This window comes from Sorghum bicolor, chromosome 9 (genome assembly GCF_000003195.3).
Source record: "Sorghum bicolor cultivar BTx623 chromosome 9, Sorghum_bicolor_NCBIv3, whole genome shotgun sequence".
Lineage (NCBI taxonomy): Eukaryota > Viridiplantae > Streptophyta > Magnoliopsida > Poales > Poaceae > Sorghum > Sorghum bicolor.
The window spans coordinates 56,739,701-56,865,013 of NC_012878.2; the positions used below are offsets into that span (position 1 = coordinate 56,739,701).

Below are 125,313 nucleotides of genomic sequence, written 5' to 3' on the forward strand. Positions count from 1 at the left end.
CTCACCACCTCATTGTTCTCGTTCCGCTTTCGGACGAAAACCCACTTGAATCCCACAGGGAATACTTGTGGAGGTGTAGGTATTACTTGTGAGAATACTTGTCTTTTTGTGAGCGAGGATATTTCTGCTTGGATTGCATCCTTCCATTGGTTCCAGTCCGAGCGCGTTTTGCACTCTGCCATGGTCTTAGGATCTGGATCATTTTCAAGGATTTCGGCAATCATTGCGGAGAAATATGAGTCGACAATTGTAGTCTTTCTATCAAATGACTCTCCAGTTTCTGCATAGTTGATGGAAATTTCATGGACCCTTTCCGATGCATCATCATTTCCCAAGATGGTCGCATCAGGGTATTCCGATGTCCCAGCATCAGTAATTGAGTGCACTGTTGATGTGGGATGTAAAGGTTGAACCTCCACTGGGTGTTTCTCAACATGAGGTTGAGCTGCATTTACTGGATCAGAAGATTTTGTCTTCCGTTTCCTTTGCTTGCTAGAAGCTGTATCCGTGGAGATAGCCGTACTTCTCCCCCTCTTACTAGGGAGTTGAGTAGTTTTATTTGGTACCTCTACTCTTTCCGGTACATTTCTCGCTGGATTATAGGATTTTGTAACACCCTTATAATCAGTAAATGCGTCTGGCACGTTGTTTGCAATGTGTTGCAAATTTATGATTTTCTGAACTTGGAGTTCAGATTCTGAAGTATGTGGATCTGAGTTGGGTATGTCTGGGGCATCCCAATTGATTTCCTGGCATTGTTTGTGATGTGGTAAGTCTCCCCCTAATGCCGGAAAATGATCTTCATTGAAGATACAATCAGCGTACCGGGCCGTAAAGAGGTCCCCTGTGGTGGGCTCCAGATACTTTATAATCGACGGAGATTTGTATCCCACATAGATCCCCAATTTTCTATGGGGGCCCATTGTTGTACGCTTCGGTGGTGAGATCGGTACGTATGTAGCGCAACCGAACTTTCGCAGATGGGAAATGCTTGGGGGATTTCCATGTACTAGTTGCAACGGAGACGTCGCATGGTATGCAGTTGGTCGCAATTGAATCAGTTCAGCAGCGTGTAAGACTGCATGACCCCAACATGAGGTTGGTAGATTGCAATTCTGCAATAGCGGTCTAGCAATGAGCTTGATTCTCTTGATGAGAGACTCGGCTAACCCATTTTGTGTGTGGACATATGGGACAGAATGCTGTACTTGTATTCCTAAGGCCATGCAATAGTCATTGAAGGCTCGAGAGGAAAATTCAGCAGCGTTATCCATCCTAATGGATTTTATTTGATGTTCAGGATGTTGCGCTTTGAGTTTGATAACTTGCGCAATTATTTTGGCAAAAGCATGGTTTCGTGTCGATAGAAGAGACACATGAGACCATCGTGTGGATGCGTCTATTAGAACCATGAAGTACCTGAACGGTCCCGATAAAGGATTTATCGGGCCACATATGTCCCCTTGAATGCGTTCAAGGAAGTTGAGTGGTTCAACTTTGATTTTGAGGGAAGAGGGCCTCAAAATTAATTTCCCTGTTGCACATGCGGTGCAAGTATAATCTGAGGATTGGGGAAACTTTGCATTGGTTAGCGAGTGACCAACAGAATTGCTAGTAATTTTTCTCATCATCCCTATGCCAGGGTGACCAAGGCGATCATGCCAAGTTTGGAATGCATTGACATTCTGAAAAATTACTTTGTACGCAACATGTTGTACGGGTTTTATGTATGAATAGTACAATCCAGACGAAGTTGAGGGAATTCTTTCGAGAGTATCTCTGCCATATCCGTTATCCTTTGTAATGAGGAGGAACTCCTCATTATTTTGGTGATGGGTTTCAATATGATACCCATTTTTGCGGATATCTCTATAACTCAATAAGGTACGAGTTGAATCAGGATACAGCAGTGCATCCTCGATTGTAATCGTTGTACCCATAGGGAGCGTAATAATGGCTCTACCAGAGCCTGCTATTACTGCATCGCGTCCAGCGATTGTTAAAACATTTCCTTTGCTCTTTGTGAGAGTTTGGAAATATTTTATTTCCCTGAGTATAGAGTTAGTGGTGCCACTGTCCACTAGGCACATTTCCTCATCCATCGGATTGACTCCCGTACAATCTATGAAAATAGAGAATATAAAAGAGAATGAAATTCTCAACATGAATATATATGAAATATAAACATTTATTGATGTTGAATTGTGCATAAGTCAATGAACATCAAACAGAGTGCAGCAAAAAAAAAATTGTCAATTATTACAATCCCGAAGGCGAATGACGAAACTAAAATCTCAAATGACTATCAATCTAGTTGTAGTCGCCGAACAGATCATCAGAATTGTATTCAATGATCATGTTGTTGGTGGAGTCATTTGCCATGCCATCAGGTGGAAGAGGCGCCATTGTGTTGCTCGGTCCCGCTGGGGCGGGGTTGGAACATCCTGGGGCTGCCAGATCGTTGAAGTGTGCTTCAGACGGTTGTCCACCTTGGTTGGAGCGTCCTCGTCCCACGGAATGCAAGTACAGTTCCACAAGGTGCTTAGGGGTGCGGCATTTCTTAGTCGGGTGGTTGTAGCAACCACACTTTGTACAAGTTGAGGACTTGTCTTTTGACTTAGAGTTGTTGCCTTTGCCCTTAGCACCTCGAGGCTTACGGGGTCCCTTGCGCTTGTTTTTGCCTTTGGAGGATCTAGGATTGCCATTCTTGTTGACATCCTTTGGTGTCTGTTTCTGAGCATTTGCATGTACTTCGGGCAAGGGCTTGGCACCGACAGGGCCTTGATTGGAGTTCCATATGAGGAGCTCATTGTGCCTCTCAGCCTGAAGTAATGTTTTAATGAGATCAGAATAGACTGTGAATCCCCTCTCACGGTATTGCTGTTGGAGGATCATTTGAGCGGGAAGCATGGTAGACAAAGTCTTTTCAATTTTCTCCGCATCAGATGGCTCCTTTTCACAAAACCTCAGTTTGGAACTGAGTTTGTGCATGGCGTGGTTATATTCATTCACAGATTTGAAATCTTGAATGCGGAGGTGGTTCCACTCATGAGTGGCCTCCGGGAGAATAACTGCCTTTTGTTGCTCATACCGCTGTTGCAAAGCAAGCCAGAGAGCCCGTGGGTCCTCTTCCATCAGATATTCAGCTTTGAGATCTGAATGGATGTGGTTCCTTATTATGTATAAGGCATGATACTTGGATGGTTCAGACAATGGAGCATCTCCCTGTTTGGGAGTGTCAATTGCCCTATACATTCCGCGTAACGATAGACTCACTTTGAGATCCATCGCCCATGTAGGGAAGTTGTGTCCATCAAGAGCTAGCTCGGCAAATTCCTTCTTAGAAGAAACTTGGGCATCAGACTCTTTGGTGGCCATTGCCTACATGTTTATTTGCATAAACTTAATTAATTGCGGGGTTGTAAAATTAACAAGAATGTAATTGCATATTTATATAACAATGTAAATTGCGTATATAAAAACAATGTAAAATTGTATATGTAAAACAATATAAAATTGCGTATGTAAATAACAAGGTAAACTTGTTTATGTGTAGCAAGGTAAACTTGCATATGTTTTATGGTATTTTGATTTCTCATTTTGTGGAACATAGGTAGTCACCATGGAGGTGTAGACCATTTTATATTTTCACTTTGGATGTAGTCCTTGTATGTTTATTATTAAATTTGGGAGAGCACTTTGAGGAATAAATCCCGCAGTAGTATGAGTACTACCTTGTGGTCGCCAAAATAATAATAAATTAAGGTGACATCTAGTGAAAAATAGTATTCCAAATAGGGAGAAAAATTGACCATAAAAATATTTATATATATACATGTGATAGGGAATTGTAAAGACAAAACGCGTTCGGCATGTAATAAATTTTTCATTCATAATATGATTGCGGAATGTAAAAAAATATTTACAATGCAATATAGGCATCAGTGTCTAAATTTACAAGAAAATTAGACTAACAAGCTGATGTAATTTAGGGAATGAAAAAAATGTTATGTAAATAAATAAATTAGCTAATTCAGAAAAATAAAATAGCCAATGATAACTGGCCCAGGCTGAAAGCTCGCAGGCCTCAACCTGGGCCTGGGCCGTTATTTTGGCCCAAATGGGGGTGGGGGAGGTGGGCCAATATAAGGCCAGGGGCTAGGGTTTGCAAACCCTAACCCCCAGCCCCATCAGCCGCCGCCGCCAGAAGACCAGGAGGTGGGTGCCCTACGCGTGGGACCGCGTGGGCCCGTGGGCCCCACTTCGCCGCGCCGTGGGGGGCGACTGAGCGCAGTGGTGCGCGGTCGGGACGCCGCGCGAGGCCGCGAGCTGGGGCGTTAGCTGGGCGCGGCCGCGCCGAGGCCGCGAGCCGCCATTGTGCCGCGTCAGGCCCGCGGCCACAGCCGGACCACCACGCCGAGCGCCGTCGGGTCGCCGTGCCGCGGGCGAGCGAAGCCTTCGCTCGGGCGGCTGAAGCCGCGTCGCGCGGGTGGCTGCGGCCGCGTCACGCGCGCTGACGAGCGGTGCCGGGGGTGCCGCGCCGTGCTGCGGGGCCGAGCAAGGCCGCGAGGCGGCCGGCTCCTCCGCGTCGTACCGAGCGCGGGTATCCGCGCGCAGGGGCGGGCCGCCGTCGTCGAGCACCGCGCCGAAGGCGGCCTCCGTTTCCAGCGCAGGAGGACCGCGGCAAGGCCGCGCGTGGGCGACCGTGCCGAGCAGCGGCCGCTCGGGCTCCTCCTCCCCCTCCCCCAGTGACGTCCTCAAGCCGGGGGAGCGCGTCCCCGAGCCGAAGGCCCGTTGGGGACGCGGATCCACGTGCGGCGGAGTCGCGAAGGAGGAGGTGGTGGCGGTGGTGGTGGAGCAGCGAGCGCCGGGTCGACGATGTACGCCGGCAGACGAGTCGGCGCCGACATCCGCGCCGCGATGGTTGGTGGAGACGGACGGCGCGGAGGCGGGCTGTGCGCAGCCCGCTCAGAAGACGGCGTCGGCGTCGGGTACCGAATCGGCGACTGCGGCTCTATGCCCAGTGACAGCCATTGGCTGGCCACCATGGATGGTGGCGGTGGTGGGCACGGGCCGTCGCCGTGGAGTGGACACCTAGGCCGGGGTGGAGCCGGCAAGGCGAGGACCGGCGCTGGAGGCGCCGGTGGAGTCGGTGCCCTCGACGGTGGCGCCGCGGGCGAAGCCGTGGACGACACCACCGAACGCCGTGACGGAGGGCCGACGTTTGCATGTCGGTTTCCTCCGAAACGACGTCGTACAGGAAAACGCCCGGGGTTCCTGTTGAGATCACGGCGTTAGCCACGAAAGCGATAGCCGCGAGCCTCGCCAAGGAGTTCCCGGATGTCCTCCAGTAGTTCCGCCTGAAGGCGGTTGTTGCCGAAGTGTGTGCCCAATGTCCGGGCACGGTTCATCGCCATCCAGACGATTTGGAGGATGAGAGAAGCCATTGAGGCAGGATTACGGCGAGGGAAAGGCATGATTCTACCTTGGGGTGATGCCCTGGGCGAAGGTCGATCTCTCGACGATGTTCTATCCAACCGAGCTATCACCTCTGGGGCAGGGGAGAGCGATGTGCTGATAACGTGTTACAAGTAGAATGCGAGAGTACGAGAACAGAGAGGAATAGAATGAACTCGGGGTGTTTGTTTATTCGTTGATCACGGGTATTTATACAGTCGGGGGGGAGAGGAAACTCTCGCCCCAAGTAACTCGTGCCCACGATGAGTCGTGGGTGATATCACGGAGGTGGAACCGGTCTCCACGGGTACGTGCGTAGTCGTGGGTGATATCCCGTAGGCCGTCGTGGAAGAAGTCGTAGTTAGGATAGATCTCCCGTAAAGGGAATCCGAGGAGATGAGATCACCCCGGAAAATATCCGTAACAATAAAGAAAGATTTGTTATAGCCGAAGTAGGCTCATGGTTTAGACGACTGTCTCCTGTAGTTTGTACGCCCCTGCACCTGAAACTGAAAGTGTAGCTGTGCCAAGTGTGTGTTCAGTGACTCGTGTTCTTGTTCTAAAAAATTCGCTAACATGGATTAACTGGGGTTCAATACCTCTGGGGAAATCATGTAACAGAGTACCATACCACGTATCACAGAAGCACAAGGTTATTAGTAGTGACATGCACGTTAAGAAATCATATGCTCGTTGCGAGAACATGCAGGAAAGAACATTTTGAAGGACTGAAAATTGTAATGCCTTGCTTTCTTGTTTTTGTATCGTAAAGACTAGCAACATGTACACAGTCTCTGGCCTCCATATACCATTTGTGAAATATCTTGGCAAATGTACAGCTATATTCTGGGGGCCGATGCCCAAACTTGCAAACTACTATCAGAAGAGAACTGGTCACAAGCGATATGATGAGGCGATTCTTTCTCTTCTCTGTTGCACAGTACATGCATTTTAGTCACATACATACAACTGGATGATTTATCAGAGTATCAGTACATCCACCAGTCTGGTGCTGCACAATCATTTCTTCCACTGGGGCAGCCGTTGTACCACAACCTAAAAAAGCATATAGCAGTGTATATGGTTAAGTACTTCATTGAACTTACTCTTTTGTTTTTTTGGCTATATCCAGTTGAACTGAGTTTCCTTTTTTAGCTTAGTATAGTTACGTTGTGTAATGGGAAAAACAGGGGGTATCTACAAAACATTCAGTAGTTTCTTTTCAAAAGGGCAGACACGTTCAGAAGTGAAGTGTTAATTGCAGAATGTGTGGTAATAAAATGAAACATGCCTTGCCGGAGTTCTCTTTGTTGCCTACAATAGTCTGACAAGCTAGCCTCCATGAGTCTGGTTTCTGACATAGACAAAAGAGATGAAACGAGCTTGATCAACAGACAACAAAGGAACTGAGTGCTGAGTGAACTGCACACTGTCTAGTGCCTACCTTCTTCAGGTACCGATTCTCGGTGTTCGTCCTTTCATTCAGGAGCTCCTTTCCATCAATTATCTGTAAATTCGCAAACATTCAGCTGCTGTAGGGAGTGGCCATTCCCATTTTTCAGTTGCAAATACTCAGTTCTGTAGATTAGGGTGGAGAGGAAGTACCTCGACGATGCAAGTGCCGCAGCTTCCGCCGCCACCGCAGTTCATCACTTTACCCTGCGATGCGAAACAGCAAGACCACTCTCTGTCAGACAACGGCACAACCCGACGAAGAAAAGCAGAGCGATCTATCGGGGGAGGGCTCACGTATGCAGCGTAGAGCTCGATCTTGTTCTCGTTCATGATGTCACGGAGGAGCTTCTCGCCGCTGGCCGCCTCCGCCCGGTCCACCGGGAAGGAGCCGTCGGCGCCGGGCTTCGGCTACAGAGCAGCACAGAGTGGAGACCTAATCAGGCAATCAGGCGTCCAGCGACTAGACCTACATCCGCGTCGTCGGCGTCAGAGGCGGGCAAGGGAGAGGCAAGCAGGCTTACCCCGACGAACTCGAGCTCGATTTGCGGCTTGGGCAGCGCCGGCGCCGGCGCGCCCTGGGACACGTTGGGCGACGCGCTGGAACATCTGACGGTGCCGGCCCTGAAGCGCCGTGGACCCCGGTGGCCGCTGCCCGAGACGCGGGGAGAAGCGGAGGTGGAGGCGGCGAAGGGGAGGGATGCGAGCGCCCCGCAGGCGGAGCTCGTGGCCGCCATGGCCTCTCCTTTTGCTTTTGGTGTGGACGTGGCCGCGTCGGCGTCGGTCGGCTGGTTTCGTTGGAAACGCGACGAGTTCCCTTTTCTTTATCGTCCGCGCGAAGGTGTGGTGAGGTGAACTGGGCTGGCCGCTGGCGTGTGGCCGCGCCGCGCGTGGGGTCGAGCCGTCGGCGACTCGGAGAGGCCTCGCGCGGCGCAGCGGACACCACCACCACCACCACACCACACCACATGGGTGGCTGCTGCTGGAGCCGGAACTGCCCGGTCTCTCACGGTGAATCGGTGATCACCGGAAGCGTCTGGGCTACTCCCGATTCCCCGCGCCATCTCTGTTCGTTTCCGCCACTGGGCCGCGCCGCGCATGACAAGGAAACCTGGCTGTGGGCTTAACCGTCTGCGTGTTGAGGCCACTGGGCCGCGCGCCCGCGCGGGAAGTTTTGCGTGGGTGAGTGGGTCGCGAGAGGCCGGGGGGATTTGGCGATGGCCGAGGTCCGAGGCCCGAGGGAGCGCACGCGATGACGCCTTCCTAGTCCTAGTGTTCAGTCCAAAAAGGAACCCCTTGCTGCATCGTGTATTTTCATACCCGCACGGCGGCCATTGCTGCATTTGCGTACTGGCACGCAAAAGAATCTGCCCAAGATCTCTCAGTCATCTCATACTTGTATTGTAAATAAACATGGAAGTTACACTGATGGGAATAACGGCAGATGTTGATGTGTGCGCTGAAGCTGAATGTTGCACTGACGAGTGTGTAGGACAATGGCTAGCTGATTCCATTGCCCCCAAGCAGCGCCGGCGCTCTTTAATTAGCTCGTGATAGCTGAACTGAACGCATGGAGCATACTACCTTCTTGTTGTGGAAAAAAGGAGGGAGAGCGATGGGAGGGTGGAAACAAACTGGCGCGACAAGGGTCGTGTAACCGGCCGCAACGACACAGCCATTGTGTCTTTCGACCCCTTGCTCTTTGGTCTTGTACTAATGTAGTATCAAAGCAATGTATCTAGAAAGGTAAAAATGACTTTATAATTTAGATCCGCGAGAGAGATAAACTCTTTGCTCTTTCTTCATGTCATCTGTGCATTCCCGGGAAAATATCTTTGTTGCGCGGGAAAGTGCCGATTACATAGTACCAATAGGTTATATCCATTGGAGGGCAACCTATAGCACTTTAGCTGCATATAGGACTCCCAATTTGTTGTTAGTCCGAAAAAACACTTTTTTGTATTCAAGTAAAAACACTATGCCCCCACCCCACTCTACCTTCCCTCTCCACACTTTTTTTTGATGGTCAATGGGGGGGGGGGGAAACGATCCCCACCTGAATGCTTTATTAGCCCATCTTGACTCAAGAGTTATAGTAGGTACAGAGAGATTACAGGAATAATTCTACAAAGTACCCTAGATTTATAAACACATGGAACCGAAGTTTCCAACTAGGTCTAGCCCTGACCTTGTCTAGCCATATCAAAGATAGAGCACCAGATATCTGCAATGGGACGCTTCCTCCTGGCTAGCCTAGAGCGCCACCAGTTTTCTACAGACCGTAAGTCTAGACTGATCGGAGTCGTCCCGTGATCGGAGTCATCAAGCGACATGTTCCAAAAGCTAAACCGATTAATCCGGGGCCCGTTAACTCTTTTTTGCCAAGATCGACTTGAAGTCAAGATGGTCGGATACGGGCGCTACGCAGCAGCTTGTTGACTTGGGCATGCAGGCACATGTCACATCCGACAAACTCGCACGCAGCTTAGATCAATTCACTGTTGTCGATCCCATCTCCTGTGCGTGCTGATGTATCGGCGACGGTTTTTTATAGCATCTACATGCTAACGAACCAGCACGGAGGACACAGAGATATACGTGAGAGATTTTTCGTCAACTGATCGGGCGACGTTTCCACTTCGACCTCGAATCCAACTGCGCTCGTCGTGGTCGTCTTGTATTGATGGCACTGATTTCGTCGGTAAGCGTCCGGCTTATTCGTGAGAGCATCGAATTTGATGACGAAGCACAACTCAAACAGCCAGAGTCTAGTACACGGAGGTCTGGCGACGTACAGAGCTACTAAGAGAACCTCTTGACCTGTCAAGCAAGCACTCGGAGCCTATATTCGATCTACAGTAGCATGCAAGGCAAATACATACACGTTCTTCGGCTTGTTGAGAAGCTAATGACAATCGTCATGACTCCGACTACATAAAGACGTCCAAGCTGTCAAGCTATCAGGCGAGCAGTAACGAGCCATTAAGCGAGTCGCTGAACAAGCCACGTTGAAGCATTCACGGAACCGTCGAGCGAGCCATCTAAATCACATCTATCTCCTCAAATATCATGACTCGCCGACTCCTCTACTTTACTCGGCATCGATCAAGGCTCATGATAGGACTCTGTCACGACGAGCGACGGACCTTGAGCAAAAGAGATCGCAAGCACAAACATGATCGTCGACCTGTTCACAATCATCTACGACTCCGACACATACCTGTGCAAACTGTTCATGCAAATCGTCAAGCTCCGTCCGAGCTCCAAACGATCCTTGGAGCTGGCTAGCGAGCTCCTCGGCCTACGTGCTATCGTCGCGTTGCAATGACGATCGCCGCGAAGAAGGACGCTATGACAACTGCGACCACCGTCATAACAGCAAGTCAAAAAGCTCGAAGGCCAGACAATTCTGTCACCACCGCCCAGACTTTCGTCCAAAGATAAGTACACTTCTAATATTTTATTTATTTATGGCATAATATTTTTAATATTATTATTCTTCAAAACAATTTTTTTGGTTAGTCGACTAGTTTTTCCTCCTACACGAGTTTTCCAGAGCCGGTACTGTCTCCGACTCCTCCCTACACGTGCATGAGATCCGCCCTCTGCGTTCCGGGTGGTCGGCAGTAGCTCTCTGGCGAGGCTAGCAATCTCACGCGTGTCTAGGTTCCGTACCTCATGCTAATTGTTGGCTAGACCAGAGCTGGTACAAGCTCTAGGATGAATTAACTATTCGTGATAATTTTATAACGAAAAATCTAAAACTTATCTCAGTACTGATTTTTTATCTAGAGTTTATTTATACATCATATACTACCTATTCTCTATATTTATTTTTCAGGAGTTTGGCCCAGTCAACAAGCTACGCTCGGGGACTCGTCGACTATTCCCTACGCTGTGCTCGGGGACTGCTCCGACCACCGAGCACGTTTACGTTCCCAACCACGCTCGGGGACTTGTCGACAAGTCTCTACGCTGTGCTCGAAGATTGTGCCGACCACCGAGTCCGTTTACGTTCTCAACCACGCTCGGGGACTTGTTTACCAGTCCATACGCCGTGCTCGGGGACTGTGCCGACCACCGAGCACGTTTACGTTCCCAACCATGCTCGCGGACTGGTCGACCAGTCTCTATGCCGTGCTCGGAGACTCATCAATCATCTCCCTGCGCTGTGCTCGGGACTTGCTTCGATTACTCTCCAACCACAGCTTGGGGATTGCTTTTCTCAGTTATGGATAATTTTAATTTTTTAGACCTTGCTACAAGGCTCATACTTCGCCTTCCAGCAAGCTCGGGGACTACATCGGTACGATGCATCTAAACGATGCATCTCAGTTTCAGAATTTCTTTGAGGACTTCTCTTTTGACCCTGGCACCACGTGCCTACGTCACCTACTACCAGGCTCGGGGACTAAGTGGGCACACTTCACCTTGCGGTGAATATGCTTGCTTTTTGAAAGACTATACTTTTCAGAAAAATAAAGTGGGCACACTTCACCAGGAAAGAAATCTTTTTTGATTAAGAGCACCATACATTCTTCGAACAACCTGCTTCTTCGTTGTCAATGTTGATCAACTGTCTTTTGAGTCAGTCAAAATACCGTTGCAACTGTTTGGGCGGCTTTCCTGCTTATTGAAGACGTCAAGCCTCACTGATCGAAGAAGCTTAAGACGGCGTGTTACATCACAATACATGATGCTCGGGGACTAGCTGTGGGGGTATAAACTCCTATACCCTCATAGGCCTATATGGGCCACACCATCAGAGGTGGCTCGGCCCACAGGATGAAGACGTGCGGCGCACGACTGGTCGGCGTGCTCCGCAAGGCTACAAGATATTGTATCAAATAGGATAGTTTACTTGTAACTCTCTCCCTTCACGATATATAAGGAGGGGCAGGGGTCCCTTAGAGGACAAGTTATACACAATATTCTCTCAACACAAATCAATACAATCAGACGCAGGACGTAGGTATTACGCCAACTCGGCAGCCGAACCTGGATAAAAAGCTTGCCCGTGTCTTGCGTCACCATCAAGTTCGTAGTTTGCGCACCGTCTACCGATAAACTACTACCGTGGGTATACCCCAAGGTAGACTGCCGACCAGCTTTCGTCGACAGACCGCACATCCGATCTGAAGACGTAGCTGTTTCTCGCCTTCCAGATGTGCCAGCACACTAGTGCTAAGAAAGTTGGGAACTCTTGTAGCGGCATATTGGCGGCAGGCGTCACGGTATGCAAAGAGTTCAAATCCGTTGAAATCACCGATGAAAGCCCCAGTGCCCTCCACACTGTGTTGCCAAGATTGCAACCCCAGATGATATGCTCGGGCGTCTCTTCGTGTTGATGGCAGACCTCACAAGTAGTGTCGCTGACCACACACTTTTTCACGAGCACTGAGCGAGATTGCACCCGCCCCTGCATCAGTAACCACATGAATAGCTGAACTCGCGGGGGTGCGGCATTTTTCCAGATGAAAGATGCTTTAGCATCCACTGCAGTTCCCCTAGCCTTGAGCATCCTGTAGATAGCGCCGCTGTCGAGGTTTGAGTCTCCTTTACTGAAATTGGAGATACGCCTGTCCATCGCTTCAGAAAGAGTGACAGAGTTCAAAGCAGCTCGCAGAGAATTGAGTTCAGAAACTGCTTGACTTGAGAGCCTGGGCACGAGAGACTGCTCGATCCCCAACTCCATCATCTGACAGACCGAAGCAGTCTTTAAGGTGCAGTGTGAGAACAGAACTGGGTAAGCATCCTCCAGCGCGTCATCCCCCAGCCAGACATCTTCCCAGAACGAACAGGACTTCCCATCACCGATGATAACTGAGGTTAGTGCTCTGTAAAGTGGCAGCAGAGATCGGAGTGTCTTCCATGGTCACCATGGATGTCTCCGGTTAGAGTGACAATGGAGGCCCGCCCCTGCACCCACCTTGCCCAGGCAGAAGATTCAGTACAATGCAGACGGTGCAGGAGTTTCAGAAGTAGACAGACGTTCTGAGCACTTAGGTCCCTGATACCAAGTCCTCTTCCATCCATTTCTCACTCCCTTTGCTCCATGATGGATTGAAGACGCCACCACCTCCCTTTCTCCAGTGTTCGCGGTTCGAGGAGGTGCTCACTCCCAGTCCCCTTCCCTACATTGTCACAACTCACAACCATCGATTTTTAGTTGTCGTGACTGCCTCCGCTTTCCAACCTATTGCCCTTGTATTCTGCTGGATAAAAGGAGAAGTCAACCAACAAGTGGATGAGCTCCGATGGTATTTTTTTATATGACTTTTAACCAGGCGCATAGCAAACTCATTGGGTTGGCACAACATGAGTAACCCTTATCCATTGATGTGTGTTGTGCTAGTTAGATGTCATGGCACAACCTTTAACCTATCTATGGTAACCGAATCCGTGCCTAAACAAACAGTATCAAGTGGCCCACTTGACCATTCGTTGCTATGGCGGGACCTGTCATTTGCAGCTAAGCTAAGGCTCGTAGCACTTGATGATGAATATTTTTTTCTCTTTTGACCACCCTAGAGGTTTGTGTGTATTTGTATTAAGGTAGATAGAATGTTTGGATTGCGACACGCTTGAGCACTTGATGAAGATATGAAGTACTCCGTACATTATCTTTCGAAAAAGAAGTACTCCGTACATTGCTCACGTTGGATTGGATCTTAGCTTTGACACCTACGAAGATAATTGGCATGCATGAGCATGTCTAATCCTCTGTCTATATATGTACATCCAATTATATAAAAGAGGTTGTCACACGACTTTTCCTTTTTGATGCGGTAACGTCGTCAGATCATTTTTTTAAAAGTATCTTTTTATATATAATGTGTGATTGGAATTAGGACGTTACATACCACTATACCAGTCGTAAGTGTGTACGGATGCCAATTTGTCACAAACACACACAAGAACGATGTCAGATACTCAGATCAGATCGTACGATTACGATTTGACGATAAAGGAGAGACGCGGCACCATGCATCTGCTGGAAACCGTCGTCGTCCATCAATGAGCACAACGAAGACAGGGTGACATGGACGTTTGATTTGTTAATTGGCATACTGATGTATATTAGACTGTACTTGTACGCTAGTGCGGCAGTAGGCGGAGGCCCCAATTAGCTTGTGACTCGTGAGGCCTACAATATAATCTCGATCGATCGGAGATTACTACGAAAAAGATCGCTTCTTAACCCAGTTCTTTCTAAAGAAACAATAAAAATGCACAGTGACACGGACACGGTGTAGGGACGATAGATGGTTTGTTTTGTTTTGTACATGATAAAGGAAAAAAAGTTAAACTAGTCCGTTCTTCCTTGTTGCAGGTTGGTGTGTCTGTGTTGTCTATGCTCTATCCAGCAATGTGTGAAATAGGCAATGAGAGCTATTAATTTTTTATACCTCCCAAAAGGTATAATTTTGGTTCGTATTGAGAAAACAAGGTGCCGATCGAGGTGTAGGTAGCAAAAGTGCTATTAATTATTGGATTGCGAAAGTGCCGAGGTGTAGGTAGCAAAAATTGTTTTGACTAACTTTAAAACAAAGATCGAAAAAAAAAACATATTTCACCGGTTTTCACACTCCAGCTGATCACCAGTGCATTGGATTCTGGCATGATTTTCGACCAGCGGTTCAATCTAACCTAAAAACAAAAAATTCGATCCAAAGTGGAAAGGCCCGATAAATAGCTAGACTGATCCGGTATATATGACACATTGTGTCGAATTAGGTTCAGGCTAAAGATTTTTAATCTTATCATTCTTTTTTAACCAAATTTGACCCGATGAGATCCGAGTTTCATTGCACCATCCATTTATTCCGCTTATGCAAAAATGAGTATCAGTTAGAGTTAGGTACTTTAATTTGTGATGACATAACTTGTTCTTTCGAGTTTATTTAGGCTCTGTTTGGTTCCACCAACTAAATTTTAGTTAGCTAAACTTTATAGTCACTTTAGTAGCTAAAGTTCCAAACACATTGACTTAAATGAGTTAAAATAGTTTAGTTCCATTAGTCATTTAAGAGTAGCTAAAATAATTTTAGCTAGCTAAAATTTAGTTGGTGGAACCAAACAGAACCTTAGTTTTGACCTAGCACATGTTGATCCGTATATGATCACTTCGGCAGACTGCACGTCGTGACTGCACGTCGTCGGTGATGGTTGCGTCAATCTGAACGCATGACGGCCGAGTATCTCTCGTAGAGTGGGGTGTACCTCGCGTGTACTTTGACGAGTGTGCATGTGACTGTGAGTATTATAAACCCCTTTGTTATGTTTTTCTATTTTGTATACTATAAATATGAAGTTATATATAGAGATCAAAAGAGGGCCTTTATAAACCCCTTTGTTATAAAAACACCATCCAACAACTTGGTTATTCAATTGTAATCATCTTTTTATTCTAGATTTCTTGCTAGCCAAAGAAATAAAAAAAAACGAGAATGACCTTTTAGAATACATACAAGATATATAGAAAAACTGCTGAAGAGAGTGGAAAGATATAGAAAATGATTCTTACGCAAATGGCTTTCTAAATGACGTTTTAGAGTGTGAATTTTAAAAAAAGACTCTTGAAGATGCTCCGAGGTCCTATTTGGATCCACTATCTATAGTAGTTAGTTGGCTAATAATTTATTATCTCATTTGGTATAGATAGTGGATAGTTGTTATCTAAAGGTTGGGCTAACAATTAGCTAATTTGTTATCTATACCTATTTGGGACCAAAAGAGATGATTATTAGTAGAAAGCTACTATTTCTAGGGATCCAAACAGGACCTAAGAATGCGAATTTGCTAATTTTTAACATTTACACGTGCTAAATCAGATTGCGAAAATTAATACTCTCTCTCGGCGTTCAACTTTGTCTTCTTTCCTATGGACAAGTATTCTGGCCATAGATTGTGAAGTACTAGTACAAACCGCCTGGTTGGGATCTTCGTGCACAGCTGGTTTGGGCAGAATATATATTGATTATATTTGTCATACTCCATCAAACTTACCAAGGAACACTAGTTTAATTGTCCGGTTGAAATATAGTAGACATAAGGCATATGGTTAAATATATGTGCGATTGAGATAAACTGTCGATTGATATGCAGATTAGTTTCAATCCTCCTGCTGGTAGCTAGCAGATGACTCCTGACTCAAAGGGCCCTTGACACTTTGTTTCCTCGGGGCAAATAAGCTCCTTTGGATGGCGAAATTTTTTTCAGCACTTTTACAATAAAAAAGTAAATTGATTTCTTTTACGTAAATTTGTACTACATGATTACTATGAAATATTGAAATTTCTGTATTCAAAGGGAATTATAGATCTAAATGTGTTTGTTTGCTGGTAGTGTCGCATGAACGCTTTGATCTCACTAATTAAGCCATGTGGGTATCGGAATATTGGATTCAGTTGATCCTTATTCTGCGTAGCATATACTAGCATACTGTACACCAGAAGAAGTTAGTTGTAGATCGACATCAATACCAACTTACCAGTGAGTTTAATAAATTTAGATATACTATAGTAGTAGTTAGAAGTTCAGATTTCTCTGCTCTCATTTGATTAAGTTTAACTTAGTTTTCATGGTAAACAAACATGCATATCAACGCGTCAACGGTAGTAAATAAATATAATGCGAAATCTGACTCCTTTCACTTTTTTTTTGTTAACTCTCTTCTCCTTCGCGGTAAGAAGATGTGTGCCTTGGTCATTTTAATTTCTAGAAGCTTTTTAATTACTCCTACCACGATGAGATTGACTGGCTCTTGCGGATGGAGCTAATTAGTTTACTTTTGATCCAACTAATAATGAAGCTTACTGCTTGCTAACTAGAGTAATTTTGAGAGCAAACCAATTAACTCGCTCCATTGCCATCATCGTAATTCGTAAACTAACATATCGCATAGGTGGATCTCTCTCTGTACCTACCAGCAGATACATACATAGTGTATCTGCTTGCATTGCATTGGTGACCGTACAATATAGCCGAGCCGCAAATAATCGACAAAATTATCCGGTAATCTGATCTCTATCTTGCTGAAAGACGACGTACGTTGTCGATGGAACAGTTGTAAGCAGCTGCTGTCCAAAGGGCTAGGCATGCAGAACGAAGCTGACACGGCCGGCGGCCGGCCGCCGCGCGTGTGGGTGTCGGACCGGGCTAGGCGACGGGCGCGGTGACACGAGCACGCTGCGCCGATCGACGCGGAGAGGCCCAACCCAACCCAATGCAAACCCAGCCGGGCAGCGCCGATCGAATCGGAGGCTCGCGTAGTCGATAAGAAAACGGCCGGGGAGAAGATTACAAGCCTAATTTTTATGCGCCGCGCGGCTCTGGCTCCCCGCATTGTCACGGCCGCCGGATGCGACGACGGCGGTGGTAGCCGTTTCCGATGATGCCCCTGCTCCTTCTCCGCCCTCGTCGCTACCAAATTGACGGTTGTATACGTGGCTCTTTTGGCTAGTTTTTGCTTCCAGATGTAGATCTCTCTCTCTCTCTCTCTCTCTCTCTGTTGTTGTTGTTGTGACCGCCGATTTTGAAATTTGATCGGTCTCACTCGCTCACTGTTTTTCACGGCCAAACATATTAATCCCCCCCTGTTTTTCTTGTGAAAAGTAAACTGATTTCTATAAAATTCTTACACGGTCAATTATTTATCCGTTTCGTGTTCAATGTTTCTCCGTCCACGAAACATGTTACGTTTCGAATTATGTTTCATGAAACATGTTATTCTAGCACATTGAAACGTAAAAGGAAAAGCTAGTGACCATGCACATTGAAATCAACGTGTCTTGCATAATCATTAGCTATCATACTTAAAAACTAGAAAAGCTATTATTCACTTCGTTTCAAATTATAGGTCGTTCTAGCTTTTCACTGTATTTAGACATAATTTATACATACCTAGATGCATAGCAAAAGTTTATCAAAAAAAGTTAGAGCGATTTAACATGAAAGGAGTAACCAAGGTACGTACCTAGAAAAAGTGAGAATGACTTATTCAATTTAAAACAAAGGTAGTAACTAACAAGGACATTTATACTTATATTAATCTATTTCAAAAGGTTTTAATAAAACATCCTTCTTTCTTTAAAGACTTTTTCCATCCCTAATTATAAGATGTTTTAGTTTTTCTAAATACATATTTAAATATATAATAAAACCTAATATATTTAGAAATACAAAATAATTTATAATTTGGAATTGAGGGAAGTGTATTGACAGCTTAATTAACGATGAAAGCCAGTTACTACTGCCAGCTATAGAATCAACAAGAATTAGGCTAGCGATGAACCTGAGGTGGGGGATTAAAATAGCCGAAAAAAGAAAAAAAAATTGCTCCACAAACACTTTAAAACGCAGGGGTTTAACACTCACCGGGGGCCCACGAAAAGATCCTATAAATTCTTGCGTGCGCCGTTGCGCACAGACCGTTGTACTGTGAAATCCTGCAAGGCGAAGAGAACCAGAGAAGGGAGGGAAAGCGGGCGCACAGCGGAGGGCCGCCGAGGCGACAGGCGGCGGCCGTCCCAATCATTCCCCGTCGTCCCCCGCTAGCGATCCTTCCCCGCCGCGTTTCGCCGCAGACGTTCTCCTGGCGAAGAACGCGAAGAGCACGAGCTACTACAGCCAAAGCGCGAGCAAAACAAGGTATGGTTTGCTTCGTTTGTTATTTCCACCCGCTGTCAGGATAACTTCTTCTTCTACCACTTGTTTATGCAACTGCAAACTCACTTCTGATTTCTCCATCTTTTGTTTGTCTGTTTGTTTGTTTTTTTAAATGAAATTATCATCGGTTTCATCCTTGGCAAGCGAGGAAGCAGATGCACCCAGAAATTTTTTAAAGATTTGTTTCGGATACTTCAGGGGACCTCGGATTGGAATCTCAAGCTTTGTCTGTTGCGGTTTCACGCAGATAAGTACTACCGGCGCTGGGGCGGCATTCTTTCTCCTCTTCCCACAAAGTGACAAAGCCGGGCAATGTCGGCGGCGCAGGCCCTGGCTCTCAAGCTCCGCGCGGCTCCAGCGCCGGGCAGGCCCCGAGGCTGCCGGACGACGGTGAGGGCAGCTGCAGCGGCGCATGTCGGGGCGCTGCAGCACCGCCGCTGCGTGTCGCTGGCGCAGGGCGGGCGGTCCCTCCGCGGCGCGGCGCTGCTCGCCGCCCAGCAGCGCCCGCGGCCATTGCCGTGGGCTGAGCGCGCCTCGGCGCGGCGGCACGACGGCGTCGGGGTGGTGGCGTCGGCGTCGTCGGCCGCGGCGGGGGTCAGGTCGATGTCCAGGATACCGAAGGGCAACACGGGGCTCTACGACCCGTCCATGGACCGTGACTCCTGCGGCGTCGGCTTCATCGCCGAGCTCTCCGCCCAGCCCAGCCGCAAAACCGTGAGCGCTTTTGCGACTACGCGCGCGCTGCTTGGAGTTCATAATTCGTTCATTCTTCCTTGCTGAAGCTTTCAGTAGCTCAGTCCTTTGTGCATGTGTCCATGTCTGATGGGTAAATTTGTTTATCGCGGCGTGTGTCTCAACTGTAGATCGTCGACGCCATCGAGATGCTCGAGAGAATGTCCCACCGTGGCGCCTGTGGCTGCGAGAAGAACACCGGCGATGGTGCGGGCATCCTTGTTGCACTGCCGGATGCCTTTTTCAGAGAGGCAAGCTTAGTTGAAGTTGTTAAAGAGAGAAAGAAGACCTTTTGTTTTTGGCCGAGGGAGTCACTTTGTGCTTGGTTTTGTGTTGTGGCAGGTCACCAAGGACGCCGGCTTTGAGCTTCCACCACTAGGTGAGTATGCCGTAGGGATGTTCTTTATGCCCCTCGATGATGAGCGACGTGAGAAGAGCAAGCTTGTGTTCCATGAGGTTAGTCTAGTGAAAGAGCAGAAAGAGGAACAAAAAAGGCAAGGCAAAATCTGGTCGTGACAAGGCCATGTTCATTTTTATCTCGTATATTTGGACTGCAGATAGCCAAGTCATTGGGACATGTAGTGCTTGGCTGGCGTCGGGTTCCAACGGACAACTCGGACTTGGGCAAGGCAGCGCTTGAAACTGAACCAATGATCGAACAAGTGTTTGTATCTAAGAGCATACACTCCAAGGCTGACATTGAGCAACAGGTCATTTTTTTTATGAGCTACAAAATTTGAAATTCTGTAGATTTCAAATGCAATATGTATTGTCCGTTGACTTGCTTCTGCAAATTGCATCTGCAGATGTACATCCTACGTGGGCTCTCAATCAAGTCCATCCACGAAGCTTTAGGTCTTGAGCACGGAGGACCAAATGATTTCTATATGTGCTCTCTGTCTTCAAGGTCCCACTTTATTACTTTTATTCATTTTTTTTGAAGAAAATATAATGTGTGAAATCTGAAACGATCAAGGAACAGAAGGGTAGCATATGAATACTGATTTATTTGTGATTTGATCATTTGAGCTCCTCTAAAGTTACTTTATTTCACGCCTTCCACTTTTTCGAAGAAATTATTTGTGAAATCCATTTTTATTCTTCTTCTTCAGGACTGTTGTTTACAAGGGTCAGCTGAAGCCATCTCAACTTAAAGGGTACTTCTTTGCGGACTTAGGTGATCAAAGGTTCACAAGTTACATGGCTCTGGTAAATACATAGCCTGATTAACCTTATTCAGTATAAGGAAATTAATAAACACAGTCAGGAGATGGGAACTGCCAGTAGCAATGTGGGTTAAGGGCAAGAAATGCTTCCAAACATGCAAAAAAAATGCAATTTCCCTTTCGCTATCTTTTGCACATGCTGTTTCAATACTGGCTCATCGTGCCATTCAGAATCAGAGTTTGTGTATGTGTCCTTTAACTAGGTAGTGTAAGGAAATTCTGTTATGTCAGTATGTGTGGGGTAGTGTAGGGAAATTGTGTTACGTAGCTTATGGCTTCTCGAACTGTTTAGGAACTACATTGCCTTCTATGGTGTTGATGACCCATTTGAGATCATACTCCATATTACATATTATACAAATGAACAAAGATGAGGAGGGTATGATTTATGAGTCATGCATGCAAACAGGTTCACTCAAGATTCTCCACGAACACCTTCCCCAGTTGGGATCGTGCACAGCCAATGCGGGTTTTGGGACATAATGGTGAAATAAATACCCTTAGGGGGAACAAGAACTGGTAACACTAAGCAATAATCTCCATATGACAGGCAGTCAGGAATGAATTTCATTGCAATGTGCCATATTTCTATTTTAATAGGATGACAGCACGCGAAGGTCTTCTCGAGTGCAAGGGACTCGGTCTATCAAGGGATGAAATGTCAAAACTTCTGCCTATAGTGGATCCTACCTCTTCAGATTCAGGTTCCATTTTCTATCTACACATGCAAGAAAAAGGAAGTAGTAAAAATTGCTAGGATACTAGATCCGTGTTCCTGGAACAAACTGTGTATATGACCTTTTACATGCAAGTTAAATTATATTTATCTTTTCAAAGGCATTGATTCAATGAAGAGTGGTCCTTATTCAGGTGCATTTGATAACGTTCTTGAGCTCCTCATTCGGTCTGGAAGGAGCTTGCCAGAGGCTGTGATGATGATGATCCCTGAGGCGTGGCACAATGATGTTAACATGGACCCCGAGAGAAAAGCTTTGTATGAGTACTTTTCGGCCCTTATGGAGCCTTGGGATGGGCCCGCTCTAGTATCATGTAAAAAATATGAAACCATTTGACTCCTTAATACTTTCTGTATAAGTTCTGATGGATTAACTTCATTTGCTGACCCGATTCTCACAGTTACTGATGGCCATTATCTTGGGGCTACTCTGGATCGTAATGGCTTGAGGCCTGGCCGTTTTTATGTGACATACAGTGGCCGCGTGATCATGGCTAGCGAAGTTGGTGTGGTTGATGTCCCTAATGATGATGTGATGAGAAAGGGCAGGGTAAAACCTGGTATGATTCTTTTAGTTGATTTTGAGAAGCACTGTATAGTTGATGATGATGAATTGAAGAAACAATACTCCAGAGCTCGCCCATATGGGGAGTGGCTTGAGAGACAAAAGATACAACTTGCAGATATTATAGAATCTGTACCTGAAACCGAGAGAGGTGCTCCTAGGATTGACATGCTTCCAGTAAGTCCATAGGGCTTTTGCTTGTTTTGTAGGGCTAGAAGTTGTTGCTGAAAAACTTACATGAACTAATTTATGGTTCGTTCTACACGTTGGTGCAGCAAAAGAATGAGAACAAGGAAGCCTTTTGTATTCATGGAATTTTGGCTCCACTGAAAGCCTTTGGGTAAGCAACATCTCAACCTTAGTATTTTATATACTTCTTTTCTTTTACATATAACCCAGTTGATGGACTTCAGGTACACGGTAGAAACACTCGAAATGCTGCTGCTACCAATGGCCAAAAATGGTGTAGAAGCTCTAGGATCCATGGGAAATGATACCCCCCTCGCTGTTATGTCAAACAGAGAGAAGATGCCTTTTGATTATTTCAAGCAGATGTTTGCTCAGGTTACAAACCCACCAATCGACCCAATTAGAGAAAAAATTGTCACATCCATGGAGTGCATGATTGGTCCAGAAGGTGACTTATCTGAAACAACAGAACATCAGTGCCATCGCCTGAAACTTCAAGGTCCTTTACTGCATATAGATGAAATGGAGGCTATTAAAAAGATGAACTTTCGTGGTTGGCGCAGCAAGGTGCTTGACATAACTTATCCTAAAGTGTATGGAAGGCAAGGTTTAGAACAAACTTTGGATAAACTCTGTGCTCAAGCTCGTGAAGCTATTCATCAGGGATACACTATTCTAATTCTCTCTGATAGAGGTTAGTACAGTTCATAATACAGAAGTACTATCCAGTCCACTCAACAGGCATGAATTAAATTGCCCATCAAAGCTAGATTTATCTTTATGGGCAATGGATATCAATATTACTATGATTGACATAGGTCTGTTTGCTTTGAAGACTGGGAATCATGCCTGGCCCACGCACCTCACCCAGGCCGTCGATTTCCAGTGCCTGGGGCTGGATCGATCTGCCTGGGCAGGTGCCCCCAGGCTAGGTCTTCATCCAAACGCGCCCATATTGTTCATGCATGTCAGTAGAAACTGCTGAGCGATCTATTTATTTTGTATTACTGCAGCATAGCACACCATGGGTAATTAAATTTCCTTCTGGACAAAAGGTTAAGAATGAATTAACATTCTCTGTTATTTTTCATCACAGCATGTAAAGAGATAACATTTTGGATTACTCCCTTACACTAAGTGGAAAACTAGTTCATTGAATAGGGCCAGCAGTCCAGCACTGCCCCATTCCAGTGGAAAACTAGTTTTTCCTATTATCAGTCTGCTTTCATCTTTTCCCAGGACTTGATACTCGCAAAACACTTGATTCATATGATTTTGGCTATGCATTTCAATGCTTGATTCTGTAAAATTACTTGTCCTATACCCTGTAGCATTTGGAGGTTTAAAATGTCAGGTTTGAACTTTTTTTTTTCCATACAGGTTTCTCTCCGGATCGTGTACCTGTCAGTTCTCTATTGGCAGTTGGAGCTGTTCATCAGCATCTTGTCTTGAATCTTGATAGGACACGCATAGGGTTGCTTGTTGATTCAGCTGAACCTCGTGAAGTGCACCATTTCTGTACCCTTCTTGGATTTGGTGCAGATGCTATATGCCCTTATTTGGCTATTGAAGCCATATGGCGGTTACAGATTGATGAGAAAATACCTCCTAAAGATGATGGACAACTGTACCCAAAGGAACTTATTGACAAGTATTTCTATGCTTCTAACAATGGAATAATGAAGGTTCTTGCAAAGATGGGGATATCCACCCTGGCATCATACAAAGGTGCTCAGATATTTGAGGCCCTTGGTCTTGCTTCAGAAGTAGTCAGTAAGTGTTTTGAAGGTACTCCTAGTAGAGTTGAGGGTTCAACATTTGAAATGCTTGCACAAGATGCACTTCATCTCCTTAAGTTGGCATTCCCGTCAAGAACTTTACCTCCTGGAAGTGCAGAAGCAAACTCTCTTCCCAACCCGGGAGATCATCACTGGAGGAAAAATGGAGAATTACACCTTAATGATCCTTTTTCAATTGCAAAATTACAAGAAGCAGCTAGACTCGACAGCAGGGAAGCATACAAAGAATATTCTAGACACACTGAGGAGCTGAGTAAGTCCTGCACTCTGCGTGGTATGCTGAAGTTTAGAGAGATTCCAGTCAGGATTTCCTTGGATGAGGTTGAACCTGCAAGTGAGATAGTCAAGCGATTTTGTACTGGAGCAATGAGTTATGGATCCATTTCCTTGGAAGCTCATACAACGATGGCTAGGGCTCAGAATATAAAGAGAGCAAAATCTAATACAGGTATTTTCCACCATAGATGATATGACCACCCTAACCATTCTTATGAATGCCGCATAATTTATTAGAAGAAAAAGAATTTGAATAAGTTTTTATGAAAAGCAGGGCCCAAAAACCGAACAACCGAAAAATGACCCAGTTTTTAAGAAAAAGAATTGACCTAGCATTGCCGCATACTAATTGCTAAGTACAGTTGGTAACTAGTTCCATTTCATATGCTAACTGGGATGTGTATATATGTATATGAAGGCGAGGGAGGGGAACAACCGTCTCGCATGGAGCCTCTTCCTGATGGTTCTATGAATCCATTATCAAGTGCAATCAAGCAGGTTGCAAGTGGAAGATTCGGAGTTTCTATCTATTATCTGACAAATGCTATTGAGCTGCAGATAAAAATGGCTCAGGTATATTTTAACTATACTAGACTTGAAAAAAAAAACTATACTAGACTATTGCACCTTTTACTTCTGCTCGAAGTACCTAAGCACCATGGTGGACCTCTTCCTGAATTGCTCAAAAGAACAACTTACTTCTGCATCGCTGTGTACTATGCTTGTTTCGTTGTACCTAATCCTACAACATATGCTGGCTATTCATCATGTTGGAGAAAATTATATCTTTTACAGGGTGCTAAACCTGGCGAAGGGGGTGAGCTCCCAGGTCATAAGGTCATCGGCGACATTGCAGTTACAAGACATTCTACAGCTGGCGTAGGACTCATCAGCCCACCTCCTCACCACGATATATATTCCATTGAGGATCTCGCACAACTTATCTATGACCTTAAGGTATGCTCTCATGATGTTTTTCCCTTTTCCAAGAGTTCTGTATATGCTTACGACTATCTTTTTAAAGATGATGTGGTTTTACATTAAAAAAAAAAGATGATGTTGTTACAAACATCATATTTGTAGTTGAAGTTGCACTTGCCAGCATAGTTCTTCCTTAAAAATGTTGCTTGCTTATGTTATGGTTCTCCATTTTTCTGTAGAGTTCAAATCCAGGGGCCAGAATCAGTGTCAAACTAGTCTCTGAGGCTGGTGTAGGAGTTGTTGCAAGTGGTGTTGTTAAAGGACATGCTGACCATATTCTCATCTCTGGGCATGATGGAGGCACAGGGGCTTCTAGATGGACAGGAATTAAAAATGCTGGACTTCCTTGGGAGCTTGGATTGGCTGAGACACATCAGACTCTAGTGGCAAATGGGCTCCGTGCCCGAGTTGTCCTTCAGACAGATGGCCAATTGAAAATTGGTAGAGATGTTGTCATTGCTTGTTTACTTGGGGCGGAGGAATTTGGATTTAGCACAGCTCCACTAATCGCACTTGGTTGCATTATGATGAGGAAATGTCATACTAATACTTGTCCTGTTGGTATTGCTACACAAGATCCAGTGCTCAGAGAAAAATTTTCTGGAAAGCCAGAGCATTTGATAAACTTCTTCTTCATGCTCGCCGAGGAGGTACGAGAAATCATGTCTCAGCTTGGTTTCCGCACCATCAATGAAATGGTTGGGCGATCAGATATGCTTGAGGTTGATCCAGATGTACTGAAAGGCAACGAGAAACTCCAGAACATTGATCTATCACTGATCTTGAAACCAGCTGCTGAGATTAGCCCCGAGGCTGTTCAATATTGTGTTGAGAAACAAGACCATGGCCTCGATAAGGCATTAGACAACAAACTCATAGCCTCCTCAAGAGCTGCTCTTGAAAAAAGATTTCGTGTTTTCATTGAGACACTAATCAAGAACACTGATAGAGCTGTTGGCACTATGCTCAGCCATGAAGTGACAAAGCTATTTCGTATGCCTGGACTGCCTCCAGACACCATCCATGTTAAACTCAATGGAAGTGCTGGTCAAAGTTTTGGTGCTTTTCTCTGTCCTGGAGTCACTCTTGAGCTTGAAGGAGACAGCAATGATTATGTTGGTAAAGGATTATCTGGTGGCAAGATTGTTGTGTACCCACCTAGAAACAGCCGATTTATCCCGCAGGACAATATTGTTATTGGCAATGTGGCTCTATATGGTTCTACCAAGGGAGAGGCATATTTTAATGGCATGGCAGCAGAAAGGTTTTGTGTCCGCAATTCAGGTGCACAAGCAGTTGTTGAAGGAATCGGCGATCATGGATGTGAGTACATGACAGGAGGCACTGTCGTTATTCTGGGAAAAACTGGTAGAAACTTTGCCGCTGGCATGAGTGGGGGCATTGCTTATGTTTATGATGTGGATGGGATGTTCAGTACCCGTTGCAATCATGAGTTAGTCGACCTGTATAATGTTGATGAAGAGGATGACATTACCACATTGAGGGTGATGATAGAACAGCATCGACTCAACACAGAAAGCGTTTTGGCCAAAGATATACTCTCTAATTTCGAGGATCTTCTTCCAAAATTTGTAAAAGTATTTCCAAGAGATTACAAGCGGGTTTTGGATAATATGAAGGCGGAAAAGGTTGCCAAAGAAGCAGAGCAAAAAATGAGAAAAAAAGGGTGGGATAAGAAGGCAGGTGAAATGATTAAAGCTCCAAATGGTATTTCAGTAATTACAAAGGTAAATCTGGTTTAAATAGAAACTATTTCATTATATGTATTGTAATACCTAAATTTGCTGTTCAAGTTAATTTTGTCCTTCTGAAAAATATTGATTGACTTTATTCCAAATGGTTTCTGGGTCTGACTTCTGATCATTTTGGTATGCAGAAAGTACAGAACAAAAAGTCATCTAGCCGACCAACACAAGTTTTCAATGCTGAAAGGCCTCGAGGTTTTGTAGAATATGAGCAACAGGGGATTTCTTACAGAGATGAAAATGAGCGTGTTAAGGATTGGGGTGAAGTTACAAATGAATTGGTTCCTGGGCCACTGCTAAACACACAATCTGCTCGGTGCATGAGTTGTAGCACTCCTTTCTGTCATCAGGTAATACTTAAAATTTCAAAGTTCTGCTCTTTTAATTGAAATCTATTATATTTTAATCCTTTTGTTTTAGTCTGTAAAATTGTATGCTTTTTCATGGACTTTATTGATCTAAAAGAGTCCACATACAAGCGCAGTATACATGGGTTAGCTCAGCATTCCGAGTAGAATTTAAGAAATTTGCTACTCTGAAAATATTATCTAATGCAAAAATGAAGATATTACTAAAACCTGCCCAAGCGTGCTGTCTAAAGTAGAAGTCATCTTTGTCACAGGCATATTTTTCAGTTATTAGGCCAGATAGTTATCTATTGTTGCTGTAAAGCTTGCTTTCAATTATGGTATCTTTAATTATTTATACATATGCTATTTGCTGTCAATTTTTCAGTATCTTAAAGCTGTTCTCTATACTGACATAAAACGAACCAGTAATATTGTTTTGGTAGATTTACACAAGTTTGTGTACAGATTGACATCGAAATCAAGAATCATTAGGGGGGTGGGGGGGGGGTCTTTGGTTTGTGTAATAAAGTGGCCCATCATCATCTCACTCTTTAGTTTTTTTTGTTTGGTTTGTGGAATAGAATGAGTTGATCCGATCCTCACAAGCTAATAATTAGTACTAGTACGAGAAATGTGGTCTTTCCACTAAATTTGAGGAATGGATTCATGATGCATCACCCATCTAGAATGGATTGATTTCCCAAACCAAACATTCCATTGTCTTGCCAGTAACTATTACATAACTATACCTCAAATAACACTAATACCTAAGCTACAAGTTACTTTGCCTAATGTAACCATTTGTTTGCATTGTTCTTCGATAAATAATAGCGATATTGATTCATATACTTTTCACATTTGTTACAATGTGAATTTCTGTTGCATGCTGGCTGGTATAAAAATATTAAGCTTTTCTGGTATGATTTTTGTAATTTTCTTGGATCACGTTCTGCAGGAAAATTTTGGTGCTGGCTGTCCTCTTGGAAATAAGATCCCTGAATTCAATGAATTAGTTTATCAGAACAGATGGCGTGAAGCGTTAGATCGCCTACTTGAGACCAACAATTTTCCTGAGTTCACTGGACGAGTTTGCCCAGCTCCTTGTGAGGGTTCATGCGTGCTTGGCATTATAGAGAATCCAGTATCTATAAAAAGCATAGAGTGTGCCATCATAGACAAAGGCTTCAAAGAGGGGTGGATGGTTCCACGCCCTCCCCTTCAGAGTCAGAGAACAGGGTATGCTTTTGTTGCCATCTTTGGCTTGCTTTGCTACTGCATGAGTGAAAGCATGCCATAAAAGTTGCATTAAACGATTTAATTTGCAGGATGACAGTTGCTATTGTTGGAAGTGGACCGGCTGGTTTAGCTGCTGCAGATCAACTGAACAAGATGGGACATTATGTAGTTGTGTTTGAACGTGCTGATCGTATTGGAGGGCTGATGATGTATGGGGTTCCAAACATGAAGGCAGACAAAGCTAGAATCGTTAAGCGCCGTGTTGATTTGATGGACAAGGAGGGGGTTAAATTCATTGTGAATGCCCATGTTGGAACTGATCCTCGGTACTCTATTGAGCGGCTCCGATCCGAGAATGATGCCGTTATTCTGGCTTGTGGTGCTACTAGGCCGAGGTGATTCAATAACACTATGAGTTCAAATTGGCAACATCAATCTTTATCACCAATATGGCAATTATGGTTATGTTGTTAATATATATATAATTGTATGAATTTGAGAATTTGCTAACACCTAGAGCATTATCCTTGAACAGAGATCTCCCTATTCCTGGACGTGAACTGTCAGACATCCATTTTGCTATGGATTTTCTTCATTCCAATACCAAAAGTTTACTTGACACCAACTTAGAGGATGGTAACTATATATCTGCTAGAGGGAAAAAGGTAGTTGTAATTGGTGGTGGTGACACAGGTACAGACTGTATTGGGACAGCCATCAGACATGGTTGCAGCAACCTTGTAAATCTTGAACTTCTACCAGAACCGCCTAGAGAGAGGGCCCCTGACAATCCGTGGCCTCAGGTTAGAACACTCATCAAGAAAAACGATAACATCTTTATTTCCTTGCTTATCTAGATTAATTAATAAATTTATGAATTGTAAGCATATCATTGCCTTCAACTCCATTGGCATTATTATGCTGTGATTCATTCTCATTGTGGCACTTCTATGTTTGCATTCAGTGGCCGAGGATATTCCGAAGAGACTATGGACACCAAGAAGCAGCCAGCAAGTTTGGAAAAGACCCAAGAACTTACCAAATCCTCACGAAACGTTTTATCGGAGATGAAAATGGAAAAGTGAAGGCCCTTGAGGTAGTACGTGTTGAATGGAGCAAAGTGGATGGAAGATTTCAATTCAAAGAGATAGAAGGTTCACAAGAAATTATTGAGGCAGATCTTGTCCTCTTAGCTATGGGATTCCTAGGTCCCGAGGCGGTTAGTTTTCCATCCTCTTTCCCGTAAAAGATTTTAGTGTGATACTAGTGTTAGTTTAGATATTTGATTTTTTTTTTATGAACTGACATAACAGTAAGCACTAACTGCAGGCTATTGCCAAGAAGCTGGGTTTAGAGCAAGACAACCGATCAAACTTCAAAGCTCAGTTTGAAAACTTCGCGACTAACGTGGAAGGTGTGTTTGCTGCCGGGGACTGCAGGCGTGGGCAATCACTTGTTGTTTGGGCAATTGCAGAGGGGAGGGAAGCAGCAGCAGCTGTTGACAAGTACCTGTCGAGAGAGAAAACGAATGTTGATGAGAACGTTGTTGCCCCAGGTCCATGTGAATGTCTGGTTCAACCCGTTGCGGCATAAGCAAATAAAGCATTTCTGTAACATTAACTCTTTTGGAGGTAGATATATATGTGTTTCCCTTTTCACGCTGAAGAAAAAAAGAAAATGAGATCCCTTTTAGCTCTGAAAGGATTAAAGAAAGGACTCATTTAGCAGAAACAGAGAGCCCGTGTGTTATATATATTAATTAGGTTGAAAGCAATAGGAAAAAAAATGAGGTGTACATTTATTGTTCTCTTCCTGTGAAGAAATACCGGGTTTGTAGGTTTAGGAAAATGTATAGCTGATATAGATGGGAAACTTATTAACAATTGTTTATAAAACTATACGGAGTACTCTCTTCTGCCTCTTTCTTCGGTGCATGCGTAAACCTGCTCGGTGTGGATCTGTTGTGCTCCGTGTATTATAGGGCCTCCCCGGTGCTTCAGTTTGGCCATTAGTTCCATCCTCCACGTTATACCTGATCTCCATATCATACATCATACAGGTTAGTAGCTCCGCAGACCGTCAGAGTGGCTTCCAATCCACCATTAATCTAGAAGGTGTCGTTATCGTGTCTGAAAACCTCTGCATCTTTTGTGATCAGTCGCCTGAGACTTTAGATTTTATTGTGTTGGGCTGTGTTTTCAGTCGCCAGGTTTGGTCCTCTTGCCTAGGAAGGTTCCAGCTGCAGCACTTAATCACATTACAAGAGCAAGACGTTATGGCTTGGTGGACCGATTCGAGGAAAAGGCTCCCTAAGCACATCCGTCGAGGCTTCAACTCTCTTTTCTTCGTCGTCGGTTGGAACCTCTGGAAGGAGCGCAATGCGAGAACCTTTGATAGATCGTCTCGACAGCCGGCTGTTCTTCTGCAAGCTATCCTTGACGAAGCAGCTCTCTGGGTGGCTGCTGGTTTCAGGGCGCTCGGAGCGTTGCTGGCCTCGGGGTAGTAGTTCAGTAGTCTTTTCTCTTTCTCTTGCTGTGTAACTTGCTTTGGTCTGGTTTTGTTCTGCGACGGTAACCTACGGCTTACTGTCTTCGGCTTTTGTTGTAACTCTCTTAACCCTTGCTTAATGAAATACATGCAGCGCATGTTCTCGAAAAAAAAAGTAGATAATCTCCGTTCAAAAAAAAACAGCAGATAACAATGCCTGCTCTTGTTTTGACGACAGTTGGTTTGACAGGAATATTTTTTACTCTAAACTAAGAATACCGTAATAAGAATCACATCATCGATTCTTGAATCTTGATTGAGTTTACACACCTTGCTTGATCAGTCCTGTTTCTTGCGAGGCACAGTAAGCATGGCTGTTATTCATTGTACACTGAAATTTTTGGCGAATGATAGAGAACATGTGGCGAGATGGACACTGAAATATGCTTGACATTCAACCACGTAGGGCTTAGTTTACTTCAGTCATGTTCAGTTTGACAAACCAGCTATTAGCCTGTTACTAAGGCCTTGTTTAGTTCGCAAAATTTTTTGTTTTTAGATACTGTAGCATTTCGTTTTTATTTGACAAACATTGTCCAATCACGGAGTAACTAGGCTCAAAAGATTCATCTCACAAATTACAGATAAACTGTGCAGTTAGTTTTTATTTTTGTCTATATTTAATACTCCATGCATGCGATCAAAGATTCGATGTGACGGGGAATCTTGAAAATTTTTGCGAACTAAACAAGGCCTAAAACCTAGAAGGTAGTACCAGTACAACTTAAGGCCATTTGACAGGCCTTTACATTATTCCATCTCTATGCTGCTAATCACATATTGATGCGTCCACTCTCACTACTGCAGGAAAGCGTTTTTCAGACGGTTGTCGAAGCCTCTTAGAGACGGCTAGGTCATGCGTCTGAAAATTTGTGTCTCTGATGTGCCAGACCCAGTGACGGGTCAATAACCGTCTCAGATGATTTGTTCTAAGAGACGGGCTTTACGCACACCCGTCTGTGATAGTTTAGGTTACAGACGGTTGTCTTATCTACCAATCGTCTCAGTAATGAAACAACCAGCGATAGGTATCGTTATAAACCGTCTCAGGACCTGTAGAATGGCGACGGGTGTACCCCGTCTCAGTTGTAAATATAACACAGACGGTGAAGGGTCGAGATGGCGGACTAGAGAGGGGGTGAATAGTCCTTTCTAAAACTTATTACGCCGGCTAACCGAAACAAATGCGGAATTAAAACTATCGGCCTAGCCAAGACTACACCCCTCTATCTAAGTTCTCTAGCACCTTGAAAAGATCCTAAACAAGCAAACAAGGTGCAACCTTAGCAAGAGCTCACATAACCAATTCTAGGAGCAAGGTCACACAAACCTATGCAACTAGTACTTTGCAAACCGGGGGAGCTCCTACTCAAACTAGTGAGGTAAAGTGCACAAAGCCTAAGCTCACTAGCAAGCTCAATAACAAGGCAACTAATGTCAAATTAGAGAGCGCAACTTACTTAGTTACACAAACTAAACAATGTGACTAACAAGGTTACACAACCCAATTTAGTCACGCAAGGGAACTACTTCTAGCTACACAAGCAAGAAGGTAACTAGCAAGCTACACAAGCTAACTAATTACAAGAGCAACTACACAAGCACAAGTATATAAAGAAAGTAAATACAAGCTCGTGTATAGCGAATGCAAACCACCGAGAAGAGTAGACAATGTTGACACGGTGATTTTTACCGAGGTTCACTTGGTTGCCACCAAGCTACGTCCTCGTTGTGGCGATACACCCACTTGATGGATCACGAGCTAATTGGCATTCCAAAGCCAAACCCTCAGCGGATGCCGCACATCCACTCTCAAGATGGGGATCCTCCAAGCCACAAGCAATCCACTAGAGTTGCTCTTCGCGATCCCCGCGGGGTGAGCACCGTACCCCTCACAATCTCTTCTCCGGAGCACCGCACAATCTCCTTGCGTGCTTCGACGGAGTCACAAGCCACCAAGCCGTCTAGGAGGTGGCAACCTCCAAGAGTAACAAGCACCACCGGCTTGCAACACGAACACCTAGTGCCACTCGATGCAATCTCTCAATGCAACGCACTAGAATCGCTCACTCACACAATCGGATGAATACTATCAAGCATATGTGAGTTAGAGGCTTCACTAGCACTTCCCAAGCATTGACACTAAGTCCCAAGGGTGCTCAGCACCGGCCAAGGCCGGCCACCACTTCTATTTATAGCCCCAAGGGCTAAACTAGCCGTTGCCCCTTCACTGGACAAAACACGTGGGCACTGGACGCTCACAGGGAGCCACCGGACGCTCAACTCCCAGCGTCCGGTGCTCAGGTGTCGGCCACGTGTCACTAGCCGTTTGAACTCGACCGTTGCCGCCAACGGCTAGTGCGCACGCGCGCCTGCACAGCACCACCGGACGCTCTACTGCGTCACACCGGACGCGTCCGGTGCACACCGGACCCGTGCGCAGAGAGCTCCGCAAACTTGCAGAGTCACCGGACGCTAGCCATCGGACGCACCCTGAGCGTCCGATGCTCACCGGACTCAAGCGCAGAGAGGGTCACCAAACCGCCCGCACACCGGACGCTGAGCACCGGACTCTCTCCGGTGCGTCCGGTGCACTCTGCTGCACCCGACAGCACACCGGACGCTCTGGACCAGCGTCCGGTGCTGCCAACACCAGCGTCCGGTGAGTGCCCGCAACATCTCCAAATTTCCCACCGGCACAATAGAAAATATGCACTTAATTTTCTCAAAAGCGCCGAATCCCGCCTCGCAAGCTCGGCGAGAGGGAGAGAGAAACCCACACCTCTCTCAACCCTAGGAACACCACCTCCTTTGTAAAGTGTGCTAACACCAACAAGTGTCCACCACCAAAGTGCAAGTGTGTTAGCATTTTCACAAACATTTTTCCCAAAGGAGTTAGCCTCTCAAACTTGCCACGCCACTCGATCCTAACACGTATGCAAAGTTAGATCGCTCAAGTGGCACTAGATGACCGATATGCAAACAAGTTTACCCCTCTTGATAGTACGGCCATCTATCCTAAATCCGGTCATAAACTTCTCTACACACCTATGACCGGTGAAATGGAAATGCCCTAGGTTATACCTTTGTCTTGCGCTTTTCATTCCATCTCCTCCAATGTTGATGCAACACATGCACCAACCAATCACCAAAAGATATGATCCACTTCATATCATCACGTGACCGTATTGGTTCATCGATCTTGACCTCACTTGCTCTTCACCGTTGCCTTGGTCCATCGGCGCCAAGTCTTGCTCAAGCTTCACCGTCACACGCGGTCCCTCGCTTCAAAGCCTCCGACTTGCCCTTCACTCTTACAACCGGTCCATCAAGCCAAGCCTCATCTTGATCTTCTCCACCTTGGTCACATGACTCCATGTCATGTCTCATATGTAATGAGCTCCTCCATCATCACATAATCACTTGTGGACTAATCTCCTGTATATCTCACATAAACACTATTAGTCCACCTAAGTTGTCACTCAATTACCAAAACCAAACAAGGACCTTTCAGACGGCTTCACAACCGTCTCTGGCAATGAGGGTTACAGACGGTTGTCTAATCTAACAACCGTCTCAGTAATGAAACAGCCAGCGACAGGTACGATTATAAACCGTCTCAATTTTTCTTTTATAGATAATGGAAAGAAGTTCCAAGCAGCGCCATCCCCTTTCAAGAAGATGAATCAATCAAAATTATTACAATCAGTGGCACATCCACCCCACCCAAACACAACTAACGTTTACCAGAAGGGCTCCTAAGAATGAATGGCCATCCACACCAGGCAAAATTTTGCTTGCGGCCGATTCCAATGTGCCGCATCCCTGGATGAACAACTCTTTCTGATCATCATATTATTGCAACTATGCTCTAAACTCGTGTGTCGCCTAAATAAGACCTGCAAAGAAGTTTTTAGTCTGCACTTTTCAAAAACAAACTCATTTGCGATTAGGTTCTTTATGATGGAACCCATCCATTTGGGCTTGAGTTGTCGACTTTAAGCAGGTGTTCATATTTTTTTTCGATTATTCAAGGATTTAACGCCCTTTGTTCTTTTAATGGTACACGACGTACCCACCAATAGCGAAATGCCTATGGTAATTTCATCAATATCGAGATCTACAAGTCCAGACTCAGTTTTTTCCAAGGTGCTCATAGTGGTACATGTGTATGCATGCGTTCATAAGCATGAATGTATATGTATGTATAAAAAAAATCAACCAAAGCGCCTTGCAAAATGTTATCAAAGTATCAATTAATAGTGTTTATACTCCATATCTTGATAACATTATCTTGATTAGACCATTGGCTGAATATACTGTTTACATTCGCAGGAGGTGGAATTCCAAACACAACTGCGCAACAGGGTCAAAGAAATTTACCAAATGAACACTCACAAAACTAGATGTTGGACGGTTTCTAGATTTTACTACCGAAACAACAAAATTTACTCCTATGCCAATTTGCACTAGCAATCTTGCCATTGGTAAGGATAACCCCTTTCTTCAAGAACCACATGAATGAATGAAGATTATGCTCTAAAAATAAGTTCATGGAATTTTTTTAGTACACTGAACCAGCCAGCCAGCCAGCCTATACTAAAACCCAATTGACCTTGTTTAGTTTTTTTTTTTTTTGCAAAATAGACACTGTATTACTTCATTTATATTTAATAAATATTATCTAATTATAGACCAAATAGACTCAAAGGATTTGTATCGCAAATTACAAACAAACTGTACAATTAGTTATTATTTTTATTTATATTTAATATTTTATGCATGCGCCGCAAGATTCGATATGACAGTGAATCTGAGGCCTTGTTTAGATGTGAAAAGATTTTGGATTTCACTACTGTAGCATTTTCGTTTGTTTGTGGCAAATATTGTCCAATCATAGACTAACTAGGAACAAAAGATTCGTCTCGTGATTTACAGGTAAACTATGCAATTAGTTTTTATTTTCGTCTATATTTAATACTTCATGCATGTGTCGAAAGATTAGATGTGACGGAGAATCTTGAAAACTTGGCCAAAGCTGCATTCAATCTTTTGCGTGCTTGACGGTCGACCAAACCCAACATATACATATCACCGGCAGATGTGGCCAATGAGCGTGTCGTACCCTATAACAGTTTACTCAAACTCAGTCGGCAACGCCTCTAGCTCTAGCTAGCTAGTCAGTCTGCACCCCATCATGCACGCTCTCTTGCTCGCTATATAGTCGTCGCTGGTACACCAAATACCAGCCTTCAACACACACATCAATCTCCTCTTCAGTATCTCGCTTAGCAACACCACGCGTCTTTCTTGACAAGACGGCATGGGCAACAGCCTGCCGCTGCCATGCGTGTGCCGCCGCTGCTGCCACGACGAGGTCAACGAGGTCGATGCAGGCACCGCCGCCGTGGCCGGCGGCGCCAAGAAGAGAAGGAGGAAGCAGCAGCAGCGGAGGCCTGACCGCAGCAGGAACGTCTGGGCGGCGCGGCCGAGGCACGTGGTGGTGCCGGTCGTGGACGCGCCGGAGGACGGCGACGACGTCCGCCGGGAGCAGGAGGCGTGGCCTGAGTGCCACGTGGAGCCGGCCGGCCACGGCGAGGACGGCGCGGTGCGGGTGAGGATCGTGATGAAGAGGAGGGACATCGCGCAGCTGGTGGCGAGGCTGGAGCAGCGCGGCGCCGAGGAGAGGAACGCCGCCGCCGGGATTGAGGAGGTCATCAGCACCGACCTCGCCGGCTGCAGCGGTGGCGGCGGCGTCACGATCATGAGCCCATGCCGGGACGCCTGGAGGCCGCGGCTCTCCGTCATACCGGAGAACTAGTAGAGATAGAGAGTCCTGCATGCTATGCTGGATGCTGTACCACCACCTCCGTTCCATTGTTCTGCGCTAGTTTTGCTTTAGCTGACTGCTGTACATTTTGGAACGACGAACAAGGTATTTTAGTTTCCTTTTTTTTTTTACTTTCTTAGATTTGATTTTCTCTCCCTTTTTGTCTTGGGATCGATCGGGAAGGTGATATGGTCGCGCCCTGCCAATCTGCCACATGACTATATGAGTCGGTATGTAAATCTGCTGTTTGGAACATATGCGTGCGTGCACCTATACTGTGAATGTATATATCAAATCAAAAGCTGTGTAAAACTATGTTTTCTTTCTCGATCACGCAAAATATTTGTGCGTCTTTGTATTATGGTAGAGAAAAAAAAAATTAATATAACATGTCTTAGCGGTGCCTTAGGAGGTCAGAAACGTTTGTACATGAATGCTCAGACCCCCTTAGTGTATTATTGAAACTATTATGTTACATTTAGGCTCTATTTTGATTTGTTATCAGCTAATAGTTAGCTGGCTAATAGTAACTCTAATAGCTTGGTTATTCTTGTTGTGGAGGTTATTTTAGAATTTGCATGGCAAAAAGTAGGCTCTAATAGATGTGCTATCTGGTTTTGTAAATAGAAAGTTGGTTATCTCTTGATTTTTGATGACCATATATAGTCAACCACTGAAACTGGCTATCTGATTTTGTAAAATAGCAGGGCTATTGTCGATTTCTTCTTTTTTAAAAAGTTTTTTCTATTTTACAAAATAGATAAACAATAAAATTTTGCTACTAATTTTAGCCAAACTCTTGGAGTTGCTCAAATAACTCATTTATAATATTAGTTAGGTGAATTATATATAATATTAACCAGCAAAACTATTAGCTTGAAGCCTTGAAGGTTGCACAACTAATAAAAAATGCTACTAACACAGCTATTAGTTGTTATTATCTTATTTAATCCAATTAGTGGTATATTTATTATCTAGAGGTCTAGTTAACAATTAGCTATTTTATCAACTGCATATGTTTAGATTCAAAAGAAATAACTATTAGCATATAACTATTAATTATATGAATCCGAACAGAACCTTAGTCAGCAGAACATTTTTTGAGCAATCCAATATTATGTAGCAATATATGTAGCCTCTGGTCAAACGAAGACTGAATGAACCACTAAAACAAGAACTTCTTACGCATTACGATTTCAACATTCATATAGTTAACTTAAAATTTGATCATGTATACATACTTAATTTAAACCTAAATCAGACAAAGCATTCTGATTTAGGTTTCCATTAAGTATCCATAGAGGATCAGATTCTAAGTTAATTATATCATCAGCGTGCTCGGCAACTGTGGACACACGTCACCATTGGATTTCTTTTTGCGCGCATGCGTACGCTCAGCTGCTCCGGGAGCGAATGAATAATAATAATGGAGCAGATCAGAAAATGGACGATACAGACTCCGCGACCGACTTGATCTTGAATTCCTGGTCGTCTCCAATTTTCCATTCCAACGCAGCCATCGGAGCCATCACCGTTACTGATGAGTGTTGAGTGATGACCACTTCAACGACAACGATGCTGGGCTACGATTTCTGTGAAACTTTTTTTTTTCGCCAACGATTGCAGGCGAGACGAGCTTCAGTCAGACAGGTGCCTTGTACTGGCAACCTAGCGCTCAATACACGAGAATTCGTTATCAAAAGAAAGAAATATGCATAGAGTAAGGCTTTGGATCACGGAGGAAATCCTGAATCATATTCCATTCACACACACACACACACACCCCAGCGGCGATGCCCCTCTGGTTTTGTCACTCTTTGCATTCAGACGAGAAGGCAACCCTGTGGTTTATTTTAAATTTGTTGTTGTTATTAAACGATAGCGTCAGTGTCCATTCCTACAATGCAAACTACAGAGGAATGATTAAAAAGAAACGAACAGAGTTCACCCCTTGGGCCAATGGTTTGCTTGCTGAAACTGCAAGCTGTTCAAGTCCACGTCGGTGATTTTTTTTGAAAACGTCACCGGAGGGGTGAGAGCCTCACCTGACTTCATTTTCATTTATTCTGGCTAGCCGGTGCAAAGGGGTCAGTGACTCAAAGTCAAAGTCTTCTATGTTTAAAAGTTTAATATAAAGAAAGGCGAGAGCTAATTCATTACAAAGAGTTGACACCAGGAATGTTACAAAACGATCATTGCATCGAAGACGGCAGGTCCAGAGTCGACTAGCTTCTTTGCAAGCATGGAGGGGGTGATTTGTGAATTGTGATCATACACAGAATTGGTTTTGTCACGACGATGGCGTCACAGGCTGCAAGAAAATCAAACGCCTCGATCCGCTTGCCACTTGGCAGCAGAACACCTCGTGGATGGCTGGATGCAAAAATAGCATCATATACTATAAATTCTATTTCTATCGTGAACACACTGCAACTGATCAAGCTGGAGGCAGACCGGTGGATTGAGGCTGGAGCACATGGTTTGCATAGCATAACTTACGAGACTTAGCGGCTTGCTCATTCTTCCGGTTAGAATGATCATTGTTCATCATGTAACATTCACTATTTTTCATTTTGCTGGCTTCAGCCTCTTGTAATTAAAATTCTCTTCTTCTTCTAATACAAAGATACGCACACTCGTACGTATTCACGAAAAAAACTATAAATTCCATTTAAATATTGTAACCTGTTCATGTATCCAAAAATCCAGTTATTATTAATAATAATTCTTCTTTTGTCGAAAAAATACTACAAATTCCATCTGGGCCTGAAAACGCAGCCCGGGAGAATTTGAAGGCCGATACGGAAGTATAATCAGTGGGCCTGAACCCTAGTCCAGGCCCATTGGACGGACACGAACCCTCTCCACTTGATGCAATCGCAGCCGTCCAATCAATCAGCGGAAACTTTTAAATCCCCCGGGCCCCGGCCCTCACTCCCCCACGAACTAGGGTTTCATTCGCCCCTCCCCTCCCCTCCCCTCCCCTATCAGTCTATCCCCAGCCTCGTCGTACGGCACTCCGGCGGCGGCGAGTATGGTGAAGGGACGGCAGGGCCAGCGAGTCAGGTACGAGGCCGTCACACCAAGCCCACTACGTTCTTTCCGCTGGGGCAGGCAAGCATCTGATCTGACCCGTCGTCTCCGTTCTGTTTTGTTTCCGGCGCAGGACGTACGTGCGGGGCACGATCCTGGGCTACAAGCGCTCCAAGTCGAACCAGTACGAGCACACGTCGCTGCTGCAGATCGAGGGCGTCAGCACCAAGGAGGACGTGGCGTGGTACGGCGGCAAGCGGATCGCCTACGTGTACAAGGCCAAGACCAAGAGCGACGGCACCGCCGTCCGATGCATCTGGGGCAAGGTCACGCGCCCGCACGGTAACTCCGGCGTCGTCCGCGCCAAGTTCCGGTCCCACCTCCCGCCCAGCTCCATGGTGAGCTCCCATTGCTGGTGTATTTTTTTGTTTTTTTTTTCTGTCTGCCTTTCTGATGGGTGCTTTTAATGGTGTTGCAGGGTAAGAAGGTCCGCGTGTTCATGTACCCCAGCAGTGTCTGACTCTAACCGAGGTAGAATGCTTTGCTCACCTTGTTTGAATGTGTGGTGTGTTTATTGTTGGATATTACTCCCTCTGTCCTGTCCTGTAATAAAGTGCATTTTAGAAATTTTAGGACAACTTAAAGAGAGAACACAAAAGACACATGAGCCCTCACTTTATTTCCTAATAAATGCTGTCACCAACACAATTAGTGGTGTTGTTTGATAAATGAAAAGTATTCATGACGGAGGGAGTAGTTTACATGTCAGCTTGAATGCTGTTCTATCAGTGTACGATGATGCAAATACTTGGCTGCCAGCTTCACTACAACTCTATTAGTGGTCCATTATGCAAGTGCTTAGATGTCAGGTTGAACACACCTCCATCACTGTCAATGCAAGCTATTGATTGTGTCTTGTATGTTGGTGATGTAAACCTTCAATTGCTGTCTAATCAGAATGTGAAGCTGTGGTCTTAGGTTGCTCTGGATCTGATCCTTCTGTCCTTTGTGTCTAAGGGTCCCAATGCCACTTGGGGGAAGCTCTCCTTTTAGCTTCGAAATACCTGCAGGTTCTCTGCGGGGTGCTCGGATGTTGGGGCCCTAGAGCAAATGCAGTGGTCTCATAGTACGAGGCTGTACTTTGGTTGATGGGTCTCTCATCAATTGCTTCCTCACAGCCTTGCCTCCAATGACCACAACATTCATTTTTTGTGTCTTCACATTTGTGCTCTCTTGCGTGGCAACATGTTTGGAGCTTGAGATGTTCTGTTTCGTTATTGTGTAATCATATTGTAGCTCGCCCCTGCATTATATGCCTTCATATTTAGGTGATTACTATATGTCTTTCACTAGGTTGTTGAACAATTTTGACTTTTGCAAACTTAAAAAACTGTTGATGCATTGGTCTGAGCTAGAAAACTGTATTCTGTGCCCTGGTAGTCAATATACTCATGCTATTACCTTTAATGGTTATCCAGTCCTACCGTGTCGTTGCTGCCACAGCAGCTAAGGAATCGTTGCCTTGGCATGTCACCTCTTTTCTGGCGGAGACAGCCAAATTGTCATTTCTTCCGTTTGTGTTTCTATTGCTTGATTTGGATCTATTTTCTCTTCTGTCCTGTATTGCCGTTTTGTGTATTTGTTGCTTGATTTTGATCTGTTAACTCTTATGTTATTCCTCTCCCTCCTATGCAGAGGAAAGCTAGGCTGTAAGGGCAATGATGATGTAAAGTCATGCACCACTCTGAATAAGAGGATTTTCTCTCTTTGGGCTGACAAACAAACTTTCTACCCATTTTTTGTCTGAGCCCTTCTGTTTACATGCGTGCTTTCTTCTATCTTCTTTTTTCTTGCTGCTTAATGTGATACTTATTTGGTTGTGTTTTGTGGGGTTCTTGAGTGATTCCTGAGAACTAGATGATGTGGGTCGACAGATCCAACCATGATGCGGACTGAATCTTATTTGAGGTCAAATCTAATTGCCGCTGATGGTTCTCGAGTTTACCTCCCCGCTTTCTTTGCTTGTCCTTATTTTGTTTTGAATTTGTTGCTTTGAATCAGTTTCAATGAATATAATGGCTTAAAAGAGAGGTGAAGCCAATTTGCAGAGCAAAGGGGCCAGATAAGTGGCGATCTTTGCATTGAAGGTTGGCGACAACAAAACTGCAGTTCTCCGTGCCACTCAGATTTACATCTGTTTTGTGATGGCCTCGAACAAGCTGCTACATCATCTCTTATCTGTGATCTAAGCTACTCTCTCTGTCCCTGAATAAATCGTTTCTAGAGCTGTCCTAAGTTTGGTTGAGCTCCCCTGTTTTTTAGTTCTTAAACATTTGAGTTAAATGGTAACTATAAAATTGACATGAACAATCTCAGCAAATGCAGTGGCCCCATAGTATTGAGGCTGTTGTTTGGTTGATGGATCTCGCGTTGATCACTTAGCCTTGCCTCCAATGGCCATTGATAATAACATTCATTATTCTTGTCTTCACATTTGTGCTCTCTGACTGGAGTTTGAGATAGTTCTGTTTGATTATTGTGTAATCATATTGTAGCCTTCTGAGCTACAAAACTTTAGCATGGAGGTAATCAATTGAATTTCTCTTTAGTTTGCAAGACGTGGGACTCTAAATAAAAAATCTTTAGCATGTATGTTTGATATATTCAATCTGTTTTCAATATATATGACGTTTATGACAATCTAATCACTTCATTGTAATAATTACCTTATCCTAGAAGTCAATTGTTTTAAAAAAGAAGTGGTACTGTTTTTAGAGTGCAATTTTGACCTTTGTATTTTTGCGGGGTTTTCTACTGCTCAGTGCTATACTAGTGTGGGTGTTGATCTTTATCTTGTGTCCTTTATAGTTGTATAAATCACAGTTTATATAAACTCACAAATTCCTCCATTTTGAATGTAGCAAGCTTTTACCATGAAGGAGATTGATCCGGAAAGCTTCTGACGACGATTTTGAGTAGTTTAGTTTAGGAGTTTCCTCTTTTTCTTTTACTACAGGTTGGCTGTGGTTCGCAACTGACAGCTTATGTCAACTGTAACTCTGTTTTGTTGCGTTGATCTGAAGCAAAGCATTAATGTTGTTTCTTTGTATGTTTAGTTGAGGCTGAATTTACTGTTGACTGATTTATTCTGAGATCATGGGAGCTGGGGGGATATATTACACAAACTTGATTAATACAGTGATCCTATTAGTCTGATTTAATCAAAATTGTGTGAAATCTGCACCATTGCTTGCTTCCTTTAGTACTTCTGAAATGTGAGTTTTCAAAGCAGCAGCAGCTATGCTGGTGCAAGTTTCAGCGTTTCAGTTGAGACATTCAGCAGGATCAGTTGAGTCAAAGTATTTCAAATTTGACCAAAATTATAGGCAAAATGATAAAGTTTTGTGGCATCAAATAAATATACTATGAAAATATAATTAATGAAGAATGAAGAATCTATTATACTTAGTTTATATCATAAATATTAGTTTATATTTTATTATTTTATTATATAAATTTAGTTAAATTTGAGATAATTTGACTTTTCAAAATTTAAATGTAGTTAAATTTGAGATAATTTGACTTTTCAAAATTTCTAAAATGACTTATAATTTGGGATCAAGGGAGTACTATTTTTGGGTCTCTAAATTTGGTTTAGCCCACTCCACTCTCCAATCTCCTTTGATTCGTGGTCGGCAGATATGGTTAGGCTTTGGAAAACTTTTTGTTTTTTTGGTACGGTAGTATTTCCGTTTTCATGTGACAATTATTGTTCAATCATAGATTAATTAGACTCAACAAATTTATAGATAAACTGTGCAATTAATTTTTTTTTCTCGTTTAAGTTTAGTTAGTTTATAATTGAACAATAATTATTAAATACAAACAGTGTGGTATAGTAAAAAAAAATTCACCCACCCAATTAAACAAGGGAACGTAACCTGTGCAACCCAGTTTCGTGTGCAATCTATGTAACCACCAATTAAGGTTACAGGATACACACGGGTTAGATATAGATTTAAATCCACAGGTAGATAGGTTTAAATGAAAAAAAAACCTCAAACTTAGTGGTTACATAGATTCCATACGTCCATGCGAAGCTGAGTTGCATATGATACCTTGCCCAAGGCCTAAACAAATAGGCTCTTCTTCTCCGCTCTGCACAGCCTCCATCTCGGTGAGCAGCGAGAAGAGGCACTCCACGACAAGCACCACGACCCCGCCGTCTCTAGGGCCAGAGCCTGCCGCCGCGCCGAAGCGAACAGCGGTACTCGTGACGGGCTAAGGATGCGGAGGTGAGGTTCCGTCGCAGCGAGCGCCAGAGCGGTCTGGTGCGGAGCTGGCGGTGCTCTGGCCGCTGAGCGCGCGGTGGGTGACGCCCCGGCCGAACACGAAGATGTCGGAGCTCGTAGCCGTCTCCATTTTTTTTTTTCGAAAGATCCGTAGCCGTCTCCATGCCAATGCGCCACGATTTCTCACAGCTCCGCCGCCGGCGAACTCACTCGCGCCGCATTTCCTGTCCTCTGTCTTTGTCCGAGCAAGAAGATCTCTAGTCTCACGCGGCTACAGCCATGTCACCTCCATGGGGCAGAGCTCGACCCCGGCGTGGGACGCCACGTCCCTCGCCTCCGCCCTGAAGAAGGCGGCCGCCTGTGCCCGCTCCTGACGCATCTGGCGCTGCGAAGCCGGCTTCCACGGTACGCGCGGGAACTGTTCGACGAGATGCCCCGCCCGGACGTTGTCTCCTGGACATCCCCTCATCACCGGCCACGCCCACCAGGACTACACCGAGTCTCTCTCGCGCTGCTCCGGCGCATGGCAGGCTCTGTGTCGAGCTCAACGGCTACTCTCTCTCTCTCTCTCTCCGGTGGATTGCTGGCTTGTGCTGGTATCGGCCAAGGTGCACTTGCTCTAGGGAAGGAAATACATGCCAGTGTGGTGAAGATGAGCTTGCATGGACCAGTTGACCCGGTTGTCGAGAACGGGGTTCTTGATATGTACTCAAGGTGTGCATTGAGAGTGTGTTCAGGGTGATGCATGTCAGGAATGTAGTTGCTTAGAACTCGATGATGGCAGCTCTTCTTGGGAGTAGGCAGGCTGAGGATATATGGGTGATGCCTCGGCAAGTGTCAAGAACGTAGGTTTATTAGCGACTGGGCACTATGAATATGCTGAGATGAGTCCGACGTGAGTGATGCTACTGTGTTCTCATTTTGCACATTGTTGATCCATATTGTTTTTCTTCCTACTACAGCACAGCCTAGACTAGTGTGGGGTGTTCCTTCCCTTGATAATCTTTATTTCATCTCGCATCCCAGATCATAGTTTTTTTTTTTTTGACTCAGGTAACTTGCCTATGCTGTCAAGTTTGTCTCTTGGAGGAAAGCTGCTTCCAATGGCGAATCTTTGTAGTTTAGCACACCCTCTCGTTTAATTCGTTTCATTCACTGATGACTACAAAGACTGTTATTCACAAGTTGGACGACCTGTGTCAATTGTAACACATTGGCCTTGAAGTGAAGCCAATCATTGATAGTGCTTGCTGCTGGAATGTTACAAGCTTATCACTTGTGAACAAGCCTAAAACGATAGCCTGGCTGTTCTGGCCCGTCACTGTCGTTGTCTATTTCCCATCGCTAAGCCACGCCATGCCACCGTCCACCGGTGAACAGCATAGTGATGACCGCTCAGCTCAACCTGAGGCTGGCGAGAGGCGAGCCCAGCGCTCAATAGAAAGCAAGTTAGTGGCAGGCAGGTCAGGTCGCGACCTGGGCCACGGCCACCGGAGGCGGCAGTCCCGGGACCAAGCCGTTCGGCGTCGCGCGATGGCGCTGCAGCCGCCGCCGTCCGTCCACGCCGTCACCATCCCCTTCGCCGACCTCAGGGTAACCAACCTTCGCCGCCGCCGACGCGACATTGCCAACTCAGCGGCGTTTCATCTCTCTTTGGAGTTTGGAGCTGCTGTGTGCGAGCGACTCTGACGGCGGGTGCGCGCAGGATCGGAGCAAGGACCTGAGCGGCTTCATCGAGGAAGGCTTCGGACCCCGGGGGCTCGGCATCGTCTCCATCACCGACGTGAGTGGTGCTAGCGCTTGAGGCTGATGCGTGACGCTGCTGATGAGCAGATTTCGATCTCGCGGGCGGGTTGGTCTCAGACTTTGAGCTGTGTTTGCTTTGTGCACGCGCAGGTACCCGGTTATCCGGAGCTCAGGAGAAGGCTGCTGCGCTTGGCGCCAAGGCATGTTGTTGTCTTGCACTCTCGTCTAAGTTCAGGGGCTTCAGGCCCTGTTCAGCGCGATACACCATGATTTTGTACCTTTTTTCTTTGCTGACTGAATACTTTCCTGAAAGACTTCTTGATTACTCTTCCTGCTGTTTGTTAGAATCGTCAATCTTCCTGATGATGTGAAGAAACAACTGGAGGACCCAGATAGCAGGTCAAAATTTACAGAATGCTCTTCACCAGGGAGCTTTTGGCATGATTGCTTATATATAGTGTCTACTTGAATACTCCTCTTCTCCTCCCTCTTCTTCTTGTTCTTCTTTGTTCATTTTCTTTCGGGAAAATAAGAGCTCCTAAGCTAGGATTTGCATATAGCTTGCACTTCAGTTCGTACAAAACCTTATGTATTTCGTATGCATTATTGGCCTTGCTTCACAGTTACCACTTTGGTTGGAGTCGTGCGGAAGAGAAATTCGAGTCTGGAAGATGGGGTAAACAAGACCTTTTCACTTCGTGTAATCAACTAATCATGCATCACATTGTATATAGAGCATCCTCTAAGCCTATCAGTTTGAGGATAAACTTTACAATAATAAAAATGACTTAGTAGGAGGGGAAATGTAGTTGGAAAAGAATGTTAGCCGCAACAGTAGTGTATTCAGGTCAAAATGATCTTTCAATTTTGTGCTTAATGTCTTGGAATGCTTTTAAGCCCATAAGGAAATTCCATCTGTTATATGCAGACACGCCCAAAGGCTCCTATTTCGCAAACCCAGTTTTTGATGTCCCTACAACTGATGATGAGCTTGTAACTAGGTATAATGTTCCTAATCCTAAGTTATCTTTCTGTGCAGTTTACTTATCTGACAACTAAAAACATGTTGATGTTATTATTGTTCCAAGCCTGTTTTATGTACTGAAGCATCTTTTAGTCCACAGTAACTTCACTATCTTGCTGCAGCTCAAGCTTGCTGGCTGTATCATTTTATATCTGTAATGTTTGCTACTTATCTGAACAGTTTGTAGCATTTATGCAAACAAAATTATTACTCCAATTTTTAGGTGTGGCGTATTACATATGTTGAAAACCTCTTGGGTTCCATTTTTAGATGTTCATATTGATATTTGTTCCTGTTTTCTTTCTGATGATATAACATTTAGATACCCATCATACTGCCGACCAAACATATGGCCAACTGATCATCTTCTGAGCTTGAAATAGGTATGTGTTTTTCAGGCCATATATGGTATTCATGTACATTTATTCAAGAAATCTTATTGCAAATCATTACTGTTAATCTCTAATGTTGTTACGAATTAAAGATTTGACACTCTGCTCCTCAGGTTTACATACATTACTTAATGCATATACAAGCATTGCACATGACAAAAGTTCATTAGCTAATTCTGTGACAGCGCATATTTCAAGAAAAATCTTTCCAGTTCAAATCAACATGTTTATATTGATAATATGAGTATATGTTGTAAATTTTCTTTAACGGGTAGGTGGCCTTTTCCCTCATACCCTCTAATAGACGAGGTGACTACCTGTGCCATCTTAGGCTCGAAAGCGGGTGAGCGTACTGGTACTGGAAATAAGCTAGCTTTGCTAACCGATCTAGGCTATATAAATGTCTATTTAAGTGTATGTGAGTTCTTTTCGTAAAAGATGATTTTCTCAACTAGAGTCAAGCCCATATGTACAACATTTATTTCATTTGTAGCATTCAAAGATCTTGGAAAATTGATGTTGGAAGTTGGCTTGATGTTGGCTCATCATTGTGATTGCTATGGTATGTACTATTAAACCATAACTATGTTTAGTAAGCTTTATCTGTAAAACATCAACTCCGCTTGGTGCAAAAGTTAATGAGCCATGGAATCTTTTATCCTCTTTTAATGAAATACTTGTGCACTGCACTTTTTTTGGAGTTTTTTTTTTAACTCATAGGACATAGTATATCATAATAGTAGTATATGCAATTGTGTAAATGTAGAAGCTACTGACCTTTTAAGCATCTTATTATTCATCATGTAAGAGAACAGTTGCATACGTTGTTATTGATGTAAGATGAAATCCAAATGCAACTACCCAATAGTAGTGTATCCTGTACGAAGTGCACCCCTTGTTCTGATATATGTGCTGCAGGCGCGTCCTGGACAGCCAGCTTTTGGGGCCTTTTCTCGACCCTGCATTTTGAGGAAATTTCTTCCTTCTGTGATATACCTCAGGGACGGGGGAGGTCAATCCCCCAAGGATCAAGTTTTTTTTTGGCAGACATCCATTTGTTTAGCTTAATAGCCAAATTGTTACTAAGGAGCTGTTTTAAGTTTTTGATATGACATACATGCTAACTGAATCTCTTCTCCAAACTTTAATGTTTAATTTAGTTACCATTTAATCAAATGAAGCAGCATCTCTGTGATTTTCAGTAATGCAGCAAGGAGTGGGACAGTACATTGGTGAAAGCCTTGAGAAGACACTTGCTAACTCAAGGTGTCCCAAGGGTCGTCTGTTGTAGTACTTTCCCAAATCATTTAGGTACACCCAGCAAGCATATATATAGAGTCTCTAAAAAATACACTCATGAAAATTAAATGACTCTAGTTAGCACATAACCTTTAGGTAAACTTAGAGTTACAGAGGTTCAATATATTTTACAGGAGGGCAACATTAATACGCTGCACGTTTTTACATACACTAAGACATACATCCTTTGCCCATGTGGATCAAAACTTTGCCCTCGTTTTGATATCCAAGATTTTTACCAGATCTAAGATTTAAAATGCCGTCTCTAAAAGTTTATGGTTGTTTGTTGTTGCAGCAAACAGGATGATGGAGTTCAATCTGTTTCTTCATGGTGTGGATGGCATACTGACTATGGATTTTTGACAGGTGTCCCACGGTGCCCCTATGGGTCGGTTCTGTGTAATAACATGTGATCAAACAAGTGATACACATATTTATTACCAAATTTATAACTCACAATCTAACGTATTATAGGAATACTTGGTCTCAATGCTCTTACTGTCTTCACATTCATTGTTCTCAGATAATTTTATGCATACATGCAGGACTTACATGTGGCTTGTTCACGAGAAAATCAGAGGAGGTTCCCTGTCCTGATATTGGAACTGGGCTATATGTTCGGACTCGTGATAATCAAGTTGTTAAGGTTATTTCCTTTCAATATAGGATTCGCCGTGAGACAGATGGCATGCAAATGTAACTTACTGAGGTCGTAACTTCACTAAGCATCAAGTAAAAATGATGTGCATGTTTGCAGCACTGGGAAATATAGTGTTATAGACAACCTTCAACCAATCATTGCTCATTGTTGTTTAACCAATTGCATGGAACCATGGGCCATGTTTACATTATGTTCAGTTCAGAGAGCTAGGCGTTATGTGCTTATTTGTTTTTGAACGGACACTTTAGGTCACATTTGAGGATGATGAATTGGTTTACCAAATTGGGGAAACTGCCGAAATACTATCAAGAGGTCATCTATGTGCAACCCCACATTGTGTGAAGGTATTTTCTGATCAACATTCACCTTTCTAAGTGGCTTAAAGGTGTCATTTGGTTGCCTGCATGAGTGCATGGGCAGTTATGCCTGATCCAAATGGCATAAAAGCAGCTTCTGAGCCTGGCTCGAAGGAAACAAAGTCTGATTTTTCTTGCTGGTCTATCTTGTGCTGCCATGTTTTAGTTTCTCAGCTAGTGGTTCTATCACCCCATATGCGACCAACCAAAGCATGACTTGGGGACAATCGATCTTAATGGATACAACTAACTAAGCCTGCCTCTTTTTGTTTAGATGAAACCAAAACATGTCTACTTTTGTAATTCGTGGTCCATGGTTGTAAGTTCTTATGGTTGCCAATGTTTATAGGCTCCCAGCAGCGAAAATGCTTCTGATGTTGATCGCTCAACTTTCGTTCTGTTTATTCAGCCAGATTGGTAAGTGCAAGTTTGTCTTCCCATTTGGCATATGGTAGAAGTGATCACTCACTGGTACTTTTGCTCTTTCTGTACCAAAGATTGTTCCACCTATATTGCCAAGATTTCTTCGGTTATGCTGTTAGGGTTTCTTCCTCCATCTCAGTTGTGAAATGTAATGCACAAACACTAGGATATACAGTCGCATACAGTGACCCAGTTCGCTCTTTAAACTTTACCCATTTATTCTAGTCCAATTCAGACTGATTTTGCCAAAAAGAAAATAAAAAAACAAACTGAATGCCAACAGGAAGGGCTAGGCTATTTGTGAGTTATAGATGTTATCCGCACACATGTTTCCAAAGTGAAATCATCATTTGAAAATTTTGGCAGGGATGAGCTGCTGAAGCTTCCAAGTGAAATACGCTATCACCAGGAGGTTTGTCTACACATAATCTTTACTTTTTGTGCTTCATCATGGTTTGGTTCTGCTCACTCCAACTCCAAATGGAGGGATGACCGCTCTGCTTTTGACTGGCAGTGGATTCCACCAAATGGGACACTTACGTACGGCGAGTACTCTGAAAGGGTCTTGGCGAGTTTTAGCGGCAAGAGCGTGGATCACACCTTGATGCCACAATAAGGAACTCCAGATGCATATATGATAGTACATTCGTGCCAGAGTGTGCGATGTTGCATGTATATTGATGTAGCCAATCGGCGAAACTCACACAGAGTGACAGAAGCATGCTGGTGTTGGATGAATCACACACAGCTCACAATAATGAACCAATAAAAGTATGACATGTTATGTTATTACCCTGTGAGATAAACAAAGTGTTGGTCGATGGCCTCGTGCACAAATGTCATTTGCTGCCAGAGCTGTCAATTCCATTTTTATTTATTTATTTATTTATTTCCTTTTTGGCAAAATACAGAAAAAAAACGTTCACATACCACCAGATGGAATTGTTTCTCATTGATTTTCTGAAAGAACATAATTGTGCCAGGATTTCAAACACGGAATGATTGTTTGTAGTCTGGATAAAAAAATGAGGCCTTCCTCGTACGGGAGTAAGGCCTTGTTTAGTTTGCAAAAAAATTTAAAATTTCATGTCATATCGAATCTTACAGCATATGCATGAAATATTAAATATAGATGAAAACAAAACTAGTTACACAGTTTGTCTGTAAATCATGAGATGAATCTTTAAGTAATCCATGATTAGATAATATTTATAAAATAAAAATGAAAGTGATACATCGTTAAAAACACAGAATTTTAGGAACTAAGGCCGACCCCAACGCTCCACCCTGTCTTGTGGCCTCAACAACCACGTATGCACTTAGCCTCTACATCAATCTGAATAGCAGCCTCGCAGTGCGTCAGAGTGGTTTGCAGAGAAGCCGATAGCCCCGTCTGACGAAAAGTTCAGGCCACTAGTGAACAGGAGTGTTGGTTCATATTTTAACGGGACCACGTCAATTCTCATCTAATCTCTGCACGCTATGTCATCAAAACAGCAGTATACTTTTTCAGTGACAAGCAGTACGTTGCGTTGGAAGAAGTATATGCCTCGTATTTTTCTATCTACATGGCATAGCACTTTTATTCGAGGCTAACGCAGGTTCGCCTGCGTTGGGGCTGCCCTAACGGGACCTGCTGCCGCTCGAGGCCCCCCAACAGAATCACGGGTCAGCGGTCAGCGGCGGCCCCGAGTACTCTATACTGCACCACGTCTGCGTGCGGGACTGCGGGCTCCCCCCGCTCCCGTCACCAGTCAGCCCACTTCTGCACTTCACCAATCACCAGGAACAGGAAGGAGACGCGCCGCGCCACACCACCGGGGCAACGTGCACGTGACGGCTCAACCTCTCCGTCTCCATCTACCTCCGCCGGGTGCCGCCAAAACCAAGGTCGTCGCCCCAACCCAAGTACCCAACCGAATCCAACGGGACACGAGAGCGACGTCATGGTGGTGGAAGTGGGCACCGCCGTGGGGACACGAACCACCTCCACTTGGCCTGCAGGTCCAGCCGCCCGGCGCAGTTCACGGGGCCAGGTCGTCTCCTTCGCCTTCGCCTTCGCCCTCGCCCCCGAGTCGTCCCGCCGGGTCCGGGTCCGGGTCCGGTGCCGCGCGATGCAGCAGGAGGAGCGGCGGCCGCCGACCGTCCGCGCGGTCACCATCCCCTTCGCCGACCTCAGGGTAATCTTCCTCGGTGTTGAGTGTTGTCGTCTCGGGAGAGAGAGAGAGAGAGAGAGAGTGTGTGTGTGTGTGTGTGTGACTTCTCGTGATTCTGACCACGTGCCGTTCGGCGGCGGCGGCGGCGGGTGGGCGTGCGCAGGAGACGGACAAGGACCTCGGCGGCAAGATCGAGGAAGGCCTGGGTCCCCATGGGCTCGGCATCATCACCATTGCCGATGTGAGTACCAAGCGTTGTGGACAACTGCATGCTTGAATCGTGATTTCGAGTCTTTTGTTGAGTCCATTCCTGAACCGAGTTGCATATTAACTGTCTTGATCTTGGTCCACGCAGATACCTGAGTTTCCAGAGCTAAGAAAAAGGCTGCTGCGGTTGGCACCAAGGCATGTCGTTTATCCTGATGACATGTCATATATAGCCCTCGTTCCTCCTGTACCGGGTGGTTTATTCTGCCCTGCAAGAGAAAAAGAGACAGAGTTGTTTGTTTACCGATGATGAAAGGTTTTTGTTCTTTGTTTTTTCTTGCTTGTTTGTCAGGATTGCAAACCTTCCTGAAGAGGTGAAGAAACAGCTTGAAGATCCAGATAGCAGGTCGTGCTGATTTCATTATGATTGCACCCACCTGATAACTCCTGCTACTTGTTAGTACTGATACTTGTATGTAGCAACCACTAGTTATATGCTAACTTGTCATTTGCAGATATAACTTTGGGTGGAGTCATGGGAAGGAGAAACTCGAGTCTGGGAAACTTGGTAAACAATTGTCCATTCCGTGAGTTATCATGTAGTATCCTGTTGTGTGTGGGGTAGGCGTAATGTGCATCCTTGAAAGATGTTGCGAAGTAAAAAAGTTTTGGGATAGGTATGACTGAATGTATCCTGTTGTCCTACCATGTGGTTGTCCATTGACCTCTGCTCCGCTCCCTTAATTTTATACTGCTTGGCTCCCATGAAGGTTGTGCATGAACTTTTTCTGAAGATAAACTTTGATTACTGCATGCAGACACATTTAAAGGTTCCTTTTATGCGAACCCTGTTTTGGATGTCCCTACTACTGATGATGTGCTTGTAAGTAGGTAAAATGTTTCTAGCATGGAACTGTCATCTTGATTTCCGTCACGATCCAAAACTGTGATCTAACATTTTAAACCTTTGATGTTTAACCTGCAGGTATCCATCATATTGCCGACCAAATATATGGCCAAATGAGAATCTTCCTGAACTTGAGATAGGTATGATTGAATGCATTCATAAGCCATCAATGTGACTTCAATCTGTTTCTTTTTCCTTTACATTTTCACATCATACTTGGAAACTAGACTGTATTTACAGAATGTTTTTTCTTTTTTTCTAGCATTTAAAGCTCTTGGGAAGCTGATGATGGAAGTTGGTTTGATGTTGGCTCATCATTGTGATCGCTACGGTATGTGTTGCAGAACCATAAGGTCCATTACTATAACTCAGTGTGATTTCTGCTGAAAACATCAACTTCGCCAGAAAGGAAAATTAACTCATTAGACTCAGGCAAAGTATGACCCCTATGCTTGATGCTTCATTCAGAATAGTCTCTCTTTTTTCTTCCATCGTGATATTCAGTTTATCAATTAGTTAAATGGATCAACCTTTGCTGCTTTTCAGTAATGGGGCAAGGAGTGGGATCATATGATGGTGACAGTCTTGAGCAGACGATTGCCCGTTCAAGGTGTCACAAGGGTCGTCTGTTGTACTATTTCCCACGACAGTTTAGGTAAACTTTATAATCATATATGCAGACCTGAATGAATAAGCATGCATGAAGAGTTAGAGCAACTCCAACCATTATGCAAATAGACTTGGCATTTACCAAAATGCATAAAACTCCAAAAAAAACCCCTCCAATCGTTATGCATTTGGACTTTGCATTTTACATAGCTATGCATTTGGAGGGGGAAACTTGGCATATATGCCAAAGAAGTCCGGCTATGCAAATAGAGATCACGGGATTCTCGGTTCCACCTCGCGGGCTTTTTTCTTCCCTTCGCGCGGTTTCCCTTCACGCCGCCACCACTTCGCGCGATAGGAGAAGCATCGCGAGTCCTCCTTCGCCAGCTTCGCGCGCGCGTTTGGACGAAGCAGCGCACAATAGGACGACGCAGCGCGCGATAGAACGAATCTACGACGCAACGGCTTGACTGATGGCGGCGACCTGCCTTGACGACGAACTGATGTCTGATGGCGGTGACCGGAAACTGATGGGGAACAGGACCTGATGGAGATCGAGCCAAGGGGCGAACCTGTACGACGACGAACTGATGGCCAACAGACGACGAACTGGTACGGTGAACGGGAACTAACAGAACGGGAGATCGGTACTGCGAACGAGAACGACGAACTGCGCAGCTCACGATCGGTACTGTGCGGCTGTTTGGCGCGGGAATTGGTGAACGGGAGACGACGGCGGGCTGTTTGGCGCGGGATCGATTAGCCGTGCGGGAAGGAGTGCCGCGAAACAAAATTTCCTGGAAAAAAAGATGATGGACTTGGCATTTTGCATAACGGTTGGAGATCACCCGATTTTAGCCTTGCCATTTTCATTTGTGGGTTTGCAATTTGCCTAAAATGCATAACTTCAAATGCATAATGGTTGGAGATGCTCTTACATTTCTGACGGTGATGAAACATCATTCAAGCATGTTGTAGTTCGAGTGTACAAAAATAAGTTCAGCATAGTTCCTTTTTTGTTGAACACACAGGAGAGACGTGTATCATTAGATTAAAGACGAAGAGGGAAAGAGCATCTTTTCCCTCCTTGCAACTTTGTTTTTTATGAATTATAATGTTAATGATATATTTTAGATGCAGGATATTCAGTTAGTTTGAGAATTGATGTATTTGTCTCTTATGGCAGCAAGCAGATAGACGTTGAGTCTGTTTCATCATGGTGTGGATGGCACACTGATCATGGATCTCTAACAGGTGACTCATTTTAGCACTATGGTTGAATGAAATATTTAATTAGTTTTGTGGAGTAATATGTAGAAAAGATGATTATGAGTTATCATCAAACAAGGGGCATTTCTTATAGTTAATGTGCGGTAATCTGATTAATGAAGGTCTCACATGTGGCTTGTTTACGAAGAATTCTGTGGAGGTACCATGTCCAGATAGTGCAGCTGGACTATACATTCGGACTCGTGATAACCAAGTTGTTAAGGTAACTTCCTGCAAACTTTGAACTTCTCACCGATTTCTTTAGATGAGAGTTCTCTATCAGTCATAGAAAATAAATCATGTTGGAGATCATCGCTATTGTAGCACATGATTCATGCTGCACTGAAACTTTTGATGCCCTTGACACCATAACAGCTCATTGTCATTAAAACTTGCATGTATATACTGTTTTGTGCTGATTTTGTTTGTTGGGATGGCATAGGTTGTGTTTGATGAGGATCAGCTGGCTTACCAAATTGGGGAAACTACTGAAATACTGTCAAGAGGGTATCTGTGTGCAACGCCACACTGTGTGCAGGTATTGTTGAAACCAAAATTCATCTCGATAACTAAGCATGGGTTTTTCGCATACATTTTACTGTACTTTTGCGGTAAGCCGGTAACTAATGTCCTAGGGTTTTTTTATGCTATTGTTTCTAGGCACCCAACAGTGAAAATGCTTCAAATGTTGACCGCTCTACTTTTGCCTTGTTCATGCAACCAGATTGGTACATCTAAGCTTTCTTCTTCTTATCGTATATATAAGTCACATTAGCCCACTTTTGCTTTCCTTTCGTTACCAAATAATTTGTTGGCCTTATTGTATTGAGTATGTTATTTCCATCTGGGAACTAATGAGGCTAGCTGGTCCGTTCTGCAAATATTGCTGATTATGGGCTTTCAAATTCACTATTTTGTTCTCTTGAACCGTTTGGCAGGAATGAGAAGCTTAAGTTTCCGAGCGAAATCCCCTATCACCAAGAGGTTTGTGTGAACTCTACGCATACTCTTTGCATTTGGAACTCGTAACTCCCTCCTCTCAAATGATTCAGTTTGTGTTTTGACCTTGACCAGTTGATTCCACCAAACGGAACGCTGACTTTCGGGGAATACTCTGAAAGGCTAGTAAACAAGTATTACCAGACAACAACGTAGAGCATACCTCAAGAAAAGCTACCGTTGTACATACATTGGTGTCATCAAGCGTGTTCTTGTGTATTCATATTAGCTCTGATCCAAACTTTCTGTACAAATAGTCGATCAGCGAATACCAGAACAGACTGCAGAATAAGATCAACTGTATCACCCACAGCTTACAATAATGTACCACCAGTTTAAACTCGCTCCGTGTCCGTGATATCTGATGTTACTTGGATTTATCTTCTTTCTTTAACGATGATTTTGCGTTTATTAGGACGACTACGAAGTGAATGGTTAGATGGTTAATCTAATATACATCCTGCACAAAAATCGTTTGCTGGAGACCTGGCGGACTGGAGTTGACAGAGGTTCCTAGCTTCCTGCACATTCCAAACAATCAGGCGGGGCAGCACGATTCGCCATATATGCCATGCAGTAGCTGCGGCTTTAATGTTGGTCAGATTCCGCAGCATCACCCATCACTTACAATTACTGCCCCGTCTAGAAGGTCGTTAAACACAAGAAACAAAAGAACAACCAAGCTGTTAGTGTTTTAATGGGAGAAACTTTTAGCAAGATTTTGAACAGCGTGACAAAGAAACATGCTTTCATGTAGCTGCACATCGATGGAACAAAAGAATGCATGGTAACAAAAACACAATATATGAACTTGTTCGTGATACAAGAGTACAGCAGCCAGGTGTCCCCTAGATCCTCAAGCACAAGGAACAAAAGCACAACCAAAAGACACCGTACAGCTGCGGTGATCTATAAAATGACCTGACCTAGAACAGGAAAAATCAGCTATATATGCCCCAGAATAGGAGAGAGAATCGCCAGACAAGGGGTAAAGAACATGTAAGAACAGATATCTTGGCCATCAGGACTATTTGGACCACGCAACTGCATCGATTTCTGATTGGGCACTCCGGTACAGCTCCAGCCTCTTTGCAAGGTTTGTTCTCCGTTCCATGACTGCTGGGTCTTCATCGAGAAGTTTGGAAAGTTGCTTCATCTGCATAACAAATGGTAGAATTATAAGATATGACAGTTCCATTAGACCTCATTAGGCATTTCCTTCAACAATGGGTTGACGGCTTCCGGTGCTTGCAGCATTGAAATATTTAAATATTGGATGTGGTGAAGACTATAAGCACACAAGCAAGGACCAACAAGGAAGCTACAATATGTTGAATGAACAAATAGGTGAACACTGCAATATAATGAAATTATGATAGTATGGTAATGCAAAAACATGACCAAGAATTCCTTCCAAATGATGACAAATCTCACCTCTCTTGCTCCCAGTTCAGTGAAGAAGTGATCGAGCAGCGAGCGCTTGGCCTCTCGCACTTGGCAATAAACGATAGATTTTGGGATGGAGTTCCTCAAGGTCGAACACACCATATTAACATATGACAGAACAGTTTGTCCTGTTGAATGTTTAGTACAGTGAGAAGTTAAGCAGTAAATAGCTACATAATAGACTATTGAGCAAAAATACAGAAATCATATAGGTCTTACCAATTCGTCTAAGATAAGAGTCATTATATCTATCAAAAATAGAGTGGCTTGGATTTCCACCCTTCTCAACATCCTGAGGAAGCTTCCTGAAGAAATCTACTGTCAAGTAGCTGCATTCCATGTCAACTAGCTTTAATGTATTTTTCTTGCTTTCATCCCTCATTCTATCCAATGACTCAAAAGCCGCATTGCCTACTTCCACACGAAGGGTGGGAAACTGCTTCAGCTCCTGCAGAAAGGTAATCAAACAGATTAGGTGAGTCGACAGTTTGTCGGGTGGGGTGTGGGGGGAGGGATTTGCATGGTAGTATGAAAGCGGAAAACTTACATGTGTTTCATTGATAGCCTTGCGGACAAGGTCCTTCAGAATTGCATGGACCTGCCAATGTGACATGCCAATACATAATAAGCAACTACATGGATAGAGTACACAAATGCCAAGTAATTAATAATAATGACGAAGAAACCATGCAATATAACTTTGCTCTATGATTACAAATCAAGGGTCTCATGCCAATAATTTGGTCCAATGTTTGATCCATGAATGAACATAACGTTTTAAAAGAGGCTAGCTGAGGTCATAGTGCATATTCATGCAAAGAATGATCTCCACAAAATCCTCATTTGGTGTATAACATGTCATATATGACTAATCAGTGCTCATCTATGAGTGAAATGCACCTATTTAATGAATGCATAGTTCAGCAAATTGTTTGATATGTTGTGAGGGTAAATTCAGCCTAATAACACAACAGCCCTTCTTTATTCTCAAATGTATTGGCACCTCAGTATAAAATAAATATAAATGCACGCAGCAACACCCCACAACCCAACAAAATCATACAGGATAACAGAATGTGCCGGCTTAATAAACTGCTTGAAATAATGGGCAAAACTATCAAGTAATAGGCCCAGCTGATTCAGCAGCGCAGCAACATCGAAAGTTCTGGCACAGTTCCAAGTGACAAAAAAAATTAAGGTCTTGGAGATCATGATGAATTTTGAAGGGGCATGTTCATAGGTATAATTGGCATACCGCATCAACAGCTGCCTCAGCAGGACCTCTGATACTAATAAGACAAGATTCTATAAGGCGTCGATATCCTTGTTCTGGAGCTATCAAGTGAGGCTGGTATCCATCAGCTTCTGTTATAAGCTTCCTCACATTTTCCATAGAGAGTTGTTTATCAAATTGCAATCGTTTAATAGCAACAGGAAATTGATTGTCGAAGACATGGTAAACTTTCTCTCCACCAGGACGCCTGGACAGCAGAAAACACTGGGTTAAAATTCATAAAACAAGCCACATGCATACCTCTGCTACAAGTTGAACCCATTAGAAATTGCACAGAATAGCAGAAAAATGGTTTTGTTATTCATTTAACACTCTTTACAAGGTTCTTCTGGACAAGACATCAGTACTTTCAATATTACAATGTGACTAAAAATAAAGAGGGTCAACACGAATGATTCGTTGACAAGCAACAAAAATGTATGAGCCCCTGAATAGCGTTTAATTTTTACACCAGGGGTCGTGTCTCCCCCTGCTCAAATTTTCAAAAGATCTATAGGATTAGTTTCTGTTTATTGAGATTCCTAGCTTTGTGAGCCCTTTCATGGTACAAGTTATACTGTGACAAAACTGACTAAAAATAGGATAAATGTTACTATGGTTTGAGGATATTTACAGGAATCTAAAAAGGTCATCGAATCATGATCTACAAAGGTGTAGGCATGGCAAATAAAACTCTGAGAAAGTGACTATGAAAAATATTGTTTGGAACATACACTCCATCCAGATGCTCTTTGTAGATACTGTCAAACATACGACATATTTCCATGATTGTGTACAGCTTCCCCTGCATTTACCAATAAAATGTGGTCAACTAATTGAAGGTTAGTAGTAACACTACGCTGCATGTAGAATTTATTCAGGGAAAGGCAGGTGAGAGTGAGACATGGCAAACCCTGATACTATGACAGAATATAATTATACATGCTAGTACCAAAAAAACAAGTATCAACCACACACGGCTAGTTCGAGAAAGGGGACGCATCACAAGTCAAATATTACTTGTAAGAGAATCAAGTCATTGAGCAGGTTGATCAATAGAAATACGCAGGAATTGAAGGGCATATTTAGTTATGCTAGCAGATAACACCGCCAAATAAACGCTGATGAGGACCGTATGAAAAACAATATGCACACAACATTGAACTGCTAGTAGCAAAATTGTGGGCTGTCTTACCCCAGCATCATTAGCAATGGGTTTTCCAAGTCGATTAAGTTCAGTTTCCAGCTCTGCAATTGTCTTTGTTATAAGAGATTGGAGCCCTGGGATCCTTGATTTGATCACTTGTTCCAGATGCTGCATAAACACCAAAGGTTAGTCAAAGAGTCAAACTGGCATTACCTGCATCTACATTGAAGAGATAAGGCATACCTTTGAAAGCATCTTTCCTAAATATTCAGATCCCATCCTAGAAGCCATGTGCTTATATTCTGGTGTAGTTGCAAAATACTCTCGCTCTCTACGCCTAGCAGCAATCATGTCCACATTCTTGTTGATATCTTGTTGGGATCGATTAACAACACCAACCCACGGTGTTTGGAGACGGTAAGCTCTTCCTTCCAGTATCTGCAGGGAAAAAATTTAATACAAAATCAAATTGAAGCAATTATTCAGATAACCTTTGTTGATACAATTGATGCCCCATATATTTGATCCTTATGTTCTCTTTATGTTTATTTAGAACTATGAGCCCAACCTAGAGATTTGTTGCTAAGGCAAAATACAGTACAGATTATAGAAAACAAACATCGACAACAGTTAGTTGCTTGGTTGGTCTAAAGATTACCAATGAAGTTAAGGAACATCTAAGCAAAGACTTTTCTAGTAAGCTAATGCTACAGTAAGCTATTAAGTATCTAGCAAATGCTTTAAAATCATACAGACTTACATCAACAGCATCGGTACCCTTGTCCATCAGATCAATTTTTGTAAGCACACCAAAGGTCCTTTCACCTGAATCAACAACCGTCCACTTATATAAAACATGTACATGACTTAAGATAAACAATGTACCAAAATTACACGAATGCAGTAAAAGTAAATCTTTCATCAACAAAATTAACTTGAGAACAATAGCAGCAATTGTCCAAGTACTGTAAATTAACTTTCAACAGAGATGGACAAATCGACATTGGTGTATGAAAATCACAAGACTGTCAGCCCATAGCAATTTTCATCATATCAATATAACTCAGGATAATATATCATTGTGAAGGATCCTGGCATGCCAAAAGTTAAAGCATATATAACAATAATCGTTAAAGACATGTATAGTCTTATACTGTATATATGATGAGCATGGTTTAGGAAGATATGGAGGATCAAAGCCAACCATAAATGGAATCCTATGGATGAAATGTGATTTTGATTACCTTCCTAAAATAGAACCTTATACTCAATAGGCATTAGGAACAATTCGACAGTGTTTGCGGCACTGTTTCCATTTTATGTATGCTTCCTGGTTTTAAAACTAATTTTCCTATTTTTGATAAATTAACCGAAGTGTGTTGTGTGCGGACATTGACTAGTATAAGAAAGTATGTGCTGCTAACCACATTGTATATAATCTTTCCTTGAACTGACAAAAGAGGCATACCTTTGGGATCAACTTCCCGTGAAATCTTGATTGCATCAGAAGTAGCAAGGTCCTGATTGGCTGGGGAAACAGCCAGAATGATACAATTTGGCTGAGAAAAGCAAACAAAAAAATGCTAGTTATATAAATTTTTGCAATACATAGAACATAAGTCAATAGCTCAAAGATGCTATAATATGACTAGGAAGAAAAGCATGCAAATCTAGATAAAGGGTGAAGAAGTGATTGCCAGTGTGGAATGATAAGCACAAATGGCCATCTTACCCAGTTAAATTAAGCATGGTCAGCAATGAAATGCCAACATATAAAATGAAGGCAGTTGCAGTTAACCATACCTTTTCAATATATGAGCGAACCATGTTTTCAATGTCCTGAACAATACTTTCCGGTTGGCCCTCTGCCAAAAGTAAAGACAATTGCAAATTAAGACAAGAACATCTAAATAAAGAACAACAAAAAAATAATTGATAATCACTTACCAACTGCTACTTTAGTAAGCCCAGGAAGATCAATAAGAGTAAGATTCACAACTGCAAGAATGTAAAATTTTCAGACACAACAAAAAAAATAAGGGGCATGGAACTATATCAGATAAACCACATAACACGATCCAAATACGTTATAGCTGTCCAACTTATGACAGACTCGACAAGCTAAACGAAAACCATAAACCCTTTACAACAAACAATCTCTAGAAAGCGAACAGTTGAGATGTGATAATGCTACAGTAACAATATACCCTGCTAGTGTTTGCATCGTACCATGTGGAGAAAATATGCTTAAATGGATAGGGACAGTCGATATTTGCTTTGAACGTCCTGTTTCTCTGTCAGTTTCATCAGCTATCTCCTTCCTCACAGCAGCTGCAACAATACAACTATAATTATATACCAAGTACCACTTGGATAAACTGAACTTACAGTTTATAAAAATAAGTCTGGTTTAGCATTGAAGACCATTTCCCACAAAACAAGTGCGAGTTTTTGTTCATGTTTAAGGAAAAAATACAGCAAACCAGAAGCTAATATGATAGCATGATTATTATATAATATAATATCAAAAAAGGAAATTCCAATGAGCATTACAAAATTCAACTATAGAGCAGTCCTCAACCATAAGTGTCAATACAATTGGATATAATCATATCCCATCAGTCATGAATCATGCAACACCAAAGGAAAAAGGAGCAGATGAATTACCAAAATCTGTAAATCTCTTTCTCGGAAGGTGCATAAACTCAGCATATTCCCTGTCGCCATCAATTCTGTGGAGCTGCAGCACCAGCGGCCGCCGGGTTACAATGCCTGCAGATACCATTCCAACCAAAATACTAACATATCAGAACACCTAATAAACTAAAAGATAGCACTGGACTTCACAGCAAATACTTCTTACTACAACAGTACCTGAACCCCTCGGTAGGAAATCCTTCCCAACCACGCTCTCCAACACAGAGGATTTACCAGAGCTCTGTCAACAAAATTCAAACGTCAAACTGCGGCATTATTTGAATTATGCATGTAGAAATCCAAACGTCATGAAAGCACGAATCAGTTTGAGGAATAGCATCGAACTACGATTTTCATCACGGAAACATCACATGAACATAATCGCATCCCTACTTGATCTCATTAATGACTAGCTTCCCAACCCTTTGGAAGTCGAAAACTCAGCAATTAAGCAATCACGCGGGCAGTTGGGCGCATCAAAACTGCTCCAGATTCAAACATGTAAGCGACCCAAATCTAGCTTCCTGCACTGCGAGTGATTGCAGATCCAAGCAAAGCCAAGCCGCATCGACAACTAACCCTCGCGGTTCCACCAGCAACCCGCGAGATCCACACCCACGAAGCAACTGGGTCGACAGCACCAGATCCGACCAGAACCAACACAAAAAAAGCGTGCCAGGGAAGGGAAGACGGGCACCTGTCCTCCAACGACGGCGATGGCCGGCAGCGAATCCCAGAGCGTCGGGAGGGCGCTCTCCTCTCCGTGGTCTCCGAGAGCCGTGCATGCCCTCTGCAGCTTGTTGACGAGGGTGATCAAGTTATCCATGGCCGCAGCGCAGGGTGGGCGAGATCTGAGCGGGTCGAGCAACGCGGCGGGGGAGGGGAGAGATCGAGACGCGGAGCAGGAAGAAGGGAGGCGCGGAGGGGAGACGAGGTGAGACCGACCGCCCAGCCGCGTCTAGGCGTCGGTCGTTGGGCTCGAGCTGTGGCCTGGTGGAGATGTGCAGGGAAGCGATGCTGTTTGGAGGCGTGATTTGGGTTTTGAAAGGCTTCGTGGAGAAGAAATGAGCGTGGCGTCTGGCGTGCCGGCGTGATGGGCTGCCAGCTGATCTATCTCTATGTTAGGGAGGGATTGGCCTCTTTGGTAAAGTTTCTGTAAATTTGATTTCCTGAATTTAGTTTGAAGATGTGTTTGTAACGACCTAAAAATCGTCATCACGTGGAGCACCGAATTAGCTGTCAAGTTTGGACAAACTTTGTCCTAAAATATATACAGTAAGAATACATTGCTAGAAGAATCCAACCATCAAGCTCTAAGCTGGTAAAATCAATAAAATTTTGTCAAAATATAGTACTATGACAATTTTGAATGTCTTCTCTCAAATAACCGAGAGATTTATGTATCATTATATTGAAACAATTAGTGCAAATTACATATCATAACCTGTATGACCGTAGTCTTCATCTTGCGTTAGAGAACATAAGTATGCTCACTTTTTTAAAATTGTAAGTAGTTTTTATTTTGTCCTGCGTCAAAACTTTGGTCAAGTTTATAGAAGACTATATTGACATCTACAATATCAGATATATTTCTATATTCCAAGGTGTATCTAGTAAATCTTGTTAGATGTTCTAATGTTTGTGAATTTTTATAAACTTAATTTGTGTTAATTCTTTTACATAAAGTGCTCAAAGCTCGATAAAATTAAATTAGAATAAATTCAAAACAATTACAACTTGATCAATGATGCTACAATAAATTGGACTGTTAATTTCCATTTTTCTATTATTACTATATCCTCTCAACCCTAATTTAACATACTTCACTGATCTTGTCTCAAGATATCCTTGAGCTCCTGATCGTTCAAAACAGGATATCCTTGAGTTCCAAATTGCCTTAACCATGTTAAATTGTAGGTGAAAACTATTGTTTGCAAAAAAAAATAGCATAGTACTTACTTTGCATAATAAGGCGACATCTGAATATCCATAGTATGTGGTATTATCTAGCGTGAGGTGGATTATAAGATTTTAAGACTTTGGGCTGTACGATTTTGAGAATACGCCTCGTTCTCCCCCTTTGCTTGAATGTGGTGAATATTATTTTTATTACAATCTCATACACTTGAACTTGAACCCATCCAAATATTTGAACCCAAATCGTGTCGCTGGAAACGTCACGGTTGCATTTATCTTCTTCTTCTTTTTGGAAATTGTCACGGTTGCATATCGTACTGGAAAAGTGGAAAACACAGTAATAGCAAAGTGACAGTGTATATACGAGTATATGAGTAGAATGGTCCACCGACACGACCAGCTGCGTAGCTGCGGCGGCGGTGCCCAGAAATGCACTCCGAAAGAGCCGGATGTGAAGGAGCACCGCGCGACCCGGACGGTTTGCTCGCACCGTTTGCCTTGCTGGTACGCGTGCGGTTGGGGACTCTGGTGGTGGTGGGTGGTCACCGTCGAGGAGGACGGAGCCCGGGAGCCCGCGGCGGGCCGACCGGCCGTGGGGTCGCTCGCTCCCTGGACCCTGCCTGGTCCCCATCCAACCGCTGCTCCACCACCTCCGGTCCGCGTTCAAAATTTGAAAACTGGCTTCGCTTCTTCCTAGCCGTTTGATGGGCGATCGATCCGTGGCAGTGGCCCATGGTAGCTTCCCAAGCGTACGAGCAGCTTTTAGGCCTTGTTTAGTTTCCAAAATTTTTGTAAAATTTTTCAGATTCTCCATCACATCGAATCTTTAGACGTATGCGTGGAGTATTAAATATAGATAAAAATAAAAACTAATTACACAGTTTGGTCGAAATTGACGAGACGAATCTTTTGAGCCTAGTTAGTCTATGATTGGACAATATTTATCACATACAAACGAAAGAGATACTGTAGCAATTTTGCAAAAAATTTAGGAAGTAAACAAGGCCTTAACCTTTTGTTCCCTTGAAGCGTAGTTACGCTCTGGCTCGTTCCACGTGCCGAGTCAGGCTGTCACGGGGAGCCCGTGCCACGAGGCCTCATTCTGTTCTGTTTTTTTTTTTTTTTTTTGAGGGGACTCAGTCTGTTCTGTTGTGTACTCTTACGTGCAGACTGCAGAGAGAGAGAGAGAGAGAGAGAGAGAGAGAGAGAGAGGCACACTGTTGTGCAGCCTTGATTTTGGACTGTATTGCATCTGGCCCGTTTAGGTATGTCGGGCCTATTCTCACGTAGTATAGTGCTCACTTTTGGAAATGTTGGGCCAGTATCGAGAGCAAGCCAGATGGGCCTGATATTGAGCCCAGACCTCCTGGCTGGGGACAAAATTCTTCACTCTTCTTCAACTAGGCCCGGTTCATTCAACATCCTCATTCCTCAACTAGGCCCAAGGGCTTTGGATTGTCGCCATCGCCAACTTGCCATGTCCGCTATGGTACGAGTATTGAACTGCGACGCAACTGTTGACACCAAAGGTGTGACAACGCCTCCCGTGTCCTGAATCTACGGACGCAGGATTTTTCAAAATAATCCATTCTGAGACGGCACTCGACAAGAGGACAATGCTCCAGAATTAATGCGGACCGGCAGCCGGCGAGCTTTCCAGCTTTGAAGGAGGAAAACGGCAAGAAAAGCATTGCATTTTTCCAGTTTCAAGTCCTACTGCCCACTGCCACAACTTGGGCGCCAGTCCACACCATCAAGTAGCCAACGATTAATCCTCTATGCCTAAATAGGAGATCCCCACTACCATATTTTCCTGCATTCTCATGCAGCCACGTCACCCTTGGTCAGTTACCAAGAGTTTCTACTGCACTCTGACTATCCATTTCCCCCAAGACGATCTCCACTAAAAATCTGAAACGAAATCCATTTCCCCCACATATGCCAATCTCCACTAAATCTCTAAACTGCCTTCATTAATCAACTACTAGATCGTTTCCTTTTCCTTCCCCATCAATGCATTATTTGTTTGGATTCTATTTTGCTGGCTTCCTATATAAAAAGCCCAACAATAGGTCACGGCAAACCCATATACACAGCCAAGCTGTGGCTGGTTGGCTGCAATGTTTTTTTATCATCTCAGTCCTCTTTTTATCTATCCTTTTGTTTATCCTCTTTTGATCTATCCTTTTGTTTTGATTCTTGTGTTCCTATTTTAGATATTCATTGTTTACTCTTTACGGATATATTTACGTGCTTTCATGTGTTGACGATTTTTTCCTTCTTGCTTTTGATTTTTGCCGGCAACCAGCTGAGGTGTGTAGATTTAGTGGATCAAATCGCTTTAGGATGATCACTCAAATGAGTTGCTGGAGTGATTGGCATATGGCCGTCAATCCATCTGCAAGAATGTGTCGTTGTTTCTACGTTCGCAACATATACATCCTTTCTCTTTATGGTTATTACCGTGCACGTTATTTATCTTCTCCTCTTTACAGTTTACCTATGTGGATTCATCACGTCAGTGATATGAAGCGACATGGTGAGATCCCACCTGGTGTCAACAACCTCTTATACTTCCCTTGGTCTTCGTTTGTTAAAATTGATCAAAAAAACATGGAAGCAGTTGATTTGATTTACTCATATCATTATTATTAGCAGTGAATGAAGAAATTTCGTATGGCATACACACATACAAACAATGTGAAATTATAACAGAGTGCTGACCATACATAGAAGAAAATAGATCTCCTCAAAGATGTACCATGAAAGATTTGTTTGCACATGGCTTTATGAACACATATTTACGAAATAGTAATTTGAAGTTTATGACATTTTACTATTTATTTCGTTTATCCAGTGCTACTTAAAAACTTATCCAAATTATCACATCAACTTCGTAAAATGCATTCTGACACATAGATGAGTCTGATAAAAATAATAAAATGATTTCACTACAAATTTCCGCAGCAACGCGCGGGGTATCATCTAGTTAATCCAGTGGTCAGGTCAGTCCGTCAGTGGCTAGCTGGTCCAACGGCCCTCTCCAACACCACATGTAGGCCTTGTTTAGTCGTGAAATTTTTTTAGATTTAGCTACTGTAACATTTTTGTTTTTATTTAATAAATATTATTTAGTTATAGAGTAAAGCTTAAAAGATTCGTCTTACGATTTACAGACAAACTCCATACATGCGCCATAAGATTTGATGTGACGGAGAATCTTAAAAAGTTTTTGGTTTTTGGTGACCAAAATAACAATAACTAAAAAAGACCTCCAGACATAAATGACGGCTGGTAGCAAACAAACAAATAACATATCTTTTTGACCATATAAAAATCAGAGAATGGAGACAAAGAGGAAATCATAATAATAACAATTGAAAAGAGTAATAGATATACCATGATACACGTATATATAATAGCTATTATTCTGTTGCACTACTTCAGCAGTACTTTTCAGCAAATGAATAGTGTTGTTGTCTCGCAAAAAGAAAAGAAAAACATTTTTCTCATAATATTTTAGTATAAGCTAAATTTTAGCAAAACATATAGGGATTCTGCAGCTAAATTTTAAGCATTATATTCTAAAATGAGAACTTCTTGTTCTTGGATGAAATCTCTATTTCTTTATTTTCGTCGCACATGATGTCTATCCACGATCATTTCTATGCTACTCTCCTTACTCCTCTCCTTGCTAAATGCAGTCGTTGAGAGGCGTGTGAGCGTGTCGCTCGCCATCTCATGTTTCGCTATCGCTAGTGCACTCGCTACATAGGCACATTCTGTTACGGCACCTGGCCTTGCTGCGGAGGAAGTAGGGAGAAGAGATGGGTGAGTGTTGGCGTGGGGGTTTGCGGTGAGCTGAAGCCGTGATCTACTATTTGCGGCACACGGAGGGGACGAGAAACTGGAGCTCGCCCAATGGAGATAAGAATATCTCAATCAGCAGGCCGACCCTCTATTATTCCATATGGTTAGTCTTTATAGGCATTACAAGACCTGCCAATAATATGGCTATCTGACTCCACAAGTTCTGGACTCCTAAAATAACTCCTAACCAACCAATCTAACTTAACTTAGACTATAACTCTTTTTGCGAACCGACTCTGTAGACACAGCGCATGCATGTGTGCCTAGAATTAGGACTCCCAGCCATGACCTGTCCGCATGCTGGGATTAGCCACGCTGCCTACAATGATAATCTTACCGACCATAACACATTTACTCTCGAAAATATAAACATCAAAAGTACGCAGAAGTTCAAAAATGGAGTAGCGATGAAAATAGAAAATTCACATGTAGGGTGAACTAAAATACTCATAGCCAGGCGTAAAAAACTTATAGCTCTCTTTGAAAAGGAAACTAGAGTCAATGTGAAAAAGATATTATACTCTCTTTGCAAAAAAAATGCAATTCTGTATTTTTTTTTCATATTAGGCGGTTATGTGTGACCAAATTGATAAAAATACTGATATTTATGATACTAAATAAATATATTAGATTACTAATTGTGTAATGTGTTTTAAAGGTTAAAATGTTTAGAAACATAAAATTCGTCACTAACACGCAACCACGGGCAAAAAAAAATCTTCGCACATGTACAAGTAGAGAAGAAGTGTTTAGGCCTTGTTTAGTTCCGAAAAATTTTAGGAAATTGACACTGTAGCACTTTCGTTTGTATTTGACAAATATTGTTTAATTATAGACTAACTAGGCTTAAAAGATTCGTCTCGTCAATTTCGACCAAACTGTACAATTAGTTTTTATTTTCGTTTATATTTAATACTCCATACATATGTTTAAAGATTCGATGTGACGGGGAATGTGAAAAGTTTTGTAAAATTTTCTAGGAACTAAACAAGGCGTTACTCAAACTCCAAAAAAATTTTGGATGCCTTGTTACCACTCGATGGGGAGTCGACGAGTCTAGTCAAATGAACCAATCACGTTCCATTGTCAAGTGATCTTTTTTTAAAAAAACTTCGAACGAACCACAACCACCAGTGATCATGGTGACGACTCATCACGGCACGCAAACTGGGCCTTGTTTAGTTCCGAAAACTAAAAAATTTTCGGAAATGTAGCAATTTCGTTTGTTTGTGGTAAATATTATCTAATTATAAACTAACTAGAGTCAAAAGATTCGTCTCGTGATTTATAGTCAAACTGTGTGATTAGTTTTTATTTTCATCTATATTTAATGCTTCATGTATGTGCCGCAAGATTCGATATGACAAGGAATCTTGAAAACTTTTTGGATTTCGGGATGAACTAAACAAGCCCCTGGTTTGTTTTCCCACGCCAATAACGAGATTCTCTCATGTCAAAAAAAAACGAGATTCTCTGGAGTTGAGCCTTGTTTAGTTCACCCCGAAATCCGAAAAAGTTTTCAAGATTTTCTGTCATATCGAATCTTTTGGCATATGCATGAAACATTAAATATAGATAAAAACAAAAACTAATCACACAGTTTGACTGTAAATCGTGAGACGAATCTTTTAACTCTAGTTAGTCTATGATTAGACAATATTTATCACAAACAAACGAAAAGGAAAGTGCTACAGTAGTGAAATCCAAAAAATTTTCACATCTAAACAAGACCTTGGTCTCTCTGCAGTTGGGGTCAGTAGCAGGTGGGCTTGCCAAACGGACGCCGACGGCGGATGAGCCCGCCCAACGCCGCAAGCCGAGCACCTGTTCAAAGCACAGCAGCCAACCCGCCGGGCGCGCGAGCTCGCGGTGCGTTTCCTGCATAATAAAACCCGCCTCGCCCGGGCCGGAGGCCGGCACAAGTGGTGGGTCAACTCGCAACCGCAGACCAGAGCGCGGGGCCGCCTCCCCGGAGTCCGGAAGCGCCCAGACGCCGCCGTCGCTGTCGCCACCGCGCGCGGCTCGCCCGCGTCCACAAAAGCCGCCAGCGCCCGTGCGCCGATGGATCCTGCCGCGACGGCGGATCCCGGCAGCTCTAGCTCCTCCACGCCCACGCTGCGGAAGCGGAGGATCTCTGTAGACACGTCGCGAGAGACCGCGCCCAGGCCAGAGCCGGAGGAGGAGGGCTCGATGGCGGCGTCCGCACCGGCTGCGGCGGCGGCGGCGGCGAGGAGGAGGGACCTGGAGGCGGCGGGCGAGCCGATGAGCCCCGCGGGGCGGCTGTTCCGGGAGAAGCACTTCAACTGCTACATCGTGGCCGTGATCGGTCTGGGCACGGCGGTGGACGTCGCGGCGGCGCGCGCGGGGATGGAGGCCACGCTCGTCCGCCACCCACGCTTCTCCAGCATCCAGGTACGCGTTCGCCCTCTCTGATGCCGAATTTGGTCTGTTTTTCGTTTGCCTCCGCTCTCGGCTCTCCTACCAACCCGGCCGATGAGCCGGGAGGGAAAGCGAGAGGACATGGCCGTTGACCTCAGCCACGACGCTGGCACGCGGGGATGCGGGCGGGCATGGTGCACGGGCCACGTCTGCACCACCTTGCGCTCGTGTTTAGGTACTGACACCAGGCATTTTTCTTTTCTTCCCTGGGGGCAGCTTTTCGAGCAAGAGGCCTTTTTTAGGATAAAAAAAGGCCGTTTCGATAGCAAACGGTAAGCGAGCTTCATGCATACTAGCAGCCTGTCTGGGACTCCAGGCAAAGAATGTTTTTTTTTTTCTCTGATCAGGATACCGCCAGGCAGGCTCGTCGCATCTGATGCTTGAGGTGACTGGTGACAGGCCCCTACTCAAGCCCCAATAGCTAAATATGGGTGCTCAGTCTAAAAACATTACTCCAGCAGGGTCCCTACTCCAGACCCTATATTTGGCTGGGCACCCATATTTCTTCCCCAGACTCCATTCCTGTTGGCCCAACAGGACAGCCCCCATCCTCCATCGCGTGTCCTAGCCCCAGCGCATGCTCCCTCTCTCTCTAACCTTGCATGTGCATGACACGCTAGGTAACCGGCTCAATGCTCTAATTGTGTCCATGTCCAAAGGAAGAAGAAAGAGGAAGAATAAAAAGACTCTGCCGAGTGGGTCCCTTCTGTCATTCTCTCTGGATTAGGTTTGGGGTCCAAATTTGAGTGCTACTGTTGGAGTTGAAGCAAAAAAGTTAAACCCCAAGAAGTAGGGGGAGCACCCAAATTAAAAATAGGGGTCTAGTTTTGGAGGCTACTGCTGGAGTTGCTCTAGGCCTTGTTTAGTTCACCTCAAAAAGCAAAAAGTTTTCAAGATTCCCCGTCACATCGAATCTTGGGACACATGCATAAAGCATTAAATATAGACGAAAGAAAAAACTAATTACACAGTTTAGCTGGAAATCGCGAGACGAATCTTTTGATCCTAGTTAGTCCATAATTGGATAATATTTGTCATAAACAAACGAAAGTGCTACAGTACCGAAATTCGAAATCTTTTCGGAACTAAACAAGGCCTGAAATCTACTAGTACTACTGTAGTTGATGCTGCACATGTCCTCTTGCCTTTTTTAAGCTACGTTGTTTGTCCTTGGCTTCTGATATTTGTCGTGTTTAAGGTCTTGTTGAGTTCACCCTGAAAACCAAAAAGTTTTCAAGATTCTCCGTCACATCGAATTTTATGTCTAATGCATGAAACATTAAATATAAACGAAAATAAAAACTAATTACACAGTTTAGCTGTAAATCACGAGACGAATCTTTTGATCCTAGTTAGTCCATGATCGGAAAGTGCTACAGTACCGAAAACTTTTCACTTTTCGGAACTAAACAAGGACTAACTTTGTTGGGCATAGAACCATAGCTGAGAAATCTAGACATCTGCTGAAGAAATTGAATTGCACTTAACCAAAATCTGTTCATGTCTTGTACGTTTTTATTATTTGAGAGCGCACTTTATATCCTTGTTTGCCCTAGTTTAGGCATGTTTAGTTTCCCACTCAAATTTTTTTCATCCATCCCATCGAATCTTTGGACACATGCATGGAACATTAAATGTACATAAAAAAATAAACTAATTACACAGTTTGGTTAAAAATCACGAGACGAATCTTTTAAGCCTAATTACTCCATGATTAGCCTTTAGTGCTACAGTAACCCACATGTGCTAATGACAGATTAATTATACTTAATATATTTGTCTTACAGTTTCCTGACGAGCTATGTAATTTATTTTTTTATTAGTTTCTAAAAACCTCTCCCGATATCCTTCCGACATATCCGATGTGACATCAAGAAAATTTTCATCTCCAATCTAAACATGGCCTTAGCCAATATAACGTCGGAAGATCCTTATCTCTGCCTCAACATCCAAAGCCTCAACATCCAACAAAACTCACAACCATGGCGCAAAGCAACTTGCACTGTGGTTATAAAACAATTGGCTACGATTTTAGGGAATGCGAGCAAATGCTTGTTTTGTTTCCTCTGCGTCCGGAGACAGACTTGATTTTTATGCTCTTCTAAAAATAGACGACTTGGCCTTGTTGAGTTCACCCCAAAAAGCAAAAAGTTTTCAAGATTTTCCGTCACATCGAATCTTGCGGCACATGCATGAAGCATTAAATATATACGAAAACAAAAACTAATTACACAGTTTAGCTGGAAATCGCGAGACGAATCTTTTGATCCTAGTTAGTCTATGATTGGATAATATTTGTCACAAACAAACAAAAGTGCTATAATATCGAAATCCGAAATCTTTTCGAAACTAAACAAGCCCGAGATTGGTTCCCAACAACCTAACAAACTTGGTACAGTGCGAAGGAATGACTGGAAAGACCGACTGGATGGTAGTACTGCATTTCATCGACGTGTCAGTGGTTAATGTGATGTTCTCCAAATTTCCACTCAGCCCTGGGTCTTGTTTAGTTGCAAAAAAATTTGTAAAATGGGTACTGTACCATTTTCGTTTGTATTTGATAAATATTGTCCAATTATAGATTAACTAGGCTTAAAAGATTCGTCTCGTCAATTCCGATCAAACTGTGCAATTAGTTTTTATTTTCGTCTATATTTAATACTCCATGCATGCGTCTAAAGATTCGATATGACGGGGAATCTGAAAAATTTTGCAAAATTTTTTTGGAACTAAACAAGGCCCTGTTAGAAAAGTATACGATGTTTACGTGTTCCTGCAAATTTCACTCGCTCCAAATTTCCACTCGGTATCTGAGGCCTTGTTTAGTTGGCAAAAATTTTTGTTTTTGGCTACTGTAGCATTTCGTTTTTATTTGACAAACATTGTCCAATCACAGAATAACTAGGGTCAAAAGATTCATCTCATAAATTACAGGTAAACTGTGCAGTTAGTTTTTATTTTTATCTATATTTAATACTCCATGCATGCGACCAAAGATTCGATGTGACGGGGAATCTTGAAAATTTTTGCGAACTAAACAAGGCCTGACTCTAGCGTCACTGTAGCGTACCTCAACTACCTGTTCCTTGTTCTCTCTTGTCGATTTTTGCAGCAACCGTTTGACTGATGAATACGAACGCACGCATGCGGCACGGCACTGCAAACCTGAAGATAAATAGTTCCGGCCACTATAGACCTTGTTTAGTTCCGAAAAGATTTCGGATTTCGATACTGTAGCACTTTCGTTTGTTTGTGACAAATATTATCTAATTATAGACTAACTAGGATCAAAAGATTCGTCTCGCGATTTCCAGCTAAACTGTGTAATTAGTTTTTGCTTTCGTCTATATTTAATGCTTCATGCATGTGCCGCAAGATTCAATGTGACGGAGAATCTTGAAAACTTTTTGCTTTTTGGGTGAACTAAACAAGGCCATAGACTGCAAATCTCAAGCCATCGTTACCAATCCACCAGGAACAGATGGTGGGCAGCCCTGACCGAGACAAGATAATAAGTGCTGTGCAGGACCGCAGTGCATCTAGACGTTCAAACCTAGCGTCGCTGTATGATGTATCTTTCTTTCAGGCACTCACAATGCAGACTCTATCATGAAGTCTAAAGCTATTTATTACCTCGAACAATGTGGACTTGGAGTCTAAATAAGACTTGAAGTCTTATTTTTTCTACCTCTTTCTTCAATAAATATGGTGCCACATCAGCAAAATACCATAAATAATATATAATTAATTGTCTTGGACTCTGTGATAGAGTCTTGCATTGAGAGTGTCCTAACAAGTCTTTTAGCCCATAAAGCCAGTCTCAATGTATAGTTTCATGACACAGTTACCAAGACTATAAACTAGGTAACCGAGCACAAGAGTTTCATGGGGATGAAACTCCTCTCTCATCTAATGAAACTCCTTCATTTAATGACCCTGCCAAGTCAGCAATTTTACTTATGAGACACTCTATTTAATGTGCATGACACTCCCATAAAACATGCATTGAGACTGACCTAAGACCTAATGTGTTTTTGCGACTTGACTGAGGAGCTAGCTGGTGATCAGAGAGACTACGATATTGATGAAAATTAATGGAGTGGGTCAATTATCAATAAATCTCTCAAAAGAAACCGGTGTGTGGCATTATCAATTGATTGGTGAAAATGACCTGTTTTGGTCTTTATTCCGCATTTCCCCTGGCAGGTGAAGGATGATGATGCGAGAAAGAACGCCAAGCCGCGGTGGGTGCGGACCACGGTGAACCTGGACGACCACGTCATCGTCCCCTACCTGGACCCCGCCGCCACGTCGACCAAGCCGGACCAGGCCGTGGAGGACTACCTGTCCTGGCTGTCCACGGCGCCCATGGACCACTCCCGCCCGCTCTGGGAGTTCCACGTCCTCAACTTCCCGACGTCCGAGGCCACCGCCACCGTCGCCATCCGCATGCACCACTCCCTCGGCGACGGCGTCTCGCTGCTGTCGCTGCTCATCGCGTGCACCCGCAGCGCCGCGGACCCGGCGCGGCTGCCGGAGCTGCCGCCCGCGCCGCGCCGCGCCGGCCCCGTCTACGCTCGGCCGCGCCCGCCGCTCTCCGCGGGCTTCGTGGCGTTCGCGCTGTGGCTGTGGTCCTACGTCGTGCTCGCGTGGCACACGCTGGTGGACGTCGTGTGCTTCGTGGCCACGGCGTGGTTCCTGAGCGACCCGCGCACGCCGTTCATGGCCGCGTCCGAGGGCGTCGAGTTCCGCCGCAAGCGCTTCGTGCACCGCACGCTCAGCCTCGACGACGTCAAGTTCGTCAAGAATGCCATGAAGTGTGTAAGAGCTTCTCTTGTTTGCTGCTCCTTGTTATTCAAGTAGCTTTCCTTCTGAGAATTGAACCAAATGCAGCTTCTGATGGATTTTGCAGACTGTCAACGATGTCCTGATTGGAGTGACTAATGCAGGGTTGTCGCGGTATTATTTCCGAAAGACCAGTGAGTGTACACCTGTAAATCCATGCAAATCAGAATTCAATCATGTTCCCCATTAGCATTCTGCACTTCCTTCGCAAAATGTAAAAATCAGGCCACATTTTTATCCTCATATTTCTTGATTTTCGTCAGGTGGTAGCAACAATGAGGGGAAAAAATCACAGAACATTCGTGTCCGATCTGCTCTTCTTGTTAACATTAGGAGAGCCCCTGGTTTACATGTAATTTACTACAGTATTAAATTTGCCTTTTATGAATATGTCGACACTTAAGGCGTCCTTTAATTAGTATTGTCCTTGAGTAATCTATTCTGAATCGCAATTTGATTTTGAGCAGGCATTGACAGAAATGATGGCTTCTAGCAAGAACAATGGGGCAAAATGGGGGAACCTGATTGGTTACATGATACTACCTTTCCATATAGCCATGCACGATGATCCCCTTGAATACATCCGCCAAGGGAAAAGGACAGCTGAAAGGAAGAAGGCGTCATTAGAAGCAGTTTTCACGTACTGGAGTGGGAACCTAATAGTCAAACTTTTTGGCATGAAGGTATGATCTCTATTTAGATATCAACATGTTTGCTTTGATTGTTGGTTTTGTTTTGCTTGTAGAATTGTGAGGTTTTGCAGTTAGATGCAATTCATGTTAAGCTGAAACCAATCCTTTGGATTGTTTAAACCTTAAATCTAAAGAAACAAACTTAAATTCCGCTTTTATAGAAAGCATATAAGAGTAAGTAAAAAGTCACAATTACATGGATTCCCTCTAAAATGACAAATCACAATTCACAGCCTTGTCATGGACTACTGTAAATTTGCAGGATCACATGAGTCTGAACTCTGTGATTTATTTTCACCCTTACAAGCGGCAGCATTTCTTTTTTTGACATTTTGTTGTAACCAAAGGTCACATGACAAGAGTATGATCTTAATACCTTGGACCAGATTGAGCTATCTTTTGTCTACTCTGGAATTATTGTCTCTAACTGTGAAACTTGTATAGGCTGCAGCAGCTCTCTGCTATGGTATGTTCACAAATACGACCCTGTCATTCTCAAGCATGGTTGGACCTGCTGAGAAGGTGGAGTTCTATGGCCATCCAATCGTCTATATTGCTCCCTCTGTCTACGGGCATCCACATGTAAACGCTCACTAGTCATTAATACTAGTATTGAACACTCAAATCCAGTTCTCAATTGTTAATTATGTCATCTTAATGTGTGCAGGCTCTGACTGTACATTACCAAAGCTATACGAACTCCATCAAGCTTGTCCTCGCAGTGGATGATGCTCAGTTTCCAGACTCTCATCAGCTTTTGGACGACTTTGCCGAGTCCCTGAGGCTCATCCGTCAGGCAGCTTCGAAAGATGACAAAAAGAAACTAGACCAACATTCCTTTTTCGGTACAATGTAGGTTGTTGATGACAACACACAAAGAAATGCTGAACAACATGTCAGGAACTTGATCGTCTGGTTACCTGATTGGGGACTACATAAACTTTCAAGAAATCGCTAGAGAGGCAGTGCAAATTGTAAAGTGTAAGACTAGTATGTATATCAATATTGTTCAACCAACTGTGGTGGAATCACAAAATGGATATTATGCGAAGGAATTCAACATCAACTATTGTTCGATTAGAATGTAGCAATTTCACATATACATAATACATGTTAGCCTTAAAAAACAGAGCCTGCACGCACTATATAACAGTAGATAGCAAATAGGTTTCTACTACTTCCTCTGTTCAAACTATAAGTCGTTCTAGCTTTTCTAGATACAATGCTTTTGTTATGCATCCAAACTTACACTATATGTAGATGCATCACAAAAACTATGTTCCCAGAAACCCAAAATGATTTGTAATTTAGAATGGAGAGTACAACATAACAATTTCCACTAATGCTTATATATCAAAGAACTCGACTCTCCACTAAACTGAAGCTACAAAGACCACAAGCCTCATCGCAACCCAGCACAACCTACCCAAGTTGACAGTCTCATTTCCTGCCCTATTCTAATCTCTCTCTGTCCCTCTGTAGCACTATAGTACTATTTAGCGATGACGTGTGATCAGTGAACAACATGATAATAATGTAGCGCTACGATTAATCATTTTATTGCTATTTGTGGTGCCGGAGGTAGTGTACTGCACCTGATCTTGTACCCTAGCTCGCAGCTTGAACCTAGCTATGCTTTGCTAACTGCTACACTACACATGCTTGGTAGTTTGGTAACATCAAATAACCTAGGATTATTGTTTGATGTGACTCCTAGTTCATGAATGCTTAAATTGCTTATGAAAATCACCAAAGTGCATGTACTTAACTTACTGGTTCCTTCATTATTATTAAATGAAACAACTTCAGTAATAAAACTTGATCAGATCAACTATGGCTAGTATTCTAGTACTTGTTGTCTTCTCTACTCACAAACATAAATCCATTTTGTACATGTTTGACTGACTTTTTTTTATAACTTTGATCACTCATATAAAATTTGTATAGATTGACAGCAGAGTAGGGCTATCGCTAGCTAAAAGAAATTCCTCTACTGTGGCTTTTAGGTGTTGCCTCCACTGAGATCATCAAAAAGGGCATTTGCAGTTTCAGATCTCGGTTATCAATCCTTTCTTTTCACTCTTGTACAAACTTTCAGACTAGGTTACAAGCAAACCATGCAATGAGCTATCGAACTTCCATGGCTTAAGCCAATGCTAAAACCTTGGCTATCACAACAACATCATTGGAATTGGAAAGGATAAACACAGATGCCTCCTATCCTTGTTCTACACCAAGGATAGGAGCAGAGGACTAGCTAGTCTGTGCTAGGTTTCTCTGGTTTCTTGATCAAGATAAACAAGGCTACACGGTTGCTGCGAAATTCAGGGTGCCATTGGTCCTGCTCAATGCAAGCAATTAGGAAGTCCTCCATTGCTGCCTCCAAGAAGCACTCCAGCACAGCATCTATACAACCATATGCAAAGCATTTATATGACGTCTGAGTCAGTCAGTCAGTCGATCCCATTCCAAAAGAAAACAGAGAACGCGAAAGAGGAGCCTTAATTACCGTTGCGAAGCTCTCCAGCTAGAAGTATCGTGGTGTGTTTTCCTGAGAGCTGGTTGAGAGTGGCCTGGAGATCGCCCACTGCTTCCTCATTGTATATGACATCAGAGCCGAGCACTGAAAGAATTGAACAATCACCATTGATCACATCTATCGTGCTCTATGCCGATGAATCCGAAGCAGGCAGGAGTTGAATGTCCATGCAAGAAACAGAGAACAAAAGAAGACAGAGGCGAGCAGACCGAAATCAGGCAGTGGCTCCTTGAGCAATTCATGGTGAGGATCGTCGCCCCACACAAGCTCCGTGACCCGAGCGGAGCCCGGGACGTGGGGGTCGTCGACATTGAGGGCGACGTTCTTCCTGAGCAGCTTGAGCCGGTCGGGGAGGTCGGTGAGGACCACATGGGCGCCCAGCAGGGCGGCGGCGCACCCCACCAGGCCGCACCCGGACCCGAGGTCCACCGCGCGCGTGCCGCGGAGGAGCAGCCGCTGGGAGTCGACGGCGTGCTCGAGGAACTTGGCGAGCACGACGCCGCTGTCCCAGACGACCGCCCCCGTGACCCCCGGGGTCGACATCGAGGAGGGCGACTGCAGCAGGGACAGGCGCCGCCCGCAGGCGTCGAGCTCGAAGGCGTGCGCCGCCTGGCGGACCAGCGCGTTGTTTCGGTGCGCCTCGGGCTGCCCTAGGCCCCAAAGCAGCATCGTCTCCCCAGCCGCGCTCTCCACCGGTCGCACCACGCCGCCGTACGCGCCCATCCCGCTGCCCATCATCGACTCGGCGGCGGCGGCGGCGCTCTGTCCTCTCTCTCTCTCTCTCTCTCTCTCTCTCTCTGGAGACTGGAGAAACGTGAGTAATGGGCCGATCTGGGCCGCCCGTGAGTTCGTCCAAGGCCCAGCCGGAATGGCTCCTCCTCCTTCCCCGATACGGTTCAAGCTGGCCCCACCACCGGTGCGAACGCGATGCCATCCCGCTCCCCCCGCGCCGCCTCCTCGATTGGGGACGCAATTCAAAAGGCGCCGAGGGCAAAGGCAGAGGCGCTCCTCATCATCCTTAACAACGGCTAGCACACACAAAACAGACCCTCTCTTCCTCCTCAGCGGCGCCGTCGTCGTCATCCCCTGCATCCGACCAAGGAAGAATAACGAAGGGGAAGCGCTGTTACTGCCTCGGAGACAAAGGACGATGGAAGAAGCAGCCGCCGCCGCCGCCGCCGCCACCGCCGCCCCCTCCCCCTGCCCCAGGACCGCTCCAGTCAGAGTGGTCGCGAGGATTTGTCCTGGCGGAGGCCCGTCAGGCTCCTTCCATGTCGCCGCCCGTGTCCCTGATCCGGCCAATTCCTCGTCGGCTTCCGTTTCCTTCATCCCCGTCAGCAAGGAGGCCGCTCCTTCTGGGTACGTTTCATAGCAGCCTGCTCCTTGCCGATTATTATTTTAAGATCCGATCTATCTAATCAACTAAGCTGGCCATATTTTGGCCTGTAGAAGCATGACTCCCCACAAGCAACGCGAGTACAAACTCGATTGGTGCTATCTCAACCAAGATTCAGACACACACATATTCCAGAATGAGGTTAAACACCTCGTGGATAACATTTTTTCCGGCGACGGACGCAACCATGCATGTGTAATCACTTGTGGTTCTACTGCCAAAACCAACCTCGTTATGGTATGTTTTTTTATTTCAGATCACATGCCCACCATAAAAATTATAAGAACTGCATATTTATATTTTTTTTGTCTTAAACAAAGTTCACTCATGATTTAAAATTCTGATGTAGGGGTTTGAGGATCATCCTGGCTTGCTCATCATGGCCATGGAGCGAATCCTTGACTGTGCCAAACCCATCGGGGCAACCATTAGAGTTTCCTCTTATCAGGTGCTTCAAGACAATCATGTCTTTGATCTCTTGGAGCCGAAGGATAGTGAGGTGTTTGTGCGAGAGGATGCTAATGGAAGGACTCATCTTAAGGGCCTCTCCAAGGTACACTATTTGCTTACTTTTTTTTAAATTCATGTTCCTGACTTTCTATTTTCGCAGCTACCAGTTTCTCTGAAATTAATCACTTAATGCAGGTTGGAATCAATTCAATTCAAGAGTTTCAGAATTTGTGCTATGGGAGTGACAAGCTCCAAAATCCCACCATAGCTTCCAACCAAACTAGTGGACACCGTGGTTTTATTATTTTCATTTCTAGATTTGATCAAAATGGTAGACAACGCTCTGTAGCAAATATGCATTTTCTTGAGTTGGCTGGTATGTACTTTTCATGCGTGAACTGCAATTTTGTATATTATCTTTTATCAACAATTTAGTTTTTGTTCCCTGATTTTCAATAGGCTATAACAATAACAAGCAAAAGAGCCAAGGTGGGGGATTTGCTCAACCAAATTCTAAGAAGTCATTGTATGCTGTAATGGATGTTGTTCAAGCTCTAAATAGCCACCAGAGCTTCATACCCTATAGGAAGAGCAAAGTAACTCATATTTTGCAAGATTCTCTATGCAAGACAAGTGATGCTTTATTAATAGCATGTTTGGTAAGGATACTTGGCATCAACATCTTTGTATAATGTATTTGAGATATTTTAAGATAAATATCAGGATACCATAAATTAAATGGTTGCACTGTCTTTTATTGTTAATCTTCTGTTGGTTTCAAAAAAAAATCTATAAATGGATGGTGGTTCAATAATATTGCTCAGTAGCATGTTTCTTAAAATTAAATATATGAGTTCATGTTCTGCCTTCGGTCAAAACTCAAAAGATAGTATATCCACGGACGTTTTATAAAAAGAATGTGGCTAGTTAAAATATTTGTTATTGCTATTCTATGTTTCCTTATGTTGCTATTGTTTGACAGAATATGTATGTATTTCTAAATTTAGCTTGTGCTATTTGTTATAACCTTCTTTATGTTACCTTACCATACTTGTTGGAATTGGAATTGATACATTGCTACTGTTACCATGCCAATCTAATGCAATGCATTCTTGCGTAGGATGAAGTCTCCTGCCAAGATGTAGTCTCTACTCTAAGCTTGGCTTCACGCTCAAGCCAAGTGGTCAATGATCAATGCTACAACTTATCCTTAAGCACAAAAGATTGTTTAAAGTCAAATGTAAACCTTTCAATAAACACTAAGAATTTGTCAAGGTCATTATTGCCTTCTACCCAGCAACGAAGTTCTATAGTGGAGAAGTCCGACAAAACTCAATTTAATAACAGTGCAGTAAAAGCAGCTCGAGCTCTCAACGCCAATAAGAGGTCACAATCTGATTTTGGATTTACTACATTTGATACTAGTATTTTGTCAACATTTGAAACTAATGGTGGTTTTTGTGTTATTCATTCAGATCTGAAACAAGCACACATTCAGTGAAAAAAACAAGCACACAATCTGCTTCAATTAGTTTGAAACACTCCGCTGCTAAGTCTATCCTGAGGGGAAGGTAACACTCTATTGATTAAGTCACGATTATCTCAATGCTTTCAACAATACCATTAAAAGTGATCTTTTGTTCTCCAGGAATTTGTTTTTTCCTACAGCTAATTCATCAAAGGTACGTAACTAAACTAGTTTCCTCTAGTCCTTTCGCATAGTATGTCAGTGAAATGGGTATTAAAGTTGTCATTCTTATGTTACTAACTAGTCCAATATGTTATTTTGTGAATTATGTAGGAAGATATGAAAAATTTGGTGACAACTGCAATAGTAAGACCTAAGGTTTGTATAGTTTTAGCACCTTATATGTACACTTTCCATCGATCATTAGTGAACACATTTATATTTGAGTTTTCTATGCTATTCATAGGAGGTAGAGACATCATCTGGCATGGAAATTCAAGCCCTCCCACCAATTGAGGTAATTTAACTTTTATTGTTTTTGAAGGTAGGTGCTACTCATAAAACTAATTATTGATTGGAGCAATATGCAGGAGAAATGTGACGACACAAAAAACAGTGTAATATCATCTAAAATGGAAAAAGTAGAGCCTTGTAGCATGAGAGAAATTGTATTAAGCGACATGAAAGAAGAGGTATACAACCCTTGAAAATAGGCAAATATATGATATTTTTGTGTTTACAATTCCAATATGAATATCATAAATATGTATACCTTTTGTTTCTCTATTCAGGGCCATTCTTCTTCAACAGAGAATTTCGTAGCTGACTCTAGCATGACATACCCATCTACTGCAGCTGGTATGATATTTTTAACTCACTCTTTCTAAATGTTAATTATGAAATCATAGTATTCTCAATTGACTTCACTTTTCCAGATAAATCTGTTGAAAAAAATCCAACCAACGTTATCCAGTCCTCTCCAAAGATAAGTGATCAGCTAAGAGAGATATCAAACTCATTGAAGCTTCTTAGTACTATGCCATCGAGCATAAAAACAGATATAGTTCGTGCCAAACCCTTTGATATAGTTGAAGCAGAACCAAAAACTCCTGAGATCCACTTGAAAGTTCGGCATGTTGAAGATCTACAAGAATCAGGGTTTAAGGTTACCTATTTTAAACTCATTACACAATTAGTATTGTATCCTTAGCTTTGGTGATAAATCATTTCTTCCTTTTTTCTTCACAAAAGCAGAAATCCCTGGCTAAAGAGTGTTTGTCATTTATAAACAGCGCTAGCAAGTAAGTATTGTCACTAATATATTATTTATTGTTGAACCAAATTTATTTATGTTTTTCTAATGAATGTTTTCAAATCATGCAGGGAGCAATTAAAAAGTTTAAAGGTGCGGAGAATTTTAAAGATTATGCATTCAGCTGAACATAAATGATTACTTATGCTTTGCTAACATGTTGTTAATGTTGCAGGGTATTGGAGAGAAAAGGGCAAATTTTATACTTGAGCTTCGAGAGGAGTCACCAGAACCATTGAAAGAGGTAAACCTTCTTCTATATTGAATGCTTAGGAAGTTAAAATTAAATAATATGAAGTGGCAAAACTAATTTTACCTTTCAGATTGATGATCTTAGAAGCATCGTCGGGATGAACAAAAAAGAGGTAACTCTACTATATCTATGTGTTTTGTTTCCTTATTTTAATAAATACAATCAAATTGTCCAAATACAAAAATGCTACACCATCACTGGAGAATGGAGATACATATCTATTAGTCAAATGCACATCTTAGGTAACTTTAGCAGCATGAAAGGTTACCCACATTTACTACCTTCTATTTTTTCTATTTCGTTCAGATCAATAAGATGGTGTCAAAGATGGTTTTGGAATCGAAGATGGACTAGGAAGGGTTGTTGATTTCCTTCCACCTAGGAGACGAGGTCATAGTTCCAAATAGTCTCAATTCGAATATTGATGCTTGTTGGTAGCGGATTGCTGCAGAATCCAAATGCTATCTGTGTTGCTTGTGAGAATAACCGGATGTTTTGTTGAAAAAAAGAATAATCATGATGTACATGTGTTGTGGAGGTACAAGTTTTATACCTGTCGTGTAATGTAAATACGAACAAAGATTTTGAAGGCTTTCAGGTTTGTCGTATCAGAAGCTATTAGTTACCCTGTCATGATTGTCACTGGTTAGTGCCTAACGTGCTGAAGATGCCCAGTTCAGCGCAACACTGAGAACAATTTCAGTTTCGCTGTTGCAGTTGCGGCACCCAAAGCAGCTACATCTGCTTTGTTGAACTCTGAAGAAGTGAAGAGTGCTGTGCCGCAGCCAACTGCCGCTAACACAGTCCCTGCTCACAACAATCTCTACTGTTCTAGTGTCTCCGCTACCAAATTACTGATTCCGTCGATCAACAGCAAGGCGAGAGATTCAGAACCCTGTCTCGGCAAGGATCTCAGGTAGCCGGTCAAGTTCACATCATCAGCTCTCCCTTTCCCGTCCCCTCCAAGAAAGTTGGCCCGTACATCATTCTGTACTTTTATTTCCCCCAAATTTTTCACAGCTCAAGCAACCAACCAAGATATTTATTTATCATCTGAACTTCCACTACACACTTGCAATTCATTCCCACACTCTTCAGTCCTCACTTCCCGAAAGCCACAGGATTTTTAGCAGTACACGAGTGGGTGCACGAGTGCTCTTTTTTCCCCCTTTTCCTTTCGCCGCTTTTGCACTCCACCGGACCAGAGCACCACCCCCTAATCGCTTCCAGATCTGGAGCCGGCATGACACTGCCGAGAGGGACACCCAACCCAGCGGCGGCAGCGGTACCAACCATTGCATCACTGACACCAATCATAAGCTGGCTGGGCTCCCAGCTGCAGTGACAGTGTGACACACACACCACCCACCCTCTCTCTGAGCCTGAGCTGAGCTGAGCTGAGATCCCCCATATCCCCAACCCAACGCAAAAAAAAGTGAGGATAAAAGAAAAATCGCACTACCAACTGACCGCAACTTCCCAACTCCCAGTCCCTCCCTAAACTCGCAAGCAACCCGCGGCTGAGCTCCGTGCACCAGTTGTCTCGCGTTGCTGCCGGTGCTGCAGGCGGCATTGTCGGCGAGCTTAGGATGGGTGGCATGGTGGCGTCGGTGGCGGCGGCGCTGGTCGTCGTCCTTGGCGTGGCGTCGGTGGCGACGGCGCAGTTGGAGACCTGCAACGGCGACCTCCCGCCCGTGCTCGCCGCCAACTACTCCGGACTTGCCTGCCAGCCGGTCTGGAACAACTTCGTGCTCCGGGTACGTATGCTGTTTCTCTTCGTTCTGCGTATGCGTGTGGTCGGAGTCTGGTGGATAATTGAGCTGCTCGAGTGTTCTCTTCTTGGAACCTCTGGCCATCTTTGTCGTGGTTGATGCTGTTCAGTGCAGCGTCGATGGTTGTTTAGGTTTGGTTTCTGCCTTTCTGGGCTTGAGGAGATCTCTCAAGAACAGGGCAGGGCTGGGTGGATCTTGTTGCCTGCAGCTGCAGGCGATTGCTTACTGAAATTTCAGCAGATCAAAGGCTTCCAGCGGCAATAGTAGACTGATAGCTGATAAGGGATTTCTAGCTAACAAGGATACAATTCTTGCAATCTGCAGTTTTTCATGCATAATTCTTAGGATTAGAGTTCATTTTGGTAGTAGTAGCAGCAGTAGCAGAGCTGAAAGCGTATAGTTCAGATAAAGGGGACCAACAGGCAACATGCAATGCATTATTGATCTACCTATCAAGAAAAAGAGAGTAATGCAATAGTAAATTCCTCTGTTGTAGCGATTAGTTGCATTATATTTCTACTCAGGATTGTTGTGATGAACTGCGGATCTTTAGCATACAGATTACAGGTGCATGCTGCATTTCTGAATTCTGACGTATGAACCAAACCAACTCCTCTCGGATGGATGGATCCATTGCAATGCATTGCAGTATCACCAGGACAAGAACAACGTGCTCCGGATCGTGCTGTCGACGATGTACAGCACGGGGTGGGTGGGCATGGGGTTCTCCAGGGACGGCCTGATGATCGGCTCCAGCGCCATGGTTGGGTGGATCGGCAAGAAGGGGCTCCCCCACATCCGGCAGTTCGCGCTGCGCGGCAAGAGCAGCTCCAAGGTGGTCGTGGACCGCGGCTTCCTCGTCTCCAACGACCACGACCACACCGTCGTGGTGCAGCAGGCCAAGATCTACCTCGCCTTCCAGCTCAGGTTCTCCTACCGCCTCTCCCACCAGCACATCATCATGGCCTTCGGCAACAGCATCCCCGTCAAGAACAAGCTCACCAGGCACCAGGACAAGACTTCCTTCACCTTCGATTTCACCACTGGTATGTACGTCCTCCTGTTCTTGGTAAATGGAAAACTGCTTGCATTCAGTTCAGACTTCAGAGTGATGTTGCGTTGCACTTAGCTGAACCACTTGCAAGTTTGCAAGTGGAAAAATAAGAAATGCCTGCGCCTGAAAAATGAGCCGACAAGTCCACTTGAACTGCAAGCAGTTCAGTGTCGGTTGGCCAAAAAAAAAAAGGTTTTTGTTTCTTGAAGCTACAGCCGTCAGCTGATGACACTTTTTAGTAGCCACACCGACATCGGTTGACATCGAAAAGCACTCGAGCCACCTGCTCGTTGCATTGCATGGCTTCATCGTCTACCGTCTGTGTGATCGATCGGATCCCTATGCTATGGTATGATGAGTGCAGGCAGAGCTTCGGTGGACGGGTCGTTCCCCTACGGCCTGCGTCGCGCGCACGGCGCGCTGAACGTGTTCGCGTGGGGCGTGCTGATGCCCATCGGCGCCATCCTGGCGCGCTACTTCCGGCGGATGGACCCGCTGTGGTTCTACCTCCACGTCGGAATCCAGTTCGTGGGCTTCATCATCGGCCTCGCCGGCGTCGTCGCCGGGGTGGCGCTGTACAACAAGATCCAGGCCGACATCCCGGCGCACAGGGGGCTCGGCATCTTCGTCCTCTTCCTCGGCATCCTGCAGATCCTGGCATTCTTCCTGCGGCCCAACGCCGACTCCAAGTACCGCAAGTACTGGAACTGGTACCACAGCTGGGCCGGCAGGCTCGCGCTCTTCTTCGCCGCCGTCAACATCGTCCTCGGCATCCACGTCGGCGGCGCCGACAACTCGTGGAAGATTGGGTATGGGTTTAACCTGGCCGTCATCCTCGTCGCCGTCATCGCGCTTGAGTTCATGCTGTGGACGAGGTGGTCTAAGAACAGCACCTCCACCCCGACCTACTAGAAACCTGCTGCGTGTTTGTGTTGTCGTGGCGGCGGCGACGCGATCGAGAACGCGAAGGGCAGCCCCTAATTTTTTTTAAAAAAAAAAATTATGGTTCTTTTTCCAGGGTTGGATGATGTTGTGTTGCCCTGACCTTGTTTTTTTTTCTTTGTTGGTGTATGAATTGTTCGGAACTGCAATCGTGTCAGTGTGTGAGTTTAGGCAAGTGCACTGGCACTGCCCATAGGTGTGCACGCCTGGTGGTATAGTGGTCCTCTATGATTCTTTGTTTCTCGAGGCATGTTACAGCCGTGTATGATAATTTGAACGAGAACAACGTGCCCATATATAGCTTCACCCATTTGTTGATGCTTAGCTCGTCCGGTGAACCTCCGTGCACTATTGCAAAAAACTGTTATTTTATCTATCCTTTTAAAATTAACTATGAAGATTTGTTGCTTTTGGCTTGACTAACTCTAGTTTTTCCATATATTATAACAAGAAACCAAAACTGTGTCAAACCAGATCTTCCTCTATTAGTAAGAAATAAACTAGACCACTCACACATCAGAAAATTAACCGAGCCAACCCACCCACTCACAATAAGCGTGCAGTCACAACTAGGAATAACAACGGTTTCTAAAAAAACAAGGAATAACAACGGATACCCGCACCACTGCAGACGACATGCTATGGTCCAACTAGGGTTGCCGCTAGCAACGCGCTGACCATCCCTTGTCCCCTTGCACTCTTCTTCTTCCACCTTCTCCTTGCGCCCACGACCACATCCTCAACCCCACTCCTCCTCCTCCTCCCCTCGCGACTCGCCGGCGTCGCCCCGCCACCCATCGTCGCGACCATGCTATGGTTCGCCGTAGTTTCGTGACCGCGGTAGCCTCCTCCTCCCCCTCCCCTGACCTACACCCGGTGCTGCCATGGCTATGCTCACCGGCGCAATGAACACCGCCACGACACCCCCACTGCGATCTTGCTCGGTCGCCTCCATCGTTGCCAGGCCCCTTACTACTCGGCCGCCATCTCCACAGCCTAGCCAACTTACCTCTCCCAAACTCCCATCTAAGCCCGCCAAAGTTGGAGAAGAAGGAAAGAGAGGTCGGAACCCTAGCCACCGCCGTCGTATTCTTCCTCTCCGGTGGGACGCGAGCGTGCGCTCGTGTGGAGAGAGAGAGAGAGAGAGAGAGAGAGAGAGAGAGAGAGAGAGAGAGAGAGTGGGCTAGGCCGGTCCGCGTCGCGTGGAAGAGGGAAGGGGTGGTTGACGCGCTGCTAGCGGCACCTTGGTTAGACTAGATGATTACCGCCTATGCGGGGTAATGGTACCCTACGGCCCTACGGGTAATCTGCATCTAATTTCACACCATGCACAAAGGAATACTGGCATTCAACAAATTAGACATTTATAAGTAATCAACACATGACAAGCACATAAGTAAATGTATTTCAAACCAGTAAATGACCGAATGCAGTAGGTGCAGAGTAGCATGGCGAGCGCGTGGGCTGGTGGACAGAGTTCTAACCGCAGGCATGGTTGCCGGTGACTCGGTGAGATGCTTTGTGCTTGTGTAGGGCATGATGCCCCGAGCGGCCGAGTCCCCAACCAAACAACTAGGGTCGAGTCACCTAGGCCTTGTTTAGTTGCAAAAAAATTTATAAAATGTACATTGTAGCACTTTTATTTGTATTTGATAAATATTATCTAATCATGAATTAACTAGATTCAAAAGATCTGTCTCACAAATTACAGATAAACCGTGTAATTAGTTATTTTTTTAATTTATATTTGATGCTTCATACATGTGCCACAAAATTTGATGTGACGAAAAATCTGAAAAATTTTGTAATTTTTTTTAAGAACTAAACAAGGCCCTAATATATCCATGGGTACCAAAATTATCTATACTCCCATCGTTACCAGGTAGGCCACTCGGGTTTGAGGCACCTATTGTCATATCTTGGCCTTGTTTAGTTCTTCAAGGAAAAAGTTTCGTGACATTGTAGCACTTTTGTTTCTTTATGGTAATTATTGACTAACCATAGACTAACTAGGTTTAAAAAATTCGTCTCGTTAATTCCGACCAAACTGTACAATTAGTTTTTAGTTTTGTCTATATTTAATACTTCATGCATATGTCTAAAGATTTAATATAATGGAGAATCTTGAAAAATTTTGAGATTTTAGGTGGAAGTAAACAAGGCTCTAGTGACAGCCTCACCTCGTCACGCTGCTAGCCTGCTAGTACAGTAGTACTATACTCCCGTCGCTGTCAGCGCGGCCATCACCGGGAGCTTCCGAGCCTGGCGTCACGTCAGGGCACAGCACAGGCAGGGCGTTTGGATTTCCGTCGACCACGACCGCTGCCCGTCTGGAGGCGGACGCGCCGGCCCCGCCCGGCCGGCAACACGATGGATAGATGGATGCATGCCGTATCCAGAAGACGTGCTACGGAACCGGAATGCGACCGCAGGGTGGTGACTACTTTTAGCCACGGCACACGGGTGACGACCGGCGGCACGACGCCAGCGCCAACCCTTGCTTGCACTTGCACGTGTACGCGCGATATGTAGCTGAGGCCTTGTTTAGTTCCGAAAAGTAAAAAAATTTCGGTACTGTAGCACTTTCGTTTGTTTGTGACAAATATTATCCAATTATGGACTAACTAGGATCAAAAGATTCGTCTCGTGATTTACAGCTAAACTGTGTAATTAGTTTTTTTCGTCTATATTTAATATTTTATGTATGTGCCACAAGATTCGATGTGACGGAGAATTTTAAAAATTTTTGGTTTTCGGGGGTAAAAGCCGTAGTGATGATTGGCCCGAGCCCGACTCCTCACGGCCGGGGAAATCGGCGAAACCAGAGTGGCAACACGTGACGTAAGTGTCGGCCGGTGTCGTTGTTGGCGAAATCCATCTGCTTTGGTTGACTCTGAGCTACAACTACAGTCTTTCTGCTTGAGTTGTGAGTTTGTGACAGTAACCAGATGTATATATATGCAGTCCTTCAGCTGTGCAGCCTGCTGGATGCCTGGAATAGTGTGGACATGAATGAGGTTTTGTTTAGTTCGTGAAAAATTTTGGTTTTTTTTACTATAATAACACTTTTGTTTGTATTTAACAATTACTCTCTCTGTCCCTTTTTAATTATCGCAGTTGGTGTACGTGCCATAAGTTTGACTTGATTTGTAGAAAATACGTGCAACATTTGTATCTCAAAATAAATTTATTAAAAAACTAGATTCAAAGATCTTTCTAATGATACTAATTATGTATTATAAATATTAATATTTTTTAATATATAATTGCCGGCAGTTGTTTTTCGGGAAGCGCAAGCGACAATTAAAAAGGGACGGAGGGAGTACTGTCTAATTACGGATTAAGTAGAATTAAAAGATTTGTCTCGCAAATTACAGACAAACTGTGCAATTAGTTTTTGTTTTCGTCTATATTTAATGCTTTATACATATGTCCAAAGATTTGATGTAATGGAGAATTTTTAAAATTTTTGAAAACTAAACCCGGCCTGAACCTAGTAGGGCTAGCTAGTTTTGGTGGTTGGAAAAAATTTAGCAAGGACAAACACCATGCCCAGTAGAGACGCCTTGAACTTGGCCACCACGCCGCAGTAGCTAGAGATCTATGTGGCAATGGCTTCTTAGCTACATAGGCATGTCACCTGCTCTGCATGCCAAAAAAAACAGGTATCAAAACCAATTTATCATGTGTCTCGAGGTTAGATCGACACTTCTACGGTTGCTCATAGCCTCTGTGTCTCCATTGCATGCTATTATCTAGTGTAATCCTTTTTTAAAAAATTATATAGTATCTTATAGCTATGAGCATGATGGCTAGAGATGACTCATACTCCTTGTGGAACCATTTAGAGATTAGTATACCTTGTTCATAATGCCACCATGTCACCATAGAGCTACATAACAATGGTTTTTGGCTACATATACACATGCCACCAGGTAGCCTACTTGTCGTGGTCTAAACGTCAAATGGTTCTGTGCTAATTTAAAAATAGTACATCCCACAATTTAAAGAAATTTAAAATAATTAAGTTATTATATACATCCCAAATGCTCACAAGGGAAAGAAATGAAGTCATAAGATCTAATCTCAAGGCTGCTGGCTACATTTTATCTTATGGCTATGAACATGATGGATAGATGACTCACATTCACCTTTGGGGTCACTGGGGATTATTTCTTTTTTTTAACTCAGTGGGGATTATTTCAGTTGTGCATAATACAATATAACAAAACAAAACAGCGGTCTGAAGCATACATATATACTAGGGTACCACCTCGTCACCATAAAGCTACACACCAATATAATATGTCTTATGGTCTAAAAATGTCAAATGTTTCTGCTAATTTAAACTAGAATATCCCAATATATATATATATATATGATTCCAAGAAACTAAAAAATATATAAGCTATACCTGAAATGCCGAAGTAAAGGAAGTCGTCATCTCTAAGCTTAAGGCTGAATATAATAGCTGATGATATTATAAACTCGCCTTTGGTGGCATTAGAGATTAATTCAGTTGTTGCTAATATACCTGAGTAGACATGTATACAAAGGTTCTTGTAAATTTTTTGGCCCTAATTGAATGCAGCTAAGAGAAACCTGGATTGAATGAATGCAGATAAAAAAGCTCCAAATATCAGTTCTTACAAATCCTGGATGTGATTGAATGCTGCTAAGTTATAGTACTCCGTAGTTTTGCATTGGAATACTAGTAGTGGCTCATTATCTGAAAAAAAAAAGTTCTAAAATACTTTAGCCATTCTTCAATCCTTCAGTTACCATCAGTTACTAGCGCATTTGCGCATCAAAACCAGCAATTTTAACTATGGGCGGTGTAGGCAAGTAGAGAATTGAACCGGCCGTCCGGGATTTTTTTTCCCCCTTTTGACCTGTGGTCGATCGCCGGTCACTGCAAACTGCAACACACCCACAGCCGCAGCACAAGGAACCGGAAGTAACAGAAGAAGACCGCACTGCAAAACGCAAGGGCCAAAGAAAAAAAAATCAGATCGTGCACGCCTAAGGCCAGTCTCAATGGATAGTGTCGCTGTACGGTTTCACATACGAATACGTCATATGCATCGAAATTGAAATGAAACCATCTATGAAATAACCCCAGCAATGAAGCATTTCACTTTGTTGTTTCCAAGACTAAGCAAATCATTTAATTGTTGTAAAATGATTGGATCACAGGTAAAATGGTGAAACGATTTGGCGCTCAGTGGAGATTTCATCCCGTTTCACCGCGTGGGAAACAACGCCCGTAGAGTTTCACCATGGTGAAACTACTTCCTTCTCTCTCCTCCCCGTTTCATGCAAAAAGTGTAGTTTTGCTGACATGGCTGAAAGCCCAAGTTTGGTTTTGGTAATTAATGACACCAAGTTGCTAATGCATTGTGTTTAAGCGATTTGAGTTAGGCATAGCAACACATGTGATGAAGGTGCATGGTGGCATGGAAAGGTGGCCACACGATCATAAAGGGATGAAGCATGAAGTGGAGATCATGGTGATAAACGAGGAGCAAAGTTATCAAGACAAAGGTATAAACATAGGGTTTTACTTTTGCCGGTCTAATATGAGTAGAGAAGTGCTTGACCGGGTTTAGGATAGATAGCCGACTATCAAGAGGAGAAATCACGGTCATCTCTCGAATCAAGTGCTACTAGGTCCATATCTTGAGCATATGCATTAGGATCTAGTAAAGTGCTAACTTAACTCCTTTGGTGAAAATGTTTGTGAAAAGCTAACACACTTGCACTTTGGTGGTGGACACTTGTTGGTGTTAGCACATTTACAAAGGAGGTGGAGTTCCTAGGGTTGAGAGGGGTGTGGGTTCCTCTCTCCCTCCCGCCGAGCTTGCGAGGCGGGATTCGGCGCTTTTGAGAAAAATAAGTGTATATTTTCTATTGCGCCGGTGGGAAATTTTGAGAAGTCGCGGGAGTGTTTTCTCACTGAGAAACACTCACCGAACGCTGAGTGCGGAGGCACCGGACGCTGGCCTCAGCGTCCGGTGTGCTTGACCCTGCTAGGTTGAGCACCGGACGCACTCTGGGAGCGTCCGGTGTGAGGGGTTTTTGCAACCCTCTCTGCGCACGAGTCCGGTGAGCACCGGACCGTCCGGTGCCCAGCGTCCGGTGAGGTCGCGAGTTTGACAAACTCTCTGCGCATGAGTCCGGTGTGCACCGGACGCGTCCGGTGTGGACTTGCAAAGCGTCCGGTGTGTTGCAGGTAGCCGTTAGAAACTGACGCGCGAGTTTCAAGATCGACACGTGGCCAACTCCAGTGCACCGGACGCAGGGGGTCGAGCGTCCGGTGCTCACTTAGTAGCGTCTGGTGCCCCCGATTTCAGCCCAGTGAAAACAGCCAACGACTAGTTTCTTTGAGGGGCTTATAAATTGAGGGTGGCCGGCTTTGGGAGGCTCTCTCTTGCACATTTGAATACTTGAGGCATACATTGAGCTAGAGAACACTCCCTCCACTCATCTCCTTGCTTGATTGCTCATCCTAGTGAGATTGAGTGAGATTCAAGTGCATTGCTTTGAGAGTTGCATTTAGTGGCACTTGATTCTTGAGTTTGCTGCGGATTTCTTGTTACTCTTGGGTGTTTCCCGACGCCCTAGACGGCTTGGAGCAACGGTGGTGTTGAGCTCGTGATTGGAGATTGTTTCGAGCCTCACCAAGTGATTTGTGAGGGGTTATTGAGCCTTCTCCGCGGGAGATCGCAATTGGCTACTCTAGTAGATTGCTCGTGGCTTGGAGGATCCCCATCTTGTGAGTGGATGTGCGGCACCCGCTGAGGGTTTGGCTTTGGATTGCCAATTAGCTCGTGATCCATCAAGTGGGTGTATCGCCACAACAAGGAGTAGCTTGCCGGGAAGCAAGTGAACCTCGGTAAAAAATCTTGTGTCATCTCTTACCGAGGATTCTCTTGTGATTGTGAGTGATTGATTGGATATATTTCTACTCTACTACGTCGGTATAACAATCACTCCCCTCTCCTTTACCTTTGTGTATACCTTGCTAGTTGTGTAGCTTGTTTAGCTTAGCTTTCTTGTTTAGGAGTGTAGCAAGCTTCTAGTTGTGCTTTCTTGTTGTAACTAGTGTTTAGCTTACTTGCTAGACTTGTGTAGGTGGCTTGCATAGCTTAGTTGTGCTAGTGCTAGAATAGCTTCGCCTTTTGTTTTACTAATCAACTTGTCTAGTTGAAGTTTGTAGAATTTTTTAAATAGGCTATTCACCCCCCCCTCTAGCCATTTGGACCTTACAATGGCGCTCTAATAAATATGTATGATATCCTGGTGAAACCCCCACTGAGACTGACCTAATAAAATGTGCAGTGAAAATTTGCTAAGGGCACTCACAATGCAAGACTATCACAGAGTCCAAGACAATTAATTACATATTATTTATGATATTTTGCTGATGTCGCAACATATTTATTGAAGAAAGAGGTAGAAAAAATAGGACTCCAAGTCTTATTTAGACTCTAAGTCCACATTGTTCGAGGTAATAAATAACTTTAGACTTTATGATAGAGTCTGCATTGTGAACCCTCTAAACGTGATCAGGGTAGTAGCAGTTGTAAAGATCGTGATGAGGCATATTGTGTGGAGCGTGAACCCTTGCAAAGCGTCCAATTCAAAATGTCTTCCAAGTTCCAACCATTTGAGTGGTGGGATTTAAGGGCTGTTATCACGAGGCTTATTCCATAGGAAAAAGGCTTTCGCTACCACAAAAAACATCTTTTTTTCCCAATAACCAAAAGCCAAACCGTCATGATTTATTTGGTTCCATATATATATTAAAAGTTTGTGTGTAACCATATATAGTGACGTTGTGAAAAAAAGGAGTGATGTTATACATTAACAAAAGAAAAGCGATGCTGTAAGATTACAACATGCGCTTGAGATATCAACGAACTGAGGGATCTCATGTGGAGTTTTGAACAGCTCGTTGCATCAACGAATCTATGTTTTTGCTCGTGTTAGAATTTTACGAGACAAAAAATTAGAAGTTATGTTTAATACCTATCCAACCAAAAAGAAATAATTAACTTTGTGTTTCATATTTGTTTATTTCTAACATGACATGCTTTGTAATCTTTGTCTGATTATGACAAACTTACAATTATTAAATATTTTCTTCATCCGTACCTACAGTTTTTCTCCCTCTACGGGGTGGCACCTCCATGTGTCTTCAAGCGATTAGTTAAAACCTTAGATTTATTATGATGGATTTTTTTTACAACCGTGCATCATGACTTTACGAATCTAGTTTTTTTACTTTCAAATTCTGATTCTATTAGTTATATTTTTTTATCCTCGAGTTAAGTTGAAATATTGCTCTCATTATAAATTTTATGCAAAATTCACATTTATTAACATGAAGATGGTATTAATGGATAAGCCTAATAATCACTATTTACTCCAAAGAAATCTAAAAGACCAAGTAGATCATAGCCATCTTTGGTTTACACTAGCCCCCTCTACCACCGAAGTTAATGAATTTTCTTATCAAGGAAAAAATAGTGTGCTTCCACTTATAATATCAATATCAATATATATCTTAATATTTGAAATCAAATGTATAATTTATCTAAATAACCAACTTACTTAGATGCTATACAAGGTGCATGAAACACACACGGAGAGCTCATGTTAGTATTATAATGGGAGTATACAATCATGTATCATACACAAATACTTGAGATGTACACAACCATATTTTGTACTATTTATGCTAGGGAATCTTTTGTTACACCTAATTGTGATGTGTTAATACCCCTATATCGTCAGCCGCCCACCACCTGTTGCCCACGGTTTACCGATGCCACACACTTCACGCCTAGACAACTGTTGTATTGATTATGGAAATGTAGAGTGGAATTAATGTTATACGTTCTTACCTTTTTCATTAAAACGTTTCTGGCTGATAGATGGGCCCATACTTGTGTAAGACCCCATATGTCAGTGGAAAACTATACGAAAATTGGTCTCTTGGTATCTCTCTTTCTGCTCATTCACGCAACGTTAGGTGGCTCGATAGTTTAAATACGGGTCACTCTACTCCAACCACAGGCCCGTCTTTCATTTCCACATACCTCTTTATGCTCCGCTAGGCACAATAGAAGATCTAGGATCGCAACAATAATAGCCTTGTCATTTCCCTAAAGATTTTCGGTTAAAGTATTGCAAGGTATTCCGCCGATTTATTCTTCTTGCTCTTGAAAAGAACTTTCTTTGTGAACATGTGTTTTTTGTTAGGTCCCTCTTCATGGTAAATCTGGCTCATGTTCATTCTTCCTTGGCTAGTTCTTCTCGATCTTTATATACCTCACCATATGGTTCTTCAAATATCTAAGGTGAGGAGTGAGAACACTGGTAAGATTTTCCATGATCTATCCCTTCGACTTGTAAAACTCCCCTCACACCCTTTTTTTGTTGTGTAGATCCTCTTGATTTGTTGTGGACACAGGAGTATCAACGCTGGAGGAAGTAGGGGAGAAAAGGAGGGTGAGGTGGCCTGCAGAGCCCCCTCCTCCCCCTTCTAGCTAGGTCCGACCATGGTCGAAGGTTCATGACTTGATTTCTAGGATTTATAGAGAAAGGCAAACAACCTTAAATCTTTTGCAATTAAAAGATTTGGTCAATATCTTCATTCATCATTAAAGTAGCATAGTTTTTATTTTTCAAATTATTAACTATGCTGCTTTTCTGGGTCCTATTCTTTCATCCATTGTAGATCTCTTGCTTCTCATGAGACTTCAAAAAACAAGCATCATCCACAACCCAAAGAGGTTGAAAGTATTGGATCAAAGATAAGGAAAGGAATGATGACTTTTTAATATGCAATCCGTTTACGTCCCTAACAAGATACAAATACCTCAGATCCCATCAAACTGGGAGGAAGTCGCCACTCGAAACGGTTCACATCTTCTACTTATTAATTCTTTATTTCCCTTTTTATATCTTTGATTTTATTGGTATTGAGATAACTTGTACACACATCATGATGTTTAGCATGTTAAAACTAATATTACGCAAAATCTCTAATATTGTGCTAAAACTGAAAGAAAGATTAAAATTATCTCTAGTTATCCCACTTTCTATTATTACTATAATGTAAAAGGAATTTTAATTTGGAAAAACATACATTTTCTTGCTTGTAGTTTTCTTAGATGAATGGTGGAGTTATTACCTGGTATTTTTTATTCTACTGCCTTTTGTGATAACCATAGTAACCTTTAGACGAATATATTGGGGAGACATTTTCAATGTTGATACTATTCCAAAATTATATTATTACTTATGAAAAATGCAGATCTCTTTTATATCTAGAGCATGAGACAAAAGAGGATGTCATACCACCAAACTAATATGTGAAAAAAGCATGACCCATATTGCACCCAACATGTAGCTTCTAGAAGAGGTATTGTCTAAGGAAGTAAAACTGCCATCAATAAAGTGACTTTTGGACTATTGGCTCATATCAACTAGCGTCGATTTACTCTATGACCACAATATTAATAGCATTGATATGAAAATTCGAAACTTAAATGTTCTTGAGTTAATTTTGGTGTAGCATATCTCTAGGGGATGATTTATTTCTTTCTCAAATAAGAGAGACGATGTCTTCTCTAATCTATATTTTCTCACCCACCTTCCTAAATGGAAATAGAATTATTAGTTTTTGGCCCTGCATTTTGGAGTCTACTATGAACACTAGAATAAATGCATGCTTAAGAGAATAGCAATACAAATAGTGGACATCTGTTTCCCATATATGGTTCCTTGCTTTGGAAGAACCTTCTCTCCTTTGCATATGACAATACAAAGCAACATAGAAGGAAGCAATCGACAAGAGATAATTTCAACTTGTTATGCATGACTCATCATCTAAAGTTGTAACCCATGACATGTTCCTTTTAGTTACACTAGATCCATAACATAATCACCATTTTTCTTATACGATTGTTTGTCATAGACTGATCTTCGTCAGGCATTTTCTTAAGTACATGACAATAAAAATCAACGTGTGAAGAAGCGATCGACAAACGAAAAACTTGGATTTGTCTATACGAAAACCAAACAGCACCGTGCTTTCCCTTGTAAAGTTTAAAATCTACATGATAGGAATGTCCAACTAGATCCATAATCCAGTAAGCATAGTCATCTTGCTTTCCCCTTTATGAGCTGGAAAGATAATCATCTCTTCAATGCTGCTAAACCCTGTACTGATGGTGTGATCTCCTGGATGAGTCTAAAAATACCAGCCAGGGTTTTTTTAGAGGTAACCCGGCGGGCAACCGGCCGTCACGCGCTCCGCCCGTCGGAGCCTCACATGACATGCCCCGCACGGTCTGACGTGGTGTCTGGGGTCCTCTCCACGCCATCGCCATCGAATCCCACCCGTCCGTCAAGAATCCCGTGGTCAACATCCTTTCCTCTTCCCCCAAGCCAAGATGCGTCCGGCCCCACACGTCAGTGGTGACTCACCGTCTGGTTAGGTAGCCCGGGAGCAGTTGTTGCCAAGTTTGGAGCCGTAATCGCCGTCCACTTCTGTGGTGATCAGATCACGGTCGTCAGCTAAACAAGGGTCTGCAGTTTGGCTTATCTGGAGTGTAGGGATGGATGAAGTGGCATGGTATCCACCGTGGCCCACCTGTCAGTCTTCGAGTGACGTGGTACCTCTTGCTCTACTGCTAGTGCTTTCCTATGGACGGACTATGGTGGGCGCAAATGCTTTGCAGGGAGATGAACGTGAGCGCTTATGCAAATCCACCATGGAACTTCGAGTTAATCACACACTATGCCACTGCATTGGGATTACGGAAATGCCCATCAGCGTTGGGGATTACCACAGGCGTGCCACTGCCTCGCAGGTGCACTCCTGTGCGGGCGTGGAGGTGGCAGAGGCGAGAATAGGTGCGGAGAGTGGAGGGCATTCCCGGTAGAGTGGAAACGATAAAGCCTCGGCCCTTCTGCAGGCTCTGCCCCTGCTCCTCCTCGCCATTGCTGTGCGCTCTCCGGCTCTCCGCTCCTCTCTGTTGTGTCCTCGCCGTCAGATTTCGCAAGAACCTTCGTTCCCTGCGATCTCTCGTCGGTTTGGTCGGCCGAGATGGTTGATCTGTAGAGCGAGACGCCGAGCCCGGAGAGAGAGAGAGGAAGGAGTGCACCGGCAATTGTAGAAACCAGCACCGGCGGAGGATTTGAGGACGCCGATTCGATGCGCGGCTCCGCGGACGCCGTCGCGGTTGCTCGGGACGTGGCCTCGTCGAGCCCGTCGAAGCCCCCGTCGGCATTGGACATGATGAGGTATGCGAATCCACCCCCAATCCCGTTCGCCTGCCGCTGCCGCTGCCGCTGGCAGCGATGTGTTCGGTCAGCGTTCTTGGTGTTCTCGTACGCCGTCTTTCCTGGGATCGAAGCCCGCGAATTTGCCTTCTCGTTTCCGCCGCCGGTGTTTGTTGGTGCGGCGTTCCGGCTCCTGCCGGGCTGATTTGAGAAGTTTCTCCCTTTCGTGCCGTGTTTGCCGTCCTTCTCTGCTCTGTGCCGCCCGCCCTTCTCTTTCAAGGCGCGGTTTGATCTGCCGGCCACTTGTTCTCGCGTCTCGCAGCTTGTGTCTCACCAATCTGTTATGGTTCTTCGCTGGTCTCGGTTCGGTTCTCATATATTGCAGGTTTTCGTTCTGAATTATCCGCTCGGCTTTCTGGATGACTATTTCTCTGCACAGATCTCTGAACCGCTTGTGTAGCGTGGAGTTGTGCGGTTTGCGAGCGTTCTGATTTTTGCGGTTCCGAATTCATGCAGGGAGACGAGATTCTGCAATTGGTTTCAACCATTGCTCCTTACTCTTGCTCGATCCAGTCGCTGACTCGAATTCCGTTTGATTGATTCCGCTGCAGATACCCGAGGCCGAGCTCAGACGGCCTCCCGCTGCCCAATGGCATCGGCAGCGGCGTGAGCAAGAAGCCTGCAGCGGCGGCGGCTCCGGCTCCACCGGCACCCAGATCGAGCAAGGATGACGTGGCGCCGCCGACCGTCGCCACCGACAGCTCCCGCCTCGCGGCGTTCCTTGCCACGACGTCGCTCGAGTCCAAGCCGCGCCCTCGCGTGCCGCAGGTGCAGCCACAGCCACAGCCGCCGGCACAGGCCGCACCTACCTCGGCGCCCACTGCCGCCGCCGCGGTGACCAAGAGCCCCGCGCGCGACCAGGGCCACGGCGGCAGCGGCCAACACCCCTCCTCCGACCACTCCGACCCCGCCTCCCCGAGCTCCACCGGAGCCGGCGAATTGCTGCTCCAGTGGGGACAGAACAAGCGCATGCGGTGCCGCCGCGACTCCGCGTCCGCGTCCGCGTCGCCGCAGCGCCGGCAGGCGGGCGGCAACAAGATCCAGCGCCGGTCGTCGTCCCCACTGCCGGCGGCGGACAAGCTGATGCCGCCCCCGAGCACGGCGCCCTACACCCGCGCGTCCAACCTCCGCTCCGCCTCGCCTCTCCCGCCGCGCTCCGGCTCCGGCTCTTCTGGCGGCGCCAGCGACGCGCACCACCCCCGCCCCCACCCCTTCAGGTATGGCCGCCGTCTTAACGCCCACCTCCCTCTCCTCTACCCTCTAGGCGTCTCTCCTCTACCCTCTAGGCGTCTCTCGCTTCGTTTTCTTGCGCTGCGCTCCCGGTTTTTCTCTTCCGATTTTACCCCCGCCACCGTGCCGTCTTCTCTGGCCCGTGCCGTCGCGGTCGTGCTCGTACGTGGTGGCGTCGGGCTCGGCCCCCTGGTTCGATCGCGCCGGTTCGTCTTGTCTGGGACTCTGGGTGAGCTGTCACGCTGCCGCAAGCGTTCGGATGATACGAAATAGGAGGAGTACCAACCCATCCCATTCCTTCTCGCCACTCTGTTTGTTTTTTTTTGTTTCTTTTTTTTCGTTTTTTATTTAAAATTCTAGTGGGTTTTGGCTGTTTTCCCATGCTAGTTTGAGAATTCGATTTCATTTTCAATGAAGGGTTTCGATTTTATTTTTTTATATATAAGATGAGGGTTGACGGGGTTTGGATTTGAATCGGATCACCAAAACCTCGATGATTCCTGCTCCTTGCCTTTTTCACACCTGCCCATCCTTCACAGATTTCCCCTTTTTGCGGTGATGGTTTAGGCCCTGTTTACTTCAACCTGAAGATTTTGATTCTAGATAGTGTATAATTAGACGATATTTGCCACAAACAAACGAAATTGCTACAAAATATTTTCACAACCTATGGCGTGGGTCAAAGGAGCGGCACTTCACTTCACCCTTGACCTTCACTAAGGCCTTGTTTAGGTCGCAAATTTTTTTAAGATTTTTTGTCACATTGAATTTTTGGTCTTTGGTCGGATACCTGAAACATTAAATATATATGAAAATAAAAACTAATTGTACAGTTTACCTGTAATTTGTGAGATAATCTTTTAAACTTAGTTAATTTATGATTGGCCAATGTTTGTTAAATAAAAATAAAAATGCTACCGTAGTTAAAAATCAAAAATTTTGCGAACTAAACAATGCCTAACCTGCTGCATTGGCAGCCAGCAAATCCATCATCCATCCATCTAATCCCCCAAGCCATCTGTCATCCGGTATTCCGGTCACCCTAGCTTGCCGATGTCCATTAATGGTCTCCTTCCCGTTTTCCGGCTGCGTTTGGCTTGTCCGCTTGTGTGAATGGTGAACAACACAGTGACATCATCACGAGCGCAGGCAGTAGGCAGGCGACAGGCGCGGCGAGTATAGTAGGACTTGATCCAGGGCGCACCCAACGCTCCACGCCGCCCGTCCACATTTTTTTTTTTTTTGCCCCCCTGTGGGCATCCGCAGCGGCAGCGGCCTTTTGTTGCCGGCGCCCAGCTTTGCTGTCCGCGCCGCATCAGAAGTAGAACCCCACCATTCCCTGGTCGCTGTTACCGAACCGGAGGTCCGGAGCCCCGCCCCGCCGCCGCTTTTAACCCCAACCACCGTGCTGGGCCAGCCGATCGCCGTCGGGATTACTAGTTGGTAGTTTGTTGGTTGGTTTTGGTTGCCGGGTGTCTGATGCTACGAGTGCGATGATGATGACCAGATCGGCGGAGGACCGTGCCGCGGGGAAGTTCTCGGCGGCGGCGGCGAGGGCCGAGAAGCAGCGTGCGGTGTCGCCGCACAAGGTGGGCCCGGGCTCCGTGATGGGCCTGGGCGTCCCGGACCCGAAGCAGCACCAGCAGTACAACCAGGGGGGCAGCGGCAGTGGCCAGCATCAGCAGCAGCAGGCCGGCGCGGTGGCGGCGGCGGCGTCGACGAAGCCGGCGCCGAAGCTGGAGGTGCCGCGGATCTACACCACGCTGTCCCGGAAGGAGAAGGAGGATGACTTCATGGCCATGAAGGGCACCAAGCTGCCGCAGCGCCCCAAGCGGCGGCCCAAGAACGTCGAGAAGACCATCAATGTGCGTGCTTTTTTCTCCCCCTCTTTTCTCCATTTGCCGGTGTTTAAGTGATTATTACCGGATGTCGAGACTTGTAATCCATGGATTTGTGTTACGCTGACATGATCTCGTGCATGTCATGTCTTGTCTTGCGCAGTTGATCTGCCCCGGGATGTGGCTGACGGATGTGACCAGGAGCAGGTACGAGGTGCGCGAGAAGAAGTGCCCCAAGAAGGTACCCATAGTACATCCTCTACGTTTTTTTTACCCTTTATCTTCGTCGTCGTCGCGTTGGAAATGTTCTCGGCCGGTTAGTCGGATCCGGTTCACCCTCGTATTATTTGATGATTTACTGCTAGCCACCGCCGTTAATTCGAGATTAGGCCGACAGATCAGTTAGAGATGGTTGGAAAAAAAACATAAAAGATGGGTAGAGGGAAAATGGGTGTGCGTACCCTTTTTCTCCTGTCCCCTTCTTATGTCACGTGGGGCCCACTTCCCGTGAACCGTGAGCGCGAGAGGGAAGGAAGTGCTCATTGATGGCCGCGCTCCACATCGCGCGCTGGCTTCGGCAATAAGGCCCCTACCAAAATTTTTTTCATCAATCTCATCGAATCTTTGGACACATGCATAGAACATTAAATGTAGATAAAAAAATAAACTAATTACACAGTTTAGTTAAGAATCGCGAGACGAATCTTTTAAGCCTAGTCTATAGTAACCCACATATGCTAATGACAGATTAATTATGCTTAATAAATTTGTCTTGCAGTTTTCTGACGAGCTATGTAATTTGTTTTTTTATTAGTTTCTAAAAACCCCTCCCGACATCATTCCGACACATCCGATGTGACACCCAAAAAATTTTCATTCCCAATCTAAACAGGCCCTAAAGCCTTTTATTAGTTCCAAATTTTCTTTAGAAAATCGATACTATAGCATTTTTGTTTGTATTTGACAAATATTGTCTAATTATGAACTAATTAGACTTAAAAGATTCGTCTCGTCAATTCCGATCAAACTGTGTAATTAGTTTTTATTTTCATCTATATTTAATACTCAATTCATGTGTCTAAAAATTTGATGTGACGAAGGATCTGAAAAATTCTAATTTTTTTTGGGAAAGCCGACGACGCGCACTGCAGCGTCGCGGGGACGGGCGCGGCACCTGCGCGACCGCCCGGTCTCCAAGGCTGGATCTCCCATACAGCCATGCCATGGGGGCCCACATGCCAGCGTCTGTCTCCGAGGAGAGCTTCCTGACATGTGGGGTCCTCTGGCCACGCTGGCAGGAATTGGATACGAGTCATCGGGAGCATACTACGTGGGTAGTGGGTCCCTGTGTCAGTGGATATTGGGGTCTGGAAGATTACCCCCCGCGAGGGACAGGGACAGGGACGGCACCTGCCTTTTGCTTTGATTTGTGGGAGCCGGCCTGCCGTTCTCATGCTTCTGTAATCTGTAGTGCCAAGTGGAAGAGTACTTGTACTACTACCATGGTAGATAAACTCGCACACGTAGGAGTAGCTTAACGCGAAACCCATCATTAGTTGACTTCACTAATGAGGTCCTGTCGTCGTCGTCCTGACCTGATGGGAAATCTCACTACTTTTTTTGAATCATTTTTTGTTCAGCAACAGAAGAACCGAGGCCTCAAGGGGATTGAGATGGAGAGCAGCAGCGACTCCGACTGACCGCCCGACGACAGCCTGCGTTGCCAGGCCGAAGGGCGGTGGCGGCAGCGGCGGCGGCGGCGGAAGAGGAAGAAGAGTCGGCGACAGTGACGGGAGACGAGGGGAGCGTGTCAAACAGCACGCGCTCTTAGACATGATGGTCGCGCTGGGTTCAGGGAAGCCAAAGAAAAAAGAAAGGTTGGATTCAGAGAAAAAAACGAAAAAAAACTTTTTTTTGAGTTAATCATAGCGGCGCCGTGCTATTTATATAGCCTCGATTCCATTTTGTATATCTGGCGAGGATGTCGTAGCCGGCGTCTTTGTTTTATCTTTTTTTGGTCGACAATCGGTGGTTTGCCCGCTGCGTTTGTGGTGGGTTTGTGCATAGCGCCGGTCAACTAGACTATCTCAGCAAGAGGAAACAACTAGACTTTAAGACTCCCTCCCTCTCTGCTCTGGTTAATTGTGCAGTGGTTAATGTTTATATACTCTTGTTCATGTTCGATCATTAGGTCAGAAGGTTACTGTTAGGCCTTGTTTAGTTTCCAAAATTTTTTTTGGTTCCGACGCGTTTTCGTTTTTATTTGACAATTATTGTCTAATTATAGACTAACTAGACTCAAAAGATTAATGTCGCGATTTACGGATAAATTGTACGAATTTTTGTTTTTGTCTATATTTAATGTTTCATCCATGTGACATAACGTTCGATGTGATTGTGAATTTTAAAAAAGATTTTTTTTTGAGTGAACTGAACAAGGCCTTAATAATAAAACGGCGCTCACCCCTCCGTTGTTTCACTCAAAAGAAGAAAAAAGGCGGCTGTGAGCATTTGGACCGGAATTGTTTGGAAAAATCCGCTCTGCGGCAGCTGATGCCTGATGTTCGGCTGGGTTCAGAGCTTCAGGCAGTCCACCGCTGTTGGCCTGCATTCATCGGCGGTCCTCGGGAGTCGCGTTGCCAGGAGCCGAGGATCATGGGAGCTTGATGGTGGAAGCTGCACGGGCGTTGGCTTGAGTTTCTGTGCAGCAGGAATTCTGCAGCGATGATGGTGGCAGCAGACGCCGTGATGGCTCATCCGCTCATGTCTCTACGTGGACATGGACACGGCGCGGACACGTGGACGTGGTTGGAGCAGCCGAGCACGAGCACGAGCACCTCCCTCCCGTGGGTGATCCTGGCGCCACCAAACCTGCTGCTACCTGCCACAGCCAGGTGCCAATAAGGCCAGTCTCAATGCAATGTTTCATCTCCCGGTTTCCAAAAACATGAAACTCTATATGAAATAGGCTTCTATCTCAGTGCATTGTTTCATTGCACGGTTTCATTTGTTATTTTACCTTTCGTGGGTCCCACCATCTCTTTCTTCTCCACGGAACCGCAGCAAAACGAGTAGCAGCACAGAGGAGCTGTGGCATGGCGGCCCTCACGCGGCCAGGCGGAGTCACGATGCTCGCGCGGCCAGGTGGAGTCACGGCCTCGCGCGGCCGTAGTCGCGGCGCTCGCACAGCTAGGATCGCGACGCTCGCGTGGCCGGGGTCGCCGCACTCGGTGGCCGGAGTCGCAGCGCTCGCGGCTCTCGCAAAGCTGGCGTTCGTGCGGACAGAGTCGCGGCGCTCGCACGTCTGGAGTCGCAACGCTCGCGGAGCTCGCGCAGCCGGCGGTCACGGCCCTCGCGGTCGCGGCGTGGAGTCGCTCGGCGGCGGCAAACTCGCCTGCGACGGCGCCCTGGCAAACTCGCCCGCGATGGCGGCCTGATTCACTCGCAACGGCGCCTGCGAGAGGTGTCGGACTCACTCATGATGGCAGACTCACCCATGAAACGAATCACCCCCTCTCAATGCGGGTTTCGTCCTCTTTCCGTAACGTTGGAAACACCGCTCAGTCGTGTCGTGGGGATGAAACGTTTTCCTTCTCTCTCCTGATCGTTTCATGCAAAATCATCCCATTTGCTGATGTGGCATCTCATTTAATGTGCATGAAACACCCCATAAAACCCCATTGAGACTGGCCTAATGCTACGGTGCTACCTGCCTGATGCTGTTATTACAACAATATTACGTACTGTATACAGTATCCAACACCAACAGGCGGCATACACTATCCATGTAGTCGATCGGCAGCCAATGAGCCAACACTGGTATGTCCATGGCTCGAGTAGGAGCATTGGCATCTCTGGTATGACCAGTTGTTTACGGTTGGGTCATGTGGCGTGCTCCGTGATTAGTAGTCTTGGATCCTCTCCCTAACTCCCTTTTGTGAATGGTGCTCACTTGTCGAATCTCGCGACTTCTCGAGAGACAGGAAGTTGTCGTCTGAACCAATCGACAATCGAGAGGGCCAGACGAGGAACCACCACACACCGTTACTTCCCATCGACGCCCGTGCTGTACCCGAGCCGAATTCCTCCGTTGTGTCGGTGGCTCGAATCGGTCATACAGTACACTATGGCTGGCGTAGCTTTGCAACGAAGGCACTAGGCATTCACTGCAGACGCTACGATCGGAACAAACAGGGCAGAGTTATTGGACTTGCTGCCTGATTTGGAACCGGCGTACCGAGACGGCAAGACCTTTTGTATACTTTGAAAAATGAAAATACTGATGCACATAGTCCTACAGGGGCACACGGTCACGTAATCATGTACACGCCGCTGCGGCGCTGCCACTACGCTGCCCTGGAATTGGGAGCACGATAAGGCGAGAGGGCGGGGGAGGAGGGAGTGGTAGCAGCTGGCCAGCCCAGACCGCGTTTCACGGGCCCGCATGTCAGCGAGACGCGAGGTTGTGTCCACAGGACGGGACAACCGTTAGGCGCAGACATGCGGCGTGCAGGTACGCTAGCCCGGCTGGCCCTACCACTCGTAGCAGGAGCAGCAGGTCTGCCGTGAGTTGACACGCAAAGGTCACAGTCAACACCCGTCGTTGCTCCTTCCGGCGATCATAGACGTTAGTAGCTTGGCTAAGGCCTTGTTGAGTTCAAATTTTTTTTTACAAAACAGGCACTGTAGCACTTTCGTTTGTATTTGATAAATATTGTCTAATCATGCACTAACTAGACTCAAAAGATTCGTCTCGTAAATTCCGACCAAACTGTGTAATTAGTTTTTGTTTTTATCTATATTTAATATTTCATGCATACGTTTAAAGATTCGATGTGACAGAGAATTTGAAAAATTTTGTAAAATTTTTGGGAACTAAACAAGGCCTAATCATGCTATGGACATCGCAGCGTGTGCGTTTTGGTTAGGACACAGCTCCCTGCTCCCTCCATGCCTATGCTCAGCCTCGCGTAATGCCTTGAAAGCATTCGCCAATCGCCATAGCGGGACGGCGAGCGAGAATGATGGGTGCCGGCAGCAGAAGCAGAAGCTACTCCCACAAAGCAAGCATATGGTCCCAGGTCGCTCGTTAGTCGTGACGTCACCTGCAGTGCAGCCAGTTAGGGCAGTCCCAATGGTAGAAACTAGACACGTTTTCTATAACGGCCACGTCAACAAAAAATTATGTGTAGAAACTATCTTCCACAATGGTAGTGTCTTGAAGTAATAAATATTAGTCTATTTTCTCTTTCCACCTTATCTTTTTCTCCATCTCGGATGCTCATCCGTTCGTTCCTACTGGCCAAACCTCAAGCACGACGACGAGCAGCACATTACCAACCAAAAGGACTAGCACACGAGCTTGCAAGCGGCAGCGCAGACGAGCGAGACGAGCAGATGCAAAGGCCAAGCATGGAGGCGCGGGCGAGCGCACATAGCTTCGGGCCTCTGGCTAGCAGATGCGGCGGGGCAAGCGGCTCTGATGGCAGCATGCGGGCGAAGCAGTTCCTATGGCGGCGCGTGAGCAAGGCACTCCGGTGGGTTCCTGCGGCGGCGCGCGTGGTCGGGGGCCAGCACGGTGGCTTCGGTGAGTTTCCGCAGCAGCGCGGCGTCGCATGCGAGCAAAGCGGCTCCGACGTGTTCCCGCGGTCGCGTGCGTGGTGCGAGGCGGCGGCGTCGAGTTCTGGTCGTGGCACGCGCATGGCGGTGCTCCATTGAGGCGGCTCCGACGATTTTCTGTGGCGGCGCACGTGAGCAAAGTGACTCCGAGGTGTTCCTACGGCGGTGCGCTCGGGCGAGAAGGCTCCGACGAGTTTTGTCTATGGCTTGTGCGGGCACGGGGCGAGCGCGGTGGCTTCGGCGAGTTGCCATGGCAGCCGGGCAAGAGCACGAGCGGCGTGAGTACGCGGCCAACGCGCTCGGCGTGTCCGAGCGAGGACGCGGCTGGGCTCGAGCAGCGGCAGAACCTGGCCGGTGCGGGCTCTCGCGGCGCGGCGACAGTAGAAACCACCGGTTTCTTCCCAACGGCGATTTCGTCGTTTCTTGGTGCGTTGGGGCGAGGGTAGACGTGGTTTCTCCTCAGAGAAACGGTTTCTTCTAATTTGATTCTCTTTCCTCATTAATTGACCTGCCATGTCACCATATTTGCCTACGTGACATCTCATTTAATAGAGATAGAAACCACTATTATTGCCCATTGGGACTGCCCTTACCGCCTCGCTAAACAGATGCGGACCTCCCGGGCTCCCGGCGGCGTAGGCTGCAGGCGCGCAACCGGCTGTATGTTTGAATTGCCAGCGGTCCCCCGTAGTCCCGTCCCGGAGGGTTTTCTGTTGCCATGCCGAGCGCCGATACGTCCATTCGTTTCGGCGCGGTACCGTGCCACGGTCTCTCTCGCAAATCGCAATGGAGTACGGGGTAGTACGTGGTTGCCGTTGATCTCGTATTGATGAATTTCGATTTACCGCGCGTCGGCCGTCAGGGAAGAGATCGAACGGGCGAGCCAGATCCGGGCTGTCCTAACTCTGCTGCACTTTGTTGTTTCAAAAAGGGGCTTGACGGATGCGCTTTTGTTTCAAACGGAGAAAAGTCACCAAGACGTTTTCCCATCTCTTCAAATTCAGTTGATTTTCAAAACGATCATCTCATCTTTGAAAAAAAAAAGTAGACGACATTCGAACTCATAAAGATACGTAGGAATGGAAAAATAAAAGTGTGGGTCATAACATATACGGCCACGCCAGTTTGTTGCTCTTTGTAACTGCTGAACATAGCCACAAAGGAAAGGACCCAGACCCAGATGGTCTTCGGCCTACATAACTGCCCTACCAAAAAACAACAACGTAATCAGAGGCCGTAACCACACCACATGCAATTACAAGCGCACAGAACTTAGAAACTAATACAGCTTAGAAGTAGCAAACCTTCCATGATCCATCTTTCTTTCAAGACAGGAACAATGATGAGCAGAACAAAACTGCGGTTGACAAAATCAACTCCACTTGAGTGGGCTGTGGGCAGGGTTTACTAACAATAACCACATTCACTGTATCATTGCACAACCATCTATGGAGATAGAGGGATTTTCAGTGATTGCAATGAAGGCAAACCTGAACGGAGACCATTCAACACTTCTTCAGACGAAGCGACAAATCAAGATTGTAGTGATCACGGCCGATCACCAAAAAGAGAAAACTTATACAACCTTTTTGTCCTCTAGGAGTATAGTTAGAGCTTTGTTAGGCTTCTGAAAGGGGAGGAGATATGTCTTCATCCTAGCTTAGTTGCTGGCGGCACTATTTGGATCTGCACTGGCCTGGGGCTGCGATGAAGGTAGGTAAGTCCAGGCAATGGCTGTGGCACCAAGGGTGACTGCAAGCCCAACTGAACCCCAGAACCACTTCTGTCGCTTCTTACGCTCCTTGCGTTGTTGCCTTGACATCTCTGCAATCCACAAAAATAAAGCAAGTGTCAATATACCAGAATACAAAAGTGTTGCTGATACAATTCAGACAGCATTTTCCAACCAAAAATAGGATGAATAGATACCAAAGACAATAAACATGTTTGATGTTAGTTTGAACCTAGAAAACAGGTATGATATCTTTTCAATAATATTGTCTACCTTTCTTCATGCTTATCTCACTTAATTTATCAAACACCTGAAAACTATATTCAATCGGCATAGTGTTCTAAAAGAAAAGGATGTCCGAAGGGAGGGTAGCACCTAACACTTGTGTGCTGACTAGAAGGATTTGTGCCTTTGGTTTTGTTTAAGGGATGTTCCACTAACTAAAGTACCAAAGGCTTCCATCGCCAACATCCCTAATTCCCCACCTTAGATTCTATACAAGCCATATAAGGGGAGTCACAATTTCAACAAGTATTAATCACGGTCATTTTTGTAGATGTACAGAAATAAGAACTGATGGAAGTTATTTACCGATAGCCTCTTGGTTTCTTTGAGACATTTCCCTGTTTGCAGCTTCATAGTACTGGACCCTATCCGACAGCCTTGCAATCTCAAAGTTCTTTGCCGCAATCATGGTTTCCATATCTGATTCAACTTCAGCACGAGCAAAACCCCGAGCAGTAGCAGAAGCTACAAGTGTTGAAATCATTATTTGCTGGCACAACTCAGCTCCAGGATCCAAGCTTGAACCATCAGAATCCTCAGCTATACTTGGAGATGGAAGTGAAAAGTCAATAAGTGATAGGTGGTGACTCAGATTCTTCCATTCCTGTTGCCAGATCTCAAGTGCTTCTTCTGCTTGTGTCCTCCTCTCAATTTCCATCAACAGACTTAACCTCATTTCACGGAGGTCATCATCCATGCCTCGCGAAGACCGAGTTCCACCATCACTGGACATTTCTAAATTTTGGGAAATAATATTGGGTTAGCACATATCAACCACTAGATAGATCTGAACTAAGCAAGAGAAATTTTTCACCATAATGTAACAAATTAGCCAAAATCTATCACCATTTAACGTTAACATACCCTAAACAGTCCCACCACTTGTGGGACAAGAACTTCGCTCATTGAAATTAGTCACTGCTCCATCCATTTCAAACTATAAGACGTTTTTCCTTTTCTAGATACATTGCTTCGACATAGTGTATATCTAAGTGCATAGCAAAAGCTATGTATCTAGAAAAAACAGAAGTCCTATAATTTGGTATGAGGGAGTCAACGAAATTCAAAACAATTGCTCCTGTCAATAATCAGGCCGTAATAGGAGCTCGGAAACATAAATGGGAGTGACAACACATACTGAGCAAAAATCTTGAAAATAACTCAAAAACATGGGAAAATCACATGCAGGGCAACTTTTGCATATCTCTAACAGCATTTAGCTGTGAGCACTATTGTTCTACGCTTGCAAATATCACAAAGGATTAACCCGTGCAACCAATCACTTCAAAACACACTAACAAAACATATAACCAAAATCAAAACATGATAAATCCTACATCTTAGGAAGGGAATGAAGACAAGGTTATTTGTCTCCAGCACAGTTGATACATAATTTTGTTTGTACCCTTTCAGCTCCTTTTTGATAGATAAACTATTGCTGTAGTGAACTAGGAACAGTTTGCAGAGTGCATCTGCTGGAAGTGACTTGCAAAAAATATTAGACTTACTAGTAGGGTTATTTTAATTATTATTTCAATAGTCTAATATCATCAAAAACTGGCAAAAATACAGATAAGAAAGGAAAACTAACTTAACAAATAAACTGTAACAAACTGATCTGTACCTTCAAAAGCATCATAGAATTCTGCACCAGGTGTACCAACAGAGGTTCCAAGAGGTGAACTAGGCTTCCACCATTCAAAGATATCACCCTCAGAATCTCTGTGTGCCCCACCATTCAAAGGTCTTCCAACATTAACAGGCTTCACTAGTGCTTCAAGACTCCGCCGCTGAAACTCAAACTCAGGCTGCTCATGCTCACTTTCAGCTACCACAGATCCCTTGCCCTTCTGTAACATTCCACTATTGTCATCCAAAGCCTCTTCCACACCACTGTCACCTTCAGCTTGACCATTGCCTTCTTGCTGAAACACAAACTGAGTCTCCTGCACTTCAGTGGGTTCACCCCCTTTGGGCAAAGCAGGCAGCATCACAGGGAGCTTTGGCTGGCTGCCCTCACGCCCAGCATCACCCTGAGAGAAGGTCCTGGCAAGGGAGGCTCCCCGCCTCTTATGGTTGATGAGGTATGGCGACCAGGTTCCAGGGAACGAGGAAGGCGAGTCCGGCAGGGCGGTGATCTCAGGCGTGGCATAGAGTGATGCCGGCGACGTCTGTGCCCTGACAGGACACACTGGCACCGGTGTGGTCTTGTCAGGAGGCGGGGGCGGAGGCTTGGGAACCGCCTTCTGGACCTGAGCAGGCGACCCTGTTTCAAGGAAGCGATCCAGCACGTAGTGCGTCATGGACGGCATGGGGATGGAATTGCTGGAGGGGAATCACAGACGGCTTGACCTCCCTGGCATCAACGAGCCCTGAATCGAAATTCACATGATGAATTCGAGGTTAGAATGGATTCCGATCCAAAATATCCGGAAACATTCCCAGCGGACCTATGACCCCTACCCTTTTGGAAAAAGCGGCCGCGCACGAATCATTTCACCGAAAAAAAAAAGAGAAAAACGCCCAATATTCCTCACCCTGAGCTGGACATGCAGCGAAAACAACTAGTTGAACGCTGCAGAAATTTTTTTTTCCGGACTTGCTGTAACGCAAGGTATTTTTGCACATTTTTTCCATCACCACAAAAACCAGCCGCGAGGCATCCTAGCAGCCGAACGAATTGAAACCTCTCGGGCGGGAGATCGCTCACCCAACACATACGTACGTCGAAGGACGATAAGATTCGGTGGAGGAACGAGCACTCACCTGACGGGACCCGGGTCCCGGAGGCGCGGCGCCTCCACCGAGAACAGGGGAAACCCTAGCGGAGCCAGCTGCGCTCCACCTCCATCCCAGGCCTCGACGAAGAGAAGACGGCGTTGGCGTTTTTCTGTTGCAGTAGCGCGCCTGCCGCGTTTGCGATTCGAATTTATGGAGCCAGACAAAATAGAAGTAAGCGGCGGCGCGAGGGGCGAAACGACAGACGAGTGTGGCTGGCGTAGCCGGCCGCGGAAGGCAACAAGCTGGGGGCGGCACAAGCAGTGCGACGGGCCAAGGTTGAGGATGACGGCAGCGGCGGTCGAAGTGAGGATGACGGCGGAGGCGGCCGAGGTGAGCAAGGCGGTGGCGGCGCTCTGTAGCGTCACCCCTCGCCTCGCTCCGCACCGCACGGGGAAACAAGGGCCCGACCCTAGAGCTAGAGGTGGCGGGCGGATCGTCTCCTCAGGGACCTCCCGCGTGGGCTTCCAAAGGGTGGAGGAATTTGGCCTAGGCCGTAATTGTTGCCCGGGGAAAGGCCTTGACACCCCGTGGATTGATGGCGGTAGGCTTCTGAATGGACTGCAATGGCTTCCCGCTCTTTGCAGGCTTGTCGATGGGTTAAGTGGGCCTCACCAACGGGCTTGCTTATATACTTTTTTAAACAAAGATAGTGCACAGTATCGTCTCAAAAAAGTGAGAGGAAAAATAGATACACTGAATTAGAGACAGGTGTGTTGCCCACCCCCTCGTTCTGTTAGCCCATTTTAACCGACACTGGTAATAGCTGTTGTAGCCTCAGTCTGCACTCTGCAGACGGTTTACAGGGTGGCTGGTCTAGTTACCCATATACTCCCTATATCCTAAATTAAACGTCGTTTTTAGTTTCCGTGTCACGAGTTTGACTCGATTTGTAGAAAAATACGTGTAATATTTGTATCTCTAGATAAATTTATTAAAAACTAGATTCAAATATCTTTCCAATATACTAATTATGTAACATAAATATTAATACTTTTAAATATACATTTAATAAAATTATTTTTTGAAAAACGAAAAGGACAGTTATATTGGGACGGAGAGAGTACGACTCTAAATCACTAATTTATAGGGGTGGTTGGCTTTTAGGATGCATTATGGCCTTGTTTGAGAAGGTGAAAAGTTTTTAGGTACTGTAGTACTTTTGTTTTTTATTTAGTACTTATTGTCTAACTATAATAAACTAGGCTCAAAAGATTCATCTCGCAAATTACAGGTAAATTGCACAATTAGTTATTTTTTAATTTATATTTAATGTTCTATGCATGTATCACAAGATTCGATGTGATGAAAAATTTTAAAAAGTTTTTAGATTTTGGGTGTAACTAAATAAGGCCTATGTATAGAAGGACCACGGGAAAACGTATCATGGCACTATTTCCTCCGTCCCAAAATAAAGTGTCTCGTGTCGATTAAAATTCTTTAAATTTGACTAGATTTATAGATAACATTGATAGGATTTGTATTTATAAGTTTATTATAACAATAGATTTAATGATTTATCTAATGATACTAATTATATATTGTAAATATTAATATTTTTTATAGATTTGGTTGAACTTGAAAGTGTTTGGCTCTCAGGAAGCGAGAATAATGCTCAAAATAGATGACGTTTTTGACTTATAGATATCATGTTTGACTTTTTGTTTTATTTAGTTTTTTATAGAAATAATAAAATAAATAAGTCACTATTAAAGTTTCTCCAATGATAAAATAAGTCATGCAAAATAAATAATATTTTTACAAAAATTGTAAATAATATGTACCGTCAAAAAAGATGTCTTAAATGTTAAAAACGATATGTATTTTGAAACACCATTTCTATCTATCGGATGTCTAGGGGGTGTTTAGTTTCTCCTTTTATTCTAAAAAATTTTGGGTTTTGGTACATCATTTTGCATAATGAAACTAAACATCATGCAAAATTTTTAGTAAAAATAGCTACTCTTGATTTTAGATTTTGACCTCAAGAGTCAAGATGCAAAAAAAAAAAACCCAAATGAGCCTCAAGAGACTCTCATGAAGGAAATAAATTATGTATTTTAGATGAAATTAAACATAACCGTGAAAACTTTAATATTTTGCATTTTATCATTCCGAAATAGTTGAGATTTTACATTTTGTATTTTATGGGGAATTAAACACCCCTTAGTGTGTTCAGCTATGCCTGTGCACACCGGCAGTGGCCGCTCAGCGCATCAGACTCCCTATGCGGTAGAGGCCTTTTACTGCAGTAAAGGATCGTCTAAGGGAGGACTAAGGCTTTGTTTAGATCTAAAAAACTTTTAGATTTTAACACTGTAGTATTTTTGTTTTCATTTGACAAATATTGTCTAATAATGGAGTAACTAGACTTAAAAGATTCGTCTCGCGATTTATAGACAAACTGTGCAATTATTTTTTATTTTTATCTATATTTAATGCTCCATGTATGTCTCACAAAATTCAATGTGACAAAGAATCTTGAAAATTTTTTGATTTTTGAATGAACTAAACAAGTCCTAATTTTCCTATAAGGTCTTGTTTACTTCCACCCAAAACCTAAAATTTTTGAAGATTTCTCATCACATCGAATCTTTAGACGCATGCATAGAGTATTAAATATAGATAAAAATAAAAACTAATTGCACAGTCTGGTTGGAATTTACGAGACGAATTTGTTAAGTCTAGTTAGTCTATGATTGAACAATAATAACATAAACAAACGTAAGTGCTACGGTGTTACGAAATTAAACTAAACACGGCCTAAATTAGCATCTCCTGCTTCGGAACGGAGTGAGTAATAAATGTATAGCAGCACTATGGCTAGTGCCATCCACCTCGATGTGCGTGTGCAGCTGTAGCTATCTCCGTTTGGAACTGGATCACCTTTCGCAGTCAAGCCTCCGGCGCTGGCAATATGCTCTTTTCCAGCTCAGCTCCCTCTCCTCCCTCCCTCCCTGCTGCCCATTTTCTCAAGCGCTCGACGTCGCAGGAACAGAACCAGATCCAGATGGCCACTACACAGCAGCGTAGCTCTCATCTTGAGCTCACAAGTACTCCTACAGTACATATGTCAATCCACATCAAGCACCACATATACACATACACCCCCATAACTATAGTGCTTCACCTTGCAGAAAGCTAGCAGCTAGGGTGGTATATATATATATATATATAGGATGTGCAGCTATCCACTGAATCCCATCACACACAAAGTCGCCTGCAAGTTCATGTACCTGAGCTGAACTTGGGATGTGATTGGAATGTTTCATGCACAGAGCAATATACAGGAAGACCAACTTTCTCTGTGTGTACGTGATGCATACGTGCATGCATCCGCTGCACGAGACTCTGTTTGACGTTTTGCAGCTACGCAAGCATATACAGTCAGATGTACCAAGATGTATAAAAGAATAAAAGGGTTGTCGTATGTCGTCCATATATACACACAGGGAACCCGGATGTGTATATGAAGTCTCTAGTACAATTGCTTTTTTCGTTGAGCATATATGCAGGATAAATGCATGTCATTGTATTAAAGAAAAAAAATCCTCTGAATTGTTTCAAAAGAAAAAGACCAAACTATATATTGCATGCAAGGCACCTAGGAGCTGTGGACAATGAAGATTGGCATGCGATGTGGACACATGCGGCAAACATTTGTATGATTGTGTATCAGCGACACTCCACCTCCTGTGTAACTTGTCACTGGACATATGCCAAAAGTCGGAGACGATGATCCAATCATGGTATTTTAATGGAGTGTTTGGTTTGGTGAACCCATTCTAGATAGGGTGATGGCATGATGTTGATGCATCATGAGCCCATTCCTCAATTTTAGTGGAATGACATTATCTCTCGTACTAGTGCTAATTATTAGTTTGTGAGAAATGAGGTGATGATAAATCAACAGATTCCATTTCACAAACCAATAAAAAAACTAATAAAAAGCGAGATGGTGATGGACTACTTATTTAGTTCCATTTTTTTTTTTGCAAAATGAGTCCTGTATCACTTTCGTTTGTATTTGACAAATATTATTCAATCATAGATTAATTAGTTTTTATTTTTGTCTAGCTATATTTAATGTTCCATGCATACGTCTAAAATTTTGATGTGATGGATAATGTGAAAAATTTTGCAAAATTTTTTAGGAACTAAACAAGGCCTAAAGTGCGAGACACTGATGGACTACTTAATTCCACAAACCGAACAACCCCTCTAAACGAGCAATAGATCCAATCTAGGTGTGGATCCTCTTCCTCATTCAAGAAAAATGCTACCTTATAAATGAACAGTTAAATTCACTGCATGAGAGAACAAAGAAAAGGAAGATCTACGATAACCTAAGCCAAAAGTTTTTTGTGGTAGAGCTTAAAAAATGGATTTGTCTGGGTAACGTTCAGTTGTTTTGATCCCTCGTGTCAACTGAATTTTTTATATACACTTACACCGTCATCTAGCTATATTTACATTGTCTTATTACTATACTTATAATGATTTTTTACTGTAATTTACTAGACAGAGTGATGTAATTTGGGATAACACAACATCTTAGACAAATATATGCCAAATTTTCAAAAAAGAACTTACAAATTTTTTTTCTATGGATTTCAAATACAAAGAAATATATGTCAAATTGTTCATAAATACGATCAAATTGTTCACAAATTTACAAATAGACAAGAAAGCAGAGAAGAACAGGAAGAAAGAAAATAAACAATAGCACTACTGCTACACCAACATGATCGGCACTTAAGAGTCAGAGCCGGTCACCTTGAAGTAGCACCGAACTACGGATCCTGCTACCATTTCGCTGCACGACCAGCAATCCATGGCGTACGTGAAGCGGAGCGGCAGCGTGAAGCCACCCACTGCATCACGCCCGCGCCCGTGGCATGGCCATGACGGCGGCCTGGGTTCGGCAACCTGGGGGCAGAGGCGGAGCGGGGAGGAAGCCGCGAGTGCGGAGCTGTTCGATGTATCAGACGGCTGATCGGGCTTCCTCCGCGGATCGGAGGCATACAAATTCGGTTGATTGAATCCCAAGAAACAACCGGTTGAGATATAGCATTTCTCTAAAAAATCAAGTAAGTTCTTGACTTAACGTGAGTGCTAGTAATTTTAAAATTTTCCTTTTAAGATTTAATAGCTCTAATTTTCTGGTGTTAGATGATGTACCCATGAACACTGAGACGACCATATGTAAACGGCTATGTTTGACTGTGATTCCAAAAAAAAAAAAACACTACAAAAAAGACTGGTCAAATATCCTGAATAGCAGCTATTGATGGCAATAAGTAGAGTATGGTGGAACAACAGCTGGTTTTACATCATGTATTCTACCCATCCATACTACATTAAACCTCTATCATTTAAAGCAGCGAAACCTCACTAGCTAGCTTGTAGCGCTAGCAGCCACAAGAGCTGCCGATCAGTTTCAAGTTGGGTTACTTGCACACCCGGCCCCTTCTTGTCCTACTCCATCGTCGATCTAACATGACTCAACCACTGCACCTACACCTTTTCAGCTGCAATTCTTGCTTCTTCCCTGATCACACGGTTCATGCTCCTGTGGCCTTTAGTTCGTTTGTTTTGTTTGTTTTCAGACGGCTTCAAGCTCGTCTCCGGGGCCACCGCTTGCTGTGAGGCTCTTCCGGACGCTGTCGGCGTCGGCGGCGGACGTGTCGGCGACGGCGGCCACCTCCTTCTTCATCTTGGTGTACTCGCCGTAGAGGTAGGAGGCGAGGCCCCAGGCGCAGAGCGCGGTGGCGATGCCCTTCTCGGCGCCGAACGGGTCGCCGAACACCACGACGCCGCCCAGCACGTTCGCCGTGAGCACGGCGGCCATGCACACCCCGCTGTGGAGCGACGAGGTCAGGTAGATCACACCGGCCGTGCCCATGAAGCACGCCTGCCACGTCAGCACGAGCGTCAGCACCACCACCCAGTACAGCGCCGCCGAGCCCTTCCAGCGCGCCACATCATCGCGGGCCCCTCCCGCCGCCGCCAACCCGACCGCGGCCACCGCCGTGGCCATGGCCTGCATCGCCACCTGCACCTCCACGGCCAGGATGAACCCGCCGGACACCGCCTTGCGGTACAGGAGCTCCATGACGGGCAGGTACGCGGCGAACAGCCCCGCCGCGCCCAGCGTGACCACGTAGCCGACGAAGTAGTGCGCCGCGCTGCCCCCCTCGGGGTTCTCGCCGGAGTCCCCCGAGCGGAGCGCCAGGAGCACGGAGCTGATGGTCAGGAGGACGACGGCATTGAGGTTGACGAAGGTGAGCGGGTGGCGGACGATGATGGCGGCCAGCACGAGCGTGAACGCCAGCTGCGTCGACAGCAGCAGCGACGACGTCGACACCGGCAGGAACGACGTGCTGTACGAGAACAGCAGGTTGTTGGCGCCCATGAGCGCGCCGATGACGAGGCATGCCGTGAGGAACCGCCTCGAGAACCACGTGAACGGGCGCGGCGCGGCGGCTGGGCGGCGGGCGACGAGGACGGCGACCACCAGCAGCGGGAAGCCCGCCGACTGCACCAGCGTCACCACCCACCGGTTGCGCCCGCCGTGCGCGAAGTAGAACCTGGACAGCAGGCTCGACGCGACGGAGCCCACCAGCAGCGCGACGTAGTTCGCCGTCAGGAGCAGCAGCCGACGGCGCGACAAAGCCGTCGGACCGGCGATGGCTCCACCGGCAGCTGTGGCCATTGTCGCAGACGATTAGTCGAGGAAGGAGGATCGGATGGCGGCGGTGGGCAACGTCGCGGCTGCGCACGGATTTTGCGCGATGATGAGAGGAGATGACTGTCGAGGTGGGGTACTGGGGCAAATGGGGAATATATAGATAGGACCGATATGCTCTTCCTTGTAATTGTAAGCAATTTTTTTTCCCCGAGCACGTGATTTGGCAATATTGGAATTTCAGTTAGAGCGTTTTCAATAGCTTTTCAAAAATATACTCTTTAAATCATTATTTGAAGAGCCATTTAAGTAAATTTTGTTTTCCATATCTTTATACTCTCCGAGACCTTTTCTAAAATATACTCTCTAAATCATGATTTAGGTTCCTCGCACTCTATCTTTTGGCTAGCAAGGAAATCCCCAATAGAGGATATCTATATTTGAATATCCAATTAAAAAGACATGGATGTATTTTCACCAAAATCTATATTACTATAAATTAGGAAAGATATAAAGAGTATCTTGGAGATGCTCTTACCTTCTTTCTTTTTCTGTAAAAGAAAGAAAATAATGCACTGCTAGCTCCCTCCACTCCAAAATACATGATGTTTTTTTTTATTTTTAGACATCTTATTGGACTATTAATCTTATTAAAATTTTCTGTTTAAATATTATTTTATCGTTAGATATACTTTATAATGACTTATTTGTTTTATTATTTGTAAAAAAAAATTGAATAAGACAAATGGTCAAACATGGTATATAAAAGTCAAAAAACGTCATCTATTTTGGGATGGAGGAAGTAGTTGGTAGATTTTTTTTTCTTGATCTTGAACTTATATTCAGAAGATGCCATGTTTCGCTGACACAAGAAGGATCACTACTATGCATCCGCACCTCCACAATGCTTTGTTCTCCTTGCTAATTGAGCTAAGCTGTAAGAGGAAATTCTCCTAAATTTGTTTTTTTTTCTAATAAATCTTCATACAATTCTCACAAAAAATCCTTTCTAAATATTTCTCTTCTCCAACACTTAACATATCTCACATAATTATAGGTTGGCCAACAGAGGAAAATTTAGGATACCACTAAATATAGGATATTGGGCTAACTCATGAGCTGCTGCATATTGCACTATTCTTTTCTTTTTTTTTCTTTCAAAAAAAAACTCACTTACGAATTTGCTTTAGTATGTGCTACTCCAACATCTTCCTTCTTGATTTGACATTAAGGATGTTTCCAATTGAATGAAAAATTATTTGGATCCTATAATCATTTGTTTGAATCCATTAATCCAATATTGATAAACTAGCTAGATTCAAAAGAGGCAAAGCATTTAATACGAGAAAATAACTGCAAAGTCAATAATTATTATAGCTACTAGGTAGAATATAGAATATCTATCTATAGTCCCCAATGAATATAATCTCCGTGTCTAGCTATCTGCATTCTGCAAGATGGTTTCAAAACGGATCGAGCAGTGCATTCATATACTGCTACTCTCAAGCCTCTCAAGGGTGTAGAGAATCAAATCCACCAATCTTTAGTATAGCGCATACCATAATTTCAGTCAAAATCGAACTATTTATGGTAGTAGCTAGCAGCCGGCTAGCCGCGCTACGCACATGCCATATGAAATTCATTCATGGCCGGCCATTGAATTCGTTCGGAATTGGATGATTTTGTTTCAACTTGGGGCGGTGGAGAGATTGTGCTTGGGTTGGAATCGGAAAGGGGAAAAAATCAAAATGGGTGGATGCGCATGCAATGCAAAACGGGATGGAAATCATGCTTTCTTTCTCGATTTGTTTCCTGGCCCGGATTGTCTTCTATCTATTTCCAAGAGGGATTATTAAATTTACACGCACGCATGCATGCATTATGCAGATCGAGCAGGAAAGAGCATGAGATGGCGACTTCGCCAAACGTTCACGTGCGGTGTTTTGTGCGGCGGGTGTAATGTAAGCATGTGCCGAAACCCGAGATGAGAAAACCATGGCGTCCTTGCGGTGTCTGAGAGGGAAGTTTGCTTACACAAACGCAGAAATTGGAACCATGGCTCTAGCTATTTTCTTTTTACCGACATTGCCTGCTGGCACATGCATGCTTGCACAAGTGCAGATTCGGAAGTTGAACTTGGCAAAACATAAAAAGGAATGGAAGTGCCACATTATTCTAGATTTTTATCATACCCACGTTCAACACAAGAGTGTACATAATGTACGTCTTAGAAACATAGAAAATGTCCACATAGGCACGGGCTCCAAGCAAACGGGTCCTCCTTTGTGTACGACTAGGAGCTAGAAACCATCAGCCACAACATTCTCTCTTGCTCATTCTCCAAATAAGTTTGGTGGGGACATTCTTGCGAGACTAGGACAAAACATACCACATATGAGTAGGGTTTCCCATCCCTTCCCTTCCCTCAAGGGCGACCACACCGACACCCTAGCTCCACCCCTCCCTGCCTCCCCTTTGGTCGTCGTCGCTACCCTCTGGCATGTGGCGACCCACGATAGACCCAAAAAAGAGCATCAGTTCACGTCTCCCCCTCCCTCCCCCCTCTTCAACTTCGACAATAGACAGATGGATCCGAGCCCCTAGGGGCTAGATATAGCGTCTGGTAGCTACGCTCAGCCTTTCGCCCATCCAACCTCCTCCTCAATGGCGGCCAGCGGTGGCTTCATCCAGATGGCCGAAAGCGGCTCTAGGGCCGTGCGTGCTTGCCTCCAACGGTGGCTGCCTGGCCGAATTTGGGCCCATGGGGGAATCTGGCGCTAGCCGTGACTAGTCTGTCGTCCACCCTCTCCTCCTCAACAACGCTAGGTGGAGGATGCTGGCCAACAGCCACCCACGCTAGGTGGAGGATGCTGGCCTTGGACAGTGCTAGCCTGGCTACGCCTAGCGGCAGCAACCTGGCTGTGGCTGGTGGTGGCGGTCGGGCTAGGCCTTGGCTTGGCGAGGCCATGTTCGGCACCCCAGCGGCAGCTAGATCTGGCAACTAAGGTGTGCACCCGACTTTGCTGCTGGCGGTGGTCGTTTAGCGCTAGAGGCTTTGGCCTTGCCTCTCTAGTGCATTTCAGGGCAGACAGTGGTGGCCTATGCTGAGTCGGCCGGTTAGGCGATCATTTTTTGGGTGAAAACTCTGTCTAGTATCTTGCTTCAGGGCCACTGGCAGTGGTATAGATGGTGCCATCTATCTTCTATGTTGAAGTTTATGTTCATTGTGCAGGTCATTAGGGGTGGTTCGAGGAAGAAAGTCCTTCTTGCGCAATGTTGTTGGCATAGGTGGATATCATCCCCTTCTTAGAGCCTTTGTTGCATTGGAGCACTTGTATTGTCGTCTCGCCTCTCTTGCCGGAGTTGCTCATAGTTGTGTTGTGACTGCGTGTGATTCAACTCTTTCTTTGCTTTGGTCTGTCCAGCTCGGCCGTTTGGTGTAGTTATAGTGCTTTGGTTCATAGTGGATACTTGGCTGCTTGTGCTCTTTCTCGACGAATGCTTTGTCGTCATTGCTTCTTGAGCGGATACTTTGTCGTCGATGTTGCTCCTGTCTTGCAGATACTTTGCCCCATGATCTTTGACGGATGCTTTGTCGTCGTGCTGCTTGTTGATCTTGTTCGGACAAATATTTTGTCGTCATAGTCGTCTCTTTTGGTTGATGGCTTCATCTCCCCTGTTGGCAGCCTCTGTGTTGTTATTTCCCTTTAGGCCAGGTTGTGGCGGAGGGCCCTCTCCCTAGTCCCTACTGTGCTTCTTTCTTTCTCGTGTGTTTTAAGCTTTTAACTGCTACCTCTGTGGTTCTATAAGCTGCGCTATGAACTCCTATAAATGCATCGTATAAGCCGTTCTTTCAGCACTCTCTTCTTTTTCGTAACAAGTACACGTGAAGTCTTGTTCTTGAAAAACACATATAATTTTTTTTTTGAAAGGTGACATACTCTATCATTTTAAATTATCACATACCCTCTCCATTCCATAAAAATTCTCACTTTTTAAGAAGCTAACTTTCTTTAACTTTACTGAATATATATATATATATGGTACACAATGAGAATCATTAGATAGTTTTTTAAATATATTTTCATAATAAATTCACTTAGGGATGCAAATTTTACTAATATATTTTACAAATCTAGTCAAATTTAATAAAATTTGATTAGCATGAGTCCATAGCGACTCATTTTATGGGACAGAGGGCTATATCATACATTCTTCTGCGAATGAATCATGAAAATTGTACCAAATTTATATGCTGATAGTAGAGAAATGACCATCCTGCCCTCACACACCCCCACATATGTTTCTCTACACTACACCCTCTCTAGCTAGGCTACAGCACACGCAAGTTTGTGCTACATACGCACCATCGCGTTCAGTGTGTTGGCGTGCGTTACAAGAGGCTCACCCCAAGACAAAGTGGAGAAACGTGTACGGTACCTGAAAAGCTCCAAAAAAAACATGTCGTGACCGGCCCATCCGTAGTAGGCGCGCAAACTTGCAAGATGTTCATTAGAAAAAAGAAGTGAAAAGATTGCCACAGATCATGCATAACGACGACTACGGAGAGGTCGTTTGAGCTGAATGGCAAGGATTCGTCGTCGCCAACGATCGGAGGGGGGGGGGGGGGGGGACCCCTAGACGCAAGCGCGCGCGCGCTCGCCGCTCGGCGTCGTCGCGCGCGAGCCGCCGTGGTCATCCGGCCGGCCGGACGCGCGGCGAGCGGCGTTGTCCCGGTGCATGCACACGCCGTACGTGCGGAGCGTGGGAGGCCAGAGCGGCCACCCCACCTCGCGCGCAGGCGGGCGGGGGGCGGCCGGGCCACGCGCGCCGAGCGCCTCCACGTCGACGCCGTGCCGCTGTGCCTGTGCGCGCGCGCGTCAGCCATGCAAAGGCGCCGTCACATCGCACGGGCACGGCCTGGCAAGAAAAAAAAAAGCACGGCACTGCGCGCGCTGCAGGACGCCCGGCGCGCCGGGCCGGGTGTATAGATAGGCTCTGGCAGGGCGCACGCACGCATCCAGCCGGGCACTTCGAGCATGTTTTGATCGTGTCCTGATAGCTACGCAGCTCGCTGGCTAGGCTTGGC

At 44.6% G+C, this 125,313-nt stretch overlaps 14 protein-coding genes, 1 long non-coding RNA gene and 1 pseudogene across 18 annotated transcripts; 10 read left to right on the top strand and 6 right to left on the bottom strand.

Moving 5' to 3' along the window:
- Nucleotides 2,311–3,378, bottom strand: LOC8063561. The gene has a single exon (XM_021448212.1). The coding sequence runs from the start codon at nt 3,376–3,378 to the stop codon at nt 2,311–2,313; it is 1,068 nt and encodes a 355-aa protein (XP_021303887.1).
- LOC110430495 (uncharacterized PE-PGRS family protein PE_PGRS46-like) lies at nt 4,879–5,298 on the top strand. Its single transcript, XM_021448213.1, has one exon. It carries the CDS (start codon nt 4,879–4,881, stop codon nt 5,296–5,298), a length of 420 nt encoding a protein of 139 aa, XP_021303888.1.
- LOC8074566 (photosynthetic NDH subunit of subcomplex B 3, chloroplastic) lies at nt 6,176–7,774 on the bottom strand. Its single transcript, XM_002441444.2, has 6 exons — nt 7,434–7,774; nt 7,207–7,320; nt 7,063–7,116; nt 6,902–6,964; nt 6,749–6,811; nt 6,176–6,513 (listed from the first exon to the last, which is right to left on the bottom strand). The coding sequence occupies exons 1-6, from the start codon at nt 7,644–7,646 to the stop codon at nt 6,478–6,480; spliced, it is 543 nt and encodes a 180-aa protein (XP_002441489.2). The 5' UTR covers nt 7,647–7,774; the 3' UTR covers nt 6,176–6,477.
- Nucleotides 18,372–30,108, top strand: LOC8074568 (glutamate synthase 2 [NADH], chloroplastic). Its single transcript, XM_021446974.1, has 23 exons — nt 18,372–18,561; nt 18,827–19,293; nt 19,443–19,562; nt 19,654–19,767; nt 19,869–20,021; nt 20,118–20,218; nt 20,424–20,520; nt 20,947–21,056; nt 21,138–21,241; nt 21,408–21,587; nt 21,675–22,015; nt 22,114–22,178; nt 22,252–22,721; nt 23,408–24,274; nt 24,521–24,675; nt 24,898–25,059; nt 25,263–26,831; nt 26,981–27,199; nt 28,155–28,435; nt 28,525–28,830; nt 28,971–29,238; nt 29,400–29,654; nt 29,765–30,108. The coding sequence occupies exons 2-23, from the start codon at nt 18,892–18,894 to the stop codon at nt 30,026–30,028; spliced, it is 6,603 nt and encodes a 2,200-aa protein (XP_021302649.1). The 5' UTR covers nt 18,372–18,561; nt 18,827–18,891; the 3' UTR covers nt 30,029–30,108.
- Nucleotides 39,753–43,072, top strand: LOC8063563 (60S ribosomal protein L35a-1). Of its 2 annotated transcripts, none has more exons than XM_002440171.2 (4): nt 39,753–39,878; nt 39,979–40,243; nt 40,324–40,376; nt 42,767–43,072. In XM_002440171.2, the coding sequence occupies exons 1-3, from the start codon at nt 39,847–39,849 to the stop codon at nt 40,363–40,365; spliced, it is 339 nt and encodes a 112-aa protein (XP_002440216.1). In that variant the 5' UTR covers nt 39,753–39,846; the 3' UTR covers nt 40,366–40,376; nt 42,767–43,072. The 2 variants fall into 2 exon arrangements, with proteins under 2 accessions (XP_002440216.1, XP_021304091.1); XM_021448416.1 differs by lacking the exon at nt 42,767–43,072 and adding an exon at nt 41,541–42,060 and having other exon boundaries at nt 39,754–39,878.
- Nucleotides 43,396–50,890, top strand: LOC8063565 (annotated as a pseudogene).
- On the top strand, nt 51,808–56,565 carry LOC8063567. Its single transcript, XM_002440175.2, has 15 exons — nt 51,808–52,218; nt 52,358–52,435; nt 52,550–52,599; nt 52,754–52,807; nt 52,917–52,969; nt 53,220–53,292; nt 53,387–53,448; nt 53,571–53,639; nt 53,855–53,963; nt 55,104–55,171; nt 55,309–55,409; nt 55,629–55,724; nt 55,847–55,914; nt 56,125–56,170; nt 56,261–56,565. Exons 1-15 carry the CDS (start codon nt 51,985–51,987, stop codon nt 56,339–56,341), a joined length of 1,242 nt encoding a protein of 413 aa, XP_002440220.1. The 5' UTR covers nt 51,808–51,984; the 3' UTR covers nt 56,342–56,565.
- LOC8063568 (dynamin-related protein 5A) lies at nt 56,933–63,808 on the bottom strand. The gene is made up of 16 exons (XM_002441446.2): nt 63,446–63,808; nt 62,926–62,989; nt 62,719–62,823; nt 62,281–62,382; nt 61,999–62,049; nt 61,855–61,916; nt 61,520–61,610; nt 60,812–60,876; nt 60,295–60,489; nt 60,100–60,219; nt 59,639–59,709; nt 58,887–59,112; nt 58,179–58,229; nt 57,851–58,079; nt 57,620–57,759; nt 56,933–57,341 (listed from the first exon to the last, which is right to left on the bottom strand). Exons 1-16 carry the CDS (start codon nt 63,572–63,574, stop codon nt 57,213–57,215), a joined length of 1,830 nt encoding a protein of 609 aa, XP_002441491.1. The 5' UTR covers nt 63,575–63,808; the 3' UTR covers nt 56,933–57,212.
- On the top strand, nt 70,194–77,577 carry LOC8074569 (O-acyltransferase WSD1). The gene is made up of 7 exons (XM_002440176.2): nt 70,194–70,947; nt 75,181–75,795; nt 75,887–75,953; nt 76,083–76,171; nt 76,287–76,502; nt 76,956–77,093; nt 77,179–77,577. The coding sequence occupies exons 1-7, from the start codon at nt 70,597–70,599 to the stop codon at nt 77,365–77,367; spliced, it is 1,665 nt and encodes a 554-aa protein (XP_002440221.1). The 5' UTR covers nt 70,194–70,596; the 3' UTR covers nt 77,368–77,577.
- Nucleotides 78,484–80,170, bottom strand: LOC8063569. Its single transcript, XM_002441447.2, has 3 exons — nt 79,260–80,170; nt 79,021–79,134; nt 78,484–78,917 (listed from the first exon to the last, which is right to left on the bottom strand). The coding sequence occupies exons 1-3, from the start codon at nt 80,140–80,142 to the stop codon at nt 78,769–78,771; spliced, it is 1,146 nt and encodes a 381-aa protein (XP_002441492.2). The 5' UTR covers nt 80,143–80,170; the 3' UTR covers nt 78,484–78,768.
- On the top strand, nt 80,059–84,543 carry LOC8063570 (kinesin-like protein KIN-10B). 2 transcript variants are annotated; one of them, XM_021447189.1, is made up of 18 exons: nt 80,059–80,409; nt 80,500–80,683; nt 80,796–80,999; nt 81,092–81,272; nt 81,356–81,555; nt 82,017–82,282; nt 82,372–82,467; nt 82,545–82,578; nt 82,698–82,742; nt 82,831–82,881; nt 82,955–83,056; nt 83,156–83,222; nt 83,300–83,529; nt 83,616–83,665; nt 83,748–83,769; nt 83,852–83,920; nt 84,000–84,041; nt 84,236–84,543. In XM_021447189.1, the coding sequence occupies exons 1-18, from the start codon at nt 80,201–80,203 to the stop codon at nt 84,281–84,283; spliced, it is 2,100 nt and encodes a 699-aa protein (XP_021302864.1). In that variant the 5' UTR covers nt 80,059–80,200; the 3' UTR covers nt 84,284–84,543. The 2 variants fall into 2 exon arrangements, with proteins under 2 accessions (XP_021302864.1, XP_021302865.1); XM_021447190.1 differs by having other exon boundaries at nt 83,619–83,665; nt 84,236–84,537.
- Nucleotides 85,327–88,021, top strand: LOC8063571 (cytochrome b561 and DOMON domain-containing protein At3g61750). The gene is made up of 3 exons (XM_002440179.2): nt 85,327–85,686; nt 86,351–86,747; nt 87,120–88,021. Exons 1-3 carry the CDS (start codon nt 85,519–85,521, stop codon nt 87,665–87,667), a joined length of 1,113 nt encoding a protein of 370 aa, XP_002440224.1. The 5' UTR covers nt 85,327–85,518; the 3' UTR covers nt 87,668–88,021.
- Nucleotides 96,777–97,308, top strand: LOC110430610. The gene is made up of 3 exons (XR_002447982.1): nt 96,777–96,896; nt 96,965–97,062; nt 97,150–97,308. It is a non-coding gene; the product is annotated as an uncharacterized LOC110430610 (long non-coding RNA).
- Nucleotides 97,645–105,299, top strand: LOC8063573 (translation initiation factor IF-2). The gene is made up of 5 exons (XM_002440181.2): nt 97,645–100,015; nt 100,606–101,271; nt 102,792–103,149; nt 103,286–103,363; nt 104,763–105,299. The coding sequence occupies exons 1-5, from the start codon at nt 99,927–99,929 to the stop codon at nt 104,820–104,822; spliced, it is 1,251 nt and encodes a 416-aa protein (XP_002440226.2). The 5' UTR covers nt 97,645–99,926; the 3' UTR covers nt 104,823–105,299.
- On the bottom strand, nt 109,803–113,949 carry LOC8063574. 2 transcript variants are annotated; one of them, XR_002447159.1, is made up of 5 exons: nt 113,525–113,949; nt 112,383–113,130; nt 111,065–111,493; nt 110,046–110,565; nt 109,803–109,941 (listed from the first exon to the last, which is right to left on the bottom strand). XR_002447159.1 is itself a non-coding variant. In XM_002441448.2 (4 exons), the coding sequence occupies exons 2-4, from the start codon at nt 113,068–113,070 to the stop codon at nt 110,402–110,404; spliced, it is 1,281 nt and encodes a 426-aa protein (XP_002441493.1). In that variant the 5' UTR covers nt 113,071–113,130; nt 113,525–113,949; the 3' UTR covers nt 109,810–110,401. The 2 variants fall into 2 exon arrangements, 1 of the variants encoding a protein (XP_002441493.1); XM_002441448.2 differs by having other exon boundaries at nt 109,810–110,565.
- Nucleotides 118,848–120,528, bottom strand: LOC8074571 (probable purine permease 4). The gene has a single exon (XM_002441449.2). The coding sequence runs from the start codon at nt 120,249–120,251 to the stop codon at nt 119,142–119,144; it is 1,110 nt and encodes a 369-aa protein (XP_002441494.1). The 5' UTR covers nt 120,252–120,528; the 3' UTR covers nt 118,848–119,141.

Coding starts and splice junctions, on each gene's coding strand:
- LOC8063570 (XM_021447189.1), top strand. CDS start 80,201: ATGGAAGAAGCAGCCGCCGCCGCCGCCGCCGCCACCGCCGCCCCCTCC. Junction 83,921..83,999: donor CACCAGAACCATTGAAAGAG/GTAAACCTTCTT, acceptor TTTACCTTTCAG/ATTGATGATCTTAGAAGCAT. Junction 84,042..84,235: donor TCGGGATGAACAAAAAAGAG/GTAACTCTACTA, acceptor TATTTCGTTCAG/ATCAATAAGATGGTGTCAAA.
- LOC110430495 (XM_021448213.1), top strand. CDS start 4,879: ATGTACGCCGGCAGACGAGTCGGCGCCGACATCCGCGCCGCGATGGTT.
- LOC8074566 (XM_002441444.2), bottom strand. CDS start 7,646: ATGGCGGCCACGAGCTCCGCCTGCGGGGCGCTCGCATCCCTCCCCTTC. Junction 7,321..7,433: donor TCGAGCTCGAGTTCGTCGGG/GTAAGCCTGCTT, acceptor GCTGCTCTGTAG/CCGAAGCCCGGCGCCGACGG. Junction 6,965..7,062: donor GCGGCACTTGCATCGTCGAG/GTACTTCCTCTC, acceptor GCGAATTTACAG/ATAATTGATGGAAAGGAGCT.
- LOC8063569 (XM_002441447.2), bottom strand. CDS start 80,142: ATGCAGGGGATGACGACGACGGCGCCGCTGAGGAGGAAGAGAGGGTCT. Junction 79,135..79,259: donor GGAGCCACTGCCTGATTTCG/GTCTGCTCGCCT, acceptor CAATTCTTTCAG/TGCTCGGCTCTGATGTCATA. Junction 78,918..79,020: donor AGCTGGAGAGCTTCGCAACG/GTAATTAAGGCT, acceptor ATGGTTGTATAG/ATGCTGTGCTGGAGTGCTTC.
- LOC8063568 (XM_002441446.2), bottom strand. CDS start 63,574: ATGGATAACTTGATCACCCTCGTCAACAAGCTGCAGAGGGCATGCACG. Junction 62,383..62,718: donor AAAGAGATTTACAGATTTTG/GTAATTCATCTG, acceptor GTATTGTTGCAG/CTGCTGTGAGGAAGGAGATA. Junction 57,342..57,619: donor CTGAACTGGGAGCAAGAGAG/GTGAGATTTGTC, acceptor TTTGTTATGCAG/ATGAAGCAACTTTCCAAACT.
- LOC8074569 (XM_002440176.2), top strand. CDS start 70,597: ATGGATCCTGCCGCGACGGCGGATCCCGGCAGCTCTAGCTCCTCCACG. Junction 70,948..75,180: donor CACGCTTCTCCAGCATCCAG/GTACGCGTTCGC, acceptor TTCCCCTGGCAG/GTGAAGGATGATGATGCGAG. Junction 75,954..76,082: donor GTATTATTTCCGAAAGACCA/GTGAGTGTACAC, acceptor GATTTTCGTCAG/GTGGTAGCAACAATGAGGGG.
- LOC8063563 (XM_002440171.2), top strand. CDS start 39,847: ATGGTGAAGGGACGGCAGGGCCAGCGAGTCAG. Junction 39,879..39,978: donor CGGCAGGGCCAGCGAGTCAG/GTACGAGGCCGT, acceptor TTTCCGGCGCAG/GACGTACGTGCGGGGCACGA. Junction 40,244..40,323: donor ACCTCCCGCCCAGCTCCATG/GTGAGCTCCCAT, acceptor ATGGTGTTGCAG/GGTAAGAAGGTCCGCGTGTT.
- LOC8063571 (XM_002440179.2), top strand. CDS start 85,519: ATGGGTGGCATGGTGGCGTCGGTGGCGGCGGCGCTGGTCGTCGTCCTT. Junction 85,687..86,350: donor GGAACAACTTCGTGCTCCGG/GTACGTATGCTG, acceptor AATGCATTGCAG/TATCACCAGGACAAGAACAA. Junction 86,748..87,119: donor CACCTTCGATTTCACCACTG/GTATGTACGTCC, acceptor TGATGAGTGCAG/GCAGAGCTTCGGTGGACGGG.
- LOC8063561 (XM_021448212.1), bottom strand. CDS start 3,378: ATGGCCACCAAAGAGTCTGATGCCCAAGTTTCTTCTAAGAAGGAATTT.
- LOC8063574 (XM_002441448.2), bottom strand. CDS start 113,070: ATGCCGTCCATGACGCACTACGTGCTGGATCGCTTCCTTGAAACAGGG. Junction 111,494..112,382: donor ATTCTATGATGCTTTTGAAG/GTACAGATCAGT, acceptor CCCAAAATTTAG/AAATGTCCAGTGATGGTGGA. Junction 110,566..111,064: donor AAGAAACCAAGAGGCTATCG/GTAAATAACTTC, acceptor TGTGGATTGCAG/AGATGTCAAGGCAACAACGC.
- LOC8074571 (XM_002441449.2), bottom strand. CDS start 120,251: ATGGCCACAGCTGCCGGTGGAGCCATCGCCGGTCCGACGGCTTTGTCG.
- LOC8074568 (XM_021446974.1), top strand. CDS start 18,892: ATGTCGGCGGCGCAGGCCCTGGCTCTCAAGCTCCGCGCGGCTCCAGCG. Junction 20,521..20,946: donor TCACAAGTTACATGGCTCTG/GTAAATACATAG, acceptor GCATGCAAACAG/GTTCACTCAAGATTCTCCAC. Junction 29,655..29,764: donor GATTCCTAGGTCCCGAGGCG/GTTAGTTTTCCA, acceptor CACTAACTGCAG/GCTATTGCCAAGAAGCTGGG.
- LOC8063567 (XM_002440175.2), top strand. CDS start 51,985: ATGGTGGTGGAAGTGGGCACCGCCGTGGGGACACGAACCACCTCCACT. Junction 52,219..52,357: donor TCCCCTTCGCCGACCTCAGG/GTAATCTTCCTC, acceptor GGGCGTGCGCAG/GAGACGGACAAGGACCTCGG. Junction 52,436..52,549: donor GCATCATCACCATTGCCGAT/GTGAGTACCAAG, acceptor TGGTCCACGCAG/ATACCTGAGTTTCCAGAGCT.
- LOC8063573 (XM_002440181.2), top strand. CDS start 99,927: ATGCGCGGCTCCGCGGACGCCGTCGCGGTTGCTCGGGACGTGGCCTCG. Junction 101,272..102,791: donor CCCCGCCCCCACCCCTTCAG/GTATGGCCGCCG, acceptor GATGATGACCAG/ATCGGCGGAGGACCGTGCCG. Junction 103,150..103,285: donor ACGTCGAGAAGACCATCAAT/GTGCGTGCTTTT, acceptor TGTCTTGCGCAG/TTGATCTGCCCCGGGATGTG.